The sequence below is a fragment of the Helicoverpa zea genome, chromosome 7 (genome assembly GCF_022581195.2).
Source record: "Helicoverpa zea isolate HzStark_Cry1AcR chromosome 7, ilHelZeax1.1, whole genome shotgun sequence".
Lineage (NCBI taxonomy): Eukaryota > Metazoa > Arthropoda > Insecta > Lepidoptera > Noctuidae > Helicoverpa > Helicoverpa zea.
This window is the reverse complement of record NC_061458.1, coordinates 7,942,710-8,086,888: the sequence shown is the minus strand read 5'-3', so window position 1 is coordinate 8,086,888 and position 144,179 is coordinate 7,942,710. Positions and strand designations below refer to the sequence as shown.

At 37.0% G+C, this 144,179-nt stretch overlaps 9 protein-coding genes across 11 annotated transcripts; 4 read left to right on the top strand and 5 right to left on the bottom strand.

The window, feature by feature from the left end:
• Positions 1-47,512: 47,512 nt before the first annotated feature.
• LOC124632151 (ras-related and estrogen-regulated growth inhibitor-like protein) lies at positions 47,513-55,795 on the bottom strand. The gene is made up of 6 exons (XM_047166838.1): positions 55,481-55,795; positions 50,381-50,437; positions 49,934-50,010; positions 48,691-48,872; positions 48,107-48,293; positions 47,513-47,972 (listed from the first exon to the last, which is right to left on the bottom strand). The coding sequence occupies exons 1-6, from the start codon at positions 55,542-55,544 to the stop codon at positions 47,904-47,906; spliced, it is 636 nt and encodes a 211-aa protein (XP_047022794.1). The 5' UTR covers positions 55,545-55,795; the 3' UTR covers positions 47,513-47,903.
• A 10,072-nt stretch (positions 55,796-65,867) lies between these two features.
• LOC124632128 (tRNA-specific adenosine deaminase 1) lies at positions 65,868-67,427 on the bottom strand. The gene is made up of 2 exons (XM_047166806.1): positions 66,341-67,427; positions 65,868-66,194 (listed from the first exon to the last, which is right to left on the bottom strand). The coding sequence occupies exons 1-2, from the start codon at positions 67,273-67,275 to the stop codon at positions 65,891-65,893; spliced, it is 1,239 nt and encodes a 412-aa protein (XP_047022762.1). The 5' UTR covers positions 67,276-67,427; the 3' UTR covers positions 65,868-65,890.
• Positions 67,428-79,235: 11,808 nt separating this feature from the next.
• LOC124631808 (protein PET100 homolog, mitochondrial) lies at positions 79,236-79,808 on the top strand. Its single transcript, XM_047166417.1, has one exon. The coding sequence runs from the start codon at positions 79,337-79,339 to the stop codon at positions 79,553-79,555; it is 219 nt and encodes a 72-aa protein (XP_047022373.1). The 5' UTR covers positions 79,236-79,336; the 3' UTR covers positions 79,556-79,808.
• Positions 79,780-82,004, bottom strand: LOC124631806 (major facilitator superfamily domain-containing protein 9-like). The gene is made up of 5 exons (XM_047166415.1): positions 81,832-82,004; positions 81,615-81,746; positions 81,405-81,534; positions 80,848-81,066; positions 79,780-80,543 (listed from the first exon to the last, which is right to left on the bottom strand). The coding sequence occupies exons 1-5, from the start codon at positions 81,871-81,873 to the stop codon at positions 79,840-79,842; spliced, it is 1,227 nt and encodes a 408-aa protein (XP_047022371.1). The 5' UTR covers positions 81,874-82,004; the 3' UTR covers positions 79,780-79,839.
• Positions 82,005-82,029: 25 nt separating this feature from the next.
• LOC124631807 (complex III assembly factor LYRM7) lies at positions 82,030-88,436 on the top strand. Its single transcript, XM_047166416.1, has 5 exons — positions 82,030-82,174; positions 87,476-87,573; positions 87,868-88,011; positions 88,095-88,176; positions 88,278-88,436. The coding sequence occupies exons 2-5, from the start codon at positions 87,553-87,555 to the stop codon at positions 88,400-88,402; spliced, it is 372 nt and encodes a 123-aa protein (XP_047022372.1). The 5' UTR covers positions 82,030-82,174; positions 87,476-87,552; the 3' UTR covers positions 88,403-88,436.
• Positions 88,437-90,711: 2,275 nt separating this feature from the next.
• Positions 90,712-92,051, top strand: LOC124631791 (NADH dehydrogenase [ubiquinone] 1 beta subcomplex subunit 2, mitochondrial-like). Its single transcript, XM_047166397.1, has 3 exons — positions 90,712-90,910; positions 91,167-91,293; positions 91,897-92,051. Exons 1-3 carry the CDS (start codon positions 90,813-90,815, stop codon positions 91,981-91,983), a joined length of 312 nt encoding a protein of 103 aa, XP_047022353.1. The 5' UTR covers positions 90,712-90,812; the 3' UTR covers positions 91,984-92,051.
• A 958-nt stretch (positions 92,052-93,009) lies between these two features.
• LOC124631699 (SH3 domain-containing kinase-binding protein 1) lies at positions 93,010-118,458 on the top strand. Of its 2 annotated transcripts, XM_047166248.1 has the most exons (16): positions 93,010-93,193; positions 95,359-95,539; positions 98,948-99,053; positions 99,607-99,739; positions 102,810-102,992; positions 106,798-106,927; positions 107,384-107,507; positions 108,212-108,315; positions 109,027-109,188; positions 109,725-109,810; positions 111,748-111,976; positions 112,160-112,268; positions 112,438-112,540; positions 112,754-113,175; positions 113,439-114,267; positions 116,388-118,458. In XM_047166248.1, exons 1-15 carry the CDS (start codon positions 93,169-93,171, stop codon positions 113,589-113,591), a joined length of 2,250 nt encoding a protein of 749 aa, XP_047022204.1. In that variant the 5' UTR covers positions 93,010-93,168; the 3' UTR covers positions 113,592-114,267; positions 116,388-118,458. The 2 variants fall into 2 exon arrangements, with proteins under 2 accessions (XP_047022204.1, XP_047022205.1); XM_047166249.1 differs by lacking the exons at positions 93,010-93,193; positions 95,359-95,539 and adding an exon at positions 95,572-95,594.
• A 1,095-nt stretch (positions 118,459-119,553) lies between these two features.
• LOC124632103 (leucine-rich melanocyte differentiation-associated protein-like) lies at positions 119,554-128,724 on the bottom strand. Of its 2 annotated transcripts, none has more exons than XM_047166771.1 (6): positions 128,506-128,724; positions 123,065-123,150; positions 122,305-122,446; positions 121,607-121,746; positions 120,178-120,386; positions 119,554-119,827 (listed from the first exon to the last, which is right to left on the bottom strand). In XM_047166771.1, the coding sequence occupies exons 1-6, from the start codon at positions 128,554-128,556 to the stop codon at positions 119,748-119,750; spliced, it is 708 nt and encodes a 235-aa protein (XP_047022727.1). In that variant the 5' UTR covers positions 128,557-128,724; the 3' UTR covers positions 119,554-119,747. The 2 variants fall into 2 exon arrangements, with proteins under 2 accessions (XP_047022727.1, XP_047022726.1); XM_047166770.1 differs by lacking the exon at positions 128,506-128,724 and adding an exon at positions 126,363-126,716.
• A 5,153-nt stretch (positions 128,725-133,877) lies between these two features.
• LOC124631810 (aldehyde dehydrogenase 1A1-like) lies at positions 133,878-138,314 on the bottom strand. Its single transcript, XM_047166420.1, has 11 exons — positions 138,174-138,314; positions 136,786-136,890; positions 136,002-136,269; positions 135,808-135,924; positions 135,508-135,695; positions 135,270-135,372; positions 134,997-135,181; positions 134,717-134,881; positions 134,470-134,627; positions 134,312-134,386; positions 133,878-134,043 (listed from the first exon to the last, which is right to left on the bottom strand). Exons 1-11 carry the CDS (start codon positions 138,198-138,200, stop codon positions 133,974-133,976), a joined length of 1,461 nt encoding a protein of 486 aa, XP_047022376.1. The 5' UTR covers positions 138,201-138,314; the 3' UTR covers positions 133,878-133,973.
• Between the last annotated feature and the right edge of the window lie 5,865 nt (positions 138,315-144,179).

Genomic DNA, 144,179 nt, shown 5'->3' with positions numbered 1-144,179 from the left:
ACGCGTAACGGTAGGACTTAATATGTCTATTTGATGATTAGATTTTATTGTTTATAAATTAACTGCCACATAAAAAGTAAATGAATGTGAAGAAAAATATATCTGCTATTAATTATTTAATTTCAGATTTTTACCAAACTGAAATAAATACATTAACGTATATCATTTCTACACCTTTACCACTTTTACTCAAACGACCGCCAAACGGCATTGTGCAGATCTCCACTGCGCTGAAAACCCTGCCATTATTTTCCGGTCCATTACTTCTGACTTCTTTTATGTAAGAGGCAAGCTCTCAATTCCCAGTTCCGAATACATAAATCACAATTTATTAACACATTTATTTCGTAAACAGTGTGCAATATACGTTCTGCAAGGCAACTGAGCGAGGGGTGTGTAATCACGAACTCTATCGACACGCCGGGAAATGCAACCGAGAAATTATCTGATCCCTCCCATAACTTACGCTAAAATACTAAAATTGCTTTCGAGAAATCTTTCAGTCAGATCTTCACGCTCTCAGCGCTTATTATATTCCATTACGATACCAATAATAGCTGAATACTATTACAATTCTCTTTAAGCACTTGTTATCGACAAATCTTAATTAAGAATGCCAATATAGATTATTGAAATGCATTTAATATCAATAAAGTCCTGCAACACTTAACCCGTTAGCGTCCTGTTTCGAAAGTGGGTTGCGAAACAGCTAACTTGCCTTGACATTGCAAAAATCATTTTTGGGTTCAATTAACCCAAATAAAAGGACAGCCAAAAAAGCTTACTTATGAAATCTAAAACACCCAGGATCTTATTAATGTCCCAGATAAATATCCTACTCTCATATCCTACTTTTCCAGGAATAGTGCTCAACCAAGTTTATCATGAACAGCTAAGCAAAAATAAGCTTATCACAAACAACCGGCACTCAACTATACGGAACCTGCGCCATACATTACAAGTACATAATCTCACTCGTTCGCGTTTTATTTTCCTGCGACCGTGACTATCTTGAAGGCTAGATCGGCCGTCACGGGAAATAAAGTTAGCGCAGTAATATGACACTTGAAACCTTCGGATACGAACAGTCATCATCCATTATAGCTTATTCGCAACGATCTTGGCTCGATAATGTATCTACTTAGATTTTGCTATGTCATTTAGAATGAATTCTATGCATTTAGTTTCGCTTTGTTATTGAGAATACTGGTGTAGGGTGAAATTTGCGTAGAAATTGTGGATTATTATGCAAAAATTGGTGTTATTTTCTGTCCAACATTTCAGTCCCGTTCTTTTAACATTATTACGTGCAAGTAATTTCTAATGGCTGTGACTAGTTTCGAATGCATTATGTGCTTTTAAAAACCAACGGGGGCATTGATATAAACTTACAAAAAATTTATAAAACTAAGTTCCTGCATGTGTATCAAGCGAGAGGCGACAAATAACTTACATACGGTAAGTTTACTTGTTTGCTGATAGCTTCCTAATGAGAAAACCTCGTTTACTTAAAAGCAATCTTGAGACAAACGGAAGGAACGAGTCCGGGATGTACAAAATTTTAAGCCATCTAACGTTAATTCGTCTTTTGATTTCAGCGTTGCTAACCACGGGTGACACAAAAATTGGTTTCCAGATCAAGCTACATGTACTAGGAGCTAGTACTATCTTTGTATTTATCTTAAAATAAAGCTTCAAGAAATAATTTTACCTAGAATGGGTTCAAAATGACCAAAATAAACAATTTCGCAACAGCAATCCAGTAATAAGACTGTGGAACATGACTAAAATCATAACCATGGCCCCACCGCCGCCGAGTAGAACAACCGTAAAGCTAGCAACACCCGCATTACATTTCTATATACCAGAGAATTTCCTTCAGCAACTCTAAAGTGGCATGATCCAATAAATATCCTCGTATTTAGGTTCGATTTCCGATCGGTTTATTTCAACATTTAAGTCGGATCACGAGTGCTTTCGATACGGTACACGAGAACTGTTTTACTTGAACGATCGTTTGCAATGTTACCGCAAGTAGACCGACCGACACTTTCGGATGCTTTGTGGAAATAGGAAAGGAAGAGATGATGGAGTAAAGGTGACGGTTCATGCGTAACTCATTCCTTCGAAGCGAGCAGATCGCATGACATGACTTTTCTTGGAAGAAAAAGAATGGAATCGATGGTGTGGACAGCCCAGGTCAATTTCTCACTACACAGTTCCTTCAAAAACACAAGATACAAGAATAAGTCTCATTATCGACATTTATGTAGATGTGCGGATTGGATCTACACTACACGTGGACGTTTGGGCTAAAGAAATCAACTAGACGATATCTATTCTCAAAAGTTAACCAATTCACATCTAACATTACTGTTAACAGGTCTCACTCCCCATCAATCCCACCCAGCTATTGAAAAGTAAATGCCCTACGATACTTAACTGTAAAATCGATTTAGCATTGAATATCAATTTCCATTACTCAGATATTGGCTCGCAGATCATAATCGTGAGCTATAGGGAGCGTATCCATGCGTTTGTTGTTCCTAGTACATTCGTATTTTAGTTGCGAACAGGGCCCGTTAGCGGGTGAAGAGTGGCGAACTGGCGATGTTGGCGGTGTGGTACAAAGACTTCGTGCTCCATAAATCGGGGAGACTGTGACCTTCCGAGGTGAGGAGCGGCGCGGCGCCTGGCGCGTCATTGCGGACCTAAATGCCAATAGATATCGTTATTGGGATGGGATCCTGTTTCTCACTGCAGGAGAAAATGCTTTCCTATTTTCTATTATACTTCGAAGATTTGCAGCCATTGTGGAATCTGACTATTTCAAAACTTATACCTTCCTAAATCCAAGTTCAAATTCAACTTCGAAATCCTAGTTAAAGGTCTAGACGAGACACTAACAGTATTGAGACTCTATTAACAATAGAAACAGATAACGTTTTCACAGTTTATTATCATATTAAGGCGTTTCAACAGCTCTCTCCCACACTTTTCGATGACTATAATTTACTTATAAACTACTTAGTAAAAATGACTTTAGTTTTATTGTGTCAATATTAAGGTAGTGTGATATAAGTTTTAGCATTTTGGGCGTGTCGGAACTTTTTCGTTTGTACGAGTATCTTAAGGACGTATAGCGGATAACTCGATCGGGAAATTGTTCAACCCACCAATAAACAATGTTCGAAAATCCACAAAGTACAATATCTTATAAAATAAATTATATCTTCTTATATAACAACCTTATTATGTTGACAGGGAACATCATTGACAATGAATCTGATAAATGGCCGGTGAAACCAAATTATAAAGTGATGACACGATAACAGCAACACGACTTGATTATCTTATAACCTTTTATGATAAACTCTTAACATTTTACCTGTTCGTAAGAAAACAAGGCTGTAATTAATGAGTAGGAGTAGGTCGGAACAAGGTGGATGGGCTTACTTCCACGCTATTTATATGGCACGAGTTTATCTGATAATTTTACACGTTAATTTAGCCTACTGGACATATTTACATACATAATAATACACCTAGTTGCGGTCAATCTGACACAGATATCTATGTAAATAACAAGTATCGAGATACCATTCGATGTTGACAACCTGAAAGCAGCTTAAATTTAGAGACTATAAAACTACTGTATGGAATTTTGACGATCAATTCAGTAGGACAGTACAAACAATAGTTGCTGACGAACCCCAATAAAAGTCTCTAACTCAAAGAACACAATAGACTTTATCAATATTCGAACAGTGTCAGCGTGAAGAGCTTTCTTCAGCACTAATTGCGAACCCACGTTAGGCAGTAAACGTCTAGCTAAATAAACATAACCTCCACATAATGAGAAGTGGTCAACTCCTCACCGACGGACATTACAGTAACCTGGTTATGGTGTCTTTGTTGACACTAACTACCTGTGGGGCATCAAACATACACTAATTTGTACGTCAACAAGTACTGAAGCTTTTCTTTGCACAAGCTTCAGCCAGACTTTTGGTTGCTAACATTACTTGTTTTTGGGAAATCTTCACGACACAACGGCTTCGGATATCGATACAACAAAGTTAATTTTCTGCAAATCCTCTGCTATAAATCTTCTATTATCCTCTCCATAAAGCTAGGTTCTAAACAAAGACATATTCTTTTATTTAAGTGAACCTACCAATCTACTTGATCCAGATTTATCCAGCTGACCTACTTATAAACGCCATCAATTCAACCATAATAGAACTCACTATAAACATAAGTACTATATTTATTTCCCGTGCCATGCCATGTGCTAGCAATTGTCTCCTGCAATTATCTGCAGCAATTGAACAATTACACTTTGAACGTCAACATTCCACCTCTTGAACTGTTCTCTATGGGACAAGTTCACGGTTACTACGCCGTATGAAGCTGGCGAGATCTGGATTTAGTTGGACATGTAATATCTCTATCGGTCTTTATTAGTATTCCGAATGAGGTAAATATTTGAATCGAAAGAAATATAAATTGGATGAGATTTCATTCAAAACGCAGTCTAAAGATGTATAAAACATACGTCGATGTAAATTCATTTTCGTTTAGTTTTAATTGCAAGAATGCTATTTAAAAAATAACTCTCAGCTTTAAGTAATGGCCTGTTAAGACACTAGACTGGACAAAAGCCATTCAAGCGAGAAACAATACTAATAAATTCATATCAGTTTCACGCACGTAACCTTTAATTGCGTAAAGCATATTCCAAGCATGACGTTACATACACGAGCCGATAATTACGACTCTGACGTCACATCATTTAAATTATATATCATTTAAATGTAAAATAATGCGAAAGTATTGACCAATTATGCGAACTCAGCCCTACAGTGTCTTGACCTTTCTGAGTTTCGTGTCAACGGCCTGGGCTGGTCCAGGAATGTATTATGTCACAAGACGACACAAAAAACTAATTATGATTTTGCACGCTTAAGCAGATTGGAGCCTCCTAAATGTCAGTCCGATATTAATATCGAAACAGCTGCAAATTCTTCACGCGAACATTCCAGTTGAAAAAGGGTTTTCCTTAAAATTATTGCAGCACATTATTTATGTGAACTGTTTATTAATAGAATGGCCAATAGATAATATGGCTTAATCTTTGCATCGCGTTTCCTGAACAAACATTAATATTTCCGATTCAAACAAATTACACAATGGATATCAGTTCTGCTAGATCTGCTGACCACGGAGGCTCATTCGTACTCGTCCTGCTGGTGGTACCTCCACGTTGTGACAGGTCGCTATTATTATAATACTATGATTACACATCGCTCGAAGCCGAGTTATTAATAAATAGTTAATACGTACCTCCCCACTGTCCACAAAGCAACCACGGGCCTTAAATCATAAAGTAATTACCGTTCTAAGATAGGCTTTCTTCTTGAGATTGAGAAATGAGTCGTTTAAAGATGGGTAGAGATATAAATCACTGCTGTTGGTACTGCTATTGTATGGATTAACTTGACCATAGTACAAAGGTTTGATTTGATGTTTGATTGTGCATTCATTTTAGGACATACGATAATGGACGTACTGAACAAAGTGGTAGGTTCAGCTAAATATACCCTTAGGACGCGTTGCTGTGCAACGTTTAAAGCAAACAGCCAGAATCGGTTGATGAAAATGTTTATTATTACAAAGAGTTTGCCAAATCGCCCAGACAACTCTCTTGTGTACACGCGGAGCATTCAATTCATTTTCACGTGATTCCATACACGTGTCTGTAGATGCAATCTCGCTTATTGTGGCTCTTGTTGCCATCTACACTCGAGCGTCGCAGTCTAAAATTCTATGGTTCAGAATAAATCTGTCATCTGGGTTACCTTTTCCATTGATACATACGTGTGTATTTTGCTTATGCATACGAATATGTCCGTTTATATTTCTACAGCATATAGGGAAAGTCAAACAGCCCAACAGGGCATCATAACCTCTCGAGCAAAGCCGCGGCACGATAAGCTACATAGATTATAATTAAACCAGTAGTCGATAAATTGTGAGCAACAAGGTTGGCGATGCTTTTCATTTCACTTTCTAAGTAAATACAACTAACATTCGCTGTAATTTTCAGTACTGAAGGCTTATTTATAGCGCAAATTTTCTTCTCAATTTGTGTCCTCAAACCAGTATCTGATATAATTGGAAACATAATACGTATGGTTTATCTTTCGTTGAATGGTACTTCCCTGAGAATTCATTATGTATATTCAGTGAAATGGGAAGTTTGCAATTTTCTTGTTACCTTAGAACATTCTTATGTCACTGTAGGAAGCTTAGTTTGTAGTACATTACTGTAGGTAGGAAATAATTATCATCTCTGTTCATTAGAGACATAGGTACTCGTAAGTACGCAAAACTGTTGAACTAAGTAGCAAAGTAAATTGAGAAACAGGTAGAGCATTCTCCACATTAGCTAAATCGGACTTTCAATGTGTTCGTTTTTTCTTTTGTTTTTATTTTTTTATGGCATGCTATAAATTGCAGTAAGTATAGTTCCATTTATACAATAGTATTGTGGTCGTATAAAATTAAACATACTGCATTTTCAGGTCAAACAGTACGTATCCTGCACGTGTTTAAGACCATGTCACGTCAGTCACGTGCTACAATAAAGCTATTGGTTTAATGATCTGCCTGCAACGACTCGTGCGCAGCGTCATAGTGATTATTGATCCGTTTATACTAAACACAATGTGAATTTCAGGACTGTTTTTCTTTTTTGTTATTAATAGGTTCTAAAACGTATTTCTAAAAACTTTTTTTGTAACCTTTCGAGTGTTGTAAGTAGGTGTGGTGCCATTATATTGGTAGAAATTATCTGGACAGTATTTTTTCCCATATCATTATGAAATTGTAGTTTCTTTTTAGATTTTTTATCAAATAGGTACTGTCGCATTTTGTGCAGAAACTACAATACCTATCGAAGAATTACATACAATATTGAGACGCTACGAAGAAAAAGCATTTCTTCATTGATAGCATATCTGCACTTTTGTATTTCAGAATCTTATAGTAATTACTTGATTGGCGTAAACATCTGGCAATGTATCTGTCTCCCTAAAAAGGAAGATAAAGACATTCACACTCTTTATTTATTACTTACACTTGAAAACAACTTTTAAATTTTAATTAACATTTTAACATACTCCTGTAGTTTAACCAAATTAAGTTAAAGCGCACATTAAGTTGGGCAATAAATTATTCTTGTAGGAAAATACTTTTTTTAAAGGACTGGTAAAATATACGTCACGGGGACGTAAATAAGAATTCTTCGATATCAAACAAACTTTTTTCCAAAGATTTTATTGACAATACTTAACATGTACCTACCAAGAGGTAAGCTCATTATAGCCTTAATTCAATAAATCACTGTCACTGTAACATCAGATGTAAGTACGAATGAATACCCTTTAAATTTTTCTTCGCAACACAAAGGAAACTGCAAGACTGACCTCAGACAATGCAGCTAATGCAAGAAAAAGGATATAGCGAACTATGAACATCAATATCCCTTTATTAACACTTGTAAGATGTGCAGCCATGACACCGGAGTCCGTTTGTGTGCTATTCATCGAGTTAAAAGCCGTCGGCGTCTGCGCAGACACCGCATCGACAATCGGTTCAAATGCATATCCTTGTTCTGTGCGAACACTACACATGGCTGGTTTGCGGATTTGTTTTCTCTTTCATTTGTTTTTTTTTTTAATATTGAAATATAAAAAAAAAGAATATCGAGTTCCATATTCAAACTTCGAATAATATGGAATTCGTTTCAGTTTATGACTCAATTCACGAAAAAAGATGACCCCAAAACATCATTTGCAAGAGTTAGGCACAATGGAAACATTCCTGAGACTTCTGAAAACTAGAAAACAGAACGGAACAAACAATTTTGAAAGCTTATCAATCATTATTTCGAAAGCATATAATTGTGGGAATTACGAATCCTCATTCCTATGGTCTGTGTACCACGTAACAACAAAGCTGACCTGACACAATGCGGGCAAGACGTTTGACTTATCAGAAAATATTTCATTGTCTACAATTACAAAATACATCGACTTACCAACCTACTCACATAATATAAGAGATAGCTTTTGTTTTTGTATTTTGCAATACATTACGTGATGCGGTTTTCTATGAGCAGTTCATAGCCAGAAGGGCAATCCCCAGGATAATAATGTTTGATCAAGATGTCTTTTAATTTTATCACCAATCCATTGGTAGTTAAAACAGTGACTTTGAGACACAGAAAATCATTACGTTACTAATTTTTTTTAATAGTAGCAATGATCTCAATGTAAGCCTAATGTGACGAAGAAGTTATTCTTATGACCAGACACTACTAGTAGCCATACTACCGGACAGTTAGACAACTCCCTACATGAAGTCGTTGGCTAACAGCTACCAGTCACCTGACGAGACGATGACACTGACAAAGCTCCAACGACCGGCGACGCGTATGATTGATGTCCACGCTTTGATATCACGTCCTACGCAATCCATCTCGTTCAACATTCTTGTTTCTAGTACTTATTGCTTTGAAATAGCTCTTTAATAAAGTGCTTTAGCCATCAAGAGTTACGGTACAGGTAGCTTTAGGACTAACTTGGCAATATTTTAAGTCAATCTGTCAGTCAATTGTTTTATTGAAGGATTGAAGTATTCTAAATTTGAAATATTTATCGGCTGCCAGTTTTTCTGCATTTGTATTTTTGGAAGCTTGACACAAACTACGTGCAATTTTATAGTTTGTATGACTTCCTGCGCACTTGTTGCATTGCACGTGACTCTGGAACATTGTTACCGTGCACTATAAATACAACTTATATAACTAAGCAATAACATTCAATATCCACCCGCATTGCTTTATTGTGGTTTTTGTAATAGACTAGCAGATGGCGAATCATTCTTGTTACTATGTCTTACGTTTATGTTTACTGCAGCAAACCCGCCCAGTGGAACAGTCACGAATGCATCGGATTGAATAACCTTTTATTTTACAAACGGCTTCCTATTGCTCATTGAAGCAATAATTCATGGGTAATGATGTAATAGGATACATTGTTGGTAATTATGCGTTGTTATAAGTCAATTCAAATATCGTAACTCAATTACTCTAAACATTCAGGAAACGTCAACGCACGGTAGCGCTGCGTAGGTATGGCGAAGGGCTTGCATAATGCTGCGCTGATAGCGGCGCGGCCTATCTACAAGCGCGCTGACAGAAGCAGTTAGGCCGTGTTCACACATCGCTTGTTAGACACAGCGCAACTGCCAATTACCGCGACATACAACCCCCATACAAACTCACTTTCGCCACTACACCCGCCAATAAGCGTATGTTCATGGGATTTTAAATTGCAAACGAGATGGTAATTAGCGAAAACAACCGCTAAAAGTCGTGGCTAAATGCCACCAAGGGTCCTGTATGGAAATTAGGGACAAATTACGTCTCCACTGTTACTTTCATTCGTATAACAACAGTTACATAAAACCAGTAATTTATTATTTCTTAATCCGCTTTGTTGTCCTGTTTTAAGGGTTTGTGCAATTGTTGCGAATCGTATAAAAATAAGTCGATTTATCAATCGGAGCATATCGATTTGCGATCGATCATGACACGAATAGATCAAAACAGTCGGTCAAACGTATTCCATATCTGGAGCCGATAATCGTATGCGTGCCCGGGCCGAGCTTGCCACTTATGCAACTTATAAAATATTGCGAACTCATAAGCGCAGTGCGCCCGCGCCGCGGCAGCACTAAGATGAAACTGGAGATAGAGTTAATCTAATAAGTCAGATCTGAAGCCAGACGTCGACCGAAGTAATAACTCACGGTTGAGAAGCCAGAGGTTAATTAAAAATAGCAACTTCAATCTTACGTGTCAGAGATAGACTTAGATTAGGAATCGCCCGATTTATCCTATCTCAAACACTAAGGCGCACTGATTTAACAGGGAAGCGTTGTAAATCATAAAACAAGCGCCGAGCCAACTTTCCGACGTAGAATATAACTTGGTTGCAAGCTATAATATAATCTAACATATTTGTTTATTGTTGAGCAAACAAATAGCAACACTTTTGTAACACCCATTTACGCTTTACAAGTGTTTATTTCTTAACGTTCTTGTACTAATTACGCAGCGTATAAATCAACTGTTGGTTTTAGTGCCAAATCTCTTGAACGTATCGTGTTGCGCCGGTGGTCGTACAAAGCTAACTAATGTGACGCAATTTTACACTTGAGAAATTCACGCTATCATTTCGCGGCGTTCTTAATCGCACTCGACGGCCAGTCATCACTAGTCAATTTGGTGTGTTCTCTGCATCTTGCACAAACGAACCAGTGTTCTGGTTGTAACGCATTCCATGTAAGAGCAATTACAAATAGGCTTCGAATGCGTATGCGTAAATAATGTGTGCGGATATTGTATTGCGTCAGTATAAACGTCTTACGATGTTTAGGATGCCGTTATCCAATTTCTCTAGCTTTAGAGCCCTTTAACACACCCCAACACACCGGAAACAAAAGTATAAAATTCCTTAGGAGGAATTTAAATGCCCATCGAACCAATCCCGCCATGAATCGAATTTCATTCAAGTATATGAATAAATATGTGGGTGGAATTGTGAAATGAAGCATTTTACGATACGACAATGTAAACTGCACATAAAAAGGATATTATTTTAAATCAGTCATCGCAACAAAGTACCGATCATGTAACAAAACGGTTTTATTACTAAGTGAAACGTAACTGCTATTGATAACAACTAGTTTGAGAACATAATCCTTAATTGTGTTGTTGGACAAAGATACTAGTTGACATTAACGCTAAATAGACATTATACGCTGAAGCGCGTAATTAATTATAAGCCTGACTAAGATAATTGTAAGCCTGAATTAATTTCCATTATGTTACCATCATTTACAATACATATAGTTGGATGTTTGTTTACCAATGAATCGTATTACCAGTTGGTAATGTAGTAAATAAATAGCATTGCTACACAATTTTATTTCACACATAATAATATAAGAACTAGGTACCTATTCTTCTTACATGGAGTAAAAAGAGAGAACAGTGTGAATTGGTACACCTCGAATCGCAACTTAGTACTTGTCGAAACCATTACTTCGCATCACTATAGCTCAGCCACGTCACGTACGGTACTAGAAACCTTGGACCGAGCCGCAGATAAAGCACCGATTCACTGGACACATTCAAAGATAACCGTAAGTAGTGATTTCTACCATTTATCCTGTCAATCAATGCTGGTTCCTAACAAACATCGGTCAAAGGTGCGTATAAGCCTCAATCAAATCAATGGTTCGGAGAAATGTAACAGATACCTTGTAACACATTGGAGTATGGAGAAGGAACACCACTGACCCGCTTGTTTCCGTCAATCATAATACAGGAACTTACGGTAAGGTATTGTTGCGATCCGTTACTTTAGTTTTATAAAGTGCTGCGGCACGTTTTGCACATTAAATGGAGTTCCTAGGTCCCTGATGACTGTCTGGTTGTAACTAGTGTTCGTTAGTTCGCGATGCTTGGTCAGCTAGCACTCCCTTACACTACCTCTATTAGCTGTCTCTTCAGTATCGACACATTTTCTAGTGTCAATAGAAATATCATAATGGCAGGCGTGGCACTCAGTCATGAAAGCTGTTCGGTGGTCTCGTAAAAGACCTATAAAATAATGATAGGAATAAGAATAGAAGAGAAAACCTATCGTGCACAACCGAAACTGTAATAAAAGGTGAAAACATAGCTCAAATTACATATGAAAAGATGCATACAGCATTTCTCTCAACTCATATAAAATAGTGTGCCTCTGATCAATGTAAGCTCACATACATTTCAACTAAATAGCTAATTAGCCATGTACCGAGTGTGAGGGACCGTTTAATAACGCTGTACATATTTAGCTAATCACCTAACGGACCCAGCTGAGTTAACATTAAGGCGACGAATTGGTAAACAATAATTCCATAACCGGCACGCGCATCTAAGGCGCCAAAAGGGACGGAGCGTCTGAGCGGGGCGAGGATTACAATACGCGCGCTAGCTTATAACTAAAAGTCGTAAGCTACAAAATGGTTTTGTAATTTTATTATTTAGAAATGATAATTTGATAAAAAATTCCTTCCACAATTTTAAAGAGTATGTATATACTCAACTACTAAAAAAGTTAAGAGGCTTAAATCGGTCCCGTTTGCCCATAATATGTGAATCTCTTTTTAAAAAGAGGTATGTTTGATATATTTTTCTCTATTATAAAAGTTACCTAATCATGTTTTTAAATCTAACAAAATAAGGTTTATATCATGAACTTTCAGGTAACCAAGTTGTATTTTGATCCGTTTTGTATTTACTGAGAAAAATTGAGATCCTTGGCGCCAAAATTTCCAATTCGTCCTCTTAATGCTGCGACGTTACTAAGAAGTCTAAGAACCACGCTCGGAATAAACGCTTGTATAAAATGTATCACAATGGACTTGGTATTTATTTTATTGTCGCTCAGACAAAAGCTGTAAACTACTGCAACCTCACTTCTCGCTAATTTGCCGTTGCAATTAAATGTAACCAATTTCATCTCGACTAAACATTTACTTTTATATTATCCGGATTTTGTTTTCTCATTTATTTCAATACTTGTATCAGATCTAGTTCTGTAGCTAAAAGTAATTTATAATATTTCTACTTTTTTGCGACTCAAATCAAAATTAAGCTCACATTGCCTATTTTATCATGTCTGAAGACATTTAATTTGTAAGTTATGTATTCTTCAACATGAGCTTGATATTTCGCAAAACATCCTGCAGCGTTCGCGTTGCACTCGAAAAAAATAAAAGCGAACAAGTTTCTAGTAATTAAGCCAAAACTCTGCAAGGAAAGTAGGTCGTGGGTCTCTGAAATAGTTTCACCACTCATCGAGTATTCATATTTAATTTTCGGAGGTGAAGGACCGAGTTGCGTGTACTGTTTGCGTGCATGATCAATACGAGATTCGATTCCGGCACTTACCGACAGGCCCATCAATTTCGGGACACCTTCGGACTTCGCAGAACTTTCGCCAGAAGCACGAGATGGTATCTGATATGTATCGGCAACGTGGCCATTAATACGGGGCTTGTGGTACTAGGTTGGACGCTGCAACACGTTACGTGGCAACAGATCAAGGTATTTTTGTGCTGGTCAATTAGTTGCGGTGTGGTCATTGTCGTATGCTGCCAATGTAACTGATACGGTCAGCTACTCATATTTATTGCGTATTGTGTAATATAATGCAACCTACGAGTGTTTTATCTTTAACTGTTGATGTGCTAACGTAAATCCTGTGTACACGGTAGGAACTACTTATAGTAGAGTGCCGCCTACAATGCTATAAGGATAATAAATGACGCTCAATTGAATTAAATTTCAATGTAATTAAGTATACACTGAAAGTTATAACATCATCACCAATAATATAATTTTTTCTTAAATAATAAAAAGACAAACAAATGCCATAAATCCTGTGCTGAAGATCTCGACTTGTGCATGAACTTAAGAGAAATTGTATTTCATGCGAGACTGTCGTAGGACTCTCCTTTCTACACTACGTTACTTTCTTTCTTTCTACGTTTAAGGAAAGGTAAAACCATAAATTAACCAAACCGATACAAAATATTACTTTCATCGACAATTTTTGTTGACAGGTAGTGTGATTAAGACCAAGGCTTCCATTAAAAATGACGGATTTCTTCCGGACCAATGCGATTAGATTTCTATGAAAGCAATTCCACTACTGTAACTGATAATTACATCCGTGCGAATATTCTCCTTACACCACTTACAAATGCTAAAGTAATAAATAGCATATTGAGTAAAGAGTAGACTTGGGAAACATAAATGTAACTGTAATAATTTATAGCAAATAAGATATTCATGCAACGTAGTAAATATAAATAAACGAAAAACATAAATAGCTAGTAGGAGGCTATTATAATAAATTATGTTAAACAAAAACTGTTCGAGTGAGTGTTTGAGCGAATATTCGTCTCGATTGGTCTCGGCGCGCGGCGCAGGCGCCCTGCTGCGCCGATCCCGAGTATATCGCCATCATTGCGCCATTACTGTCTTCCTTCAGCTACTGTAGATCAAACTCGTGCGCAACCCGTCACATTCATACTTGTAACGGTCCCCTGCAACTCTATACAATTTAAATAATGAGTGAACTGGGAAGCGTTACGTGTGTAAATTAACTACTCCTCTTGTACAATGCTCTGTGGCTTGTCATTCTGTGCTCCTGACAAATAGGTCGAACATTAGTCCCTTGAGTTTCTCATGTATAATAACTCTTCCGTCTGATGTTCTGACAGACAGTCGCCCCACTTATCCTTTTGGTCATGTCCAAATTGCAGGTGTCGTTATACATTTTCCTCTTAAATGAAACCACATCCAATGAGTGATTACTTTTTAACACCCGTTCTTGATTATGTTAAGGAATACAGTTAGGTACTGAAGCTTCCAAGCATTTTCGACTCTTCACTTTCACACTCTTACGGAAAGTAATTAATTATTTGAGTTTTTTATTGAAGTCTTAGTTATCTTTGCGTTAATTTTAATCACCCACTTCATTTGTCAAGTTTATAAGATGTATGTTTGAAAAAAAACTGAACAAGGCATCAGATCCTCAACAAGATTTAGAGGTAAGACCTGTCATAATTTGAATAAAAGGGTGAAATTTAATAACCATTGTTACATGTAGTGGAGTCGTATTGCTTTTGTATATTTTCGAGGCCACTGGTCATTATCACTTCTCTGTTTAGAGTAATAAAACCCATGATTGACAGTTGGAGGTCGCCCATCAACAGAGTAAAAGTTTTAGAATCAGGTTAAACGTTACAAAAAAAATTGGCACATCATTTGTATAGTAGCTAATGTCTAGCCATTACCTACTAGAATTATGCGATTAAAGAAAAAGTCTTGGTAATTTGCCGTCGCAAAATTTGCGTAGTCTACCGTACGCGATCGTAAACTGATTGGTTGCGGGCAGAGTTTTTATTGTACAAAAAATAATTGGATGTCAATAGGCTCGTATATTTTCCCTCAAATGATGTGAAAAGAGCGTTATCTGGTTATATTGTTGGCGCATACCCCATTCCTTTTAGGGCAAAACGGGAGTCAGTGACTTAACGTATACTGCAAAAACATAAAACCGCTCTTAAAAAGTTTTTCACACAAAAGGCGCCAAAATCGTAAGTTTTAACGTCCGCATTTACACATTATATTATATACGCTAAAATACAAAAAAACCTGCGTTATTCAACATGAACGTTTACAGGCACCATTATGTGATGTAGGTAACTGACATAAATTGTTAAAGTGCGATATTGGCACGAAATTTTAACTTTCGTCATGCTGCAATTGATTTGGAGAATAATCACACACGAAACACAGATTTATTCATAAATTGATACACCGTTAACTTAATACGTTGTGTTCGGTTAAAAGGCGAGAAATTTGTAATTTTTTTCGCCGTAAGTTACATCCATCATTGTTTTGGGAGACCGTTAACGGCCCGTCAGTACTTCAGCCCGGAGGGAGAGGTCGACAGCATTAATAGATTTCATGCTGAAAGTAACTTACCATTGGTCGACATAACCAACCATTAACCATTTTTTAAAGATACTCCACAGTCCACTTTCCACCCAAGTTTACGTTATTGAATACTTTTTTTGAATACTTTTATTGTGCTTAAGATACTTTTATACAAGCCCAATCAAAATATTGTGACATGGTCTATTTATTCATTAGGTCATTAGAATGATATAAATAAGCATATTAGCAGCGTATATATTTTTTTATGAAAACCTATCATTAGGATAAAAATATCATTACATAGATTTGGTATACCTAATTAACAAGTTTTTAATAAAGTAGCACTTCAATTATAATTTTTCTTATGAAAGATAGGATGGAACTTGGTCAAGGACAACAAACTTTATCGTGTTCAACTCCTTCATTGCTTCTTTCAGTAACGTCTCTACCGAGCAACTAAACCAGCGATTCACGTAAACACAGCTAAAGTGTAGCGTAAACCCTGTTGGAACTAAGAAAGGAACATAAAATAGTTGTTGCTCGTATTATGCACGCCCCTACGATGATTCGCGAGGCAATAAAGGACATCCAAATAAATCCAATCCAAATCCAAATAAAAAGTAGGGTCACAATTATTGATGCCTTATAAAATGTTTCCGTCAGCCAGTGCTGCCAGTTTCGGAAGTTTTCGGGATTTCGGTAAATACGGATCGAATTGAGAACCTACTTTCCGAAGTCGGTTATTAAAATTAGTTGGTAACACTTTATTCATTTAAATACCTAAACTGACTAGCTAGAAAAAAGCTAGTATTCTGTATAATGTTTTAAGATGGTTTTGAGCGAATCGCGAATTTCTAGCTTGGCATTCGAGTAGGATTATAGTTTTCGTAATTGGCAACACTGGTGTACTTCAGTCAGTTTGCTAGAAGTCAGTTTGATTGGTTTGATTGCTTTGCGACTATCGTTTCTTTTGTGATTTTCTATGCGTTTCATGGTTTTATTCTAACAACTTTGGCTTGATTACGGACTCCGATTAGATTGCGTACTTGGTAGACTCGGCTTTGTGTAAAGAACTGGATTTTACTAGCATTTTCGGATATTGCTCTGTCTGTGATCGAATTTAGTTATATTATAATTACAACAATGGATGCAGAATATAGTATATTGTATAAATTGTGGATCTGCTGGAGGTTCTTTGGTATTAGAAAACGAAGATATACTTCGTTGCATACAACAATGGACTGTTCCCCATATGGTAAGTGGTCTACGAAAGTGTTTTTCTAATTTTGATAAGAATGTTACTACCTACTTATGTTTTCATAAGCACACAATTTCTCGGTTTTCAAATCAATTGCCACAATTGCAAGTTACTTGATATTTACTAATGATTTTTTGTATTTATTATTACAGGTTGAAGCTCATGACCTTATATGTACGACGTGTTGGTCTGAAGCAGTCGAGCATAATAAGATGCAATGCACTGTTGGACGCAATTGTGTACTTTGTAAGAAGCTCCTACCATCAGGCATGCTGTTGCAATTGTATCGTTGGGCGTAGAACAGTGGGCTGTTGTGCCCACATAATGACTATTATCTGGTATTTAAGCTGGGCGAGATACCAAAGCTCAGTTCTTAGATATATTATTGAGAAATATTGATGATTAAAAACCTTTAATTGAATATAAATATTGTTTTTATTGCACATCCTCGAAAACCTCTTTCATTGTTATTGGTAAACCTTACTTTAACTGTTAAATTATTTTGTGTGGTAATGACATTTTTAGTATGGTCTGTGCCTTCTTGGTAATAGACCGCGGGTTCGATTCCCGCCTTATGGCATGTAGATAGCTAGGTAACTGTCTAATATAAAAGTAGTAACAATCATTTAAATAAATAATTCTCCATCGTAATAATATCGATATTTTATGAATTGTGGTGAATGGAACTCTTCCATTTTGGAAACTTATGCGTTTTATCACAAATCCAAAGTGGATTCACTATATATTAAGAAACGTAACGTTGAAAGCAAAAGCGTTTAGGTAGTTGTTTTTCATAAAAATTCTAAGCATTTATGAAAACTAGTCACACGCCCCGTCTTCGCACGGTGGCAATGTAAAACCTTGGTGTAAACCTTCCTCTTGACCTACTCTATCTATTAAAAAAAATCGCACCCAAATCCATTGCGTAGTTTTAAAGATCTAAAGCATTCAAAGGGACAGACAGAAAATGCAACTTTATAAAATGATCCTTGTCAAAGAATTATCTTAAACTTGACTATTTACTATCTCTTTTCCTAGTATCTAGTAGAGTAGTCTTTTCCTAGATCTAGAAGAGAACATATAGAGCTGTACATAGTATTGTTGATTTTTTGTATAGAGTAGTTTGATAATACTACTCTGATATTTCACGCAAGCTTGGTTATTTTTTATTTATAACCTCAAAATATTAACTTTTTTCGTAATTAATTTAGTTTCCTGAAGTGTCCGTTCGTGAAAACTTATTTCATAGGATTCCATATAATTTTAAGAGTTTATAGAAGTCACTTTCCATTCGAACGGTTCTTAGGCAGAACATGTATGGAGCCGGAACAATGTCCTTTAATGCAGTGGACAGCAAAATTGTTGTTTTGACCGCACGACTTTGCAATGCTTTTATAAAAACTTTATGCTTCCTTTAATTTAATGGCCTATTGACAGAAAACGTTTTGTTGGTTGTCATCATTAAAATTATGACTCGCTTTATGTGGTGCTAATTGCCGTGTAGTTTTTACACTTGAACGCTTTTACCAGGGGTTTCGCTCTCACTCATAGTTTACGGTCACTGACAGTGTGATAGCTTGTAGTTGGCTGTGATGCAATAAATATCGTAATGTGGAGCGGCAATCCCACACTCGCGTCTTCTTTCCTAACACGGGCAACGCTGGGAGCAAAATAAAGCGGTCCCTGACGTTCGACGGGATGTCGTTTTACCAAAACGGGTGTGCGCACTACATAAGGAGCTCACTCTTATACTTTTTAGCTCACTACTTTCTTAAGGTCTGTGCGGTGTAAAATCGGTTCGGAGAAAAACGCGCATAGAAATAAACTTGGCGCATAGTAACAGTAGTCCTTATAATGCACTTTCTCAGTTGCTGATGCTTCAGTTTTTACACAATAATGAATAAAAGAATTCAATTCATTTCTAGACAAGTAGGTAAGGCAAGGCAGCTACAAAAGCAATGTTACTAAAAATAGAGCTAAGAAACTCGTACGTGATTTCATAGCGTTGTTCAGGAAAATTCCTAAAATACAACCTTATCTTTTCGGCATTCCGCAGCTCCTTTACGGTATGAACATTTGTCAGGCAGGGTCGCGTCGAGACGCCATAAAAGACAACCGGTAGAATGTTCGCGAGTGTCTGTGGAAGCCGCAGCCCGCAAGCCACCATGCACTCCATGTACCACCGTTGTACTCAACAAACGCATTTATTATTCCCAGATAGACATGATATTCGCTATCTTTACTAAGAAAACAGAAACAAGTTTTGCCACTTATTTTCGTCTTTATTCTCTGCATCTATGCATCCGTGCATCTTTAAATTACTCAACAGCCTTCAAAATAGAAAGGAGTGCTAAGATTTACATATGAAACGACCTCAGGTTATGGTTAGTTAAACCTAGTTTTGTTTATTCTACTAAAAAGGTAGTATAGTCTACTCAAAATCTGTATTGTGAGGTTAAACAAACAATTTAGCACGATAAACCATTTTTAGGAGTAACCCTGAAAATCCATGAGAAGATCAGTATATACAAAAAGTTGCATTTAAAATTAAGAAATGATATCTAAAGCCAAAAAAAATAACACCTCAGTTACGTCTGGCAACAAACAGGAAAAGTCGTTAAATCAGAATAATATTCACTAATTGCTTTAATTTGGCAGGTAATGAAGTCCAATCATATTGTTCACCTTCAACTGCGCTTTTGGCTGTTGCAAACCTTCAGCCAGTAAGAAAATGTAATCCAGTGAGAAAAAAATCAGTAACAGTTTTACGCGTACAAGAATACTTTTTTAATGAAATAGGTTTATCGTGAACACAATTCAATAAGAATGTCTGCATAATGCGACGAACAGGCTGAACTTTGTTTCCTTCGATAAATGTGCGTTCACCATTAGAAAACATCACCCACGTGCAAATAAATAATAATAAAAGTCCTACATTCGTAATGTCGTCTGTCTTCGCCATTTGTAAGATCAGACAGGTTCAAGGATAGCCCGAAGAAAGCTGTGTACAGACTGGATGTGGGAAGCGAAGATCCGGAGGCTCCAACCCACCAGTTTGTCTACGCCTACTCGACATTACGTCTACCTACTGGCCGGGATAGGCTTCAAAGATGTCATAGCCTACATCCAGTACATTATTGTTTCTTTTAAACTTCAAGTAAATTTAAAAACAATTGAGGGCGACACCAGTGACATTCTTATCAGAACAAACAATTAGCATTCCATTAAAAATCAGGTCGCGGCCCGCACTAATATTTACACATCGGTTTCCTTTCAAATTTCGTAACAAGTGACGTAATAGGGAATTCCTTGAGTGAGCGTGACGTATGCGAGGCGACGAAGCGACGAAGTCCGGCAGTCAGTCCTGCGCCCTGCAAATGTCAAGAGTGCTGTTACGTAAACGGCCCAGTTACCGCTACGTAGGTACGACCTTTGCCGACACCTTTGAAAATTGATTCGTGTTTTAAGGAAATCTTGACACCCGTTATAGTTTGGTTCTTATTGGATGTCAGAGTTCACTGTTGTTCTTGGAATGGAGCGTAACAATACATTCTGTTCTGATTGGATTGCAGTGTAACTTCGACGTAATCTGTAAGTGAATTTATGTAAGCACCAACATAGTAAACAACTGCGAAAAAAACAAGAATTCAGGTCGAAGGTTACCACTTTGCAGATAACATGAAATGTTCAATGTAAGCAATTGCTTGCAAATATGGAGAACAAACACATAACACTAAGAAGATACATTTATGAGTTCGGAATAAAATCATGGCTTATACTTAGGTATATACTTAGATATAAATTGCATTAGGTTAGACCACCAACGTTTTGTATTATCAAAATGTTCCTGAGGTTGTGTAACTGGAGACAGTATGGTATACAGCAGTCATTAAACATCAGCAATCCACTATAATAAAATCCAGAAATCCGCTAGACACAAACTTCCACCGGTTTGCCTTAAACGACAACACCTGCCAGACGAACACCATTCTCTTACTAAAATCCAATTACTATTCATAAAACCGCATCGAAATAAATTAAACATGACGTTTTAATAAAACAAATCTGGTGATAGTAAACATACGAACTCGGGGCGTGTCTAATGTTTACATAAAATAAATTAGACTAAAACCAGTTCGTTATTAATTGGAGCATAAGAACATTACCGTGAGTGAGTTTAATTTGTGCAGTGTTACGTAAGACGCTAGTGTGTAACATTAGACCGGCTGTCCCCTAACGTTAGCCGTGCCGACTTATCAACACAACATGTACATGTTCACACTTTTGCAACACGTGTTTTGACCTTTTTAATTGACAGACTGAAAAAAAGACGGAGCGACTCGTGCGCCGAGTAGGAAAGATTGTGCGTTATGCAAGGCGGAAGTAATAAGGAAATGGAAAAGAGCGATTGTAAAGAACGGGAGTTGGAACAATAGGAAAGTAAGAGGACTATAGGCGCCTTTTATACGTTTACTGTTTATAACAAACTGGCTGTTTCACGCGGTTTCATTAGCGTCTTGAGGGAACCACATCAAGACAAAAAAATACCAAAGCAGTGAAAAGTCAGGACCTCAAAGGAATTTGTTCATGAAATTAAAAGTAGCAGTAACGCAGATAGGCAGAGTAACATTCGCACTAAAAATGTTAATGACGAAGTAAAGCTAGGATGTTCAAGCCGAACTAAGTTTAAGCAAGCAGTTAAATCTTCACAGCTCACACTAGAACTTCAAAGCATTGTTCGCACCATCAAGATTTGAATACCACAGGAAATACACTAAACTATCATAACTCACGAAGGCTTGCTCATCAAGTATAGCATCCCAGAATAGTGTAAAGTATAAAAGAACGGTAAATCTTTACATAAAACCCACATGAAACAAACATAGACTATGGCGGAACTCACACTATAATAAGTGTCGAGCATTGCACCAACCGTACCCATGTACCAACCTACCCAAGTACATACAAACTTACGAACTAACACCCATACTCATAACTGCATAAAGCTCAGACTCCAAAGCGGACACGAGCAGAGCGGAGCGATGATGTTTTCAAACAATTTATACAATTGTTTTTCATAACAATCATTGGTATTGGTTGTTTTAAAAACAGCTTTGCTTCGCTCTGCCCGCATCAGCTTTGGTGGAGTCTGCGCCTAACAAAGCCTGAAAATCTTACATCAGCATAACATTACACACACAAAGACTTTAAACCGTTGTAAATCCGAAAATACGGTTCATGAATATGCAGTAATGTGTAAAGCGTAACGTATTGACAATTAAATTATTAATTGTTGAGACCGCCGTTATTCAATTAAGTTCAATTATCACGCGCACTGCTATTTATCATTTACGTTTGAGTTTATGGATTGTACCGTTAAAGAATGGACGACATTTTTTTGTGATCAATACTGATGTCATGGATAAAGTGAAGTGGTGGCTGACGCTAACACCAAGTGGGATATCCTAGTAAGAAAAGAAGAACTAAGCTTTATCGTGAAAGATGATAAGACAATTTCTTGAACAAAGGTCCTACATCGGACCATATCTAAATTATTCTTTGATATATAAGATTTTCCCAAATTCTATTAATAAGCACTGCATAGAGTTCATGGTATGCTTATTGTTATTATTGTGTCTGCCTCGATACCTGAGACGAAATAAAAATTAAAGAGATTGAAGTTTTATAATTAAGTGGTTAAAGGAAAACTGTTTCAGCAAACAACATTAATCATATCATCTAGAGCATTATAGTAAAAGTATTTCCAACCAGCACACAGCTTAATCCCGGAGAGATACAATCAGCACACTTTTTACAAAGTACACCTAGAAAATAGAGATTTCTACAAAACGAGCCAATGGCGCCAATATTCTATCAGTAAACAGGGGTGGTCGGCGGCGCGGGCGCACCGCACTAAATCACGAGCTAATAACTACCAACAGTGATACGATCGAACCTTTCAATAATAAACTTACCCAATTGTGCCCACCGCCTTTCATAGAAAGCAACGCCGTGAAGTTCTTACCGGTTTCCTACCACAATTACCAACAACAATGATATTTCTATTAACTACTATTCTAAATTGAAATTATCGAGATCAAGATCGCAGACTAGATAGAACCGGATTTAATAACGCTTAAGTGCTGAAATTAGGATTGTATTGCAGGACATTTTGTGTAATTAATCGACTAACATGTTGACACTTGCCTACATTCGAAATTGTAAGATTGTTAGCGACTAGGTGGTTCCCTACAGTCTCAGCGTAAGTTTCCTAGATCAATTTATACCCCAAGCTCTTCAAATTTCTAGACGCAATAACATATATGCATCCAGCATCACAATTTTTTTAAATTGTTGTGTAGGAAGTATGAAAAAATCAAATGTTCAACATTTCGTCAAATAAGGTGAGCGTGGGTTCACTAGACGCTAGATTATGATGTTACATGCCTTTCTTAGCGATCATAAATTTTATTACCGCCTTAGCCTACCCGTACACTGGATACTAAATAGTTGGCCGACATTGACCCGATCAAGGTCAAAAATTTTTTTTTTAAGAAAATCTTTATCAAGACAAAGTTTTCAGTCGGAGCGATACAGCGAAACACCTCTTCTTTGTAACGTAAATGCTACCATTCATCTCCATACTGACTTACGAGCACAAACAAACTATCGGCCGACTAAAAGTCTGCAGTCTCTACTCTTCACTACTCTTATTCTTACATATCTGCATTTGTAACGTTAATGTGGATAACCAACAGAAAGTACCGTTTGTTAAGAAATATGCTGCAATTGTCGTGTCAATATTATCCTCTTCTCAAATTGAATTATCAACATGATTTATGATCGGCATTTGTTAAAACATGTAATTTTATTGTAATACGTTAGGTATTATCATCCTGACCTTATTTATTTGCAACAATTTATTTATTACGATTGTATGTAGTATTTATACAATTTATAACTAGGTAGCGGCCACTAATTCAAATTACCTATTATGATTAATAACTGACGACGCCGCAGTGCTTACAAAATTATCTTCCATTCTGTATCAAAATAGATTAACGTTTATTTAATAATTTTATAGACTAAAAGGTGAAATTCTTGGTTTGGTAATTTATTATGAAAAGCTTCGAGCGCCAGTAATATCCCACTAATTACCTTTAAACACCCAGTTAGCCTGCAGTTTCAAACAGTAAATAATATAAGGCTGAGTTTATAATACTATTTTATGATCGAGAAAGTTTGACAACCACTAGAATTATCCATTTAAACTAACAAACTTTATTTACGACCTATCTTAGCTTTTTACGCACCTTTTGTTAATTAACAAGGAGGTTCTAAGCTACTAATTTACCTAATAAAAATAAATCAAAAGTTTATTTGCAAACAATTCTCAGATTATAAATCATAAGTACCTAAATAAAACCGGTAGAGCTACTGATAATATGAGTTGTGAAAATTGCGCATATTTTCATTTCAGCGCAATTAAAATTCCAACGCGAGATATTTATTTTGAGTACATTAATGACCTTCTGTATTAATACGAGTGCCATCAATAGATTTTTATTGTGTCAATGTCGCAATTATCACTCAGTACTCAGTTTAGTCGTTCATACGCGCCCGCGCACCTATAAATCCACATGCTTTTATAACGAAGCTTTCGTGAATCAAAATGTAAAGAATTTGCATTAATGTAGTAAAAAAGTTTAGTGTCACCATGAAAGCTTCTAAAAAATCACAATACACGGTCGTAAAAATATAAATTAAAATGTCTAGAGTCGCCAATTCATCTCGAAGAAGTACTCTTTCTACCGAGTGACAATGACATTGATAATTCAAAACTTACCGTAACGAGAGCCAACAAAACAACTTTCATAGCTTTTATAACATCAATAGCTTTTACACGACTGTAATCACAGAAAATTAAAGATGACGCCATACACGTAACTAACGCATTACATAGATGCATTAACTGCACTTTCCAAATCGTTTATTAAAACGTACGTTTAATAAATGATAGTGCAATGCAGTGGCGGATTTACAAATTTGCCGCTAGTAGGCCATTCAATTTTTGCCGCCCCTAATGATTGTGAACATAATACTTCTGTCAGTTACTAGATTTTTTTTGCAACCTGCTATGTATCGAAGAGTTTAATGTTGACCTAACAAGTTTATTTGACAGCGACTTTAAAGCGTAAAACCTCTGTAACTTTTAAACGGCTCAATTAATTTTCATCAAACATGTCTGAGAACACTTGCCCGTAAAACACCTGTAATACAAAAAAAAACTAAATTGAAATCGGTTCATTCGTTCGGTTGCTATGATCAGTGGCGGCGTAGCATCGGGTGGCACCCGGGGCGGACTACCTATTGAACACCCAAGAAAAACGACAAAATATAATCACGGACTAAAATTGTAATTGAAGTACTTAAAAATCGTGTAGAAATCATTCATGGTGCTTTTTGCTAGGTTTCACATAACGAAACCGGAGTCAGATCACTGCAAAGTTATAAAGCGCTAGCTAGTTTTATAAAAACCAGTGTCAAGTGAACAAGCCGCGAGCGCAGCGAGCGCGAAATTTTTGAGTTTTGGAACAGTGAGGTACCAAAACGAGTTAAAAAAAAACCGCCGTAAAGTGAAAGTCGCGAGCGTAGCGAGCGCGAAATTTTTAGTGTTGGGACACAAAAGTACCTAAACGAGTGTGAAAAAAATAGCACTGTAAAGAGAAGAAAGCCGCGAGCGTAGCGAGCGCGAAATTTTGATTTAGGGACGTAGTGATACCTAAAGAAATTAGAGAAAGGGCACTGTCAAGTGAAAGGTGCGAGCGCAGCGAGCTCGAGATTTTTGAGTCACACAAAAATACTCATGTGTTCGAAAAAAACCAGTGTAACCTGAAAAAAATGCGAGCGCAGCGAGCGTCAAAAGTCCTCCACCTCCTAAACAGCTTAGAAATCGCCAGCGTAGAGCGTCAGTTATTTTTGCTACTTCGGTGCTTTAACTCTTTGTTAGATTGAGGACTCAAAGATTCGCTCGCGGTTTTTTATATTATTTTTATTGAAACGCTATTGGAATAGGTATTTTAAAATTCATGATCACATAAGCCTAAGTATATAGTACAGTGCGTTTATCGATCGTTTATTCATATATGGATTGTGTACTCGTATAATTATATTTTAAAAAAAATAGCTAAATCTGCCGCCCCTCTAAATCTGCCGCCCTAGGCACTGGCCTACTTGGCCTATTGGTAAATCCGCCACTGGTGCAATGAGCGGCGTGCTCACGCGCATCACACGTCACGGGCCACACGATAAATCTTCTTTTGTTTAGTTCGTGTAATATGTTATAAACAAACACGCAGGCGGCGATGAGACACGCTTGATTTTTAGACTAGTGTGGGTCCGTGGTGTCACCTCGGACTTATTTCACGAAATTATTCCAACATCGTCTTGTAAGCACAGCACGGGACAAAGTTCCTGCATTGGTAAATTTTCATAATTACTGTTCTAGTGCAATATGTTGTTTTATTATTAACTAGCTGTTGCCCGCGACTTCGTCTGCGTGGGCAATTTGGAATTGTCAAAATACTACTTATGCCGTAGCGTAGGTGTATTCTTTTACATAACAATATAATTAGGATTACCACTTAGCAGCAGCACGGGTTGATCAATCAAGGTGGTGTCGACGATGTGTGACTATTTATCTAAACAAAAGAAGTAAAGTTTGTGACGCTGAGGAAATCTTTGGATCTAGTCAACCGATTTGGAAAATTATTACGTAATTCTCACATAAAACAAAGGTCTGACAAAGTTGTCATTTTTACATTTTCTGCAGCAGCTGCGACAAATCAGGAGCCAGAAAGTCTGTCAAACAGTTTTACTTACCATGGATAACGCGGTGTCTAGTTCACTGGGTTGAAGAGATCAGATAGGCACTCCAAGTAAACATTGGTACTCAAAAAGATTCGGTTTGACTGGAAGCCAACACCCACACAATAGCTGGGTGGATGATGACTGCGTCATCAGGCAAGCGCATAGTTTCACTACTTGTCGGGGATTTTCTGTGCACTCACTCACTATGTTATGTTGGAATTCCACCGAAATGTTTGCATTAGTTCACGATCAGGTAAAGTATACGTCCGAGAGAGTAAGTCCAATTCGTGTGTTGGCACTTGAAGCCTGCAGTTCTTCCAAGATTTTCAAAATGTACGCTCGCAATTTGTCATTTCTTGGTGGAGCCAGCAGATCAGAAGAAACATAAGTGCTGTGTATACTGTGCGTCACTACTGCACAACGGTAAAATTTCGTCTTTATAAATAGCACAAACGTTCGCTCTCTTGCGGAGGACGTTTAAATACCATATTATGTGTCACACGTAGATAAACAGGACAACAGTATATTATCATCGAACCGCTTTCAAAGATCTGATGAGCGAACAGACCAGAACTGACTTGATCGCCTCGAGAAAATCTACTGTTATTGTGGTTTCTGAAAATGTATTCAATTAACCAACGATGAATATAATGAGGGTTTTCGAAAATGGCGTCCACGAGGTGGCAGCACCGAGTCGTCAGGTCCAGGTAACTGTCAAAGTGCTTATCTTTACTATGAATAGTGAACGATTTTAGTGGTTTTTTTATTTTATAATTAAAGCACTGCATTATTGTTTTACTATTGCGGTTGAGTAAATAAAAAAAACTAAATCATATTGTGTTAACAAATTTTTCAACAAGCTTTTCCTTAGTACCAGTGACTTTTGCACCCTCTCTCTTAGCTCAATTTTTAGTTCGGAAACCTTATTCTGACCGTAGTCCATAATAAAATCAATAACACTTCCAATATAACAGAATTTCAATAAACAATAAGTTCGGCACCTACAATTCCATACTATTTGACAGCTGTTTGGACCTGACGCATACGAAGCGCCGCCTGGCGGCAGAAAAAATATCGAAAACCCTCATTCTTAGCCGGCCAACTCTTTTGACTTCTCGAAAATCATAACGTTGGTTTTTGTGCAATGCACAAACGGAAATTCGATATATTACACATTCGATATTCACACTTCTACAGAATTGATATTAAAAGGTTTGACAACGGGCTATAGTAGCGTAGTTAAACTAACTGAAGCAATTTTAGTGATCCTTCAATAAAGTTAGAGAAGCGGGTGTGCATGATGAACATTAAGAGTTGGCAAATACGTGATGAAGGTGACCTAATTCATTACTATTCTAATTTGTTCTTGTACCACAAAACTCAAGTTAAGGTGGAGAAAAGGCTTACCAAGCTCCCAAAGGCCTGGGCATTTGCAACACGTTGCATGGCATCCTGGAAAGTTACGTAATTCTCAGCCATCAGTTTGAGCAGCGTGAGGGAGTGTCAGGCTTTGGCCCTAGTGGGCCTCACAGGGGTTTGCTGAATCTCCTTGAGGGGCGCGTAAAATAACGGGTCTCCTAGAAGCAGGAAGGTCGATGACCCACTCAAAACTAATCGCTCACGCCTACGGTGGCCGGGAGTCGTCTCTCGACATCCGGCTTTCGTGGTGTCTTACCGCAGTGGCTGGGATGAGAGTTGGGAATTTTCAGTCGCTCCGCCGCCTCATTCTTTGTCATCCCATTTCTTCTCGCCTCAGACCATGGCTTAAACCAGGGCCGGGTGCGATAGGTCGCACAGTCCGCACAGTGGTGACACCCGGGCGCCACCTCCATGAGATCAGAGTTGGGAATGTATATTTGCAAAAACTAATAGAACATTTAGCGAAAACACGTTTGATAGTAATTCTGTCTTTTTAACTGAATAATATAAATGATATAAACGTAGCTATATCAGGTGTTTTTTTAGACTCAGTCCATGGGTCTGACTGTGACTGTTCGTAATTATTATTGTAAACGGTGTATTTGTGATATAATTCTTAGCTCGATGATTTGTGATCAGAAGTTGAAAGCAAGTATGTCTCTAGCCTGCGACGCGTAATTTGTACGTTTTCAGAACGAACGAACTCTTGTCTTCTGTTGACATCTTGTTGACGTATTGTGACAGGTAGTTATTCCCATTGATGTTAATTTTAGAAGTGACACAATGTTTTCGGTCGTATTTTGCCTACATTCTTCATTACTCAAAAAGTATATTAATAAGGACCTTCTATTTATATGTAAGTGAATTCAAAATAATGTAAAATATTCAAACCAGGAACTTATTTTTAAGGATGTTTGAATATTAATTACAATGTTTTTTTTTTTATAATAATAAAATCTTAGACTCGCAATGCACTTTCAGTGTGATGCATGTTTGTTATTGGATGAAATGAATGGATAATATTATGTCAGAACAACATATGTAGACTTTTTAAGAATGTGGGGAAGTTCATAATTTCTTCGGGACGTGGGTACCGCTTCCCATGGGAACTACTGCCCGCACCGGGATAAAATATACCCTATGTTACTCGCAGATAATGTAGCTTTCTAATGGTGAAAGAATTATAAAAATGTCCCTGATGATGCGCTGATATTTCTTGTAGTGTTTTTATAGTAGCGAAATACACACGTTGTCATATAATTTTTTCTTGAAAGTAAGAACATACCATGACAAAGTGAAGTCTGTTTTCATTGATATTTTACCTACTACCAGTTTTATGGCACATCTGTTTCTGCATGATTTTCTTCATCTATAATTTTAGGATATCATTTCTTTAAATTCAGTTTTTTGCTAAAGTTCCTTATAAAAGCGTTATTTTCTATGTAAAGATTGATAATAGGCCGATAAACTTACAAAGTTCAACATTCAAATATGTGTCATTATTGCACCCGCTGTTGCAGAAACGTTAACAGAAATTATCGTTCATTGCTCATCCCCCGTAAGTGATAGCGTGATAATATATATCCTATATGTTGAACCGACTCCCAGGTAATATTCATGCAAAATTTGATTTAAATCTATGCAGTACTTTTCGAGTTCAGTGAGACCAAACATACAGACAAACAGACATACAGACAAACAGACAAAAATTCTAAAAACTATATATTTGGGTTCAGAATCGATAATAGATCACCCCCCAAGTATTCTTTTAAAAAAATATTCAATGTACAGTTTTGACTTTCCTATCATTTTATTATATGTATAGATATGTTATGCATTTGTATACTTAGTCTGGCCATAAATACTGTTACACTTAATTATAAAAAAATATTACATTTGAATTTCGAATCTGTCATTTTTATATGATTGTTCATTGTGTTTTCTCATTTTGGCGCCAATACATTGTAAAATATTTTGCGATATTAAAATGGTGTGGGGTGATAAAGAGAACCGAATCGCTGTGATAGCATTACACAAAGTAGGTATGGAGCCAAATGCAATTTTTAAAACTCTCCATACACTTGGTATTAGTAAAATGTTTGTGTACCGGGCTATTAATAGGTACAATGAGACCTCCTCTGTTTGTGACAGAAAAAGATCTGGCCGTCCACGTAGTGTTCGTACGAAAAAGGTGGTCAAAGCAGTAAGGGAAAGAATTCGAAGAAATCCTGTCCGAAAGCAAAAGATTTTATCTCGGGAAATGAAGATAGCACCTAGAACCATGTCGCGTATTTTAAAAGATGACTTAGGACTTGCAGCCTATAAGAGACGCACTGGCCATTTCTTAACTGATAATTTAAAGAAGAATAGGGTGGTAAAATCGAAACAACTACTGAAGCGGTACGCAAAGGGAGGTCACAGAAAAATTTTGTTTACGGATGAGAAAATTTTTACAATTGAGCAACATTTTAACAAACAAAATGACCGTATTTATGCTCAAAGCTCTAAGGAAGCTTCCCAATTAGTCGACAGAGTGCAACGTGGACATTATCCGACTTCAGTGATGGTTTGGTGGGGTGTTAGCTATGAAGGAGTGACTGAGCCATATTTTTGTGAAAAAGGTATCAAAACATCGGCACAAGTGTATCAAGATACCATTCTTGAGAAGGTAGTTAAGCCCCTTAACATCACCATGTTCAATAACCAAGTATGGTCCTTCCAGCAAGACTCGGCGCCGGGTCATAAAGCTCGGTCCACGCAGTCTTGGTTGGAATCGAACGTTTCGGACTTCATCAGAGCTGAAGACTGGCCGTCGTCTAGTCCCGATCTTAATCCGCTGGATTATGATTTGTGGTCAGTTTTAGAGAGTACAGCTTGCTCTAAACGCCATGATAATTTGGAGTCCCTAAAACAATCTATACGATTGGCAGTGAAGAATTTTCCCATGGAAAGAGTGCGTGCTTCTATTGATAACTGGCCTCATCGTTTAAAGGACTGTATTGCAGCCAATGGAGACCACTTCGAATAAGCTTTTTATATTTTTAATTGTTTTATATTTATGTATTAAACTGACACACTGTAAAAGTAATAAATGTTATTTGCAGTTAACAATTTTCTTTTTTCTTTATTACAATATTTATGGCAAGACTAGGTATATAAGATCGCAGTTGGTCCTCTATCACATATGACATTGGACCTAAATAGTCCTGAGAAATATTAATTATACCTGCAATTAGAACCTCTGCATTTCAATCTGCTTCCACGTCTTTGGCGACTGCAATCTTGGCATTGCAATAAACAATAGTCGAACATTTATACTCTCCTAGGGAAATCAACCGAACTGGTGGTCTTGGCATTAAATAGACCACCGTACAAACGTAAAATATTGAACTGCAGAATTTATGAGTAGGTAAACTGCTGGGGAAAAGGCTAGATGATGACGATTAAAATTAAAAAAATATATATTAATCTTATTTAGATAAGTTTTACCTTAATTTTTAGAAGACTATACCTATGTATTAAAGGTAAAGCCTCATGATTCTGAACGTACGATAATCTTCTATATAGAGACAAAGTTATGTCTATTTCTTTTTGGTGTGCAGTGAAAAGGAGGCGCCTCAACATTATAAGACGAAAAATGTACACGTACGGCGATGTGTTTAATTATAATTTGTAATAAGCTGTGCCTTGTAGCGTTAGACTGATCACTTTATAATTAGGATTTACGATAAAATCAACGGACGGTTTTTTACCCAAGTTGTATTTGACATTCTTGTTTCATAAACGAAATGATATGATGACAGATATGTGTGATGAAATTATTATTTAAGAATATAACTAGTTAGGTGGTATTAAAAAAGTAAATCAATGAAAGTAAAGCTATTATGATTAATGACTATATTATAGCAAATAATACGACCACACAAGTATCCACTATCCGTTAACTTAATGTGCTGACACGTTAATTGGACAATTAATAAACATTATAATCACAAAGCTGTAGTAAACTGTCTAATTAAATACCTAAACATGGTATAATTCAATGTATAAAACATTAATATGATTTGTTATTTAATTGCTATTGTATTTAAACACTGAAGCGTGCTTACCTACATACCATCTTACCATAAAATATAATAATAATGCATTTAACATAACTAAGAGAGTATAAGGGTTCGAAGAGATCCAGGTATCCCAATACTCTATTAAAAATGCATCTTCCTTTCAGAATCACATATTCTAAATGAGCGTTCTATTCAGGATCGTATACCTATCCAAAATACTCAGGCACCGCTTCTCAAACTATAACGCAAACTGAAATAAAAGAACAAGAAAAAAAATACGTGTGGCACTCGGGGACTGCCGCGGTAAAGCTTTTGCATAGCATTCTGTATCAACTTCATCCTCCGAGCCTTTTTCCCAACTATGTTGGGGTCGGCTTCCAGTCTAACCGGATTCAGCTGAGTACCAGTGCTTTACAAGAAGCGACTGCCTATCTGACCTCCTCAACCCAGTTACCCGGGCAACCCGATACCCCTTGGTTAGACTGGTGTCAGACTTACTGGCTTCCGACTACCCGTAACGACTGCCAAGGATGTTCAATGACAGCCGGGACCTACAGTTTAACGTGCCATCCGAAACACAGTCATTGGTGTCTAAGATATACTTAGAAAGTACATACAAACTTAGAAAAGTTGCATTGGTACTTGCCTGACCTGGGATCGAACCTGCGCCCTCATACTTGAGGTTGGCCCTTTACCCACTAGGCCACCACGATTCTGTATCAACTTATGCAATTATAATTATTTATTTTTTATTTTATTCATACAGTATTTCTTTTTCTAAGTAAAGTCGTACAATACGTCTAATCGCACGACACACAGCGCCGTGTCGAAGACTGCCGAACTGACACGACGTTAGACGATGCACGGCCTTCAAGCCACACCTCCGTGCCCGTCGGAGTGGGGAGCGTGAGGTTTTTTCGTTACGGAATTTCTGGATTTGGTCCCCGCGCTCAAGGCCTGCGATAGAAGCTATGCAATAGCTTAAAAATATTGTCATCAAAATTAAACAAAACCTCAAATAAAACAAAGAAATACGACAATAGCTGCCACAAAACAATAGACAGTCTATCATCGTTTACTTACTCACGATTCGCGAGCGGCCGAACCGCCCATTTCACAACACAATGATTAAATAATTATAATTAATAATTGCTGCCATTAGGAAGTAAAGGCCATATCAACCGGATTCGCCGGTGGCTTACATAAAGCTTCTCAAGGAGCAATGCACGTACATTTTAGACGAGTAAGCGTTAAACTGTCACGACCAGTCGTCAGATTTTTTATGGCTGATTTGTCGTCGTTGAATGCTGTTGAATAATACCGCATTATTATTTACTCGTAAATTATCTGCATCAAACTGGTTAATTTTTACTTACTTCAAAATGACTGTTATCAAAAGTATTGTAATTAAAATGTGTAAAGGCTACAGATCCTTAAAAAGCTACAAATAAAATAAAGGACTCAAAAAAATACATGAGCAACGGTCATCCGTTGGACCATTAATTCTTCATTGGCTATTTGATAAGATAAACGCTTAAAGTTACAAAAAATACTCAATTAAAGCACTTAAAATTATCTATATTAGTCCAACAGCGTGAAATTGCTGCCATCAATAAATTATAATTGTATTATCTTAATGAAAATCATGCACTGCATTCATCAGAATTCGCGCAGCTTTTAAAATCTGAAGCACTTACAAAACGCATTAAACGCCATAAGTTCTGAACTTAGAGCATTTTACGAACTGGAGACGCCATTGCCTTGCCTTCCCCTCTGCAAATGGTACGAAGCCGCATGTAACACATGTGCGCCAACTTAATGTATTTATTTATTAAATACTTTTTGGATATTGTTCAACGGGCTGTGAGGTAACTCTTTAGATGATAGAGAAATAGCAGTTGTAAGCCCTTTACGCTTTTTTATCATTTTTTTTTTCATATGATTGAAAATACATTCAGCTATCACTATGTATTTTGTCTTTGCACACATTGCAGACTTTTTCTACACAGAGTTTGTGCTAAAGGCGCTTCCAGTTAGTCAAGTGTTCTAAGTACCTGAATAACGGCGACAAGATAAAATCAGGAGACAATGCTGGCTAACAGTGGGCGATAAGAGTACATCATGCACTTAGCAAGCAATACATTAAGTACAGCGGATAAATGTCATCGGGGACCAAGTAATGGCTCGTAAGCCGAACTAACAGGAACGGTAGACAATAAAACGTGAATTAAGTGCTAGATGTAGGATGCGCGTTTGAAATATTCAAGCTGGTTCAAAATCTATTGAATTTTGTTAACAACTCTTATTAATCTAAAACTAATATGAAAACAGGGAATATGTTTTTTGTTTTTTAAACAATTTAAAAAAAAATTGCATAGAAAAATTCTTCCACTGTTGGAAAGCGACACTCTTCTCAAATTTATTTATCGCTATAATTTTATCGCGGTACTGACAAGTTTCCACGGGATGCGGGTGTAACCGAGGGAAAACGGCAAAAGTTGAAACACACAGTCTAAACAAAAAAAAATATGATGAAAAGCAAAATATTTATTTCTTTAAACCTAGTAAGTAAACATACAAAATACAGAACAGAATAATGATCACGTATGCAAATGGAACAGTAATGGTTATTAATTAACAAAGTGTGACCAATAAGAGCTTTATCTCGTAACAAACTTATCATGTTGGCGCCATGTTCACAAGGCGCTGTGTACTGCCGGCTTTTTTATACGTTCATTGAGAGTGAGGTTTCGTACGTAGGTAGGTACTGTAACTTGGTTTATTGAACAAACTTGTAAATAACGTTAAGATGTTTTGTTTCTAGATGCCCTCCGAATTTTTATCTGATCCCCACAGCCAAAAACTTGTTAAAAAGTCCTTTTTCAGGAGTTAGACTAGCTATCAGTCAGTGTACAAGTATTTTATGTATATTGGACATTCGCATCCATAAGTAAGGATTATTGACTACTAGAAATTTGACAATATATTGGGATATACTTATTAATGAACGACAATTGAAGCATACACAAAAGGCAGAGTTGCTTTCTAGAAACACAGGCGTATTATGCGTAAAAGTTAACTTTAACACTTTAAAGTGGAGTAACAGATAGTTGTGCTCGCAATTTTCACTAATAAGTATAGAGAAATGAAATAACGAGTAGCAATAATGATAATAATATTAGTTTTGAGAATCGCGTGTAGTGTAATGGCTGGCTGCGATCCCTAATGGGTCGGTAATACCAACGATCTCCGTAATAACCGATCCACTGGCTGTGTTAGCTCTCGTAACACACTCTTACGTTTTACGACTTACATGGAAAACATCTACTTAGGCCTGTTAAGAAAATAAAAGAATTTCTTACTTGTACTACGGATCCCTAAACAAAAATATTCATATAGTAAGAAAAAGCTTGTGATGGGAATCATTTATCTCATTGACAAATAACTAATCGCAGATAGGTATGCAGTGCGGTATCTCGCCGGCATTCACAAACATTTCACTACCATTAATCTCAATTCGAATAGATAACATATTTTTCCATCGGTTCTAGAAAACTGCTGTAGCTCCTCCGTAACCGTAGTACAACAACACAACATTATATTTCCGTACTCGTTCCATATTTATTATATCGCATAATTACGTAGAAAGTTTATGGTGGCACTAGTACATCGCAGTAATTAGCCAAGGCAGATGAGTACTAACTCTCTCTACTTATGAGCAGCACTTATATAAATAATCATTAGAAAGTTATAACCGGCTTGTGCAATACCGCCCTTAGATCGCCACGAATCCTGCGCCCCATCATTAACAGACTTTCACCAAGGAAATGCAATTTTCTAGAAAACGGTAGCGCGAAGACCATTGCCGTTTCTGTTTTTACCCGTCCGTGAGTCGCCGCAGGCTCTGTTACAGCATAATGTGGCTTAACTAGGCTTTGCGAAACGACCCACTTCACAGGGAATGTAAATCGCTGTCTTTATTCCCATACGACCGCTGGACCGTCAAAAATGTGCAATTCTTGCATTCCTACATCAGTATTAACATGATATCACATAGCATAATCTGCGTGCATGCCGACATATCAATTTGCATAATAAACAGAGCCATGGCAGATGCACAGATATCCCACATTCCACACCCGGGCCCGTCCTTCACCTTTCGCCAAAGGAAAGGAACACGAACCCTGGCATCTCAAACAATAGTCTAAGTTGAGTGTACTTGCAAAACTTTCCGCGATACTGCGCTCACGTTGTGACACTGCTTTTTGTGATTTCTTATCTGGAGTCCTCGTGAAATATTGTTCACGGACTAGTTCCACGTCAGTTTCGTCACTGGCGCATCGTCAAAGGTTATCACGTGAGTAAATGGGATGATCTGTGTTACCATGACGAGCTATGCCGTTGACATTCGTCTATCCGTTAATCTACTCTTCGAACACAATGCCTTACAATTATAAGGATATCTTTTAATTATCCTATGTTATTTATAACTCACGATGGGCTGTCAGAGCTAGGGATAGCAGCAATATGTTTAGTATCAGCAGGAATCCGTCGTGATCCGTTTATAATGCCTCCAGTCAACGCCTCGCATGTCTGTAATTATATAAAAACGTCGAGGGATTAAACTCTGAGAGGCGTAGGCCGACCACGCGCTCCGATACGAATAAGTCTACGTTCACACTAGATGTAGACAGCTTTTAGTTTTTAAACTCTATCATTAACATTTTCAGTTGTGGAGAAAATGTTTCGTAAAATATTTCTCAGATAATTGGAGCACTCGGGGATAACTTTTTCAAATAGAGCCATTTAATTTAATAGGAAAAACACTGTTAGTGTAGACACCTCTTTACACATACGTATGGTAACGCATGAGCATAATGTATGCAAATCTTAATCTACCTTTTGTAAAACATTAATAATATTTTAATCTAATATTGCAACAACAGCTTTCTTTTAACAACTTTCATTCGCACTATTAAATTTCTGAGAATGATTTAGTTGTAAGAGAGCAGTGGGCTGGAACTATTGAGTAATCTATTATATCTTGCCCATAAATAATAAAACGGCAAATGGCAATATTTGTTTGTTATAAGAGTTATAACATTGAGCGAAATCTTTAATTGCTTTTCGATCAGTTTGTTTATATAATCGATGTGTGGATGCGATAAATTATATTTGGACATTCACTGGCTATTTTATTTTACCCACATTAATAACGAAAATGGTTTCGGCGGCGTATAACTATCTATTTCCTATAGCCGTAATACCGGTTTTTGCAGAATTGACTGGTAGTGATTGCTTCTGCAAAAATATGTTAGCGTTGTTTGTAGAAATATTTTACAGTAGCAGTTAAAACATTGTGAAAATTGTTTGTGTGTTCGATAATTAGGACGTAACATTCCGCATTCTTTAACTTTTGTAGACCAACTAGAGTCAAACAACGTAACGTATGAAGAGTAAACAGTTGATTCAATCTAGAATCAACGTGCAATGTTATTCCTAATCATGTTACTATGGAATTTGGATCAAAAAGTTTCAATTAAGGTCATGAACCAATTTTTGTGCAATTCCCAAACAACAGGAACGTCAGAATTCCCAAACACATTTTGAGCTATTGTTATGAAACCAGAGTTTTTCCTTGATTTTAGACTTTTCCTGAAAACACAAGAGTCTCGAAGACTTGTAACATACCTTATTAAGGTAGGCTACCTACTAAATAATATCAAATAATAAATATAATATAATTCTGCTTGGTTGATTTTGAGCTTTGGTGTAAAATTTACTTCGGAGGGGCGGCTATCGTCATTTGTCTTATCTTGGAAATCTACATAATGTGTGATGACACCTTTAAACGCTTGCCGCGTTTGTCGCGAACCTCAGAAACCTTTTCATACATTCCCATATATCGGCACCTCTCCGAAGGGCTACCTTAGCAGTTCTGTTTTTTTTATGAAGACAACGAAAGTTTAAAAGTCAAAACACTAGACTAAAACTTTTTTCACAAAGAACGGGATAGGAGTGTCGAGGACCACCGCTCTACCGCAGCGGGGAGTCATCAGACAAAACTGAGTGAAATCAATAACGTAATGAGTAAATTGCGCAACTAAGCGCAGCTATTCATCGATAGACGGCCGCCATTATGCTTAGGATTCACGAAAACAATGCGCACAATGAATGGAAGTGCCAGTCTACATTGTTGTATAAATATTGGTATTATTTGTTTTTTTTTTTAACAATCATCTTGCATTGTCTAATTAATAATTGGTCTATTCAGTGTCAGAAGTCAGTTGGCACGTTTAGACGACCTGTTGACAGCGATGTTTTTTACGTTAACAAGTTTTTCATAAATAAAATGATAATACGAATTATTGCTAAATTCCTACAATGACTTCAGAGAACGCCTCAGAGAAAAAAAAAACAGGGAATACACCCTCCTCAGGGAATTCCTAATACATGGCCCATTCTCAAAGAGTACCTTAGTAAAAATTGCTTAAAAGCTTAGCTTCGAGACAGGACATTCAGGATCCGAGAAAGGGTGATTCGAGAGAGGATTACAGGTAGAGAGGAACTTGTTTCCTAAGCCAAGGAAGTACCTAAGCTTAATGAAATAATGGCAATCATTTTCTACATTATAATTAACGAGCTCAGAAACTAATAAACATCCTGCGTAAAGAGATAAGATCAGAGGAATAAATATAGTATAAATAAAGTAACAAGAAAGTTAAAGATGTAGGTAACAAATAGGAATAGAAACATGCCATATCCATTGAGGCCACTACCATAGAACATCATTGATATCAATCGCAGCAGACGATCAAGACAATAAACATAATAAGCTCAAGGTTGAAACAAGAAAATATAGAAAATATTAATAGCAAAACAAATTGCAAAGTCGCGCCGTACTCGTACAATGCATTGTCGCAACATTTATGATTTAAAGCCATACAGGTGTAATTTAACCATAATGTCAAACATATGTGGGTATACGCGTCCAATATAACTTGACACGCGGCAAAATATATAGAACTGAACATAAATAATAAAGGTTTTGTAACTGCGCTATTTGTCTTTAAAAGCGCAAGTGTCAGGATATGTTGGTCGTGGTATACATCACACTCATTCACCTTGACCAAAAAGTACAAAGGTACCTTCTATTGCGCACGAGTACCTTCAATTGACTTAATGTTTGCAAAACATTAAAGTTTACGTTTACTATGTAACATTTACCGGCTATTAGTGGTATTATGTGAGATGTATAATGAACGTAATCAATACTAACGAAATAATTTCCGTTGATTGACTTTTATGGATGGCCATCGCTGATGAAAGCTTTCATATTTGAGCAATGGTGTGTTACCTTATTTTGGTACTTGCTGAAGTTGGTGCAACTCTTGGTAAAGGACTGATGAACTTACAATGAGAGCCGTCAACGGTCTTCGGTCACTGGCAGGTCAAAAGAAATATGTGTCGAGGCTTTGTGGTATTTTTGCCTTTGGGTTCATACCAAAAGCTCTTGAATTCTTTTCTAAATTACAGTATGGTAACAGCCATTTATGCCTATTGACATTCCTTTCATTAAAATCTTTCACCCGATTTAATACAGAAACTGTATCATTTGTTATGTACTTGAAATTTTGGAACAATATAAGTCAAAATACTAATAAAACCGAACGGATTTAAAGTATAAGATTAAACACGTGCTCTATAAATCCGTTTAAAATACGATACACAAGTATAATAAAGAACATTTTTAATAACGGAAGTTAAACAGAGCGGCAAGTAAAAATGAGGCAAAGATTTTTCTTTGAACGTCAAACGTTATACACGGCAGGAAACACGGGTTGATGGGTATCAGATGACCAGAGTACCAAACTATCCGGGATGGTTATCGCGGGATCTCATCCCGGAGTTACGGGCCATCCCGCGCCTACAGCTATCGAACATCGGGAACAGGGCTGCCGGCACGACAGGTGTCCGAACATAACCCTTTTTTTCGTTTTTTCAAATCACGCCTCTCCGAACGAACTCGGTACTAAAAAACTTCGATAGTGTCGGTGTAAATTGATATTCCCACAACAACGTGTCAGTTTCTAATAGAAGCAATAAAAGGGCCTAATATAGGTAGTCAATTCTCAAGTTTTATTCTATTAGACTCCTAATGTGGGATTATTGGACAGCACCACCTTTTATGGGAAGGGATCTTTGTTCCTACTGACACAGAGTCAACCAAAAAGGTAATGTTCCTTTGTGCGTAGGATCATAAAAATACATACCTTTGCTTCAATAGAATTAAAGATGTTTGCAGACAACCCTAACTACACAGGAACTTTAAAATAACGGAAAACTAGCTGTTGGTACGGCTGCATATCTAATACTTACTTATATGTAGTTGCATTCCGTTGTGAAAGGATTACCGACAGTATTAGCTGAAGTATTTATGCAATCACAATAGGTGGTCATTATAATTTCTTGTATTCGAATACAGCTTAAATGAACAATGATGGGCAATCACAAAGAATTTCCAAATTTTTTTGCTGATCCCACATAATCTGCTGTTAAACACTTTTTTGCAAACAATGAAGGCCACTGGCTCTTTCTTAGTAATAATATCTTTCTACCTCTACTGTCCTTCTTAGATGTATAATTTAATCAACATCTTAATTACAGTAGGCTGTTTACACAGTACTTAATACAATAAATCATGTTCTAATAACACAGCCATCAAGTTTGATATCTTTATTGGATCTATATTAAACTGATATCTATCATAAAATCGATCACAGTGAAACATTTAGGCATAGTACCGGCTCGCGGAATTTTAATTGATTGCCGCTTAATTTGGGCCTAAACTGGAAGTATGTGGGTGGTTTGAGCTTTATTAAATCACGTAATAGTAATTAAGTTATTACTAAAGTAATATTATAGGATTGGATAATGACGGACTGACTAGCCAATTATGTCCAAGCCAATATTGATTGGAAAAAACTCTACTAACAATTGGATGCACTTAAATTAATTTCGAAGTTGGTGTTGTATTACTATTTTATAAGGTTCATGTTTGCAACATTTCATTATTGTTACTCAGTTCTTTTTGCAAATCTGATTGCTAGACCCCATAGGCTACATATGCCTTGTAAACAAATGTTTTTGTTTTGTAGGCGTAGCTAATTCCTATGATCAATCACAGTAAAATCACTCAGGCCCACGTCTGAACAGTATGAAATTGCTGTTATTTTCACTCGCCCATATAGTGACCGTCAGTTCTTATTATAAAATGTGTTGAACAACATTCCAGCACCTTGTAATGAGCGGATGTCGGGAATCGATAGCAAAATTGTGGGCATATTTTATAATTTAATCATTATTAATGCACAATTTTTTACCCTATCCGTTAAATGTCAAGGTTCAATATCTATTGATGTCTGAAATGCTTTATTGTACATAGAAGAAACTGTACGTTACAAAGTTGCATTGAAAGTGGCCTTTATAAACTTGGGCATAAGTGCTGCATTTACATCTTGTGCAAGGGAGGCTTGCAATAAATATAGGTAATAGAAGCCGGCGCCAGTCGTTTGAGCGTGTGCGTGATAACATCACAGCTCAAGGCGTCAACACCACGCCGCTATTTAAGAAATCACCAATTTGTTGACTTCAACCATATTGATATGCGTAACATTTCTGCTAAGATCGAAAACCATTTATCTACCACAAAACGTCAAAAAGATCAAAGCTACAAATTGTGTAACGTATCTAGTAATAACTACAAAAGTAGGATAAATAGAAATTAATCCACTGAATTATGTAAGAATTTAGGACGATAGATATTTCCGTTGACCAAAATATGTTATGACTAACATTCCAAATAGACACCAGCGACCCAGATCGACAGAATAAATCTATCAACAAATTAACGCAACAAATAGGTCTTTTATGTCACCACTGCAGGATTTTCCGTGTTGCCATGAACCGAAATAGAGAGAGATGCAGAGTAAGATCCTACATTAAAAATGTGTTCCCCGTTTATGTGTGTTCTGTCTCAAGGAGAAACAAGAGTGGCGTTCCGTGTACTGCAAGTGAGTAATCAGCCCTTTGTTTGCTCTCAGACAACACAAGGATGGGCCAACAAAATTAAAACAAATCCAGTGAGCACACAACGGGGAGTTTGTCCTGTGCAAACTGTGTGAAGCACTGACCTCAATTTTTCACTGAAGTCGCTTTTGATTAACAACTGATAAACTTCCTTATTGCACACTAATTATGGACATTAGTGACAGAAAACAGCGAATAAACCATGTTATTTTGATCTTGAACGGCATTACCGATTAATGAAAACGTAAATAAAAAAATAATTATATATGAAATTAAGATGGCGTTGGCCGCATATAAGTTGGACCAAAAGCTGTTTTGTATTTTTAACCATTTATTATAAACATTTTTAACTCCTGATATAGTAAGAAAGCTCAAAGTGAAATGTTCCCACAGCTATATTATTTGTATCTAGTTAATCATTAGTACATGAATACGAATGTTGTTAGCGCAAGTCCGACATTGTCCTCGAGGCTTTGCCGCTTGAACTCATTATTACTCCCCATAATTCTTCGCGTCTCGTCTGGATCCGGTTTATATTGTTTCATACTTTTCACTGTTTATAGGCGATTTATAGTTTCCTACAGATAATGAACGGTTGAAGGCACTACGTACATACTTTGGTGCAATTTGCACGATGTTAGCGCCATTAAAGCTCGCCTTTTCAATATCAATCTGGTTCACTTAGAACTCTTCCTATCGAGATTCTTGGAATTGCTACATTTTATCTTCGCAGTCAATAACTTGCTTGAAATAATTTCATAGGGCTGTTGTACTTTATATTTTCATGCTCTTATAATTTTAACTGGTTTTATTCTGAGATTGTATCTATAAGTAGTCTGACCTTGCAGTTTTTGGTGTCATTGGCAAAGTCAATATAGACGATACTGCATCGGCTCTTAATACAATGATCAGTATTAAATCCAGTTCAGAGATCTTAGTAACGAAGTCGGATAGATTGAGTCACGGTCCCAGTTGAGTCATGATTCAGATGTAATGTTACATGGTTTGAGTGACACTATCGACCGGCCCGTCTGCTGTACATGAGTGTAAGAACCAATCCTCTGGTACATGTATAATGAATACTTCACAGTGATGTTCTACTTGTAGGAGGTGTCGCCATGACAGCTGTGCTTGTGGAATTATTAAATCATTTTTACCTGGAGCAGCTTAGGTACCTGCTCATCCAGTGGATTGTCTACTTTCTGATTTTCTTTGTCAAACTTTACGGCGGTCTTTCATGTTGGTTATCTCGTTCTGTCTATTGTTAATATTGAAATAGAGGTAAAACGATAATAAACTTCAAACAATAAAACTTAAACAAACAAAACGTTATTGATCTAATTCACATCCAATCTAATAGAAAGACTTTCATAAGAAATTCAAATCTTTATTTAACTTATAACTTATCGATCTCTATCGACATTACGTTCAAAAATAAGATGTTTGTATTTGAATCTCACTTTCATATCAGTGCGGGTCATAACATAACTGTGCTGTCTGTACAGTAGCGGATCAGCGTCATTATCTACAACCACGAAGTTCTATTTACGCAATATGTGCTTTACAAATTAGCCGTTTAGTGTTATCTGCAAACCAGCTTTGAACGGTGCACATACTGTTTTTACTTGTACCCATAAAACTTGACTAGAAGTGCCAACCTTTATAATAAACAAAAATCAGGAAATCTTGAAAGGGATTGTCCGGCAAGACAGGTAAAAGCCATTTTCCATACAATATCGTAAATTCAGACAATGAGCACAAAATAGAACAAACTTTAGTGGATGGGCTGAGCATTAACATTGTAGATCAAGCTTTAACTACATTTCTCATTTCCATACCACCAGAAGATATGGAACATTACAACGGCGAATTTCTAATCTTTCCATCAGATTACAATGCGCGCTCACAATTCATATAAGTCACGCTCATAACGTTTCCAGTCTCTATGTCTCTTTGGGAATTATTTCACTTTCTCCGATGAATCCGATAGGTTCTAACGACGACTTCTCATTCGTCAACTGTTGGACAGGTGCCTCATTGATTATCAGCATTAGACTCCATTAAGTGTTTAACTCGATACCATTCGCCTACCGGTTTTATGTTGTACAATTATTCAATTTGATCATGTTCTTTTTTTAGGTGCGACTCTTGTGCAATATTTATGACTGTTGCGTTTGTTGCTGCTTGTTATGTAGTTGAGATTGACTAGGAATTTTAAGCCTTTTCTTTCAGACGCAATATAAATATTTGCTTAGGACATTATCGGGAAAATACAGCATAATGGTGTGTGTTCGAAAGTTCTTTTTCCATCAATAATAAACTCTGGGTTTGCAAGACCTGAATAATCATCATTAATTTAAACGAGTTTAAGAGGTATCATTTACGAAGGGCATAATAATATGCACTATCACTTAAAGCAAATTGAGAAAAAAGGTTTTCGCTGTTGTGGAAATAACCTTCAATGCATGTTCTTAAGTACTCGTAAGTGTTAAATTTACACGATAATAATCCGTTCTGGGTATTTTGTCGTAAATCAAGTGTATTACAAGTCGAACTCGCAAACACAAACAATGTAGAAGGACAGTTCGCGGTTATTGCGGCTACGTACACACTCAACATCGTAAAGCTACTCTCTTCAATCAAGGCCCTCGTATTCAACATTAAACTTCCTCAGAAAAATCGTGCATACAAACAAAAAAATTATACCATAGAAAGATAACAAGTATCAGATCATACCAATGATAAACAAATGAATGCCAATATTTTTTTATTATTCAAAGAACATAATCCAAAAAGAACGTCTATGTCAGTCAATAAACATACAGTCGACATTGAGACCCCCATCAATGCTATTCATATCTATAATTGTTTCATGCTCTATTGTTGATTGAGATTTTTATAACATATTATGTCCATGTTTCAAATACAGCTGCTTCTTATCCTTATTCAGCAAAGCAAATCTAAGATCATCTCGTTGGCAGGGCTATCTATCATTAAATCCGAATCACGTACGGCCCGATCCTCAGTCATGCATAAATCTCAATAACCGATTCCAGCCGAGACAAACACGAGCAATTAGACGAAACTAGTAATCGTTTAATCTAAAGCGAGAGATGAAAGTTCCTGATAGTTTATCTACTGGATCAAGAATCCCGATGCACGGACTTACCTACTACATGTCATATTCTTGTCACTAGATGCCGCATCTTAGTAAGTCGTGAATGATGTCGTTTCTACGTATACTTATTTCATTTCATCATTACGCTCAATTAAATACGCTTCGGGTACTCCGATTAGATTAGAATGATGAACATGTACGGTAAATATTAATAGATCAGCTTTATGGAACAGGTTATCTGCAGTGGTTGGTACGTCACTGGCTGTCCGCTCGGGGCGTGCTATCATAGCATCGTGTACATCATCGCAATTTTACACTGTATCCTGCCCGATTACATCTAAAGCTTTCACCCGTCTCATCGATTGCTGATTCATTAAATTCTTTAATTGACGTTAAATATCGCGATGATTGCGAGGGCCATTCGTTCTTGACCTCGCTATTATAAATTAGTGACAAAGCTTTTATATCTATTGTCGGTATAATACTTTCTTTGTCGAGTGGTTATTGAATAGATGTAATTTTATTTATTTATGTCCTGTTAACTTTATTGATTACTTAATTTATTTTCTAGGGTGGTCATTTTTATATTCATTTACGTGCTAATCGTGGGTATAAAATTTATGATAACTGGGGAAACAGTGTTTTATTAATAGCAGACGAGAATTTCTCGTAGCTATGGTAGTAAACGTGGTTCTGCTACACCTGCGCGGTGCACAGCGCTGCATAGGAATCTACGACGGAGCAGATAGCGATCGCTACCCTCGGCCTGCGCTGTGGCAAGCGGAACGTTGGCGCCACTAATGCGATCAAGGGATCCGATTTATTAGTCATATCTCTGCATCGGCCGATACACCTGTACGTGCCCGATTTAATGCCACAGCGGAACAACTAAGGGAACATTTTATTGCCCATTGCGTAACCACCATGCTTGCCTATTACTAGTCGCTTGTATAACCATTCGTTCCTAAACCATCTACTTTGTAAATTGTAACATTATTTATTTATTGACGTGCTCTTGAACTTGATCTCGTTATCAGTAGTTGTAGATCTGTGCGATTATTTTCAGGTCTGGCGGCTCAGTAGCAAACTGTCGGATAAAGTTTGTTTAACATTTCTTGGTGGATTCCAAAGAGTAATTTCTCCGAGACCTTGAAAATGTACTTGTTGCTTTCACATGTAGCGAACTCGTAACGTCACATTCGTCTTTGCGATAGGTTTTATCGGTAGATCGGACATGGTGCGGGAGTGCTCCGACATGCAAGGTCGAGTCGTGGCGAAACTCTCTCCGGCCATTGACTACCCTGTCCGATCAATATAAGTTGGACGCGGGCGCCTTGTCGGACGCGTAGCGATGTGACACCCGGACACTTCGCCAGTGAAAACAGAAACTCATTAGAGCTTTTAACGACATGTATAAGAGGTGCAACACATTGCGATCAATTTGACGCTATCGCGGTATTATGATCTAAGAAAGCGTCCGACGTCTGTACGCATTCGCTTTCCAACGCTAAAGAATATATCAAGACAATCGGGATCGATTTTACGACACAGCTTGGGATTGTGTTCCGGCAACAGTGCAGCCAGTGAAATATCTATGTGTTGCACCTTGTAACAGTCCGCTTTAGAAGATGTAAGAGCTTCGTTCTACGAAAAATCTATTGTACATACGCCATACGATACATTTTAACTCTCGTTGAATCGTTTTCACAAAAGCTTTCAGTTGAAATGGAATTTATTTTCCTTTAGTATTGTCTGTTTCGATTTCTTGGTGATGAAAGAATCACAGCATCAGGGCTGTCACTCACGTCATCTTCATCTTTTTTAATGTTATTTGGTATCAGTGATATATCGATGTTTATGTAGGTAATTATATGAAACCGAATTGCATAATAGGCCTAGTCATAGATCACTTCTAGCTTCAATGTTTATGCTGGCGCTATAAGTAGGTACCTACTTACAACTTTGCAAATGGTAAAATAAAATATGTAAAAGGACATTTTATATATTATTTTGCAACAGATATAGGAAGGAAAGGATAGGGTTTAAATTGAAACTATTTGTTTATCGTATAAAAATGTATTATAATCACATAACTGTATCTCACTACAGTCACACAATCTTTTATGCATTCATTTTTTATTTACAATGTTTATACTCAAAAAATAAATTCTAATGCGAGGCTTATTACGATTTCATTTTATTTACATTATTCAGTTTATTTACATATCTTATAAAGTTTAATATGGCTTTTGAGATATTTTTCGATATGCCGTGCCTAGTTTGAACCAATAGTCCTATTTTCAAATTCACAAATGTAGGATACCTACATTAATGCAGCTACATGATAAGATCACCTTAAAGAATAGCTTAATCTAATTAAAATTAATTATATACAAACCAGTCTGGGGGATTTAATAAGTAAGTAAGTTCTAAAAATAAATTAATAACATCTTAAATGCTGAGAGACGGCCGTTTCTTTCTGACACTTTTGCTGTTTTTCCCGAATATTGTGCCAATTACCTGCAAAAGTAAGGTATATTAGGTTTCACTCTTCTTCTATTCACTTAGGTTATTTTTTTTTTCATTTGTATATTGTATTTAGGTTGTTTTTTTTTGCATTACATGTTGTATGCTTTAACCCATAGGTATGTTACCTTAGAGACGGAGTATGCGGCGAGCTTGCGCCTGGGCGCGGGCAGCAGGAGTGCGAGCGCGCGCGCCTCGCGCAGCAGCGCGTGGAAGGCGAGCGCGGCGCCCGCGCACGACTCCGCCGCCGACACCTCGTAGAACTGGCATCCGAACCGCAGCGACAGCTCCTGACCCTCCTCTGCGTGGACCTCCCTGGTAAAGAAGTTGCCTTGAGTTTCTGGGGTCCAAACACCTACCACATGTAGGTGAAGTAGGTAAGTATTTAAAATCAGCAACCCAGATTTATGGAATATAATCAAAATCAAAATTCATTTATTCAAACTTGGTTTCAAAACAGCCCTTTTCCAACTTCAAAAAAAATTATAAAAGACAGCCCCCAAAACGCCCACCCTTCCACTACCACTTCCTATATGTTTTTGCTTGGAAAAACCTTTCAATAATGTTTTATATATAAATTGAAATAGAATATAACACATACACAACATAAAATTATAACATAAGCTACCGAGGTACAAACTACCACATGTAGAAAATTTCCTCAAAGACGAATTAATAGGGCGGCAAAAATAAGTTCCTATTCAAAGCATACCTTGCGTGTTCGAGGTCTCGTTTGTTTCCCAAGAGGGTGACGGCAGCACAGCCGGGCAGGCGGGTTTGTTCCAACAAGGACAGCAGCTCAGCAGCCGCGAGGAATGATCGACGCTCGCAGACGGAGTAGACCACAGCGAAGGCGTCGCCCCATCGCACGTGCTCCGCGAGGCAGCCTCGGATCTAAGGGGAAATGTCATTATGAACTCGGAAGCTCAGGTAACTCGAATTCTAGGATAGAGAAGTTGTGTTTCATCTGACTGTAGGTAGGTACGATCTGCTGTGGGCTGGTGGAATTTTGCCTGAACTATCTGTATCCTTTCTGATTATAGACATGAAATATGGCTTACGTAGGAAATTGGCTCCATTGTGGAAGAAAAACATATAGACGAAAATATCGATCAAGGATCAAGCAATATACGAACAAAAATATGCCAAACGTTTCAGGTTTACTACTCCTAAGTCGGCAAAAATTAATAGACTGCCAACTACATCATTATTTAAGCAGTGTTTCTCGACACAATAAAACTGCTAAAGCTGTGCTCACCGAATAATTCATGGTGTTTACAACATATAAATTACAATAAATCTCAATGCGAAATAAATGTTAACCTCGAGTCCGAGTATCTGGAATAGCTAAAATTGTAAATAAAGTCAGTGAACTTAACTTACAATTGTAAATAAAGTCGCGAGCCCCAACTGGTACTCGGAATCTCGTATCGGGGCCACTCGCTGCACCGAATAAAATCACCGGTTGCGCAATACGAACCATCCAATCTATTCTGTTCTTTTAGTTCCGTTATCAATGCGTTTAATAAACATCGTCGTTGTTTAGGAAGCGAAACTGGTTTAAGAATCACTGTGCGCCTATTGAACAATAAAACCATAACAATTACGTAACACGAATTCCCCTTGTGTTCCATCGCAGCGTAGGTTCGAACGTAGGATTTCGCCCGCAGCCACACCGATGCTGCAACGGCAACCATCGCATCTGATAAGCCGATACAAGCCACATAAACTTCGTCTAATTAAATTGTACTGCGGCCATCAGCCGCTACCAGCACAGCCCACAGCAGATTAACATCTCCATTGTTTAATGGTAAATTAAGTTTGACCGTCTATCTCTTCGTTTGCTATTCGAGCTTCGAGTTTTAATCTTATCGTTACGTCGAGCCTTTTGTTCGCGGTGACTGATATTTTAGTGTTAACGCTAAAAGCAACATTGTTGCCAACTCGTTACTTACCGCGCAATTAGATGTATCTAGTATTTCAACTTCTGAAACGGCTCCGTCGAAAACCACTCTGTGCTGATAAAGGAAATCTGAAACAAGAGAGTTCGCTATAGTAAAGCGCGTAACGATCGCTTTTGTCCTGATATTGTTGTTGTCATTCGATAGCAACACCATTTAGTATTATATCGACTACTGAAAGTGGTTTCCTTAACATTTTAATTCACCTCCTGAGAAATATGTCGCCAACGTCATGTTTAATGTCGGAAGGAAGCAGACATTTTAATTTAAATACATAATACATACTGTAATAACCGACACCACTGAAGTTATTGTAAATTAACCCAGAAATTGACGTCACATAAATGTCAGATCGTTACTTTATTGAATGCAAGATCAAAAAAAAAGACCAATACTTGTTATTATTTGATAGTAATGATTCATCGAGTGAACTTCACTAACCTCCTGTCGAGCTATATTCTCCGATGTACCGCTTTGTTAGATAACGCACGACCACCGCTGCAACAAAAAGAGAACCAAATGAATAACATTGTAAGAAGCACGCCTTCATCGAAGACATATTGTAAATAGGCGAACAATTAAGAGGTCGTCACTCCCAACTTTCTAGAAGCGAGTGGATCCAACACTGATTAGTCCTTTCACTCCTGGAATTCCCATCAAAGGGTTGTACACAATACAAACAGTTATCAACAACAATGACAAGGCAAGTTGCGTGAATAGAGTCGGCTGTAAGCTACCGACGAAATGAAGTGTGGAGAATCCTGTAGCCCATCAAAAGGAACTAGTGGCGCTATTCAACAAGCTGATTGCTTGTCCGACAAGACCGCTTCGGACGTGAGATTACGTTCGTACTCGACTCTTTGGAGTGTAAACCTTACAGCAGTTTCTATCATTTAGATGATGAAAACGAGTCATTTGAATTCAGAACGCGTAACTTAATGTCCCGCGGAAATGTACAAAACATTACATACCAGCCCTTTTGTATAGGTCGTTAAATAATAATGTTAATGCATATTGTCATGGTCCTGTATGCCAGTACGGTAGGTACTTAATTATCTTATTAAAAGCTTAACTTTCAAGCCGGAGGCCGGAAAACAAGATTGTTGTAGATGGTTCAAAATGTATTCATAATTAAAATTATCTCCGGAATTACAAAATTTGATCAGAGATAAATGAAACAGTAGGAACAGAACACTAAGTGCATATCTACTGAATACTAGATAGACATCTGTTTTTGTAACAAATCCTAATTAACATTCCATTACAAGAATCGCTTACGACATCACTGTGTGGATAATACCTACTCCCGAATAAGTTATCGCCGTTACTATTTGTGTCAGAATCTTGACCCAACGCAGTTACACAAGAGTCCACAATGCTTTTATGCAACTGCAGCACGTTGTCGCATGACAATGGACTTGGAATGCATTCCGTACGCATTCTGGCGCAGACGGTTAAGGCTAGGATAGGAAATCTATTACCTTACAATACTATGCCATTCCTGGCATGACGACGTAACTGCTTATAAGGAAACGAGTATTCTGTAACTTTAAAAGGAAAGCTCTGTTTATTCAGTTTTCAGGTTCTGAAAATTTCCGATTACCAAATAATTATTTTGATTGAGTGGAAGCCGAAATAAATCGGAATTGTAATAAAGTTACAGTCGCACAGCGTCCGCGCATGCTGACATTAATAATTGAGAGAGAAGATCGATATCTCGGATATTTGATTGACGAACCGCCGCCGATAAAACATCGTCACGTCAATAAACCAGCGTGCAATAAAACCTTTTCAAGCGTTGATAAAAATTACAACACACCGCGGTATATCGTAGTTTATGAAACACGATCGAAATTCCTCACTCTCATTTTTCCTTTCGATTTTTTCCCCGTGTGCATTGAGTATTAAATGCATTACTTTCTCTGCGATCCGATTACGTACATAATCGGCGAGTGATAAAGTTTCATCGATCCACTTTTAACTGAAATATGCGGAATTCGATTAAAACGCAGTTTATAACTTTGACTTTAATATTATTTTTATGTTAGACCGACTTCTTGGCATTTTACCAGAGCAGTTTACGTTTTTCTGCATTTTATGGCACGGATTGGAGCTATCTTAGTTATTTAGGTTAAACTATTGGATTTCTTATATCTATACATCGCATACCCCGTTTAAGATACCCATTAAGCATTACAATGAAATTTCACTATATATGTATCAGATTTTTTTCGAAAAAATCTCGTTGACCGTCGATAAAACATCGGCAACATTAAAAATAGTAGCCTGCCTGATGATTAAGGGTACATAATTCGAAACGATTTACCAACATTTATGAGTAATACATTAACCACGGTTATTGTGGAGGATCAAATGATTAACGAATCTCTTCTGACGAGATCCCAATAAAAAATTACATCAAATTATAATCATCGATGCATATAAGACAAATTACTGTGATCAAACAACACGGCACCACGTGGGTTGATAGATCGTATGTTATCTTCGAGAACAATGGATGTAGCTATCGACAGGAATCTTTAGGGTAATTAATAGATTACTGGACACATCGATCATGTGTCGAGCTGGCCATCATAGACCAACCATTATTGCCAAGACTTGGCTCCTTTTGATACCGGTCTAAGTTTATTAATATGAGCAGACATGACAATAATTGTGACATCAGTGTGTAATTGTGTTGTGGCGCAATTTAAAAAGACATATGTCTCGATGTGTTACTAAGTGGATTACTAGACTGAGGTGACTGATTGATTAATGGTAAGACAACAGCGACTTAGGCCATGCAGACTGAGAACAATTTGTGATTAAACTTTAGGCGAATTTGTTCCTGTACGAACAGTATTTTAAACATTTTCTCAGCAAATTGCATTTGGTGGAAATATTTATTTTTTAATTCAGGAGTAAGTATATACAATTATACATCTGATGCCTTCAAAGATAAACCGATCAAATTATATCGAAACGAAACTCAATATAACAAACACATTACAAGTGAATATGTCAGAATCCGCAAGGTACAGATGCCGACGATGCTTCAATACCTCCACGCTGCGCTCATTCATCATGCCGTGAGAAGGTCGTCGCACGGAGCACTGCGCTCGCGCACGCCGCTACAACCGGCCCTCTAAAGCTCATGCACAATCAACGCGGTTGTTAACATCCCATTTTGGCACCTTCGCGACACTCCTCACAAAAACCTACAGACCCTCCAAAAGCAATCTTTCATAACAAAAAATTGTGGCTCCTTTCCAAATTAAAGTTCGTTGCTCTCAGAACACAATTCATTTCAGACAAAAAACGGACGCACGTTGACATGTACCACGCTGCGGTGGACACGTTAATTGAAATATTTTATTGACTCGACATAATGAATATTTTAACTATATCGACTTTAATAGTCTGGTAACAACGGGTTGGAGAATACTCATCACATTTTGTATGAAGTATTAACGTAACCCAAATAAAATCCTGAACGATATTAAGTGCAGAGCGCAGCCGCGAATTCGTGGTAACGGAATCCAGTGTAATGCGAAAATAAATGGCCCCATGAAGAATGGGTTTCGTGAATAATGTCAGTACTAAACGGTCAAATGAGTAGATAATGTTCCCGAGGGGTTTAACGACGACGTGAACGGCGTATCCGTGACAGACAAGCGGCACTCCCACGGGGCCGTTCGTGGACAGGATCTACATTGAAACAATTTCGCATGTCGGCCGGCTCGCTCCCGTCTGTAATGAATTGCAAACGCATGCGTCTCGGAGCGGTCGCAGCCGGTCCGTCAGCCGTCAGCCGGCCGACAATTAGAGCGGTGCAATTACAACCAGTCGGCGGCGAGTCGGCCGCTGGGTCAGCGGCGCGATTTCCCGACGGCTGCGACGCCTGGCGCCACCAGACGACGTTGTGTAACTTTAAACGTCCGATCAGCCATTAACGCCGCTGTCGAGGTCGTTGCTCTACACATGTATATCACACGCCAATAACCATATTTATGAACCAGAATGCAAGTGCCGTGATCCTGAATTTACGATACACTAGTGATACCGCAGCCCTTGGTATAGCTGCAAAACTATCTTCTTACACCGGTCTTCTCGTTTGTATGTGAACTACAAACTATTGCTGCAGACTATAAAGTTTCAAAACATATCACCAAAGAAATAAACGACTTAGTTCTAATAAAGACCTATCGATACATTCTACATACAGGTCCAATCCACAAAATAAATATTGTGTAGGTACCTACCTATGTTTTGTGTCCTACCTATGTTATCATGAAAATTGATAACCTAAGTAAAATCTGTGCATCTTATTGTAAATAGTGCTTAAACAATGATTAGTTCCAGGAAACAAGAAATTAAATAATTTTTATGTTTGAATTTAAATATTTATAAGATTTTTTTCCCGTAGTATATAAAACAACATTAAATAAATGACAGTTATAAAAAACTTCAAATGGAGCTTCAGCAAATCCTTGTAAAGCAAAATTACTTGAATCTTATCGATAAGATTGAAGGTATTATCTAGATTCTCGATAATATTTGCAGGGCGCTTAAACATAGTCAGATAGATTGCAGAGTAAATACCGAGCAAATAAAACCAAACGAGCCCGTACTCGAGATAAAACAATGCATTAGTCAAATATGCTGAGTTACACATAAAACATTGACATAGAAGAATGTCATTGAATACTGTGATATGCTGCGGCCAATTAAATGCGTACTCGTCTAATGTAAACTTGATACAATTTACAGTAGTAAACAATACATGATTAAACAATACTATACATGAGTGCACAATGGTTATTTATTTCGTGATTCGTCTACGTCTAGAGATTAACATGGTATATTTTACGAGTATAAAATGTGTTGCAAAATGTTTATTGTCAACTATCCCGTTGTGCACTTGCAAAAAATTGTGCACTTAAAAATGACTAAAGCGTCGCTTTAAAGAAAGCAGTTATGACTGTAATTTTAATTCCCGTTATACATTCCTCTGATATAATAACCACACTAAACTCCTTTTGGATGACTGAAATTACAGGGTATGTACCTCAGATTCGCACTCCGTTGACTTTAATAACGTATCCCTTATTTTATTACTGACGATGATAACAAATATTAACTGCAGGAGATAAAACTTTTGATTAAAAAATTACTCTTACAACTTATGTTTTAATCTCGAATTGTATAGCTCTTACTGAAATAATTAAAAGATTTTTCTTTTAAAATATTTTTTAACGTCCTCCTTGAATATTTTACACGTTATCCACAGGCTGCTTGTCAAGTTAATGACAATTTTATCGCTCGTGTAAAGTTATAAAAATATATTTTCTCCTTTTAAGTTTATACCAGGAAGTGGAACGATTCCACAAAAAGGGCCACTTTTAAGCACTTTGTTTAACGACTTTTAAAATATTTGTAAAGATGTCAATCGCACAGCTAACGCGGTGTTAATATTAATTTTCAAATAATTGCTAAAAATCATGGTCATCATTATAGAGCAGAAGTGCATTCTGTACTAACCAGACTTGCCGCTCCGGGGGCTCCCTAGCACCACCACCCTTATACGATTCACAGTCATCTTCATTTGGACAGCGTTGTTTTTTTCACTTTTATTTTACAAAATTGTTTAGCCGGACATTATGGCAGCCGAGTCCAACAACCACATCAATTAACGATCACAGTTTATGTCAAAAAACACGGTAGCCGTCGATATCTCGCACGAATCGATGAGAGTTATCGTAAATATGATCGAGAGATAGATTTCACGGAGCTGCTTACAGACGTAAGCCCGACCGAGTGCCGCGAAGTTTCCCGCGCGACTGCCGGCGTCTCTAGCCGGTGCTTGGATCAAAAGCGCGTGCGCAGCCTCCGTTCCAACCTCCGAACTAGCCGAGTATGCAATGTGTACTTTGTCCATACATCCTACCTCATTAAATATGCATAACGTTGGACTGACGCCAATATTATCGATATTCCGGATATCTTAGAGTCTATTCAATATTTCGAAAATTATTTGGAGTTAAATTAATTGCCAGGAAAATCTAGTATGAAATTGTTAAATATTCCTATTTATGAATAAGGAAAACTGGATGAAAATCGATCAGGTCGACCTAGAATACGCACGTCGACGACATATCAAGGTGAGAGCGATGCAGACGTTCAGCGCAATAAATTCGTTTGTGCTGAGACATAATTGGATCCGCCCCGCCCACGGGCCAGCTACCCTGCTTCCTTTATGTTACATGGATACTCTGCATTGCCAGTTAGAAACAAGTACGATATTAAAATAAATTCCAAGGAATGCAGAAAAGCACTAAACAGACGCGTGTTATTTAATAAAAGATTGATATTTAGACTTCACATACTTCAGTGGCACGTTTTGATCAAAACTTTATTATTGTTTAGGAAGGCGCACTGCCAAAATATTACTGGATCAAATAATAGAAGAAGATGAAATCCTATCAATATTATAATTGTTAAAGATTGTGGTTGGTTTGAATATTTAGATGTTTCTTCCTCAAGCACACTTTACCTGCTTAATAGATTTTTATAAAAGTACCAGTGGGTAATAAAACTTAGTCTTTTAGCAAAATTACATAACGGCTAATTTTAATTTTGGTTCAGGATACAGGTTCCCTTGCCACGATTGTGACTCCGCGGGCGGAGACAAGTTATCAATAAAAATGAGTTCATTAATTTGCAAAAACTTGAATGTCAGTTCGCTAATATTATCGCTAATATTATCCACATTTAATTTTGCAATACTTACATAAGAAAAATTCAATCCAAAGTTTCCAAATGTGATCCATTTCATTTCAATTGATTCTATTTTTGGTTGCATTATGTATAGTATCCATTTACATACACAGAAAACTTTACTGTTACAGCCTTTTTATCGTCCCACTGCTGGGCACAGGCCTCCTCTCACACGGAGAAGGATTGAGCATTAATCACACAGAAAACTTTAATCGATGTTATTTACTCCAGTAGCATAAAACCCAATGAATTAGGTAGGTACTTGTCAGTCTTCATTAGCGATCTCACAATATGTAAGTATACTTTCGAAAATAGAAGAAAATACATTTGCATAGAAGTTAGTTCGCTTCGTGGATTTCTCTACTCATTAAGGAAGGTTGTGACGTAGAAAAAAAAGCTCACCGTGTCGCCTCGACGCAAATTGATCGTTACCTGAGAACAACTTCCTCAAACATGCCTTACCGTATTTATGCAATAGGCGTCAAGCCGCTAATAGCCAACTCTTTAATTTAGTGACACTCAGATAACATCATAAGTGCGCAGTTTAGCACCAGACTATCTAGTAATTTATGAAGGCTCATGCATAAAATAGCTAAGAAAAGAGCACAAGATTAATGTTTACCGCATATTTAAGGATCAAGATCATCGCATAACATCGTAAATCGATTACCCCAGTATATCGCAACTACCACATTTGCATGAAAATTATTGCCTTTGTTAACATACTGAATGCGTTTTGCAATAATAACAAATTGGTAGGTTAAACCGCCACAAAGCGGCGCGGACGCACAAGCGGATCATAATTTTGATTAATTTGTTACAACAGTATCGCGTCGCTGCAACCCGCTTCTCTCGATATTATTTCCAATATTCAATTAAGTACGTTCTAATTAAATTACTTATCAACTGCTTGGGTAACGATGTAAATAAGTATTTATTTATTTAGTCGTGAGCTGGACATTTCGCAAGCCGACTCGCGTGTCAAAACTAGTTTGTTAATGGGCCCAACAATGGCAACACTGTTCTGTTCACACTTGCCTATTAAACGATTCATATCTCTACACCTTTTAACCTCTTTAGAGCGGTGTACAACGTTACAAAACAATTACAAGGGTTTCTTACGAACGCCGATGAAAAATCTAATGCCATATTTCTTAGGATTGCTAAACTATATCGAAAAGGGGGTTTAATTGACTTTAATGTGTTATTATATAAGATTCTTCTATGAGACTCCAATGTGAGTAACCGTCTACAATTCACACAGGTTCATAGTTCGAGCAAGTATCATCAATCACATCGGAGACTATTGTAACTGGAGTATTTCAATGTTTTACTATGTGTATGAATGGTTTTGGTTAGGAATTGTGCGGCACGTTTATAGTTTTTTGTGGTCAGTTAGATATACTCAAACGAAACAATTCAGTACAAGCATAGTTAGCTTTTGATAAACTTCTTTTCTTGAATAAGATGTTAAAGGTAAAATCAAAAACAATTTGAATCATCTTTGTTTTCCCAGAAGTAAATAAAAAATGATCTGTATCTTAACAAGGGAACAACACATCGGAACACTTTAGGGACCGTTACAAAAGTCCTTTGGTATGTATCACAAAGTTGATAATACAAAATTCACACGCCCAGACGGGCCAACGCAGCCATTAAATAAAACCCAATATGTACCAACTGCCTCAGATGGGGTCACCCGATTGGTACACAACACTTTGTATTTCGGACCTCCTGAACCACTAATTAAAAAATATTGACTAAAGCAATATAAAATGTCTTTCAAAGTTCCATATCTATAATATCAGAACTGCAGTTTGAGTACCTACCAATTGCACATAAGTTAAAAATATAAATTATGGTCAATTTTTAAGCAATAAAAAAGTATGTGGATTAATACAGCATCATTTAACAATATAAATCTTGCGTGAGTCAATAAAAAAACACGAAGATATTTTAAAACTCGACCTTCGTCGCACCATATATGTTTTTAAACTAATTACGAGTAAATGTAGGATGATCATGATATATCGGCAGACTAACAACACAAAAATTACTGTCAACAATCCTGTGGCCGGACTAAATTCTCTTTACAAAATAAGTCATAAAGCGCAATAATGAAGACTGCGTGGCTTTCACGAACGATCCAATTAATTTTATTAATAGTTTGTACATGGCGCCCAATACTTGATGTCATATTATACCGAGCAGGAATAATAAAGACGTCGATAAATTCGGACATATCGCCCCTGAGTTTTGAAACCGTCATTTTCTCGATTTAACGACGACAATCGACCGAGATCGCCAAAATTCACTCAATTTCGTTATCGACATGTAGTTATATAAACCGTAAATGTATGTAATGTAATGATATGGATGGTTTTATTGTTATGTTCGTTTGTTTCTTGATAAAGACATTTAAAAGACTTGGATAAGTCGACACCTTTGGTGCAGTGCTGCCGGCGTCCGCAGGCCGCCGCGTGTCGGGGCGCTCCGCGCGATCTGTCCACACGTCCTCACTCAGCGGATTTCACCAACCACGCTCATACGTTACATAATATTGTCAATATAATAATAAATATTAAAGTAACATCGGTTGCTCCACACATTATCGTACACAAAGCATTAAGTATGTCATTAATAAATAATCCGCTGTCTCGCATCTAAGATAAAATTCCTACGCAATTCGCGAGTTGCGAGAATAACGTCGTGTCGTTTAGAATACACACAGTAATCAGTCTGGTATTTTACGCAGAGTTTATATTCTGCATTCCTGCGCTGACAATGGCTTGTTTCCCTGATGACATCAATTTAAACAAAGAGCACTGGAAAGAACCTTTTAAACCCAAATCTCCATGACCTGCATTTGAAATACCAACCGATTATATTAGAACAAAGCTTTGTATCTCTAACTAGATAAACAACACTGATGTGGACGGAGATCAATTAAGAGTAAACCTAACTGTCCTATTTACATTTAACAGCTTTTTTATGAAATAGTTCGCAAAATTGCCAACCGACAGGCATCCTGTCCAAGAACGAAGAAAGCATGGATTACAAAAGTAGGTATAAAAATCGGTGGTAAACATACCAATTTAAACCGTCAATATAAATCGTAGAATCATGCGTTTTGCAAGACATCTGAAGAAACGGAAACCTAACATAAATGGAAATATATACACAATTTGGCCATTGCGACTAAACCTTAGATTTTTTTGTATATTTCCTGTATACAGAACCAGGAACACAATTAAAATCGTATAAAATTAAATAAGTAGTTTGTCTTTATCGCCGTCTATTTGAAGGCTCACTAAGTTGAACGAACCAACTATACAAGCCATAAAATCCAGTAATTTGACAAGATTGACGCCAACCCGTCTGATCTGATTAACTCCTCCGTACAAAAACAAGTATGTTCATCTATCATCAAAATGATTACAGTGTTCAATTCAAGACCGTTTATTACGTATAATTTAGACAGCAATTACTTTTGATTGAAATAGAAGCCGATAGGTACCATCATATTCTACTAGATTTCAGTTAAGTTCTATTTTTAAAGGAGCGCTTTTTCTATCATCCTTGCTCCGACGTCCCAGCTCAGAAATTACTTCCTATCTAACGTGTATTTAAGCCCGATAAGATTTATCAGTGTTCTGGTTTTCTTTCTTAAGAGTAAGTACCTATGTGTGGAAAATTCTCCATTGATTTCATATCATTGTTTCAAGTCCCTTTCATATGATTTAATTTCTGCTACGAGAATTCAATTCTACCAGGTCTTCTCCCTAAGTGTATGATAAAACATGAGATGTAGACAGAGCCAAGATCAAACACAGGACAACAATATATGTAAAAGTAGGTCAAAGGAGAGTTGTTACATGATTTGTGAGGTACCAACGAAACGGTAAGTACATTAAATCCGAAGAAACCTCGTCATCATATTTGGAACACAAATAATAAAAATAAACGAAGCCCGGACTGCAGTACGAGTTTTCTCCACATTGCAGACGACGGCAATTCATAAAGATAACATATTGAAATGCGATTAACAGTTAACGTAATGCCTTTTGACGATGTAAAAACTTACGAGTTTTTTCAATGATAAAACATTATTTACGCTTTAATAAATCCCAACGTCTTCAAACTCAGATAAATGGATTACCGAGAGGTTAATGTGAAATGGTTCTTTATAGGTGATACATTAAGTTAGGGAAAAGGCTATCTTACGTTGTATCTTGTTAGGTAAATAAATACCTTTAACCCAAAACCGTCAACGTGGGCACGGAACAGCCCGCAAACTGATGGCCCGTGGATATATTGTCATGCTCTTTAACAATTTCACTAGCCAATGAACCGTTTAAAGCTATAGAAGTCCCCGGCGTACACGACAACAGCATTGTAACTGTTTATCTTAAGATGGACAGAACGCGATTGCATCCTTCCTTACAAGTCTATTAAATGGGTGTTACTTTTTACAGAGCTCTTTACCGGTAACTGTACTGTAATCGATTTTCTCGGATTATCGAAGTTTAAGCCAACTAGGCCTAAAATATTTGAATTTAACAAAAAGAAGGCCATAAAGGATCATTAACGTTTCATGAAACACTATGCACTGCCCCTAAAAAACCTCGGCAGAGACAAAAAACATGCAGTCGGGGAAGTCCATTTCAACAATATTTTTGGATTGAATGCGCTCCGTTTATTAACACGTTTATTTTCAGAAACTTGTTGTGTAGTATTAGATACGATATGTAAAAGCTGTCAAGAAAACACGAAAGGATTTTGTGTCTCAGAATAAAATCACCTCAAAATTACGGAAATAGGTATTGGATTATCGATGATAGGCAAAGTTTAAAACTTTCAAATGCAAATGCTATAACATTTTGATTTCTAGGTATTGAAATTATTGGGTTGATGGCAGCTTTCCTTAGAATATGTCCGTAACAATTTGTTGTGGATAAACAATAAGTCGTGAGGAGACACTCCCTCCGCCTCCCGATAGCGGGATCCGCGACGAGTAGGTATCCAATTTATAACCTAACTGTGATGTTTATAATATTCGACAAGTCTTACATCGACGTGCCGTAATTTTTAATTGAATTTTAAACAAACTAAACATCCATTCGATGGATTGGAGCTTAACCCTGGGCTAATTAATACACAGTAAACAGTGTTGTAAACACATTTTGCAACAACACTTAATTTAGCATTAAAATTAATCAACGCCTTAATCTAATTACAACTATTGTCAGTCAAACCCAAGCATTGGACTTTGATAACCTTGACATCGTGAGTTGCGCCAATTTTTTATGCAGAAACAAATGCAAGCGCAACTTGTATTTTAGTACTTGAAGAAAGAGAGAAGTCTAAGACAAGACTAGGTACGTAGGTAGCTGCAAACAAACGAAAAACACCTGGAAGGCCTGAGGACGATCAGTGCACGCTCACCTGCCGTGATTTATGCTCTAAGCCCGCCATTGTCCTGTCCCAGCCGGCTAGCGGAAAATTATGAACTATCTAACCTCAAATGTCTTATGAACGAAACACTCCACATGTGCACACAATTATTTATTTCTTTATCTTAAGCTTATATCTCTATTGAAAACTACAACAGTATTTGCCATTGTCGCGTGACATTATGGCAGATATCGCTGGATGTCTATTGGAAATAGGCGTAACTTGAGACCTTTCTGATTGGAGTGGCCAACTTCCATTTACTTCCCACTGTTGTAAATATGAGGCGGAAACCGTTACGATTCTTCGATTCTGTCTAAAATATGAAAGTCTATCATTTGTAAATATCTTATTTTTTGTAAAACCTACCACTATTTAAAAAACTATACCTATCTATAGTACAACCTACAATATACATTTATATTAGGTAAGTAAGTATAATATAGCACCCATATTTATAGTGCAGTAAAAAAGCCTGAGCTTGTCTATGATCACATAACGGTAACTTCTAGTTATAATACTCTAGCTCACGTAATAACTGATCGCTCAATTTATTTCTTTAAAGCTGGTTCTTTAGTTTCCACTCGTAACTAAGTACCTGGGACAATTTACGAACTTCTAATCTACCAACTGCACCTTCAACATTTAAAGTACCTACCTAAGTATAAAAACCCTACCTAAGTATGAAAATTAAGTTACCAATCGTATCGATTTCAAAATGGGTCCTGGCGTAATACATCATGGTCCAGAAACAATATTTATAGAGCTCCACTAATTTGGTAGCAGACACGACAAATATTGCAAGACCAATAAATCATCGGCTCTTTTAAACTAGCACCAAATTCGCACAAAAATATTGACATACGCATAAAGAGAAATGCAAATTATTTTTAATTGCCTTCCGGTAGAAAGTGGGTGAACCTGAACACGGAACGGGCCGGATCAGTTTGATTCTCGTCGAAATATTGACAAAGCGGCGACGGTTGCTGTCGGATTCTCACCGATCCTGTGATAATTGGGAGCTGATGCTTACTGGCATTAATAATCAGCTAACAGACTGTTTTATTGTTTCAAATTCGGCTCACGTTTTCGTATCTATTACGGCTCATATTTACCCAATGTTATGGGTATCTGAATTGCTAATTGCATTTCCGTAGCAAAAGCCTATTAAGTATATGCTTAGCGTCACACATTGTATATTTTCTTTATTCTTCTCAATATAACGCCTAATAAGTATTTAACAATTAGTTAAGCGCTCGCTGTGAAAGCATTTAACACCTGCACACTCTTAAACATATAGGCAATTATAACAAAGTGACGGTTTAACGCGTACATGTTACTTCATACGACCCGAAAATACTAAACAGAGTCATTCGTCTCTGTAATAATCCACAATCAATAACTAATAATCCGTTCCGCGTATGTGGGCGGTACCTGACATGCACCCATTTGTTTTACTTAAACGTTAATGCTCTTATGCATCGGCGGCGCGGGCGCATCCACTCACGGCCCAACTTCGGATGATTGTTTAACGGTGATCCTTTCCGGGATTTTATCTCAATTTAGTGTGTGGGTGGTTTCAAAATAAAATTCACTTGGAGGTTATAATGTGATCATAAGATAGAACATTATGTTTTCAATCCCACGGGGATTTAGGCCAATGTTTAGGTACCGTCAAGGTAATTCTGGGCTCCATGCAAGTTATGATAACGCTTTATTTTGTAAAGATTTAATGATGCCGTCAATTGCCGAATTTATGGCAAAGATACATATAGATAGGTAAACAGCATGACTCATTAATCTTTGCGCCAGACCAAATAAAAGTCAACGTTAATGATACATTAATAACTTGAGACTGTTGTACTAAATCAACTCAAGATTGAGGTACTAACCATTTAATATGATATGCATCATATTTCTCAATAATTGACCATAATAAAAGGCACAGCAGTAGCTAATATAACTAGGTTAGCGCCAAAATTTCATCACATGTTTTAATATACGCACAAAGTAATTAATAACCGTCAACCATACCATATTGACTAACTAGTCTCTGACCGTTCCTACCTACATAGAGAGTGAAGCTTCGCAGAACTTGGGCGGTGCTATCTATGGGTAAGTAGGTACCACCTACCTGATTGTATTGTTATTATTACATGAGATCGTTTTCATTATTTGTTAGGCAGTGAACCCTGCTCATACGTCACCCGTCGTCACCAAATCTCCCAGAAATGTCGTTAAAGAAAGTAGGAAACTCTTGAAATTCTTTATGATAACCAGGGGCCCGATTCTCCTAAGTTAATAATGTCAAAATCGAATAGAAATCGAATCGCAATATGATGGTAATAGCAGTTTTAACCATATCGGGCATTCTGCTACTAATAAAAGACCAATCGTATTCGATTGACATTTGATTGGTGTGCGATTGGTCTGCTATTTTGGTAATTTTGGTCTATACGGTAGTTTGCTGTACAATCATTTTGCAATCGTAAATCATTTGTAGACAAAATGATTCATTATTGAATGACAGAAAAGGATAAAAACGTTTATTTCAAAGAAAAAATAGCGGAAAGCCACATACGCTTCAATCGTAATCGAGTCGGGATCGGATCTCAGTCGAATCGAGTCGAACGTGAATCGTATGTCGCTTAAGTAAAATTAGGAGAATCGGGCCCCAGACCAATGACGAACTGAAATATATCAATCAACATCGAATGTTTATATGCGCTTGGAATTCAAATGCGATATTGAGTAAAGATGATGGAGTAGCGAAAATTTTGACGTGCAAACTTTTTACTGCTTGCTAGAGGGAAAGAAAGACTGCTCACCCACCTCTAGCTTGCATTGTTTGGACTGGCCGTCTATACTGAAATCGGACCATTGGAGAGAACCAAAGAGTCGTTTTCAGAGGTGAATGAACCAGTATTCCTGCACTTTCAAGGAACAAGACGAAAGGCTACTACTACCCACAGTTTTAATTGTCGTACTTATCTACCGATTATTTCCGTGTCACACGAACTGACCGACCGATCATTGTTGTCTCGCTATTCGGTAGGTATGTCCAAATGCTACTAGTTTATTCATAACTGTCGCAATAACTAATTGAGTACATATTACGTAGCAGAAGCTGTAATCTCTAGTATTTTGTAATCGACTAATATCTAACTGTTCACATTAATTATGGCGATACCATAAATATATGATTAAGTAGCTTATCTGAAGCTAAAAGCATCTAATATGTAAATATTATGCGCGCCCTGATTTTTTTGTGCGAACACTCATAAATAACTGAGAGGGATGTAGAACACTGATCATGAATAAACAAGTGATGTCATAATGTTACGAATATCAGCGAACCATCTAACGGCCATTACAACAATGGCCCTATATTCTATCTATCTGTGAGTTTGCTTACTAGAGATAGGATAGCAGTTATTCTACGATCGTGGTGTTAGAAAAGTTTCCGCATTTGTTCGTAGCTTCAGTTATAACTATGAACATATGGGCTCTTTTGAATGTTCTAGTATTTATACCGGCGTACCTTATATTCATAAATGTACATTTAAACACGGTAAATATCCGTGGTCGTACAAATATATTAGCAACCTACGTTAGTACCTACGAATCAAACCGTAATTTTGGACTGGACTGGATGAATCAGTAGGTACAGGCAAAAAATGAAAAAAAAAAAACTTATAAATTGATTACAGATTGATTGTATAATTAATTTAAATTAACACAGAAGTCCCACATATCAGGTTTTACAGTCCAAGTCCTAAAAAACTTTTCCTTAACATCTAACCATTTTTCATAGTACCTTGTTGATTTTTTCTTCATCTTATTGTAAGGTATGCTCTCAATTTGTTCCTGGCCACATATTTTTTGTTTTAATTCTTCATTTGTATTAAGAGTTTTTAAGAATTGTTTGTATAGGTTGTATTTACTGATGTTCAAACTGCAGGCAGGTGAAATAGCTTTCTTAACTGTGACTCCTAATTTTCTGCCTTGCACTGCTACTTCTAGGAGCCTGAAACAGATTTTATTGCTTTCAAACTTTTTTAACATTTTATTTTTTAAATATATGTGTGGGTAAGGACATAGAATAAACTATATAGTCAGAAGTAATTTAGTCACAGAGTAAATAAAACTGCTTACTCAAATATTCATACTCACTGGTTAGTTGTTTTCACCCATACAATGCTACCAGGTGCAGGTCTTGTATAATTCTCTGAGCTTATATTGGAAAACACTAAAGAGGTTTGATAAAACTGAGGTTCAACCTCCAATTTCAAAGATGAACACTCTGGCCTGTTTAAAAGTGCTCTGTGTAAAGAATCTTTTGAATATGGAACGCCAGCGCCAAATATAAAATGTTTTATGTATATTGGTTCACACAGCATACTCAACAGGCTTCCCTGTACTCCTAAGTGCACCCACTTGGCAATTTTATCACTGCATGAGACTGACAAAGTTCTATCACCTCTCCCTGGCTTTGTTCTCACTTGTCCAAGGTGAAGCTGAATATTTGTTCCTTGATCCTTAACATCTTGTTCACACTGAGGAAGGCATTTTGCTCCTGTCTTCAGTACATAGTCATCACCTTTCCATTTCTTAACTTCTATGTCACAATTGTCATCATCGGCTGGCCTTTTTTGTGGGTTCAGAACATCACCATGATGCTCTTGATCCCCTTGTTGGGATATTATAGACGCATCTCCACAGGGCAATTGAGATGAATAAAATATAAATTCAATATTATCTTTCAGTATAAGCTTGCCATTATCATAATTAAATATAGATTCCTTATTATTTAAAGCTTTGCGAACATTTTCGTATAAATATATTAAAAAACCACGTCGAGCGAATACTTCAGCATGGCTATCATTTAGTATACTTCCATTTGGTACCATTTTCGTAGCACCAACACATTTTGAGCCGGATCCTAATGATACAACCTCAGTCCTCTCATTGGATTTATCGTATTGCACAAAACAGGAGAGTACTGTCCACTCTTTCTCAATAGGTTTTCCATTCTTTGGTAACTTATAATATATATTGAAACAGTTTTGCACTACCTTCTCAACTAGTGTATCGCTTAGGTTATGCATATTTTAGAAGGTTTTGGATAATTTCTAGAGAATGTGTCTCTACATGAAAATAAATATAAATGTTGATACTACAACTTTTCTTTTTTATTGGTAATAAATATGTTTAATGTAAAAATAAAAAGCTCCCCTAAACTGTAAACAACACTGACATTTAAGTTGTTTTGACACTTGACAGCATCAGTCACTGACAGATCTCTACGAATTCTCCGTTTTCGCACAAACTTCACGCAGCGAAAATATCCAATCATACATTTCAATGATTTCCAGTTAGTAGCTGAAGTTAGAAGTAACACTTTTGTGATAATTTGTTCATAGGTAAAGTTTTAATAGGTATATTGTGAAATAAAAATTGGAATCTTGTTAAAAAGTCGCAAATAAGCATATAATATTTATGCTTAAATTGGAACGTTTAAACTGCGTTCCATTAAATTTGCGAGGAATATAACAATATTTGGCATACAATGTGTTTAAATTATGTTTCATTTTTCAGATTTTGCACATAAGTCTTTCAAAATCCATCAAACTGATAGTAAGTACTGATAAATCTGGACTGTATCACGGAATCTCGAAGTTCAAAATGCCGAAGTACTGAAGCCATAAAGTACACAAGATCGATGCACGTGACTTAGAATGTACGCTACATCGAAGTACTGAATTGCGAATGTTCATGATACCGATGTACGGAATATCGAAAGTTTGTTATAGCGAAGTACGTGATTGCGATTGTTCTGAATCCCGATGTACGGAATATCGAAAGTTTGTGACACCGAAGTACCTAATATCGAAGGGTTTAAAATCACGGTATCTGCGGTAATTGGTAATATCAACCGGAAATGCTTTAAATATCGTATTTTGATCAATTTCCAGTAAAAAATGCATTGTGACCGGGGTAAATGATGGACCTATCCGACAGATAGGCCTCGACCACGCGACGAAGGTAGGTCGGCACCCGGTGGTACCGGAGTGCCTCCCTAATGCAACTCCAGGGAAGGGTGTTGAAGGCATTGGCGATGTCAAGAGACACCGCCAAGACGACCCCCCCCCCCGGGACACAGCATCCCCCGTCGTGAGAGATCTCACGCGCATGATGGCGTCCACCGTTGAGCGCCCCCTGCGGAAACCGAACTGGTTGTCCGCGAGGTCCGGCCCCATCCCCCCAAGGTGCGCAACGAGGCGGTGTGCAACAACTCGCTCGAAGAGCTTGCCCACCTCGTCGAGCAACACGATGGGCCGGTATGCGGACGGAGAGTCCGCAGGGCGCCCCGGCTTCCGAATGAGGACCAGTTTCCCTGTTTTCCAACGAAGTGGGAACTGGCCCCTCTCCATGCATGCGCTGAGAAGCCCCCTAAGTCGAGGCCCGAGAGCCTCAAGGGCCAGAACCCAGGCCTTGCCAGGCACGCCGTCAGGCCCTGGGGCGGTATTTTTGGCTTTCAGCCTGGTTACCGCCACTCTCAGGTCCACCCCAGTCACCTCGGGGACATCGTCGTCGTCGGATGTGTGGTCACATCCGACGACGGTCACAATGGGGAATGGAACCGGCGAGAGATGTCGTGCGGTGTTCCGCAGGGGTCGGTACTGGGGCCGCTCTTGTGGAACATCGGCTACGACTGGGTGCTGCGCGCCGACCTCCCTAGCGGCGTCAGCGTGGTTTGCTACGCTGACGACACGCTGGTACTGGCACAAGGGAGGTCGCACCAGGAGGCAGCCGACATAATGGCGCGCGGGGTTGCGATAGTCGTTGAGAGGATCCAGCTGCTGGGACTGGAGGTGGCATTGCACAAGTCCGAGGCCATGTGCTTTCATGGGCTTCGGAACGCGCCACCTTCAGGTTCCCAAATTACGGTGGGAGGGGTTACCATCGGCGTCGAGGGGGCGATGAAGTACCTAGGACTCGTCCTCGACGGCCGGTGGAACTTCGTCGAACATTTCCGACGTTTGGGCCCCAAACTGGAGAAGACAGGTGCTGCCTTCAAGCGGCTCCTGCCCAACCTGGGAGGCCCAAACGCCCCCTGCCGTAAACTCTACGCGGGAGTCTTGCGGTCCATGGCCCTTTACGGGGCCCCGGTATGGGCACGTTCGGTACGGCCGCGAGCTGTACACTACCTGAACGTGCCCCAAAGGGTGATAGCCATTAGGCTAATCCGGGGGTACCGCACGATCTCCCGCGAAGCAGCTGGCCTACTAGCCGGACTACCACCGTGGGATCTGGAGGCGAGAGTCTTCTTGCGCCTGTACGACTGGCGCGAGGAGGCTCTGCGCCGGGGGGAAACCCCGTTGCCGCGACAAGTTGTCGCGCAGCGGGCAGAGCTCCGGCGGGATGTCATGGCGGCCTGGAGGGAGCGACTGTCGCAACCCAGTGCAGGGCACGCCACCATAGTGGCGGTAAGTCCCCTCTTTGAGGAGTGGCTTGGGAGGAGTCACGGCGCCCTCACGTACCGCATGACGCAGGTCCTCACCGGACACGGTTGTTTCGGGAGGTATCTGCATCGAATCGGTCGTGAGGAGGCGCCCGGGTGTCACCACTGTGCGGATAGCCCCGAGGACACGGTGGACCACACAGTCCAGGAGTGCCCTGCGTGGGAAGGGCACCGCCGGGTCCTCGTCGAGGCTGTGGGCGGCGGCGACCTCTCGCGTCCGGCCCTGGTTCAAGCCATGGTCCGGGGCGAAAGGGAATGGGATGCCGTCGCCTCCTTCTGCGAAGCAGTCATGCTCGAGAAGGAGGCGGCGGAACGTCAGAGAGTTCGCACCTCTCATCCCGGCCGCCGCGCTGGAGCAGGTAGACACCACGGGCGCCGGGTGTCGCGAGACGACTCCCGGCCACCGTAGGCGTGGGTCTGTGGGCGGTGAGTTCGGGTGGCTCATCGCTCATGTCTGTTCTTAGACAACAGACCCGTGTCGGCGGCGCGCGTTGTTCCACGCGCTCCTCAAAGAGATGTCAGCAACCCCAGAGGGGCCCAGCAGGGCCAAGGCCTGCCGGGGCTGCGGGTTGTTCGAAAGAGGTACCGCGGCCCTAGCACATAAGGCCTACGACGGAACACGACGGCTTTTAGTCAGTAAGAGTCTGACACTCCCTCACCGCTGCTAACCCACAGCGGGAGGGGTCATTTGATGATTTTTTACGTCGTTAAAAAAAAAAAAAAAAAAAAAGTAAAAAATGCATTGCTTTAATGTACTTGTGTTAAGTCTACGAGATCTTATGTTGTTATTCCACGACTTTGTTTTCGATTTCTGTCGTGGTTCACATTTATTCATCATTATTTGCCGAGCCTTTCCCAACAACCACCCACCCACCTAACATTGTATTGAGGTCTGCATTATATATTATATACACTTTTTGTTTTCAGCATTGTATTGGGGCCAGGGGCGCATCAATGTTTTACAAGGAGCGACAACATAAGATCTCGTAGACCGACCCCAACATTGTTGTTGGGGAAAGGCTAGGCTCAATATAATGCAGACCTCAATACCTACAATGTTAGGTGGGTGGGTGGTTGTTGGGAAAGGCTCGGCAAATAATGATGAATAAATGTGAACCACGACAGAAATCGAAAACAAAGTCGTTGAATAATAACATAAGATCTCGTAGATTTAACACAAGTACATTAAAGCAATGCATTTTTTACTGGAAATTGATCAAAATACGATATTTAAAGCATTTCCGGTTGATATTACCAATTACCGCAGATACCGTGATTTTAAACCCTTCGATATTAGGTACTTCGGTGTCACAAACTTTCGATATTCCGTACATCGGGATTCAGAACAATCGCAATCACGTACTTCGCTATAACAAACTTTCGATATTCCGTACATCGGTATCATGAACATTCGCAATTCAGTACTTCGATGTAGCGTACATTCTAAGTCACGTGCATCGATCTTGTGTACTTTATGGCTTCAGTACTTCGGCATTTTGAACTTCGAGATTCCGTGATACAGTCATAAATCTGGATAGTTTTTTGTAAATTGACGGCTATGTTTTTTAATTATCATCTCCGCTCATCAGAAATTCCAGAAAGAACACTGTCACTTTTTGACCCTAAATTTTACTCTTGTTCAGCAATCCCGCTTGCAAGTATCAAAACCTACTTACTAGTGATTACTATGTACTTAACTATCCAATGAATCATTATTACCTAGTTATCTGCTTACAGGTTGTAGGCAAGTAAAACAATGGCATGAACAAAAAGCCGGAAAATATTACCTAGGTAGGTACATATTACCTACGTACTAAACAATATACCTCCTCGTAAAATTACTGTAAGCACCCAAGCACAACTATCAACCTATTTAAACTACGGTATTATGTTTTGATTTGTCCGCCATCCCTGGAATGTTAGATAGCATCAATGGATGCACATCTGTATCGAAATAAAGATCGGAACGCCGAGTCCATGTCGTACTTTCAAATGAAACATGCAGTAAAATGCACATCTAAGATGGATTTGAGAATTATAGGTACCTAGATGTGTAAGATAAAATTCATAGATATTTTACGATTAACGAGTAGGAATTCATTTTGTGACTAATACATTAGGTGGGTAGATACCAACTATTAGATATATTACTCATTACTCTCTGGCTGTGCTCGCGGAAATACAGTGCAGTTTAATTTCGCATTTATAGCTTTAGTCAGTTAAATTGTTATTTAGTAACTATTTTATAAATTGTTTGATGTTAGATATCGAGCAGTCACGAATTAGTCAGCCTAGCTGTCTAAATCCTTCCATCGTCAGCGATACAAAAATATTTTTCAAATGTTAAATCGTGAGAAATTTCAATCCTTGAGAGCAAAAAATATACGAAACAATATCTCGAAGTTACTGGCATCGGCATTTATCATAAGTTGCCGGATACGGATGTTAAGGTTCCTAGTGTTCATTATATTGACCATTAGTGGGCGGTGATGAAAGAGGGTAGTTTGTCATTCCACGCCTCATTATAGAGCGAGATGACGCGCCCGATCTCAGGACCAATTTGAATATCAAAGCGCTCCCTTCACGCTAGATAAATTGCTATCAAAATATTCCAATAATAGGTATACGATGACTTTCAATAAGTTCACTCAATTCTATAGCGATCGATAAAATCGATATTGTTCCGTTCCGCTATAAAAAATCACTTTGCATAATATTCATACAGGATGTTTACGTAAAGAAAGGAGGTCATATTATTTAGTTTATTTTTTTCCTTTGGAAAGTTAGTATTCTTGAGTTTTGTATTACTACCTACCTCTCTACTGTATAGGTTACCCACATAAGATAGATAGGTACATACCTACATCATCATATAAAAAAACTGACTATTCTTCTGGCCATGCAACAGAACAAGACTACAAAAATGTAAATATTTTAAGAACCAACTTAATTTTTGGGTACCTAAAGAGTTTCACTGAAAACTAAATCAACCTGTAGGTACATGTATAACCCAACAGGTACCAAATGGTTATTACATTGAAAACGTTTTAATTTTCGACTAAATGATACAGGAATAAATATTAACGACGACAACATTGCAGGGGAAATGCAGTATATCGAAGGTAAATGATAACATTACGGGCTATTGACCCACTGATAAAGACATTGCATCGTGACAAATTTACGAATGAGCTTTGGATGAAAGATGTTTTCTGAGTCTACCAATTTAACGCTACATATTTATTTATCTGATAATTTAGAATGTTCAATAATCACATTGTGTGCTTTCGATGTATTTTAAGTCGTAGGTACCTAATTTAACAACACCTGTCTTAAAAATTCCAGTCACTGAAATGTAGCGAGGCAAAGCGGTCAAAATTGTTGTGTATTAACAGTTCCCAGCAGTTACGCATGCCACATCATCATGCCTCATTACTGGGGTCTTCAACCACAGGTTTCGTCAAAATATGCAACCCAAGCTTCCTGGTTTTGTTGCAAACTGCGGTTTTAACTCACACCTCGGAAACAAATTGACTTTGAAAATTGCTGTTGTCTCTGGTGAAGATAAAATCTGGGATGCCAGAGATGGTTTATAAAGCTACCTTCTTAATTTAATCCACTTTAATAAGCTTGACTATTCCATACCTAGGTAATTGTTGTCTTAAATAAAGAGTCGGGTGTTAAAATGAATTCAACGGCGATCTGAGCAGTGAAAGGAAAGGAATAACAAAGCTGGGCTAAGTGATCATTTCCTAGAGATTTCTATAAGCGTTGCTGTTTGTTTATTTTATTGCTCCATCTGATCTTCCACTTCCCTTTTACTTTAATATTGTTATTACCTATTTTCAAAATGTCGCGCGTCGTTTTGTTCGTAATGTTTTTCAAATGTTTAACGGTCGTTAACACTAGTAGTTTCCTGTCGCAAGTGCCCAGTAGCTTCTTACTTATTAGGTAGGCATAAAGCTAGGCATTTCTCGTAAATAATAATGGATTAACGCTTAATAACTATGGTTCTTCACGGATTACCTTCACTGGTAGTTATTGTGAAAAAAAATATTAATCAAAAGAATTCAACGGAACAATCACAAATTCCTTCTTTTCTAAACAATGTGCAATAACTGCAATAGCCAAGTCCGAGCGCCACATTGTTCAGTTCCTTCCAAAGTAAGAAGGTCACGTATGCACAATTGAGGTTAAAGTTCAAATTGCAATAAACTAAAAAAAGTCGTGCCATAACTTAAGGTCGTAGGTGATTTGTTGTGAACGATAAAGCAGAGCGTTCCCAACACCAAAACATTGATTGCAAACAGCAGTAGGTACAAGGTCGTTCAGACTAGTTGCACAATATTTGGGAACTTTTATCTAACATCTTCAATGTTGGTCGTCATTCAAATGTAACATGAATTATTTAGTTTCCCAAAATTATGCAACGGAACAAATTGAAATCGTTTTGAATCAACACAGACCCCCGCTGAGCACCTCGCAGTTCTGCCCTGCAATAAAAACGTAGAAATATTTTATTTTGGATCGAATATTGGTTGATACATTTCGTAACACGAAGTAAGTACACGCATGCATGAGTCGTAAAAGTAGGTATGTTAAAATATAAAATGCAAATGCAATGTAGATAGGAACAGAAATTCATGACAGTTACAGCGAACATAAATTAGGGCTTTTAGGTACTTATTATTTATTTTATTTAGTTAGTACCCTACTAAAGTGAAAAAAATAAAAAGGACCACATAGGCCCGTTATGAAACCAGCACAAAAATCTTCAGAAGCTGACACACTCTCGTCATAATTGACAAAAGATGTCCCCGTTACTCTACAAACAACTAATTGACTTCGAGGGCCGAGCCAAGGAATTGCACAGTCGTGTAAAAAAGAGGTGCTTGATAGGTTTCGCAAACAGGTGCTTCGGGGGGTTGGCAGGGCAATGATAAGTCGCATAACATATCACTGTATTAACGTCCCATCAGGCTATGAGAGTGAAGGAATAGTGAGTGCACCTGTGTCTGCGCAAATGCTTGTGCACTATAATATGTCCTGAGCAGTTGGCTAATCTCCTGACATGAGAACAGCCACCGTAGCCGATAGTCGGCTGGGAGGACATTACATCACTATAATATGTACCTACATCGCTCATGTAATATCTTCCTACCCAGACTGCCTGCTGAGACTGAAGCTACACATTCATGTAAAGTCTAATAACTTTATAAGCTGAATATAGATTGATGTCGATGAACGTGGCTCCGCTTCACCCGTAATCGGCGCCGCATTGACAATGACATTGATACCAATGATGACAAAGAACATCGTGATCCGTCTAATGCAAGAGAGCTGAACCTGCTCAACTGAAGTCAAGTGGCGTAATGAAAACTCTGAAAGAAAACTATAGATAAGATCTTTCTTACATAAGTAAGGGTAGGTATGCCTGGGTGTTCTCATAATATAGGTAACGTTGTAGTCTTGTAGTGCTGCTGTGTGAATTGCTAATGTTCCTTCCAATTATTCTGGGAATTAAAGACTGCACTCATCTACATAATTGTTATGTATTAGCTACCTAGGTACTTATTTATTAAACAGGACTTTTGGAAACTCCTAAATCGTCCTTTTATTAGTCTCCTGCACGTATATCCAACATAAGCCTGTAATTTCAGACTTAACCACATAGTCCATTTTGGATACTCCTGTGCCAGAAAAGTTAGCACTAATTAAGTACTCCACCTTATTTTCGTATTTAATCGTCTCCTTTACTTTAAACAGAAAATCTTAGGTATAGGCACAATGTCAGCGCATTTAATAGTCGAACAGTTTATCTTAATACAAATTACATAAAAGCACTTCTACCCGAGGAACATTTCGGTTTCAATACGGCAGATAACAAATCAGAATCGTGCCGGGTCCACATTAGCACGCAGCACGTTCCGGGCCGCACGGCATCTGATAGGTAATACACCAGCCGTAATGCGCTCCCTGGTACACTATTTCAAATGTTATTACAGTTGCCATGTTGTTCCTGCCGCGTAGACAGCTCATATCGTGCAGAGTAATCGCGAACCTCGCCCTACACCATCCGATATGGACCGCCCGATTCCTCGAAACTACTATTGCGTGAGACGGAAGCACTGATGCCAGTATAAACATTGTTTAAACCACGTTTGTGTAATCTTGAACTCCAATTCGCAACATAGACGGTACAAAATCAAGGAAATGACATATACTTAATAAGCCAAACATAATAGATATAAGTATGTAGCTCAATTTCATAGACCATAATGTCTCAATGCAAAACGAACAGTCGGTAAGCGGATTTGTTCATAAATTAAGCGCCACTTAATATGACAATTTACGAGCGTAGCGAACTTGGCTCCGACGCTACGTGTCTCGTGTCTGCAAAGCCGGAGGATCTGAAAGCTGACTAGGGATCAATTAGCTTTACTCCTAGTAAGGACATCTTTATGTGTCCGTCCCGGAGAGTTTTAACGGTGCCTTTTATATAAAGGACTCCACTACTACAGTAGAATTAAAATTAAATAAATTAACTGTTAAGTGTTAAAAACTTACTTTTATCAGGAACTAGGAGGTACCTAGGTATGTCTTACACCTTAACCTTTCACCTACTAAGAACTCAATAGGAAGGACTAGCACTCACAAATATAAACATTACCTATGTTCCAATCAATAAATCTTCTAATTGATTTACAGCCGCAATGCAATGCATTTGATGGTGAAACACATAATAAGTTGAAAGTATAACTACGAAGCTTATTACAATGAACAGCAATTTCTTCAACTACTGTAATGCGAGCGAAGCGAAGCAAAGCAAGTGCCAATAATAAATTAACAACAATCGTACCTAATAAACTTGGGTGGTCTAAGTACAACATTTGAATAGCTGGAATGGTATTTAACTATTACCTAGGTACATACCAAACTACTACAAAAAAGTTTGATTCAATTAAAAAAAACATTAAAGTTCCTGCATTAAAGTTAAACAGAGGCTCTTAGAAAAAAACAAATTATAAGGTTTAATATTCTAGAACATTTTTTTTATTATACCTTCTAGCCACACAATTTTGTTATTCCACGCAGGCGTAACTATCTCATCTCATACAAATTCAACCGCAAAACTATCTACCTACCTACCCATGGAGGCAAATAAACTAATTTTGAGGCAGCATCTTAGCTATGATTGTTGCATTATTTTCAGGTCCTAATAGGGGTGATGATAGGAAGGGATCTTAGCCATGCCCATTATACGGAGTAAATTCCTGTAATAACATTGCAATTTTACCGCCGGTCAGTGTCCCGTCAAGTGCATCGAGGACATTGAACTAGCTTATAAAATTATTTTTAACTTTTTATGATTGAGTTGTACAGAAAGAAAAGTGAAGATTCGCTAGTAAACATAGATTTTGTGTTCTGCTGGCGTTGCAGTACTGTCTTGAGCTTCTAATTTTACTAATCTAAACAAGTATGTATTTCAAGTATGATAAATAATAATATGTACAAGCACTAGAAACGAAAAGGCTTCACGAAGCATTCCGGAGTGCCCGGTGGGTCACATGAAAATCAATGGCTGGCTAACATTGACATATTCTAACGATAGACAAGAACATCCATACAAATAATTTACCCGCTTATGTCGTCTGTTGACATCTTGTTGACGTATTGTGACATGTAGTCATCCCCATTGATGTAAATTGCAGAAGTGACCTAATATTTTCGCTCGTATTTTGCCTACATTCTTCATTACTCAAAAAGTTTATATATAAGTGAATTCAAAATCATGTAATAAACTCTTTTGCAAAAAAAGCGGGCCCCTATGCCAAATCTTAGTTTTAAGGACTTTACGTGTAGGTATTTCAAAGGGTTTTAATGAATGTAGTATGTTTCTAGCATCAAAAGAGTTAGGCGAGCATGCGTGAGAGTTTACTCTAAATTTGAATTTTGTACAGTTGCTAAGAAATTGGTTAAACCTTGTTTTGGATTAATTGCTGCTTGCTAATTGGAGTTGTGATCGGCACTGCTTACTTTAAATTGGTTTTGTCGCAACCAAAGGTACCGATACTCTTCTAAATAGTGTTTATTTATGAAAAAGCGATATTTTAAAACACGTGGGTACAATATCTAAACAATAGAACGCTTTACACTAAAATATCGAAACTCTTAACATTGCCATCAATCATCAGTATAGCCCATTTAGAGCAGGTGAAAATTTTATCAAATACGCATAGTTTTTCAAAAATGTTATGATCTAACAAAAAAGTACATTAATCATTAATTAAAACTGCATTATCATTTTCCTGAAAATCACTTCAAAAACTTTTCAAAACACTGACGAACTTTCTGCCAGCCATTAGTCCAAAACAAGGTTTAACCAATTTCTTAGCAACTGTACAAAATTCAAATTTAGAATACACTCTCACGCATGCTCGGCTAGCCCTTTTGATGCTAGAAACATACTACAATCATTAAAACCCTTTGAAAAACACGTAAGGTCCTTAAAACTAAGATTTCGCATAGGTGCCCGTTTTTTTGGCAAAAGAGTGTATATGTATTAAAACCAGGAACTTATTTTTAAGGATTTTTTAATATTAATTACGATGTTTTTTTTCTTAAAAATATTAATCTTAGACTTGAAATGCACTTCCAATGTGATGCATGTTGGTTATTGGATGAAATATATGGATATCGATGTTTGTGAGAGGTATGGCTTACATGTCAGAACATATTTAGAGTTTTTAAGAATGTGGAGAAGCCCGCACCGGGATAAAATATAGCTGTATGTTTTCATTGATATTTACCTACTATCAGTTTTATGGCACATTTGTTTCTGCAGGATTTTCTTAATCTATAATAATTCAAGATGGCGGGAGACAAATTAATGTATATTTGTAAAATTGAATTATAAATGAAAAGTATGATATACAAACGCTGTAATAGCATGAACAGCGTGTAATTTTACTAACTTGACTCTCAAATAATTAATATGTGTAAGTTTATACTTTAATATGTTATTTTCTATTTTACAATTGTCGTTTCATAGATATCCATCTGACGCGGGTGTCAAAATCGCTCTGATTTGCTATTTTGGGCTATGCAAAGTCTGCAGTGCATTTCAGTGTGGCAAGCTTTTTGTTCGGAACGTTCTATCTAGTACAGTTATCGGCACGGATATCGAGCCATGACCTTCACCTGCGCAGAAGCGATTTACTGCCTTATTGCCTTATGCGTACGGGTGCGCAAAGCGATCCCCACTCTTCCGCCGAGAGCCCAATATCCGTGCCGGTATCTGTACGTAGTACATATATATCGATGCTGGCCAATGATTACCAGTCATAAAGGATATTTTAAAACTTTGAACGTATTTGCAGAACTATGCGAAACCACGTAACATTTACATATAATACGATTAAATTATACTACAGTTTATATTTTAATTGAATTAAATTAGTTGATAATTAACATCAATCTACATCTGTACCTACGCCCTACTGTACGCTGTCAAATGTCATTTGCTTTAAATGTCATTTTCATAGAACATTGACAGATCGCTGATCAGCTCCTTCAGCTCCTTCCTTGCCTGCTCAAAACAACCTCTGTAATCGAAAATAACTTAACTTATACTTCAATTAAACATGGGGAATTGGAAACTGGAAGTTGGAAGAATGGCTATGTATACATCTTTTCCCGTGGGACTATTTTTCTTCTTTAATCAACCAACATATTTCGAAGAATGGGTAACAAATACTAAGCGTCAAATCTTCCCACCAGAGAACATGAAAGACAGGGAAGCTATCCAGGAACTGATCAGAGAAATGAGAAAAAAGCAAATGGAAGCCTTAGACAAGGAATAAGTTGATATCAGTCCTAATACCTAAGTTTGTACATAAGTAACGCATTTGATGACTTGTTGACTATAATAGTAGTGGTTCAATAGTGTTCAGTTAATCTGTTAATAATATCATGTTTTATCCTGTAAAGATGTAGCTCCTAACAACACCACTCAAACAACATTGAACCACAAGTATATTATGAATGGCAAAATAGTGAAAGAAGGATACAGAACTGATAAAACACATTAGAAGATATTTTCCTCTTTATTAGATGTAATAATAACAAATAAACTTTATTAAAAAATTTAATCTATTTTCACTGTTTTATTTTTATGCAGGTAACTCAATACAATGCCCAATGTTGTAGAACACAATGAAGCATAGATTACATAAGAGACTCCATAGAACTCTCCTATCACTCCTGCAACCATAGGAGCAACTACTCCGGTCAATGACCGGACACTGTTTGAAGCACCAATGAGAGTTCCTCTGTGGTCTCCATGACTTCTCTTCAACACCATCTCTAATGTTACTAATCTACCAGTTGCATTACCAACAGCCATTGGTATCAACCAAAAAGTATAAAGAAAAACATTAAAAGATAATGCTAGACCTACTAAGGATACACTAGTGAGTAAAAATACATGAAAATTTCTTATGCTGTAGTCTTTGTCATGAATATAAAAGCTGTTTATGTAACCTATAAAATAGCTAGATATTGAACCTATTACACCTTGAAAGGATATTACGTAACCAATATATTTTGGTGAGAGCTCGTAAACTGTTTTTAAGTAAAGTGAATAATTTGAATAATATACACCCATTGCAAAGCTAATTAAAGCTTTAAACATAAATATATCCCAATATTTAGACCATTCTATGTAATACAACTGAACAAAAGATTGTTGAACACTAGAAAGAAGTGTTTTTAGTAAACTTGTTTGTGTTTCTTCCTTAGCTACATTCCTTTTCGGCTGCTTATCTACCTTTGGTAGAAAGTATACCAAACCTGAAACAATGTTATCGTGTTAATCACTATGAACTATGGTACCTAAAATGCTTGTTCCAAAAAGTACTCTATTTATTGTAATAAGATTAATACCAGATGAAGTAAGGGACATTTTGTTTAAAATAAGTTTGGAATTGTATTATCCTGTTCTACCAATTTGATGAACTAGAAATCTTAAAAAAATATGTTTGAAACTGGAGATTAATATTTTATTTTTGTTCTCCTAAATACTTTGGTTTTACACTATTTTACATGTATTTCCAATATCAGTTATAACAACACATTGAATACTATGGTTTCTTACCAGAGTTGGCAGCAAAACCAATACCAACAATAATGGCAATTAACATGAATCCATTGTTTGGGTCATGCTCAGCTATATGACCACCAATCATTGGACCCAAAGTGATACCAGCTCCAGATATGGCTGCCATCTTCCCATATATTTCACCTTGCTTCCGTTCATTCTTTTCGTAATCAGGAACCAAAGCTTTGGTCAACATTTGGGTTTGTTTGAACAGACCTGCAAGTTTTTGATTATTGTGATTATTCAATTATTTCCTAACATTTGTTGATGCTGTGGGTGAAACCCAAGCAATGGCCTCAACCAAGATATGAGAAATAACTGTTTCCTGAGACCTAAAATGCTATGTAATTAAATGTCATTTTCTTTTTTCAATTATGTTAACAGAAAGCAAAATTAATAATTTGTACAGTTCATAGACACTTGTGATGGAGAGATTTTGGTCCAAGAATACAAACTCGTGAAATAGAGCATGTTAGACATGCACTATTCTGTGGGAAAGAAAGGTGATATTTTAATGTATATATGAATGTTAACAAATATTTTTTCAGATGTACCTAACACTGCTCTTATCAATAATATGACCAATATTGAACTGGTGAGTCCAAGCACAGTGTATGCTATACCACACACAAGCAGAGTCAATATCAAAATAGTTTTCCGCCCCTTCAGGTCACTCAAACTGCCCTGAAAATGTTTCATAATTATAAAGAGATGCCAAATAAACTCAATTTATGGTAACATGTACTTATTCTAAGAGTACTTACGATAAGCGGCCCGGAACCAAGCTGAAACCCAGCATAGATTGATCCAAGCAATCCCACATACAAATGATTACCTCCCATGTCGCGTACATGGCTGGCTACTAAGGGCACAATGAGTCCCACTGCCAACAGATCCTGAAAGCAAACCAGACTTTGTGTCCGCATTACTCAAATAAAAATAAACTAGATAGTAATTTAAGTAAGTTAGGTAAACACTAACCAAAAAAGCAACCGCTTGAAGTAAATAAATCGCGAATGACATTGTGGATTGTTTTTTATATCCTGTACCACATAATAGCACGTGTGTAGCACCTTGTTAAAAAATGTTTTAATGGTAGGCGGATTTTTTATTTATTTAATATATAGGTAGGTACTATATTAGAGTGAGATCGAGTATGACGAGATAAACACAGCGTATTTTGACATTGACTTCAGCAAACATTATGACAAATAGATCAATCGCGCCAGCATTTTCAATTCAACAGCTGATCGAAAATGACATTGACAGTTAATTTTCATTATGGAAAATATATTTTTGTAAATAAATCATAATTTTCTTATAACTATTAAATAACTTGACCGTAAATTCGAAGCTTAATTTATTGAGATAGCACTTCCGTTTTCCTCCTATTTCCCTTCTCTTTCTACCCTATATGTCTGTCTCTTTCGCTCTTCCCCTCTTTTGACTAGCTTCACCACCTGGCAGGGCGCATCGCGCTCGGCGCGAGAGCCTCTTGCTCATTGGCGTTCTGTTATCCTCCGGATAAGGTTCGCTCGCGAACAGAGTCACATTTCCCTATTTTATTTATTAATTTTTAGAAATTCATATTCGAATTTCGTTCGAGTAGCAGTTAAACAGTGAACATCATCCACGTGAGTGTTTATCTTTATTATTTTTTAACAGTTTTACTGTTCGTTTGTAATCTACCCTTTATTTTTTGATAATTCACACTGGACTTATTTTTAATTTTAATGATTACCAGTGTTGTTTTACCCGCTTAGCGTTGCTAAATTGAACCTTTTTGCTTACGTCCTTTTCATTTCATTGGTATTAGGATGGATAATAAGGCCGTACACTCCGAAATCACCGGTGACGCGTCAGCGGAACCGAGAACATCTCGTCATAGATCAAGTAGCAGCTCATCGAGTGTTTCTAGTACCTCTTCGTCCACGAGTAGTTCGAATAGTTCGACAAACCGTAAAAGAAAACGTTCTAGGCGCCATAGACATAAAAAGTCAAAACGTTCCCGACGGTCGAATCATGATCATTTATACGATAAATTATCCAGAGAAGTAGGTGAACTTCGTAACCTTCTAACCCAGAATAATAATAATATCAATATCACTTCTCCAGTTAATTTTTGTAACGAATCTTGTATTGACCTGAATGAGAGCCGTGAATTATTTTTAGATAATAGAGATATTGTAGGTAGTCCAAGTAAAACCACGCAAGATGCGTTGTTTGAATTCGATATTCAAACTAAGCTAAAGGAACCGTCTGTAGCTAAAGCTCCTTCTGAGTTCTTGGAGACTCTTAACAGTATCCAACATTTTGGTAATAGCAATTGGTGTGAAGTTCGTTATGCTGATACACAGAAAATTTATAGTCATACCCCAGGTTTCGTAGAATTAGAAATTAATGACGAAATAAAAGCTTTTGAGACATCGAGACAGTTAGCTCAAATAGATAGGGCGTTCGCTGCGCAAACCTTTTGTTTATTAAAATTTAAAGAGGCTCTGCAGGGAACCATAAAAAATTTCTTAGCATGGGCAAAAGATGAACAACATTTGAGCTTTGATAAATTACAAGAAAAGATTGTTGAAGTGTTTTCAAGTGGTGAAGTACATAAAGTCTCATCTGATTTATTACAATTATTATGTGGTCATAGAGCCGAAATTATCCAACTGAGACGTGACAATATCACCAAATGCATTCGAGACCCGCTTATAAAATCAGCTATACGGAAAATTCCACCATCTTGCCAGAACCTCTTCGATGCCGATTCTTTTACGGCTGCACTTGAAAAGGCTGGTGGAGTTAAGAAAGCATTTTTTAACCCCGTTAATGTTCAAAAGAACACCAACCTTGCGCAAGCAGGTCTTAGCCGAGCTACGCCAAGCAACCGCCCACCGCAAGGTGCGCACTGCTGTAATGGATATTCACGAGTTGACATAGACCAGCCAAAGTGCACAGCTCCTCCGAGAGGCAGCTACCCACAATATCCTCAGGGATTTCACGGTCATGGAAAGGCTAATTATAACGGGACATCCAATGTCCGAGGTCCCTTTCGTGCACGGAATGGGCCCCAACCTCGAGCAGCCAATGGCCAATCAAGAAGCAATACAAACCGCAATGGTGCAGCTGGAACCTCAAAAAAATGAAAGGTTTGATAAAAAACGTAGATATTGACATGAGGCAGATGGACACCGAGTTCAAAGCCGGACAGTTATCTCTTTTTGTCCAACATTGGGAGAACTTGAGAGCTCCAAATTACGTGATCAAAATAATAAAAGGGTATCGAATACCTTTCCAACACAAGCCCCCACTAATATTACCAAAGGTAAAACGCAGTGCCATGATGATTCCTGTTTCGAACGCTATGTCAGATCTCATAAAACAAATGAAAAGGCAGGGCGTCCTCGAAGTTGTGGATTTATCTCCGAGCTTCCTCTCAACAATGTTTTTAGTACCGAAAAGCGACGGGTCCGCCCGTCCAATTTTCAACTTGAAAGCATTAAACAAGTTTGTCCTCACAGATCGGTTCAAACTTATAAACCTCTTTCGGATACCGGAGTTCTTACAGCCTCGGGATTGGCTTTGCAAAATAGATCTTTCCCAGGCCTATTTTCACTTAATGATTGCAAAATCTCACAGAAGGTTTCTCCGACTTGTTTACAACGGAGAATTACTGCAAATGACTTGCCTACCATTCGGACTCAGTACAGCTCCAAAGGTTTTTGCATCCCTGACCAATTGGATTGCCCAATCCTTACGAGAACAAGGCATTCGCGTCGTTGTTTATTTAGACGATTTCTTAATTGCCCACCAGAACATGGACACTCTCAAAACACATGTACAGTTGACATTAGAAAGATTGCAGTACCTCGGTTGGCAGATAAATTTCCCAAAATCCCAACTCACCCCTCAAAGGAAATTGGTTTATCTGGGGATTCATTGGGATCCCTGGAGCAATCTGAAACGACTTCCACCAGAAAAGTGTCAAAGCTTAGAGACAAAAGTGTCAAAATCTCTAAGAGACAACAGGATAAGTTTAAGGAATCTTCAGAGTCTCGTAGGACTGTTAAATTTTGCCAGCTTCGCAGTCCCGAATGGCAGGCTCAACTATCGGAGTTTGTTAGAATTCCTGAATTCAATTCCGAAATCGTCCAAAAATCTACATGTCGTACCGATAGAGGCGCAAGCAGATCTGGAGTGGTGGCTACAGAATTGCCGGACTCCATCCCCAATCCACATATCTCCACCGAGCCACTTTCTGACAACAGATGCGTCCGACCTAGCTTGGGGAGCACAGTTAGACAGTTTATCCCTATCAGGTCCATGGAACGAAGGGGAGGTTTTGTTGCATTGCAACCAAAAAGAAATGTTGGCTATCCTGAGAGTCCTACAAGACCATCATCAGCTCCTACAACGCTCTACAGTTCTAGTACAATCCGACAACAAGACGGTAGTTGCGTATCTGCGCAACGAGGGGGGGACGATATCGAAACCTCTAATGAATATTACAAAAGACGTATTCAAAGTGCTGAAACAATACGCAATAGTCTTGAAGGTTTTTCATCTACCGGGCAGATACAACATCGTTGCCGATCGCCTGTCTCGGCGACGCAGCGTCGTAGAGTGGCATTTAGTACCTCCTTGCACACAAAAGATTTTTCGGAAATTCGGCATCCCTGTCGTAGATTTATTTGCGTCAGCAACAGCACATGTAGTTGCCAATTATGTGTCGTTAGACTTGAACGACCAGCAAGCAATGCATCACGACGCGTTTTCGATGGACTGGAATTTTCACCTGGCGTGGATATTCCCACCACCTTGCCTTATTCCGAGAGTCTTGACGCATCTCAACCAAGCGACCGGCGTTTATCTCCTGGTCGTACCACGATGGGATCGAGTATTCTGGAGAGGGGATCTGAAAGCACGAGCAATAGAAGCCCCGTTCACCATTCGGAATCTCAGTCAATCCCTAATAGATACATCCACGGGCCTCCCACCTCCCAAAATCCAAGACATAACCCTGGAAGTATGGAAATGTGGGGGTGGAATCAAAACCTGACAAATTGGAACCCCAATCAAATCAGTTTGTTAAGATCGTCTTGGCGGGATTCAACTCTTAAGACTTATAAAGTTGCATGGTCAAGATGGCTTAAATGGACTGAGGAACATGAGGTTAGTTCCACTAATCCAGAAGGTTCGGAAGTGGCAAGGTTTTTGGCAGATTTATACTTAGTCCAAAAATTTTCATACAGGACTATTCTCTTATATAAGTCTGTAGTCACTACTTTATGTAATGCTAATTCAAATGTTAATTTAAGTTCACACACCATAATCAAACACGTTCTTAAATCAATTGCCCTCAAACAACCTATAACAAACAAACCACCTATTTGGAATATTGATAATCTTTTGTCGTTTTTAAAAAATTGTAGTGTTGACTCGGACAATATTTTTGCTACATCCAGGCATACGGCAGCATTACTACTTCTGTCTTCTGGTAGGCGAATACACGATTTGACCCTGCTCAGGGTGGACCCAGAACATTGTATTATGTCTAGTGATAACATAATTTTCTGGCCAGCCTTTGGATCTAAAACCGATTCAGCTACGTATAGACAGTCAGGTTGGAAATTGATAAGAAACTCGACTGACAGGAATCTCGACCCTGTGTACTGGATACAAAGAAATATTGATATCCTTAAAGATAGGCGAAAATTAGCTAAATGTAATAATTTGTTTATAAATATTAGAGGCAAAGCAAAACCTGCTTCACGAGCTGTAATAGCAGGTTGGATCAGAACACTTTTACTAGAAGCTAATATAATAGCAACTCCTGGTAGTTTCCGATCCGCGGTTGCATCTAAAAGCTGGTCTGAGAATCTTCCTATAGATACCATTTTGGCTAGGGGTAACTGGAGAACTCAGAATACTTTTACAAAATTCTATCAACGTCAAGTTATGCCAGCAACATCTAACCAATCAAGTAATATTACTAACCTATTTAATCCTGTTGATTAATTGTATTGTGATTAATTTATATCAACACTTATCAGAAGTTAATGTTATTTTTATTTCTTAAATGTGAATAAAGTAATTTTCCTATTATACATACTTTTATTTAAGGAGTTAAAAGTACTTATTAAAGTATCTTACCGTCAATACTTTTAGGTATATTCATATGTAACCTTTCCATTCTGTATACTTACATGCTGATTCGTATTATTATCATAGTAATTATTTTTTAAACTCCCTCACATTGGCGTTCTTCACCACCAGGCGATAACAAACACGTCTCAATAAATTAAGCTTCGAATTTACGGTCAAGTTATTTAATAGAAGCGTTTTTCCCTGAAATAAAACGCATATTAAATTACTTACCTAAATTCGAAGCTTAATATAATTCCTGCCTGTTGAATTTCAACGCAATGAGCAAGAGGCTCTCGCGCCGAGCGCGATGCGCCCTGCCAGGTGGTGAAGCTAGTCAAAAGAGGGGAAGAGCGAAAGAGACAGACATATAGGGTAGAAAGAGAAGGGAAATAGGAGGAAAACGGAAGTGCTATCTCAATAAATTAAGCTTCGAATTTAGGTAAGTAATTTAATATGCGTTTTATTTCAGGGAAAAACGCTTCTATTGTGAAAGTTTTGCAGTCACCGTTCAAGAAAACCATAGAAACCGCACTCAAAAATTATATTAACTTCAAAACCATGAGCACGACAAGGTTGTCAGTAAGTACCGCAGAAATAAACAGCACATCCAATGATACGCATTTAGTGTTTCAATAATTTTGAAGATGCTATTACGTATAAACTTCCATAACACTAGCCAGAGATATGAGAAAATATACTAAAGATTTATAGACTAAACAGCATCGATAAAAACTTATAGCCAACATAACCTTACAGTGTTCAGTACAAACCTGGAAATGGTGTTATATCACCCATCAATACCCAAAAAGTGTGTACTGCTATTGATGCTTAATGTACAGTGGCACCCATTAAAAAGTATTATTGTACCTTTAGGTCTTGCAAACATTCAAGAAACTTCACAGAACAAGGATGAAGGTATTCGCTGGGGATGACAGAGCACTAACTGCTGGAAGATTAAAAATAAATGAAGAGTTCCAGAAAAACAAACATGTTACCAATGAGGATGCTATTAAAGCTGTACGTTTTTATTCTATTTAATTTCATATTTAAATTATTAGTTTATTGCCTATGTTATGTAGGTATTGCTTTTATGTGTACAGATGGTCAAACTAGCTGAGGATGTCGAAAAGGAACTTCGAACTCAAGTTATACAAGCTCGAGAAGTGAAGCCTGGTGTCTTTGGTATGTCTTATACCTAATACTGAAGTAAATTATAGTAAATCTAGTCATAAACTTATTTGAGTTCTAAAAATGCAGTACTTTAATGTAACTTTATTTTCCAGTGGCTAAAATAACTGAAGACACTGCAAAGTTTGAAAATATCCCCTATGATGATAACGCAGTATTAGAAGATGGAACAGTTGCTGGGAACAGGCCATGTTGTCAAGATAAAGCTAAAAATAACTAAAGATTCTAATAGACGTTGGTAATGACGCACTGGACAAGATATAATCTTTGAATCATTATTTGAGAATAAGCTTAAAAAACTTTTTGTTAACTAGTTTTAGGTCTGCTATCTTTTGTTTATTCATAATTTATAAGAGAAGCACTTTTTGGAATTCTTATCTTTATTTATTTTATGAAGTAATTGGCATAAAAGGACATTGGGCAGATTGGTATACCCCACCAATAGCGATGTCATACATATCATTGGATAGGCCTTTTTATGTAGAACAACATTTACTATGACAGCTTTGCTGAAATGTTTGTCCGTTCTGAGATATAGATCAAAAATTGTGCAAAAGTTAAACTAAAGTTAACTTAATAATCTATTGATATCTCAAGTTTTTAGAGGAAAAACTACGTTCCACTAAGTGAAAGTCTCCTGAGTCCTACCTGCTGTGCCCGTTAGGGTCCATAATTGTTACTATTATTTAGCATTTCAACCTTATACTGTACCAACTAGATATTGGGCATGATGATAAACCCCACCAATAACAAAGTCATACATATCGATGGATAGGTCTTTTTAACTGGAACAACATTTACTATGACAGCTTTGTTCTATTGTTTGTCCGTTCTGAGATATAGATAAAATACTCAGTTTTTGATCTATATCTCAGAACGGACAAACATTTCAGCAAAGCTTTCATAGTAAATGTTGTTCTACATAAAAAGGCCTATCCAATTATATGTATGACATCGCTATTGGTGGGGTATACCAGGTCCCATATATTTGTGCCCATTGTCCTTTGTAATGCTGTAATTTAATTATCTAGATAAGCTTTAGAAAACATGTGTCATTGTAATTAATTAAGTTTTAAAACAGTAGTTGATAGGTACTGAATACATGGTTTCACATAACATGAATATTTCATTTTTTTGTCATCAGTTATGTCTTGTTAATAACTATCATATTTCATGCGTACAGAGTGAGTGAGAAGTTTGACCGAAAAGCTTTATTTTTTTAAAATTTTATCCATCAATACTTTTTGTAGCAGGGAAAACCCTAATGCCCATCTGCTGTAGTTAAAAGATTCAATCCCAGTCGATTTTTTAATCCCGGGATTATCAACAGTTAGTCTCGGGATTGTATTTCTTTAAACTACGCCCTTATAAAATAGTTCAATAAATTATTGCTTAGTTCGTTTATTATATCCCTATGTCCCTTTTTACGCTTAAATCTTCAAAAATACGCAACCGATTTTCATGCAGTTTTTTGTAATAGATAGACTAATTAAATTGGAACATTTATATGTACCTACAACTAGCGACTCACTCCGGCTTCGCACCGAATAACAGTATTTCCCTACTATTTAATGTATGGTATTATACATATAAATCTTCCTCTTTAATCACTCTACCTATTAAGAGAAAACACATGGAAATCGGTTGCGTAGTTTTAAAAATTTAACCATACATAGGGACAGAAAAAGCGACTTTGTTTTATACTATGTAGTGATAACTATAACATACTAATAATGGGGAAATACTGTTATCTATAAGTGTGCGAAGCTGGACTGGGTCGCTAAATAAAAATTTTCAAAAGAGATCAATGTTAATAGGACTCATATTTTAAATCACATACACCTGAAACTATAATTTCCATATTAAATAAATATTTATTTTAATATTTAAGCCGCGAAAATAAAACTTTTATATCATTTTTATTGACTTATATAAAAATGTATAAGTCCCGAAAATCCCGGGATTCATTTAATTAAATCCCGAAAATTTCGGGACTGAAAATATTATGGGGATCCCGAAGACCGGGATCGCATCCTGTAGCTGTAATAGAAAGCCCATAACAGGTTTCAATGTGATACTTAACTGCAAGCTGAGCTTTATCATAAGCTAATAAAGAATTGAGTATTTTAAATATCATAATTTAAGTTCTCAACGCTGACGGTTTTTTTAAGTTATTTTCCTAGCTGAGATGCCATCAAGGCGCTAATCTTTGCAGATTATTTGTTTTTATAAGAATGTTTTCTTGTGACATTTTTTCATTTTGGAGCGGAATCAATTTGTTTTTGTGTTAGTTTTAAATTATTTACAGTTATTTTAAAGTAATAACTAGTTAGTAGTTTGTATTTTATTTCATAATTTGTAAAGATTTATAATTAATTATAGATAGTAGAAAGACTGGCAATTTTGAAAGTCCATTCATGTTACTGTTTATCAAAATGAAGATTTGGCACAAAGGCTAGAGGGCCATGCCATTAAAAATTAAAAAAAAAAAAAAAAAAACATGTTACTGTCACTACTGTCAACCGTCACCCTTGTCACAACTCACAAGCAGCTGTCTATCAGGTCGAGTGTGACTGCGATTGGAGTAAATTTGCAAAAATTTGCTTTGGAATTTTAGCTAAAAAAACACAATGTTAACTAGAACATTGGTTTCTAGAGCTCTTCTTCTTCGAACCCTTAAAAATGCTGCTGATAACGTAAAGCAAGCTAAAAGGAATGCTGGCCATGGGTATGTCGGTTGTTATGTCATTGGATAGATTCATGAGCATTTTTTTCATGTGAGCAGAGTTTGTGTCTTAAAACAAATCTTTCTACAGTGTTGAAAACTCTTTGAGACGTGCATTAATGGGATTAAATGATCCGCTGATACATGAATAACAAAACAATGTTGGTAAACTCTGTGACAACCTCCTCAGTGTCTCATAAGCATGCATGTTTGATATTAATAAAGGATGATATTTCTTACGCTGGTGTTATACTTTCAGGGTTTGGAGTTACCGTGTACCACCACCACTGCCCTCTAAGAAAGCTATATTGCTAGCTGAGGGTCTTGGAGCCTTTGCCTGGTGGTGGATCTTTTGGCATATCATCACAGAACCTGATCACATTCTGGTTAATAAATAATATTTTTTTTAACACATTTGAATTGTTATAAAAAATATATTCAAATATCGTAATTTTCATCAAAAACTCATTGTAATTTTAACAAGAAGATATACTGCATATTTGTTAATTATACATATTCCTTCAAGATATTATTGGCCAGACTGAAAACTAACATACACATACATTGCATTTAATTTTAAGGCGCTGACAGTCCAAATTGGTTTGTCTCAAACAATTTTTTTGGCCAAGTCTGTATAGTTTTTGATGGCGAAAAAAATATACATATATTAATTCAAATTTCCAAACACGTTTTCGAAAAGCTTTCTTGACATAAAAAAAAATGTAAAATTACCTCTTAAAATGATCTTCCAACAAAAATATCTGTAGTATTTATCAACATTACATTTATAAAATTTGTAACAGTAACAAGTCCATATGTAAATACAGAACTTTTTATTTTTGACTACTTAACTCATTTTAAAGCTATTAATTACTTAAATAAATACATACGTAAATATGTACAAGAGTGTTTTGGGTGCTGTCAGCCTCTTAAAAAGCAACAAATAGTTAAATGGACCAGTCTAACTTTAAACTCTTCTCTATTTTCAGGGAGAATTTAAATACATTGATCCAAGCACCTACACTGATGCAGAACTTGGCATCCCACCTGACTCTGAAGGACCTTTGAAGAAATGAACTGGAATTTTAGTTGATTTGTAGATACTTTTAATTTATGATGTTCAATAAAAATAATGAGTAAATAATAAGTTGGTTTATCTTGTGTTCTATGGAGGTAATTTTGTAAGGTTATCTGAAATGACGTACATACTCTAATTTGGATTTCTACTTCTGCTTATTATAAGCAATTTTCAAGCAGTATTGAAACTGTAAAGCTGTTTATTTGAAAAAAAATATGACCAGTTTGAAAACTACTATAATATCCTTACAGTGTTTCATTCATATATTAAAATATATCAAAATAGGGTATAAGCATCACATCCAAAACAATTTGCATTTACATCAATTAGGGTTCATTCATACTAGCGGATTTTACGCTCACTTTTATATTTTTTTACGAATACGCAATTTAATTGATTGTGCCCACACTGCATAAGTATTACGAATTGTGCAAAATTGATAGTTTAGGGTTAATATTGAAGATTAGGCTTGGGTGGCTGCCTTAAGTATTCCCTAGACTGCACAATGTAAATGCTAAGTTTCAGCGATCATTATAATCACAAAATATTTTTATTGCTCAATTATATTGACTATCTAGTCTAGTGCCCGTAGGATCCATGCGCTTGTTTGAAAGCAAGAACTGTTGAGTTTTTTTTGTCTTGTAGAGAATTTGAGTGAGTTAAGGAGTTTTTGGCCGAATTCCTCCGAATGCATGCTTTCTGGTACTACTGTAACTTTGAGATTTATTTCGATCTTTCCTCGAAATCTATTAACCATATGGCATTTAAAATCTCACTTGGTGCTATTTTGGCAAGTGTACGGAGACATGCTATTAAAATAACTAGGTACTATAATTTATTTTCATGGAGCCCTATCGGACTGGTTACTGACAGTGTAGTAGTGTGTTTAGTTGGTATTCTGCATATTATTATTACGTTTCAACGCAACGATAAATACCATTTTTTTATATCTGAAACTCAAAAGCCTCGTGTTGCAAATAAAGAAATCACATCACTGCGCGTAGTAAAAAAAAAAGTTTGACGTTAATCAAAAACAGTGAAATAAATTTCTCCTGCACGCTTGTTTGTCCTAATTCTTGTTAAATAATACGGACTATTTGTTGAAATATATACAAAACATGTGCTATAGTTTGTTTAAATAAAAGTGTTTTTGTGATAATGTGATGTGTTCATAGTGTTCGAAATGGAGACAAATGCAAATCAGAAGGGTGAGTACATTGCCACTCGGAAAGGTCTAGTCTTGTTTGTGTATGAATAACTGTAACTTGCAAGACTTGCGACATGAATTTGGCTGACGTATGTTGCCCTAAACTGATATTTATGATAAGTCTTCAGTATTTTTGCAAATGTAAGCGATATCATTAAAACATAAGATATGTTGCCGTTTCGGGCGTCACACGACGAAAATGAGCTTATCAGGTTTTGACGACTTTCTTATCGCTTAAAATTTGGCGTGAAGACGTATTGAAACATTGAAATCTGATAGTATTCTTGATTAATTCAACTGTTGCTCTTCTCCTTGAGTGTTCCTGAGCTTGTGTATGACTCACTTTGTTGGCATTGTGATGTGTGCATGTTAAATACTAATAAGCCAGGCGCGACGTGCCACTGTACAACATGTTGGGTTAGATACTTTGATTATTTATTATTATTACTTTTGTTATCAAATTAGTTTCTTGGGTCCTATTTGCAAATTCTTAATTTATCCATAGCTTCAGGTAAATAGGTTATGTTATGAAATGATAATCTCATAAACAATAATACTTTCAAAGTCCTTAAAGTTGAGATTCCTTCAAATAAAAAAAAATAAATTATATGATTGATGCATGGTGCATATGAGCTTACTGGGTTTTAATAGTAATATTGTAAATAATAGAATGTAATGTTGGATAATTAAACATGCATGTTCTTTTTTGCAATGATTTTGTATATGTTAACTTTTGTTAAACTGATGGTATGTTTCCTTCTTTGCTTTATATTCTGCCACTGGGTTGTGTTCTTATCTGTTATCTTATTTGTTTAAGTAAGTGTGGATAGCAGAAAATAAAGCAACTCCTGCATAAACGGATTTCATATTATATTTTGTTTTCATGTTATATTGTTTTTTTTTCTAAAGCTCTCTAAAGAAAAAAAAATGTAGTATAATGCTTATTGCAGTGAGCATGTATTTATTTAATTAATGGTACGACATTCTTATTTACATATTATTGTAGTGGTGGTATAATTTGCTGTAAGACAGTGACAAGTTAGTTTAAATCCAATAATTCTTGATGAACTGTATAGTTATCGGCACGGATATCGAGCCATGACCTTCACCTGCGCAGAAGCGATTTATTGGTTTATTGCCTTATGTGTACAGTGCGCAACACGATCCCCACTCTTCTGCCGAGAACCCAATATCCTTGCTGATAACTATATGTGCTATAATAGTAATAACAAACAATAAGTTTTAAAATCATTACTGCCTCATTCCAATGGTTGCAAGTCTGACTCAGCTTGAGGTTTTAGGTTAGATAAAGGGCTATTGGGTTTTTCTTGTACATATTTCTTTAACCATTTAGGAATTCAAGTTAAAAAGTTTTTCTAGAGACACTTTGACCGCACTGTCAAACCATTACAACAGTTTTGTGGGGCTTACTATATAATTTATTTAATTACCTATTATAATAAGTAATTGAATATTATATAAGTTGTATGGTTTGTAAACATCTCACAATGAAAACTGAATGTCGCCTTTTTGCTTCATCAATATAACACCAAAATGATTGTCATCAGATTAATGGGGGCTCAATAACTTTCTTGAGAGAGTTTAGTGTTCAGATATTTTGTAATTTTGATTGTGTTGATAGATAGTTGCTGGGGAGTTTGTTGCGCCACTTCTTCCCAGCAACAACACATAGGAAGTGGTGAAGGGTGGGCATTTGGGGGGCTGTCTTTTGTAAATATCTTACATTCGAAAAGTGCTGTTTTGCAGCCTAATTTGAATAAATGACTTAATTTTGATACAATGATATTAGTTGCGGACTAAGTGCAATTCATATACGTCATAATGTTCTTACATTCTCTTGATGTGAGCAGACCTTCTCAAAGAAGATTGGGTACTGCAGGCACATGCAAGCATACCACCAATAAAATAATTAATATCACTGCGGCGTACAAGCAGTTGCTGTGGCCGAAATTGGTTGGTCTGGATCATCATCAGAATATTTTTACGATGTGCCAAATAATGTTTCTTTTTCTGAAATTGCCCATTTGACGCATGACTTGGTTGTGTTTTGTGCATACATTTTTTTACTGAAGCTTCTCAACAAAACCTGTACAAATAAAGACTAAGTAGTCATTGATTATAAACTATTAATTTGTATTGTTGCAGTATCGTGTATGGTGAACTATCCATACGACGCGTCAGAGTCTGACGAGCTGTCAGTAAGGCCTGGTGACGTCATCCGTGACGTAGAGCGGCTTCCCGGCGGCTGGTGGCGAGGTGAGCTACGTGGCCGCCGCGGAATGTTCCCTGATAACTTTGTGTCAGTCCTCGAACACGCCAGTGCAAGGTGAGAATAACATCTTTCCAGTGTTCAGATCATGATCATCAGGATCTAAGAAGTGGTGAGTGAGAACGTTCATCGACAAATGAATGTGAATGAATTTGCTTTCTGAATGTGGTATACACGACATTTGGATTATTTAAATAATAGTCTCTTCCAGAAACACTTTTGTGACATCGATAAACATCTTGAGCTCCACGGTTGATAAATCCAAACTAGAATCAAGCTCAGATGTAACAATCAGGAAGTTAGACTCTTTTGAGGGGCCGTAACCGTAGTTAATCTTTACGTCATCGTATTTGTTGCCATGATGATTCAGTATCGAAAGTATTTACTTAGATGCATCAACTGTTGCACATCAATTTCATATCTTCTCTCTCAAACTATCTAAACAACTGCTCTGCCTTTAACTTAAAGCGTTATAGGAACAGCCGGTTAGTCGATTAATATGTAATTTTAACCAAATGTTCTACTACGATTTGTTTCTTTGATTTGTATCTTTACAATATTAGCTTTTTTAGCCTAAATGATAAGGTTTTCTACAAACTGGGTCAAATAGAACAATGTGCATGTCAAAGTTCAATACCAAGTGTAGAGATTGATGCTAAGGTCACACCAGTTTACAGTTATAGTTCGGCCATTCAGAGAATGCGTTCCTGACACGTCGCGATTGAACTGACGACGTAACTACATTCATTGATTATTGATATAATAATGTTGTTTTAATGCTCCTCAATTGTTAAAACGGTAAACAACCAGCAAAAATATTTTTATCGTAACTGCAACGCCATTGCAAAGTTACGTCGTCAGTTCAATCGCGACGTGTCAGGAACGCATTCTCTGAATGGCCGAACTATAGCGTATTTGAACACCGGCCGGTACCCAGCAATATCTAGCTAAGCGCACAGTTCCTACAATAAGGAACAGGTTTCTGTGCCATACGACACAACATAAAATTACCATGGGAATTCTGATGGCTAGTTCACTGACACACATTATGTATTATTAATTTTCATTCTAGTATTTTTGTTAGCGCATTTGCTTACTATTTTTGTGTTTTTTTTTGTTATTAATTTATAAATTGGAACCGAATTCACATTATTTAATGATATCGTAATGCAGTCTTATCAGCTTACTCATCATATCTGCCGTCGTTATTAAGAAAGGCACAACTAACATTTTACAAATGTTGAGAAAATCGAGTTTAAAATATTTTTTGAATTTTGTTAAAAAAAACACGTTTAAAATGTGTTTTTCGAAATTGTTAAAATGTAAAAAATTGAGTTTTTTTGGTATGTACACAACGATAGCAATATTATATTTTAATTTAAATGGATATATTTAATAATTAGCATAATTCTTTTTAACTTAACATAAAAAATAACAAGAAAGGAGCAATATTATGTTGAAAAGGCACATATAACCAAATATGCCTTTTCAATGTTAAATTTTTAGTAAAATTTACGATGAAAAGGCATATTTTCTTAATTGTGTCTTTTCATTGTAATTTTTTTAAATGAATATATAGGTGCAGAAAATATTAGAATGAATTCATTACGCCGATGTGCCTTTTTTATATAACATTTATTAGCGTAGGGGTAAATAGAAAGGGCATAACTGCCAGTTGTGACTTTTCTTTCTACATTAATTGCCAAAATGTTCGTTCCATTAAATATATCGATAGTAAAAAGGTAAAATAAAAGTCACATCATACAATATGCCTTTTTATTGTAATAAAACTTAAAAAGTGATGTAGTTGTGCCCTTTAAGCTTATGCTATCTCTGTTTATTTTGCAGCTAAAAATCCACAAAAAATCAGGCAGATAGGCCTTTTTTTCCTGATTCCGAATATGTATATAACTCATTTTGACAAAAAATGTTAGTTGTGCCCTTTTTCGGTAGCACGGCAGAGTAGGTACAACCAGGAGCGAATGTTAGACCAAACTGAAATACAAACCGGCATTAACTATCTATGGACGATAGTGTTATGTTCTCCCTATTCGGATATTAATAGCCGCTACTCCGTAATTAAATAGTCTATAATACATCAAAAACGTGGCATCGTAAAGCAGGCACTATAATTTTATCGCTCAGTAATCAATTGTATAGAAAAACTTAAAAACTTGTATTGATGACAAAGCCATTTTCTATGCCGAGTTACTCGTAAGTCGTACACACACAAAGTTATTCCATTTTAGTCATACACTTGCTAACACAATCAGTGATGTCATTCTCTTAAAGAATGATTATATTACAAAGTGTTTAGTTAGCAGTATGGTTTTAAAGTTTCGTAGAGGTCTCAGTGTAACTTCAATGTTGTTGTTTTTAATACGGATCGACATCCGTCTGAGTTGACGGTCACTCGCAGAGAAAGTCAATCGTTGTATAACCGCAACCGTTCATTGTAAAACGATTTGATATGTCTTTAAAATTATATTTTCGATTAGTAGAATAATGAGTGTACGTACTATCTAATCAGTTTGGATAGCGCGATAAGACGCGCGGACCGCTAGTCAGTGTTTGTTGTGTGTGTGGCCCTTACTGATATATTTGGTCTGTCTTAGAGTTTTAGCTACAATATCTTCTAGTGTTATTATATTGGCAATATTAAGTGGAAAATTAAAAAGGTACGTGCTTTAGCGACATCGTTTCATATTTTATAGATATTGGTCAACACTGCCCACGTATCTATTGATAATAAAATATACTCGTACATAGATATACGGTGTATGTTTAGTCGTAGACTCGTTATGACAATTTATTGCAAATCCTGCAATTTTTTGCATCGAGGAACTTTCGTTAGATAACAGAAAAACCTGCTAAAGTTTTCATATGAGGATACAAACATTAAAAAAAAATAATAGTGTCCTGATGTAATCGTATCATATTTATGTCATATTTTTGGCATTTCATCAAAATTTGCAGTTAAAGCGGGCATTCGGGCAACCGGGAAAATATAAATCGAACTAAAAGTATTTTTTATTCTCCTCCGATTGTACCACAGAAATGAAACAATAATTTACATATTATCCAGATTCCCATCTGAGCTTCCGTTAATTGGCGTCAATTTCACATGTTCAGTCAAGGCACCACATTCAGCACGCAACATCAAAACTAGTGTTGGGAATTTGTAAATTGTGTTTCACACTTTGTTAAGCATTTAATATGTATGTAATCATTTGAGTATGCACTTAACTAAAGGACCTAAAGGTAAACAATCTTGATAGAAAACAAATACATATCTAAAAAATAAACTACTGCTTGAAATAATGTTTCAATTGATTGAGTACCTAATTGTTATTTATAATATTTACATTGATTTTAGCCATTTTTTTTAAACCATTGTTTACCTTAAGTGCCTACTCAAATGTACAAATGTTATGTGTTAGTAATGGTCAAGTTTTTTGTATGTAGACCGACGGGCGTGCAGGGCCGATGTCGGGCGGTGTTCAGCTACCAGCCAGCGAATCCGGATGAACTTCCTTTGTGCGTCGGTGACGTCCTCGAAGTTCTTGGAGAGGTAACAGATTATAATTTTTTTAAAGGTTTTTTAGTTGTAGAGTGAGGAACCTCAATACCTATTGCTAGTTGGATTTTGGGCTTTCCTAGCTTGGCAACTGATGATCCATCTATGTCGTGTTCATATCAATTTCGGTATTATCATAAAGCTATAAAACTACGAAATGGGACTAACGGTGAATTACTAAGTTAATGGAATCATTTTAATATGAGTCAACTTGAACCAACAACTGGTAATCGTTTTCTAATTAACTGTCAATTAACTTTAGGTGCTAAGTTGGCAGTCCTCTTTCGAAAGTATCACAAAACAGACAGTTGCACTTTTTTGTTACATGTTTTTGTGTTTTATCTGAAGATTACAATCCTAGCAATTAGTTGCTTCACACCATATGTCAAGTGTTTTAAAAAAGTACTTCGATAAAACGTCTTTCGTGAATATCCTCATGTCCGATTGAGAAGGTGGCAGAATTATTTTCCCATCATTTTATTCTTTCGTAAATCGTCTTTTACTCGCTTTTTTTTATATAACAATAATATACTTTTTCATTGTACAGGTAGAGGAGGGTTGGTGGCAAGGCCGCCGTCAGGGTCGCGTAGGGGTGTTTCCCTCAAACTTCGTGGTAATGCTGGACCCGCCGCAGCCAGCGCCGCCCTTCGAGCCGGCACCAGCGCTCCCGCCTAAACCTGGTAAGTTCATTATATAGATACACACGGTTTTTACCGCGTCCCGTGGAAACTACTTCCCGTACCCAGATATAATTAGTTAATGTCAGCTGGGGATAGTATTTAAAGTATAGCATTAGTATAGCTTTCCAACAATGAAAGAATATTTCAAATCTGTTATTTAGGAGCCTTTAGGATATAAATAATCAAAAAATCCTCCTTATGATTTTAGTACTGAGGTATGTATTTTTTTTTTGCTTGTACTTATTAATAAAGTTGCCTTGTCTTATGAATGATGCTTAAAAATCATTAAGGCTATATAATTATCTTATTATTCTTTTGGGAATATCGAGCGATTTTTTGCCACTCTAAGCCCCTTTTAGTGGCTGCTCCAATGAGGAAGTGGCAAACATTGCAGTGTATATAATAATGCGTCATTCACCTTGAATATTCTGTTAGTTTTATGACCTACATTAATATTAGAGTTCATACCAATAATGCTGTTGACATCCAGTTGTACTAATTAGTCTTAATTGTTTAACTCATTATTATCTACTAAACGTCTATAAATAGGAACACAAATAAATATTCGCAATAAAAACCTCAGGCGAAATTGTATAAAAAATAAGTTTTTTTTCATCAACTACTCAAACTCAAACTCAAACTCAAAATTTTTTATTTCAAATAGGCCTATGAAAGCTCTTTCGAAACGTCAAAGTTAGGTGCACGGTTCCAAAGAGTTGGTCTCATGGAGAAGAACCGGCAAGAAACTCCATGGACACTCTTTTTAAAAGAAAATAAAAATAATTACAAACATACAGTTTTCTATCTAGTCCTGAGAATGTTATACAATCCAAATTGAGCTAAAAATGTATTAATAAATTATACAAAATAATTTTAGTGCAATCGTTACTCGAAAAATAATTTATACAATTCAAAGTAAAAATATATTGGGTAACCAAGTTATTATATAATGCAATTTGGGGTCTTGCTGGCTTGGGCTTGGCTGGTCTGGGCGGAGGCACTCCCGTGTCCCGGTCGCCGGGGAAGCCACATGTGCAGAGAAAAAGAAAAAACAATATTAATTTAACGCCAGGCATCACTGTCATTAATGTATTCCTGAATTTTATAATACGCCTTTTTAATCAAAATGTTTTTAACTACATTCTTAAACTTTTTATCAGTGAGATCAAGGATACATTTAGGTAGCTTGTTATAAAAACGTACACAATTCCCTAAGAACGACTTATTTGTTTTTGTTAGCCTAAACTTGGGAACCACTAATTTATGTTTGTTACGTGTATTTATCTGGTGAATGTCACTTTTAACTGTGAATTTATGGATGTTTTTGCGAACAAACATAATATTTTCAAAAATATACAAGGAAGGTAAAGTAAGTATATTAATTTCCTTAAAGAATTCTCTAAGAGATTCGCGAGAGCCCATGCCATAGATCGCTCGGATCGCCCTTTTTTGCAAAACAAAAATTGATTGGACATCAGCCGCTGCCCCCCATAGCAAAATGCCATATGACATCACGCAATGGAAATAGGCGAAGTATACAAGCCTGGCCGTAGCTACATCGGTCAGTTGTCTGATTTTTCTGACTGCAAAAGCAGCAGAACCAAGTCGCCCTGATAGGGAGGATATATGGGGACCCCATTGCAATTTACTGTCAATGGTAATGCCCAGAAATACTGTACTGTTAATTAACTCTAATTTGCTCTTATCGAGCATTATATTTGTTTCAACCGCAGTGACGTTAGGCAAACAGAACTTAAGACATTTAGTCTTGGAAGCGTTTAATAATAAATTGTTGGCTGCGAACCATTTGGAGAGAATTTCTAGGCTTTCATTAATGTGACTAACATTGGGGTTCTTACGCTTAACTTTAAAGACAAGGGAAGTGTCGTCCGCAAACAAAATAACATCCGAAATATCAGACAACACAAATGGAAGGTCATTTATATAAACTAGGAACAGAAATGGACCCAGTATAGAGCCTTGAGGCACGCCCATTTTTACAACTGTCCCCGAAGATGTTGAGCCGCAGACATCCACTTTTTGCTGTCTGTTGGATAAATAAGACCGGACAAGTTCAAGAGATTTTCCACGAATGCCGTAGTGTCTCAGCTTAGAAATGAGTGTATCGTGGTCCACACAATCAAACGCCTTGGAGAGATCACAGAAAATACCGACGGCATCCTGCGAACTCTCCCAGGCTTCCAAAATCTGAGTGACTAACCGCGCACTTGCGTCCGTAGTGGACCTACCCTTTGTAAAGCCGAATTGACGGTCGTGCAGTATATCGTTTACTACTTATAGGTACTTTTCTTCCTGTTCTAATAACTGTAAATGAAGTCTTAATTTATTCTCACAATCTCATATTTAGATTAGAAGTCTACAATGCAGTCAGTTATTTATGGTATTCATGCTCTATTACTGGTTGATATTTTTTTCATAGGATCTGACTCATGTTCATAAACCGAAGTATGTACATATATACTTGTAGGAAGCTCGTTTGTCACACAGTCTTATTGATACATTGTTAGTATATTTGCGTTAATAAAAGTGATGACAACTTTGTAGGGGAAGCACTGGTTATCATTTTAGTGACTGACTGTGTCTTCCGTTGGCGATAATTTCAGGATGTGTTTAAATTAGCTTGTGAAAAACCGTATTTTTTATTAGTAATGTACTTTTATTGTATTGGTTTTTCATGAAGGTATGTTGAATGCCATTGTTTTTATAGGTCAAAGCCCTTTTTGTTTATGTTATCAGAAAATGATAAATTTAAAAAAGTGATTATCGCGAACAAATGAAACTATTGTGTGTGTGATGAATAAGACGTCTTTGTTGAACTGTATCCTGGTTTTCGAGCGCCTTTGATCTCTCAAACTTTGTAAGTGAAGTGAATGAGCTCATAGAAACCCGGATGTGTTAAATGCAGACATTTCTTAAGGTCAATAAATGATGTCTTTTAAATCCACTACTGTAGATGAAAAATAAACGTTTAACTTTTTGAAGGTTGACAACATCCTCATGCCTCATTAGTCGTTTGTGATATGCAATAATGGTCTTTATTTGTTCACAGTGAAAGAGCTATGTCGGGTGTTATTCCCGTATCAGGCTGTAAATGAGGATGAACTGACGCTATCGGAAGGTGACATAGTGACCATAGTGTCGAAGGAGGCGCCGGACCGCGGCTGGTGGCGCGGCGAACTCAACGGTCGAGTCGGACTGTTTCCTGACAACTTCGTGCAACTGCTGCCTGCAGGTAAAACGTTAACAGGATATTATTAATACTATCAAAGGGTCTATATTATAGTAACTTGACAAGCGAATTATAGATGAAGATGTAGGTACCCTCTTACCTAATAGGACTGCAAGCGAACATGATAGGAAAAACAACGAGCGCAGGACCGACAGGCTTAGTGGATGTATCTATACCTAACTATACTATGAAAAATTCCTAAAACCCACCTGGGAATCCGCGACAGCTAGTGTATTACAAAGAGGGAATTTTGAGATAGTCTGATAACATCGTAAATGGTAATGGATAAGCCCCAAATACATTGTAGGTACCTAAGTATCCTTATTACAACAAACTTTTAGGAGATAAAGAACTGGAATTTAGTAAGCGTTTTCCCTTACACAGTTGTAAAAATAACAACCAAAAAATATACGAGTAAATCACGACATTATCTAGCGTGGGCTTGGGTCTACTGTTTTCGAAGTTAACGTTCGTATTTATTAGCTAAACAACAAAATTTCCGGTATTCCTCTGTTTAACATTTTGTGTTGTTTCCTCGAGGAAATCGACATGACCTTTTGCGTACATGTACCTTTATTGTAAAGCCTAGAACAATAAATAACGTAACAACAATTGAATGTTGATATTACCGTCCACTTTATTCAGAGCTTCGGAAAGCACGGTAAACTGTAGGTCCCTGCTTTCATTTGACCATTTTTGGCAGTCTTTACGGGTACTCAGAAGCTCTAAAATCTGATAACCAGTCCATCTAAGTGGATTTAATTATTTAAAGCATATTTTTCGAGAAGAGCGAATTCTAACTTCAAATAAATTCGAGGCGTGAAAAACAAGCTTGCTCAATTTAATTTAAATTGACGACACAAGGCCTACTGTATTACTACGAAATCTATGTTTAATACCTGTAATATAAATAACTGTTAAAAATAATATAATGCATGCCTTTGGTAGAATTAGTTACGGATTTTTCTGTGCTCTCAATTATTTCCGCTCATCAGTAGAATTACAGTTGTAAATATAGTTGATTGCATCATGTCCATAACGTCTTGAATACGAATCTGCGCATTAGTGTTATGGTATTGTTCCCCTGCGGAGTTATGGGTACCCATATCTTAAATATGTATAGTAAAGCGTATCACAATATGTGCAGTATATTGAAGATTTGCATACATTATATTGTAAACTGTTCGCTTGTAGGTATATTAATGAATTTTAATACGGATGCAATTAATTATATTATCAGGTACTGACTAGACTTATAAATACATAGGTATGATGAATAGCTAAAGCGTAATTTTGCATGTGACAAAACATATTGTTATGATAATTATCTTATCAAAAGTCATTTCGATCAAATATCGTAGTTATTATAGATCACTTGATAACATTCGTTTCAAACGTCCGAAGGATTCTTTAGTGGTAATTTAGATACTACAAATACGGCCTTGGTTAATGGAGAGATTTGTGTTTACATTTTGTACAAAAATATACAACATGTGGCACTAATACAATTCACTGCTCCAGAACGCTGCTCTACCAATACCATGGTTGTTCATCTAAAAGAACAAAACAATGCTTAGGTATTTTAATGGAATTTGTTACTATTCATGCCACGAATATGAAATGTAACTTTAGCCGAAAATGGACAAATGTGAAAATGCTTTGCTACACCTTGAAAATATCTAAAACCGGGTTAACCAATCTTCTTCTGAAAAAATCTCACAAAATTCTTTGATGATTAATGTCTTGTAAAATAACCTGCCATATTGGGCCATGCATGCGAAACTTTAGTCAATTAAGTGACGACATTGCGTTGTGTCATCATCATCAGACACATTACACAGATTGCACTTTATTGCCTATTTCATTAAATCCGCTCGTTAATCAAAGACATCCCAAGCAAAGAATTCACTGATGAAACTGTTTATCACTTTATTCATTTGCAAAATTAATATATGACTCATACAAAAAAATCAAGTGTATGGTCTCGGGCTACTTAGTAGGTAACTTCTTCTTCGTTGTATATCAGTACAATGACAGATAACTGATGTAATCGCCACACCTACCTTGAGATTATTTATAGTTTGTTGTACTCAGTCTCCTAAACAACTTATATGTACTATGTTGATTGTTGATGATTAACTTGAAACGGGTTTTGTTATAATGATCAGTCAATAGGTGATTTTGAATCAAGAAGAACAGTTTGTGCTAAAACTCTGGGCGATACTAAAATAATACGAGGGCGTTTTAAACTAGACTGTCAAGTATCAAGGTTAGTTCTGAAATTTTTGCAGCGCTCATACTGTTCACGCTTTTACTGAAACAATTGAATTTAGAGAGGTAAGATGTTTTTGATAATAAAGTTAAAAATATGCGCGAATGTGTAGACATGAATAATTCCTCGCAAAGTACCTATCATCTTTTGTTCACACAAGGAAACACGAAAACCTGATAGGCAAATTGACAGAGTTACTGCGTATATAACTACATAAACTATCACATCAGTAGGCAGTTTGATATTCTAATTAGCAAAGCTCGAGATATTTGCAAGATTTAAATGTACCAAACACTCTAATGTATGACAAGGTTAGCATTAAGTCCGGCTACAAATTCATACATACGTATTAATTTAATCTCATATGACGTAAACTATGCATCACTCACTGGAAAGCAGTCGTTTGCAAGAAGCGCTGGTTCCTCTAATTTATGCCTATCGTAACTATCATACTATTTATGTATAAAATATGGAGAAGAATTCAAAAATGTTGTTATTGAGTTCATGGTTAATAGAAACATCTCATAAGGCTTTTAATTTGACAATAAAACAATGTAAGTTGCCCACATCCGTCCAGTTGCACTGTCCACTGTTAAATTGTGATTGGACCTAAAAAAAATAGTTTATCGGTTAGTTATCCGAGGCATTAAATTGTATGTTATAAACCATTTTGTCGCATGCGCATATATTTACAATGATAAGGCAACTAGCACAACGAAAAGCAACCTTGAAATCTTAAGACTTCGCCTATACTAACAGCGACCACATAACGTTTACGATACGGTTTGCCTTATAAACAATAACATAGATCCATTAAGCATCGCGCGGAGTATCGTTGGCGTCGTGAGCGCACTAATACATTCTCAGCCTGTTGGTAAACAGTCCGCCCACTCTAGTATTCGCTGTTCAGTGTTCTGCTATTGACATTTCTCATGAAGGTTGCGAGCCGAGTCGTGATTTTGCGTAACTTGCCTCAGCACGGTGTGTCTCGACACTGTCTTTTTATAACTAGTTGCCTCACTTTTCGCGTCGGTGTAACACTAATATTGCACTCCGTTCAATTAATTGCCTCGCTTTTGTGATTCTCTGAAATGGTTTTCGAGTGTGAATCGAGTTTGTTTACAGTTTTGTTAGAATGTTTGTTAAGTTGTAAGGGAGTGTGTTCCTAAGTGTTCTTTCTTGTATTTTGAAAGGAGCTCCTATGATAATGAAGTGTTTACCTGACATTCGCGCGCATTTATGATTTTACTCCTTTTTGGATAAAGGAGACTAAAATTGTTGTCATTGCTGGATTATTATGCTGCAGTTTAGAAAGATGTTTTCAACTGAGCAAACAATATTTTCTAAAATATGTAAGTTTACACGAATATTGCTTTGCGATAACCATTGTATATTTATATTGCCGATTTGTTTCATAACATTGAGTATAATGGAAAACTTATACATAATTTGACTGAAAAAAAAAATGATAAAGATCTAAGATAAAAAGCTTAAGAAATCAACAAAAGATACTAAGATATGCTTTATTGTTTGCAGTATCAAATGAATTGGAAGAGAAAAAGCCGGACCGACCGCCGGCGAAGACTACGAATGCTGTCTACCCCATCTTGAACAAATACTCTGAGAAAACAGCCTCCGTCAAGGAACTCACCACTTCTAAAATCAGGTATTTGCTTTACTACCTACACACTGTGAGAGAGAATATTAATGGATGCAGATATTTTCTGTTAGCTATTATGAGTATAGTCAAGCCGTTTATGGCAGAATGCAAATTAAGGTGAAATATTCAAGTTATAAATAGTATTTGTAATGCACAAAATACTAAAGACCTATATTTTGGTTCCTACACCTTATTTTCTATTATCTTGAAAAGACGTAGAACGGTCCTAAATTGAATATTATTATTATCTGTATGTTTAAAGCGCTAATTATGCAGCCAAGCTTATCACTTTCTACAGGTTTTATTCTGTCACTGATGATCAAATTTTGGCCCTAAGACTTTCGAATACACTAATTTAGGTCGAACTCTAACGGATCTGCCAAACATACTCATAAAGTATTCATCGTAAAACACGACGTTTAAGGTGTTCATAAGTTTCTTTACGACTTTTTTACGTTTCAGCGTACACAAGGAAAACACAGTTAGTAAGGAGACGAGCACAAACAGTACTATCACGCACACAAACAAGAGTGAATCGGAAAAGATTATTCACAGCGAGACGGTGAATGATGGGTCTTTGGAACAGGTGAGGATATTTAACGTCACTATTGTAGAGTATCTGTGGATTTTTATAACCTATCCGTTGTTTTAAGATTAGTTTTTTTTTGTGTATGGCATCTCGCAGTTCAGCCTAGAACGCTGTTGAGTGCTTAACCGGTCATGTCCCTGTGGATACCTAGAAGTTAAGGCCTCCAACCAGGGGCAAAAAAGCTTACAAACTAAGTGACTACGTTAAAGGCACCCCTTATCTTAAGATTAGACGTAGTCTCAAAATGCGATCTCTAATCGCAAAACAGAGATAGATTGGATATAGAAATCTACCTACATTTGTTCTAAATACATTCATTCAAATACTCTAGATTAGGAAAAGGTCAGCTGCAATCTCTGCATAAATAGCTTCAGTATTTCCTCACTTTGTTTAGTAATATCAATACTTGAAGAAATATTGTGTAAGTTAATGATAATTATTTAATCATGATCCTAAAGCCAAATTATTATCCAAAATACTTAATGCCCAATTCAAAATAGCTACTGAATATTACTGAAGAAAACAATGCAATTAGTAAACTGTAGCCGATTCTAATCTGAATTAGTTTGATTTGTTAAAAGTGCATATCCTTGTATATTTTGAGATAACATCGCATACGTATCATTGTCGGTTTCTTTTTATAATAAAAACAAATAATATTTGAAATTAATATAAAAATATTTTGTTTTAATGTATTTCAGGTGAAAAAACCTCCAGTGCCATTGAAAAAGAGCCCCACTCCTGCTTCAGGCGTCGGCAGTTTATTTAGTGGGCTTAAGAATAAAATGCTATCATCCACTGAGAAGTAAGTTATTGATTTGTGTTAACCTTGAGCATTTGTAATTAAAATTACAATATTTGCGTGGTAGTTGACGTGATTTGATCTATCTATTTATATGGCCTATTGGATTTGGCCCAGGCCTACTATATTTTATTTTTAAACACGAATATAAATTATAAAAAACCAAGATCATGGATTTTAAAGCTTGTTCAATGTACATCATAATAACATGAAGTCACATGTTTGTTCACAAAAAACTTCCCGCATCACGCACGAAAGCTTAACTCGTCATTGTGAAAGGAAAAGCCAGTTAATGCAACAAAACACCATGATTATAAATTCTTGCTTGACTTGTCGCCAGTGTCATCGGTTACTGATGAAGTCTCGGATAGCAATATCCAGCAGAAGGCATTAAGCAGCCTTTATCTGGCAGATAGCGTTAATTAGCAGATAGCTAACTGACACGTGTTAACCAATGGAACCGGGCCCTAGTAATAAGGGTGCATCCACACGGCACAAGTAGCTTGCGCATGTTGAGGCACAGGCGCGGGTTACATGCATTTTAAAAACATGCGCATCCAGTGACTCGCGCATGTACCAAAACAAAATACCCACTCGCGTCCTCTTGTCACTTGCTCATGTTAACTTGCTCCAGCTACATGCACCGTGTAGACGCACCCTTAAAACAACATTTATAAAAAGTCTTCTTACACAAAAAATAATGTTTGTTTTCAGAGAGAAATCATCATCAACGACGGTATCTAGTGGGAGCAGCAGCGGTGGCGAGTGGGACCGGCCCGACGGCGCCGCTGCCAGTCGCGCTAATATTAACACTAATACCAACACCTTCGACCATGTCGAGAGGAATTCCTTGCTCAACGATCCTAGGGCTGGCAGGTATGAATAACCTAAGAAAACTTTACTAAGATAACAAATTTAAAAATGATTTAGACGAAAAAGTTTTTTTGTCCCGTTAAAATTATTTATTCCAATGATAAAAATCTCAGGAATTTTGATCCTACTGTTATCAGATGACTCGTCTAATTCATGTAGTGTGTCATTATTTTCAAACCGAACTATCTTAAGGGTGCATCCACACGGTGCAAGTAGCTTGCTCATATTGAGGTACATGCGCAGGTAATATGCAATTTAAAAACGTGCAAGTCCAGTGACTCGCGTATGTACCAAAGCAAAATACCCACCCGCGTGCTCTTGTCACTTGTCACTTGCGCATGTTCACATGCTCCAGCTACATGCACCGTGTAGACGCACCCTAAATGAAACATAAATGCACAATATACACTACATAGCTATACATAGATATTGATTGGTGAACTTCTCAACCGATGTCCCCAAAAAGGAGGGTTCACAATTCGGATGATCGTTTTTTTTTACCATATATTAATATGAACGAATGTAATTTGATGTTACAGAGTAAAAGCACCCCGGCGCCGGCCGCCCAGTCAAGCGCTTCGTGAAGACACGCCGCAGCAAATAGGACTGAGCAACGGACACGAAGGTATGTTTACTAATAAACTACATATTGAATGAAAATACATTTTATAATTACCGATAGAACCCCAATTAATCGATATCCGACATTATAAATAACGATCATCGACAATCGTTAGCCGATTACGCGGTATTTGATCAGTCATCCAATGATAAAATTGCAGTCATAAATTGTAATTATTCCTGGAATACAAAGTTAAAAACCTTTTCTATATAATTCCATATCTTTCACGATATCACGACTGAACTTATACCCTAAACCTATATAATAATTACTTATAACATTTGACCACAATAAATCAATGTAACGCCTAACCTAAGATAAGTGTATCCTTTGACCGATTTCTTGCCACCCAACACGTATAAAGCATGACCACTTATCTAGCTTTTATGAATGGAATGCTATTTGACCTACATTATCTATTGGAATGTGTCCTATTTGGTATTCATAGTTTTCCGTAGTATTTTCCTTAAAAGTACTAAACTATAGATGGTATATACATAGGTATGTCCATTGCAATTTGTAATAGGGAAGTTAAAATACTAGCGCCCCGGCCCGGCTTCGCACGGGATAACAGTATTTCCCCACTATTTTATGTACGTATGTAAAAACATATAAACCTTCCTCTTGAAACACTATCTGATAAAAAAATGTATGTAAATCGGTTGTTTTTAAGGTTTAAGAGTTCAAATTCAAAGAGATAAGGGATAGGATATAGGGACAGAAAAAGTGACTTTGTTTTATAAAACAAAGGAAAACTTACAAAACTTGCAAAAAGCAAAACACATAGGAAGTGGTGAAGGATGGGCGTTATGGAGGCTGTCTTTTGATTCTGACGTTTCAAAAAGTGTTTATTTAACAGGCTTATTTGAATAAACTTTTTAAAGTTTTTTTTACAAGTGTCGTGTTTAAAGTTTTTAAGGCGACGAATTGGTCAACAATAATTCCATAACCGGCACGCGCATCTAAGGCGCCAAAAGGGGTCGGAGCGTCTGAGCGGGGCGAGGATAACAATACGCGCGCTAGCTTATAACTAAAAGTCGTAAGCGACAAAATGGTTTTGTAATTTTATTATTTAGAAATGATAATTTGATAAAAATTCCTTCTACAATTTTAAAGAGTATGTATATACTCAACTACTAAAAAAGTTAGGAGGCTTAAATCGGTCCCGTTCGCCCATAATATGTGAATCTCTTTTTAAAAAGAGGTATGTTTGATATATTTTTCTCTGTTACAAAAGTTACCTAATCATGTTTCTACGTCTAACAAAATAAGGTTTATATCATGAACTTTCAGGTAACCAAGTTGTATTTTGATCCGTTTTGTATTTACTGAGAAAAATTGAGATCCTTGGCGCCAAAAATTCCAATTCGTCCTCTTAATCAAGAGCAATGGTTCTGCTTGATTCCGCTTCGATAGTCCGACATCTTAATATTTGATTGTCTCCGTCAACCTTGGCCTTGCCCCACGCCATGCAATACGAATTGAACAATGCGTACAATAGACATCAATACATAATTGTCACCTGGGGTACAGTTGATGAATATTAGTCATCAAAAGGATAACAACTTTTATTTATAAAAAATAACAAAAGAGTGCCGATGGGGCTTCTTGCCAGTTTTCCTTTATAAGGCTCACTTCTTGGAACCGTGCACCTAGATATGGACGTTTCGTGAGAACCTGTGTATTTGAAATAAAAACCTTTGACTTTGATTCATCAGAAAGTATTTATTAGTAAATTCTGTAACTGTTTCCCGCGGTTTCGCCCGTCTCCCGAGTAAACATTTAGCGCAATGAAATATATACCCTTAATCCGAAGATTGGTGCGTTTCGCCACTCTGATAAACGAAAAACTTCGGCGATGTGATGGTACTTCATAGAATACTAGCTTCAGTTACCATAACTGAGTCGAATTTATACTAATAAAATGTTTTGTACTTTAGTTCCAGCGGAAAAGCCACCAGAGAAAGCAGTGAGAACCGAACACCCCCCAGACACTACAGAGGAGATTAAGCCTCGTGCCCGTGAATGGGAGAAACGTAAGGCGCCGTGGATGGAAGAGCTTAAATTAAACCAAGCTAAGAAGACCAGTTTCATCGCAGACGGGAAGACCCGACTGTCGGGACCCGAAGTCGGCGTCGCTAGTAAGGCGGGAAGTGGCAGCACAGACAGGTAAGGTTTTCAATTTTTCTGTGTGATTGTTGAGTCATTTTTGATTTAAAAAAAACTTCTATCATAAATTGTTAAGTTTGGTATTTTCCAGAAGACTTGTATTTTATATACCTGACATTTGGATTTGAAATACTTTTCCTAACTATTTCGGGGTTAACTTATAGTCCAAATGATTAATTTCAGAATCCTAGACTGTGGTCTAGAAGAAAAGAGATCAACTCATTCTATGGAGATGTCGAAGAGCACCTCGTCTATTAGCAGTCGAATGTCCATAATGGAGAGTTTCGAGGAGGTATTACAATAATTTAACACTCATAGTCTTATAAGTTTGTTTTAACTGTTCATTGTACGTCTACTGTGAGTGCTGTGAATTATGCTCCTCAGTAAGACTGTCATTTGAATTTTGTCTTCTGACTACTCTTAATGTCGCAATGTATTTAATAAAGTCGATATTATTCCAGACAAAAGTACGTCATTCGTTGGACTCGAAGAAGGACGCGACGCCGGCTCCGCGCGACATGGAGTCCCACGCTGTGAAGCCCGTACAGTCACCCACCGCTGCAGGTATGACTTCGCTTTAGTTATTATATTATCATAAGGGCCTGTTTTGATACATTACATGATATTATTGGAAATACGAATATGATTGTCTGTTGTCAAGAAAGGTTCAATTCAGACCGAGCGATTGTCGTAAGACGTCTGTTTGCTTGTTGTTTTATCAATTTCCCTTAGTTTATTTACGGATCGTCCCTAAGACAGTTTTCCTTTAATGTTTAGGTCGAACAATCATGTCGATGTTGGACGAGATAAAGAAGCCGCCGGCGCCGCCCCCACCCACCACTGCTCCCCCCGCCGCCCCCACTGCCGCCCCGCCCCCGGCCCCCACCACGCAGCCTCCTCTCGCCACGTCACCACCCCTCGCCGCCACCATGCTCACTGCTATCATCCCAGACAAATCACCCGCCAAACCAGAGAAATCGCCCATCATACCTGAAAAGCAACCAGAAATAGCGGCCCTCACCAGACAAATAAGTAAAACGAGCACTCTTGAGAGAATAGAGAAGTCAGTAGAGAAAGTTCCCACGACCAACGCCAGCGGCGACAAGCCCAGCGCGGGGACGCTGGAAAGGCGACTTCATTCCGTCAAGACGGAGAAAGTGGAATCCAACGATGCCTTGATTGCGCAGCTCAATAATAGGGTGAGTAATCATGTTTGAGATTGTAAAGATCTGGTTCGATATCCAAGCCTTTAACAAATTAATTTTAGCAGATTGTGGTTTTGCAACTTTGTTTCTACTTGCTTTTCTTTTATTGCATACTAAATAAAGACATTGCAAACACAAACCAACCCGTAATTCTAAATGTCAAGAATTTTATGTATCCCCTTAGTACAGTCTATACCACTCTTACTCAGTGTATTGTTGAAAAAAAAAACAACTAACAACAAAAAATTCTTCCACAGATAACAAACTTAGAAAAGCTCATAGAAGTACAAAACACAGTTTTCAACACGGCCATCGAGGATTTGAAAGCGAAGCTGAGTCAAGAGAGTGAGAAGCGACAAGCTCTGCAGTCGGAGTTAGAGAAACTCGCTCACTGTGTGACGCAAGTGTAGCCCTCGCTGCGGCCGTCGCCCGAGCACTGCGCCCGCGGCCGCGCCGTCACCAGGGAATACTCCAGCTATGTGCACTTCTAGTTACGGCCATGTTAGTGCTCTGTGTGCCGGCCGACGCGGTTTCGATAATGCGGAAATAATTCTTGAAACTATAACTTCAAACTATATATGCATTTATAAGTTGTTGCGTCTAAAATTACACCAAGTACAAGTAGGTTGACGTAACTTAGCGAGACTGTAAACTCAATTTCAATACACGTTATTGTTCTTTCGTCACTTATTTTATTTTTTTATAAAAAAATATATACTAAATTCATTTCAGGAACTATTTTTTGATATTCAAAATTCTGGCCATTTGGTGCTTGATTTTTCATCAAAAGTTTCAAGAGATTGTGACAGGGTTTATTTCGAAACCGCGTTAACGGTGTTATGGTGCAGTGTTTGTAGCTAGGCCTAAACGTGAGAGACTTTGCTATTCGTCGAGTGATAGTTCGCGTGAAAGCTCAGGTTCAGTTCGCGACCGGCTATAGTTTCAAAGACCTATCGACTAGGCTGCTTTATCTTCAGATAGCGATTTATTTTTTGTAAGTCATACTTGTAAGTTTACAACATTCATGATGTATTATTATTTTACAATGATGTTTATCATTAACTTTAGCGATGCTCACAAGCTCGCTTACTGCCACACTCAGAATGGATACTTAAATTAGTCTTAATGAATCCTTAACTAATTATCATTAAATCTGTTAATGAACGATACATCCCAGAGACGAAATTTAAGGGTTCATTAGTTAATGACAGCTTTAAGTATCCGTAGGGCAGAGTATCGTCAAATTGTCTTTGATAATGCTTATCGATAAACGAAAGGTGTAGCCGCACCTTAAAATGTGAAATTATTAAGTAGCAAAAACTGTTATTTAAATACATTAAAACCTTGTATATCAATAATAGAAATAAGAATTTGTTAATTTCGGGATCGTTTTTACGTAAAAACACCTATTTTCATGTAAATGATATAAAGTACATGAAAACTTTTTTCTGGTATCACTGTCAATATTGTACTGTCAGTGTCAAGGTTACATTTAAAATTCTTGTTCCGTTAACCGACAGGAAAGAAAAGTGTGTGGAAAAGTGTGATAAGCTCTGAAATAAATAGCTTTATCTTAACATATTATCATGGTAAGTTTCGTTTCTATGTACATTAGCAGCTGCACATATGTATTTGAAGAATTTAACTTGTGCTTGTTTCATTTTAGGAGTCTTCAGGAACAAGAGCACCACGCAAACGTGTGGCTAATTTCACGGCGGACGAAAAAGCTTTGTTAGCACAATTAGTTAAAAAGAGACCAATCGTGGAATCTTAAATAACAGATGGCAAGTCAGTCGCCAAGAAACAAGCAGCATGGGATAGTATAACACAGGAGTTCAATCAGGAATCAATCACCAACTTCCAGACTACGGGCTGCTTTGTGAAAGTTTAAGAAAACCCAAAAAGCGATTTCGGCCCGACCCGGGAATCGAACCCGAGACCTCAAGCACAGCAGCCGCGCTTGCGACCACTAGATCAACGAGGAAGTCAAATAAACTTTGTACTACATAATTGGCCTCTTGTTCAACAATTAAAAAAGTATTCCTCTTATTTTATGGATTTTTATTTATTAAAAATTATATTATGAGAAAAATCTATCAACTATAGATTGTCGCACCAAAAATCCATTGCTGTTGGTTGTGCTTTCACGCCTTTCACTCAGGACAACATCATCATTCTCAATATGAGGAGTTTCCTAGTTCTTTGGAACCAAATCATCAACCTGTAAAGAAATATTATGCAGTGTCGCACAAGCACATATAACAGCCACAACTGTATCCATCTTAATGCCCATGCCAAGTTGGAGACAAGGAAACCTTCTTTTCCAAATGCCAAAGCATCTTTCCACAATATTCCACATTATATTTTATTTGGCTTCTGTTGTAGTTTTCTTGTGCAGTTGAATTTGGTGATAAAAACGGTGTCAGTAGCACATTGCTAACTGCATACCCGCTGTCCCCTAAAATTATCCCTTTTAACACACCAGTATTCAGTCTTTGTTTACTTGCACTGCTGTTATAAATAAAACTATCATGGGTACTGCCAGGCCAACGGGCTACTAAAGTTCGGCCATTCAGAGAATGCGTTCCTGACACGTCGCGATTGAACTGACGACGTAACTTTGCAATGGCGTTGCAGTTACGATAAAAATATTTTTGCTGGTTGTTTACCGTTTTAACAATTGAGGAGCATTAAAACAACATTATTATATCAATAATCAATGAATGTTATTACGTCGTCAGTTCAATCGCGACGTGTCAGGAACGCATTCTCTGAATGGCCGAACTATAGATCATAAAATTCCAAGTTTGTCCCAGTGACTGCTTGAACATTGATAGAAAAATACCCTTTTATATTCCTATAGACTTCTAATGTTACTCCTCCTGGGCTTCTTATTTGGCCCCACTACTCCAAACCTTCTGCTATAGTCTACAAAATCAATAAAGTCAAGCAAATCACTCATCTTTACTTTATTGTTCAAACACTTCTATTCCTGAGACTTTTTAAAATATTTTATTTACTTTTATAACCTTAAACATAAATGTCAAAATCAATCATTAGAAAGTTAAGTAAAGGTTTTGCTGTACTTAACTTTAATTGTCATTAAGGGATGGTAACGGATCATTAAGTGTCTCTGAGAGTGAGCTTTTTTAAATCTATACTAAGGAGCCACTTAAGTAACCATTAAATGACTCTGAGTGTGGCAGTTAGTGACCCAGGTACTTATTTAGTCAGTTTAGTTATGTCTCCCCAATTAACGGTCACTAACAACAGTAGTATTATATTAAGAGTAATTTTTACATCATGTACAATCAAGACCAGAAGAGGGTAACTACTTGTACCTTAATTGTTCAATATTTGTATATTCTTTATCAGTGCTGAAATAAAATTATATATTATTGCCTGTTTTGTTATTTTCATTGATGTATCGATTTCAAGTTGTAGCTGATTGCGTTGTTTAGAGTATTTTTGTTATTTTCAATGTAATTAAGTGCTTTAGTCTGGTGAGAGTAGATAATAGTAGCGTCATGTACGTTAACAAAATTTTGTGCCATTTTATTTGATCGATGCATATTATGGTAATGTAACGCAAAGTGTATTTTTATGTGTTATACAAAATAATGTAACATGTGATGCAAGTAGATTACGACAGCCTAATATTTTGTGATTAACACATTCCATTTTGACTTGTATAGTAATAATAATGTACGTAATATTGATTCGATCTGCTATAGGGCGCATTGTATTAACCAAAGCTTCATTTGGAACGGCATTAACACAATAGAATATGTACACATATTATATTTATCGAGATCAATATTTTTATGTAACAGTTAATATATTTTTGTACTTGTACAGAGATTATTTACGTTTTATTTAGACACCGAGTGTACCTTTTTGTAAGACATATCTCGATACATATTTATTTCTGAATTAATTATAAATCGATTTTGTAATATTATTGTATTGAAAATGAATAATAGGTACTAATTTCAGATGTAATTATTATTTGAGAAAAATTTAACCCAGGTTGTGTTTGGCCATCCATATATGTATACCTCGTCTTGGCAATTAATTTATTCGAAATAGATATAATAAAAATAAAATTTGAATCATGGCAACTGATTACTATAGTTGTTTATTAATAATAATTGCTTAGTATTATTTTAGAAGATGTAGTTTTAGGCTACTATGTGATAGACGATGCCTAACTAACGGTATGTTTTAAACTAACTTTGTAAAACATTCAATGGCTTTAATAATGCACAAATTGAGTCACACAAGCATTTTATAGATTTTTATTTGATTGGTTTATTAAATCAGACTTCCCCGATTGTTGAATATATTTAAAAATAATAAAGTCACTGTTGTATCCATATTTATATGAAACTGAAATTGCAATTTTCCTTGCTTATACGTTCCAACACCGCGATATAGTTGTTATTGTAACTTTGAAATTAATGCCACGTATTTTAATAGTAAGCTTGAACTATAGTCGTTCAGAAGCAGCTTTGTGAATAAAACGTGAGATTCGTGTTGTATTATTTTTACGGGGTTGTACCTGAGATTTTTATAGACTGCAGATGTATATTTACTAAACTTACGTAATTAATGATCACGCAGTCGATGCAAACGTGACATTCGTTTTAAGCGTGGCGTCTTTGTCATTGAGATTAGCATTGACGGAACTAATATCCATTTGCAGATTAAGAAAAAATGCATTTTTACGACAACATATTATACATAAAAGATAATCAAATAAAATAAAAACATACTGTTTTGCAGCAGATCAACGATCGTCAGTATAAACTAGTGAAAGTACTTACATATACTAATGACTAAAGAGATTGCAAATCGAAAGTAATTTGTCAGTACTGTGTAAATTATCAAATCCGTATTTGAATGAATATGTCGGTTGTATTATTTACTCCTATTGCTTCTAAAGACTCACCAAGCTTATGTTTTCGTTTGTAACAACAGTTAATCAGCCAATCGTAATTGCATTTAATTAATTATGTAAATACATATAAATACTTAATAACTAGTTATTCCTATAATGTTGTATATACAAGCTTGGTGAAAAGTACATAACAATAATTTTAAAGGTTTATATGATAAACCGTAGGTAACGTTGTATGATATAGGACAATTTTTGATGTAATTTTTAGTACTTAATTTATTTTTATGTATGCTGTACTTCCGACGATGCATTCCTACAATTTAAACAATTCATAATGATTAATAAAATTAAATAATAAACTATGTTTATGGATAAAATTTTTTTTTTTTTCAAAAACTTAAGATGGTTGCATGCAACCTCGAGACGCCCTTATGGCTTATCTCGTACAAGACGAGTGGAAAAAGGGTACGTTGCTCCACTGGGTTGGACACTGCTCCACATTATAAAACAACTTTTTTGCAAAACAACATTTAATAAAACAAAAAAAAAAATACAGGGGCCCGATTCTCCTAATTTTACTTAAGCGTCATACGATTCACGTTCGACTCGATTCGACTGATATCCAATCCCGACTCGATTACGATTGAAGCGTATGTGGCATTGCGCTATTTTTTCTTTGAAATAAACGTTTTTATCCTTTTCTGTCATTCAATAATGAATAATTTTGTCTGCAAATGATTAACGATTGCAAAATGATTGTACAGCAAACTACCGTGTAGACCAAAATCACCAAAATAGCAGACCAATCGCACACCAATCAAATGTCAATCGAATACGATTGGTCTTTTATTAGTAGCAGAATGCCCGATATGGTTAAAACTGCTAATACGATCATATTGCGATTCGATTTCTATTCGATTTTGACATTATTAACTTAGGAGAATCGGGCCCCAGGTGTAATTCTTATTTATACTAGAAACATAACAAAGTCCTTAAATGTAAGTAGGTAATGACTTTTCCATGAACATGATTATGAAGTAGTTTTATTTTCTTTGATTTAACAGAGATAGTGTAAAAAATAACTATTGATTGTCTTATATAAGGCACTTGATAGAATCCATTTTAAATAAAAATGCTCCTAAATACCTGTGTCAATCATGATTTGCTTCAAACCAAACCATTTGCTTCCTAGTTAATTTAATTGGTGAACAACAAGTTCTCTAAATAGAAAATGTTTATTTTAAATTTGGAGAGCCTTGTTATCTGTTTTTGTTAGTATGTAATAATGTAACTTTTATTTTTTATGCATATCATTGATACTTAAATGGAATGCCAGATAGTGAATTAATATGCATAAGATTTTGGGTTTGCCTCGCTCTTTTGGATGTTCAAAATTGATGAAGCAATTTTTGTACCATAAATTTGGATAATGGCAGTATAATTTACGTTATAGCTTTATTCAATAAGCTACAGTAACATTAGAAATATTCGAATGATTTTTTTAACTGAGATATTTATCATGTAGCTTTATCTGAAAGTAAGCTGCACAATAATTGTGGAGTCAAATCAAAATTGATTTTAATTGGAGAAGGTTTTTCGTAAAGTTATAATCTATTAGCACTTTTGGTTAAATAGTAACGAGTATGTAGACTGTTGGTAAATACGGTCATAAGTCACTATTTAAAATGAATCGATTACCCTCCGAATGCTTGCCTGTGTATTTGTAATTGCATTTACCGTAGGCACCTGGAACAAACATGTTTTGTTAAGTAAATATGACGTTTATTATTTATTCTGACATAGTATTCGGAATCAAGTAAAGTGGCCCCTCAGTCTACGAAATCATTGCGCAATCTTTAATTTTGCACCTACAGAGCGCCTAAGAAAATAGGAAAAACGAAAAAAGGTAAAGTTAATTGCTTCATCTACATTTATTTAAACCAAGTTGCTCAAAAAGCTCTTAACTTCTGAGTCCAGCCTACATTGCTAGCTTGACCCACATTGGATTTGATTCGAATTTTTACGATATTCAGCATCTGCGCGAGCTTTACACAACTTGACACACAAAACATGGTAAAACTCTTCATAGATCCTACCTTTATGTTTGCCCAACGCTCCTAAATCCACGGGCAATGGGCGCAGCCTTGTCTGTGGGGCCGGCACGACCGGCGCATCGAACACATCGGAGGGAGGCCTGCGCACTCGCATGAACTCGCCTCGTATGGCCGCCTCCTTGCGCTCAGCTGACGAGACGCGCCGGGAATCCAGGAATCGTAAGTTCGGTATCATGTGTATCACGAAGTATCTGAATAAATAAAAAAAATGTTTATAGAACACTAGCTTCTGCCAGCGGTTTCACCCGCATCCCGTGGGAACTACTTCACGTACCGGGATAAAAAGTAGCCTATAGCCTTCCTCGATAAATGGGCTATCTAACACTGAAAGAAATTTTCAAATCGGACCAGTAGTTCCTGAGATTAGCGCGTTCAAACAAACAAACAAACTCTTCAGCTTTATAATATTAGTATAGATTAGGTTGTCTGTGTGTTTACCAATTCGAAAATAATAGCGTCAAAGTTTAATCTATTCTAATATAATGAAGAGGAAACATGTTTTGTTTGATTGTACTCTAATTTTCGAAACTACTGAACCGATTAGAAAAAATATTTGTGTTGGAAAAGCCTAACTATACCCGAGCAATATAGGCAGGGTACGGGCAGAAGTTTTCACTCACATGAATCATAATGTCAAATTAGCCATTATATAACTTGCTATTTTATTATTCAAATTAGCCTATAGCAATCTTCAATCTAGACGTCAGTGTTTTTGTTTTCGCTTTATTTATCTCGGTATTATTTTTCGTCGTATTACACACTTAATCTGATCTTATTATGAGCGCGATTTACATTGTTTCATTTAATTAAAATACCTTTCGTTTCGAAATAAACCGTCGAAATGTAAACATTAATTTCTGGTTCAGCATCACTCGAAAGCCTGAATAGGCATTTCATTTGTGGCATGAAGTAGGTATTCGTGTGGCGACATTCCTCATACACGTAATATCTATATCTGTACACAAATCTCTACATATCTGCAATCTCTACATCTATGTAAACAAATGAATAAAATTGCAGTTTCCGTATTTTAGTATTAAACTTTAAAAGCATTTTACATACTCCAAAACAATTTTTTTTTAAACTTTTGTCATTCTGTTTGTTCCGGCTATCTTTGAAATTGGCAAACTGATTATGACGATTATTATGGCAGATAACTGATGGAGCAATGAAGGAGTAACTTTTTATCTGGGTAAAGTAATCTTTTAGTCGCAGGTGAAACCGCAGAAAACAACTAGTCAAGATATATTTTTTGAAGCTCAATTATGAAATACCAACGATATCGTATATTTGAAATAATGAATTGTGGTATGACGACTTTCATGTTTTTCTCTGTTTAAAGATGTTCCTTGCTTTTATTAATTCGCCGTAGGAACAAGAATGTGATATAAGAATCCTAAATTACATTTACCTGTATCTTTGGTAATCCGAATCATCTTTGTCGCTATCTGACAGTTGGTTGGGACATGCTTTGTTGCTCAGTAGACTCAAGTACGTCAGTGAAGGGAAATGCTTGCATATTTTATTAACCAGTTCTTCCAAGTCTATTATCTGAAAAAAGACACCGACTATAATTACCCGTTACCATCCTGATAGTGACAAAACAAGCCAGCTGATAGACAGTTAATTTTCTTCCCTTTATTAAAACATTTAATTTTCTTGTCGAACAAAACTTGATTGAGTAATGTTTGACGTGAGTTTTAATTAATTTAATCATGATTTTATGTTCGTAATTTGTTAAGTGCCTTATAAACTTGTTTTAGCAATCTGAACCTTTTCCATAAGGCGCCTTTGTTTTTGTTAAATTGATCGAAGTTTCTTAGTACCCAACTTTTTAACAGAATGTGTACAACTTATTTACGAAACTTTGTGTTTGATCTGAATTTAGGAAAAATACTACTGTTACAGTATTACGATTAGTTTATTATTTCTTCTTCTTCTTCTTTCTTGATGTACCCAAATCAGAATGCTAGCAAGATTGAATAACTACAGAAATCATAAGGTTTGCCTTTGGTTATTTGTGGGTGGTGTTCATAATCTGACACAAGACCTTAAACAAATTCCCTGGTAAAATTAGAAAAAAATATCAGAGATTAAAATTGTACTCACTTCATTGTTATTGAGCGAAAGTGTTCTCAAATTGGATAAGTATGGGAACGTTATAGCGTCACCCAGCTTATTGTTGTCTAATATAAGTTCCTCTAGTCGACCGAACTGTTCCAATCCTTTGAGCGTCTCGATACTGTTATAGCTGCAAGCATTTTGATATATTAGAACATTGGATTTATGTTTGTAGGTAGGTAACTCTGTTACAGATATAGCTTTAATGCAGCTTAGAAACCTGGCGTTTAGATGCGAAATGGTTGTTGTTTGAATAGATACCGCCCGAAAAGGTCAGTTTTGCATTGATCAAAAGGATTTCTCTATGTGCATTATATCTGACGTAGGAACCTATTTTTAGGTTCATTATGTCGGTCTATTACCTATTATATCTACGAATCGAGGCTTAATATAGAGGTACCAATTTAATTGCAATAAACGATAATGAATGTAGGACAGTCTTATATCGATAAAATCATAATCAAAAGACATACAGGGATGTGCTGTTGATTTTGCATTATAAACGGGTTAAACCATTCTTATTAAAAGTCTTGAAGCATCCTCCTACAATCTTTTTTAAACACTCAAAAAAGGCAGAGTTGAGAACGTGATTAAAAAAAGTCTGTGCTTACCAAATCTGCCTTGCCAATGCAACCGGTCTACCTGGCTTAGCAAGGGATTTTTTATTGCATTTTGTTTACAAATTGAAGAGAATATATACTTAAGTTGTTTGTTAGTTAGGTATTTTTTGTATCCCATGTACCCTTACCTTAGGTCTAAACACCTCACTTTGCCGCCATACATTTTTTGCAGCGCTGGAGGTATTCTTCTGCAATCCTGTCCGCAGTAACTCAACTACAACAAAAAATAAAACACATTCTTGATATATTTTTAAGTTTGCACTTAACATTACACTTGGTGCATGACGGTTTCCTAAGTAAGGCGGCCAACTTTCCGAAAACTGAATGCGGGACTTAACCTTTCGTGAAAAGGGGGGGGGGGGCATTGAAAAATGATCGGACGGAACTGATAAAATAAAAACCGTCAGCAAAAAGTTATCATTTAACCTATCAATATCGTGTCACAGCGTGCACTAATGTCTTATTTTCAAAATCATTAGGCCTCACGAGTTCAGTAGAAATAAAGAGACCGAGATTATATTATAGGTCAGTGGTTCTTAACCTTTTTGTCATGAGGGACCACTTTACCAAAAGTTTGTCTCGCCGCGGACCACCCCATTGGTTTGCCTAAATCGAGGGTTCTTTGATAAAAAATACAAGCACACTTTATAATTAGCACTCACTTCTTTATTATTTAGCAAAAAACTAAAAGCTACAGATTTTAACAATCAAAAGTGTTGAAAACCCACGGACGAATTTATAGCTTTGACAAGGGGGGGGTCCACTAAGTAAAAAAAAAACAGTTTTAGCTCCGACTAAATCTTTCACTTACAAACGCAATGTTCAGCGTTTACAAAACGCGAGTACTCTATTCTTTTGTAGGTAAGTAAATGTAAAGAAAGACATACACACGCATATGTAATCACAAATGCGCGAGCGAAGCGAGCGCGAAATTTTTTTCGGACACGTACGTACGTAAAATGTATCCCAAACGTACTTAACTTTTTGTTTGTTGACAAACGCAAAAACGAGGGCATATAGGTGCTGAATACGCGAGCGAAGCGAGCGGGAAATTTTAATTATTTTTTAAGACTCAGAACCAAAATTACGTCCAATGTAGCCCAAACGTACTTAACTTTTTGTTTGTTGACCAATGTAAAAACGAGGGCATATAATTTCTGAATACGCGAGCGAAGCGAGCGGGAAATTTTAATTATTTTTTAAGACTCAGAACCAAAATAACGTAAAAGGGCTACATTTCAAACCTTAATTTTTTTCTGTTGGACAAATAAGATGGATAGCAACGTCGCGAAGCAAAGCTTCGCGGACCACTTGGAATGCCTCCAGGGACCACCAGTGGTCCGCGGACCACCGGTTAAGAACCACTGTTATAGGTAATCTGTGTTCCTGCACTGTTGACCGTGCGCGCAGGTGGGTGTTGTGTAGAAGCGTGGTAGAAAAATAGGGATGCGGGACATGCGGGACGCATACAACGTTTTGCGGGACTATTTTACTAATAATTTCAAAACGGGATTTCGTCAAGCATTACGGTTGGCCGCCTTACGGTTTCCTATGTGTGGGAAATAAGTGCTTCTATTAAAAAAATATTCTATTGGCGTCCAGGGTCCATACTGTCCACGTAAAACCTGTCTTTATTTAAGTTATCGTATACGTCAGTGGACACATTAAACAGTAACCCATCTGGATTCAGAACTTTTCCATGCAGGGGCCAAAAATCGTGGACATACTGCGGATTCTAGGGAGGGGCATCTAATCTAATTAGAAACGCCTGAAACTGGATTCCCGCGAATAGATAGATCCTAGATTTTTTATAGTCTAAATATTTTTGATTGATCAACCCACTCCACCTTATAATTTGCGAAATAAGTATGTAGTACCTATACCCACGAAGTGATATCTATACGCATTATTCCATGTTATTGATTTATGTTGTTTGATTTCAACTATATTGATAAGATACCATGATTGGTCCGATGCTTGGCAAAATTGCCTTTACAGGCCACTTACATTGGTACTTACCAATAGGATGATATACCTATTACATAAACGCAATCAAGTAATACAAAGATATATCTATTTAAATAGTGATAAGTATTCATGTTTATTTATTGCGATCGATGTAAATAATTGAATAGTCGCGCCTTGCCAAGTACTTATAGGTAGATCTGCGGCTAAAAGTTTTTAAAAACCGGTTTGGGCCTTTAAGCGATTAAGATAAAAGAGGCTGCATGCCACTTAATCTTTGGTTGAGTACCTATAGTTCGGCCATTCAGAGAATGCGTTCCTGACACGTCGCGATTGAACTGACGACGTAACTTTGCAATGGCGTTGCAGTTACGATAAAAATATTTTTGCTGGTTGTTTACCGTTTTAACAATTGAGGAGCATTAAAACAACATTATTATATCAATAATCAATGAATGTAGTTACGTCGTCAGTTCAATCGCGACGTGTCAGGAACGCATTCTCTGAATGGCCGAACTATAGTACCTATATGTAAGAATTAATCCGTTCAAATGATTAATTAGGAACTAGATGGACATAGCACCTACTTTACAAAACCAGAAGAAAAAAGAGACTAAGAATCATGGAGGCCGTATCTAATTGTTAGTAAAGCTTTTATAACACCCTAAAAGCTCGAAGATGTCGTAAAAAATTAACATCCTTAACTCAAGGTAAAGTTACACATTCTGGAAGGACTTTACGGCCGTGTCACTTTCCAGTTTTATTTGCACGTATTGTACTTGCTTTATCTTTACTGCGAGTACCTACGGGTCATTTTATTTGCCTCATAACAACTTATTTATTACCCACGATGTTACAGATGCGTATGAACGGTATATAACTGTATTACCGTTATAATATTATGACCCTAAGATCAAGTTATGTCCAGGTTTATTCGTTCCTTCATACATAGCTATATTTTTTTTACTGATATTAGATTTTTGGACGTAAAATCTTTTTAGACGCAAATGTAGGTTATGCGTTAGCTTATAGTTAACTGGCATAATATGGGCAATTACTAAATTACCAGACATACAAGGCTGTATAATATGAAACCGAAAATAGTCGTGATGTCATATTAGGTATGTTAATGAAAATATTTTTGAGATTTGATTAGCCAAACATCTTGTTTGCTCTTTGTTTGGTTTGTGTATAAATGAATACATAAATGCAGTCAGACCGGTTAGCCCTGCCCAGTAACATTGTAGGTCGGTTATCGTTCTTTATAGTAACGATATGAGGTCATCTTGGAGACAAGCGTCACTTAGGTACAAACGTTAATCTTGTGTATGATTTACTTAAGTACATTTGTCTAGAATTCTGAGGGAAAATCAATACGAGAAGTTCATTTTACATTCAGAGAAACATATTAATTAATGATTCATAATGATATTACACTGTGACTGTGGATAGCAATCTCACCTGGATTTCTTCTTCTTCAATAATCATACTAACATTAGAAATGCGTTCGACTGTTCTATTATCCGGCAACACATAATTTTCTATTGTCAGAAGCTGTAACTTATACTTGTAACGTGTTTTCACCGCTTTCTTCAAATCTTCCTCTTTTCTTAACCGAGATATTACGCCACCATACTTTGTCACCACTATCAATAATTTAAAAATGGCCAAGGGAAACAAATACGATTCGAAGTACGTAAGAATTATAACACCGATATTTAGAACATTTCCGAAATTCGCCGACAGTTTTCTAGACACTGTATCGATGTACGATGGCATTTTCAGAAACAACACCGTACCTAATGCCGGTAATGCTAATTACGATAAACGTTTTTCACATACTTTTCAGCCAACATTGGAAAACTTATGTTTTACAATACTATCTTGTAGTGAGACTTATCAATTACTTTAAAATAACTTCCGTATACAGGTGCGAAGTGTACATTTTAGAAAATCACGCACGCATTTAATGCTTTGATAAAATTAATTAATTGCTATTCTTATACTCAATAGTCTTGTTAACATTACATTGCTATAAGATACAGTCGTGATACACTTTAAACTGAGCATTTGTGAAAGATTAGAAGAATGTAATGCATCACCTTCATGACATCGTATTTATGGCATCCACACATAATTTAATTAGTGCATACTTGTTGTACCTACATAGGCTATATTTCTTGACAAGATTCCACTCAAGTATGTCAAGTGCGTTCCGTATTATCCACAGCGTGAAACCGCTTAAAAGTGGAACAGTTAAAATTTCAGAAAAGCTTACGACACGTCACAACAGCTATTTACATTACTAAATTCCATAAAAAGACACCAGCATAACCACCATTTTGCTATGAGTTTCGGAGGCAATAGTACGTAAATATACGAATTACGGTAGTTACGGTCCCGGGAGTGAAACTCATACGCCACTGCATTCGGACATTTGGCAGATAGACTTAAGCTGCTATCTCACAGTGACATGGCGGGAGCGTCTGTTGCAATCCAGCGCTGGGTAGACGGGATTATGGGAACATGATTCCTCTTTTAGGATTGCAAAGCCTGGTTGGAACACCACCAAGAGTAGGCAGTAGCAATCACTAGACAGACCTTGAACAGGGGCAGTTGTTGAAGATGGGTATGGAGTTTTATGGAGATTTCTCGGCACACATGAGCATAGGAATGTGGTTACAATATGGTTCATTACACTTAATTAGCCATGTACAATTAGAGCTTAACGCTAATCACTGTCAAATGCCATTGCAATTTCTTAATTAGGAACTTAAGAAATATATTTTGAACTAGCTTCCGCCAGCGGCTACGCCCGCGTGTTGTGTTGATAATAAGTAGCCTATGTGTTAATCCAGGGTATCACCTACCTACATACCAAATTTCAATTAAATCGTTCCAGCCGTTTTTGCGTGATTGAATAACAAACATACATCCATACATTCTCACAAACTTTCACATTTATAATATAAGTAGGATATTATGTGGCTGTTGTTACACATGTCTAATTAAAGTGTACCACGGGAATAAGTTTAAAGAACATACAAAATAAGAACACACATTCAAAATAATTTGACATTGCAAACTATATAATGTCTAGTTGCGCAGAGAGTGCATTTGTTCTTGTATTGATTTTGTCAATAACTAATGAGGCGAGGATCCTGAATGATTTGTAGAATACTCGCAATGGACAGCATGATTGTGGATGCTACAGAGTAAGGCAGTTCTTTTGCAAACTTCCTGATTAAAATTGAAGAAGTTCTGATTCATTTGTTATTTGGCAGGGTATGGCAGGACATGTTTTACTATTGTAATATTTTATTTTATAAAACAGAAGAAAATATAAATTGTAATAACATAACTGAAAAATTGTAAAAATAACGGGTAAATAAAGATTGAGTAACAATAAGTTGGTTTCTATGGTAGATTTAATTTAAATTAAGTTTGGATAACTTTTTTTATCATAATTTGAGTTGTTTCAGTCAAACCTTTAGACTTCCACTGAATATAACAAGTAACAATGTAAGTTCAAAATCTCTAAGCAAATAATGTTATCTATGTTACGTATCATATATTAGAAATAAATTGATAAATAAATACTTACTTGGCCTTTTTCAAAATATAAAGCAGAATGATTCACGTGGCTCTCCTCCATATTAACTTGTACACACGATATTAACAATTATAGTATTATCAAACACTACAAAAAGAGATCAGTAGCACTCCAGCTTTCGAAAAATTATTAAAAACAAGTCATAGAGCTTCGTGAGCGTCTCTTTGTTTCAAGCAAGAACATAATTTGTTTACATTAGTAAGTTGACAGCAGTTTGACATTGATGTTAAAATGACAATTGTTGTTTTAGAGTTGGGTTTAAATTAGTTAGTTTTTGTTACTATTATAGTTCGGCCTTCGGCCATTCAGAGAATGCGTTCCTGACACGTCGCGATTGAACTGACGACGTAACTTTGCAATGGCGTTGCAGTTACGATAAAAATATTTTTGCTGGTTGTTTACCGTTTTAACAATTGAGGAGCATTAAAACAACATTATTATATCAATAATCAATGAATGTTATAATTTTGTGCCAAACTGAGTGTCAAATAACTTGGTAAACAATATTTTTCTAAATCTATACTGCGCTATTACAAGGTTATGTCAGCGGTTTATATTTTGTAGTGCTGTGCTAAAAATAACAGGCAAGTATCGTAATCTGTTCTTATACAGTTATAATATAAAATAATACGTTTTGATTTTCTTTTTAAGAATTGGAAAATAATGGACTATAAGACTTAATTATAACGTTTATGAAATATAAAAATAAAACTATGACCAAACCGCATTTTTATACTTAGATTAAAAATGGTAACCCCAAATGGCGTTATGGGCCGCCATTTTGTGACGCTAAAACAGTCGTCCGTTGTCGTTTCGTGCGCATAGACCACGTTTTTCAAGTGTTTTCGATCTGTTTTTATTTGATTACCCGGCTTTTGTTAGACCGAGATATCAGGATTGATTCTGTTATTGATAATAATATAATTATACATGTAGGCGAAGATGATGATGAAGACACCACCTCCTCAAGCAAATCGGAGTCTGATTAATATTCTGTTCGCACATTCAATTCAATGTACTTGTAACAAAGAATAAATAAAACAATTTTATTATATGAATATTACCTTTTTTTGGTTTCCACTTAAATAACTAAAATATAAAACAAATGATTCCGCCAATTTAAAACGAAAATAATCTTAAAATAATGCGGCGGTTCATTTTGAAGGAACGGTAACGAACTCAGTGTTATGTTGTGCCCATCACTATAGTTCGGCCATTCAGAGAATGCGTTCCTGACACGTCGCGATTGAACTGACGACGTAACTTTGCAATGGCGTTGCAGTTACGATAAAAATATTTTTGCTGGTTGTTTACCGTTTTAACAATTGAGGAGCATTAAAACAACATTATTATATCAATAATCAATGAATGTAGTTACGTCGTCAGTTCAATCGCGACGTGTCAGGAACGCATTCTCTGAATGGCCGAACTATAGTCGTGACTAACTGATAGGTGTCAGGAACGCATTCTCTGAACGGCCGAAGTATACTAACTTATATTGTACAAACATCTTGGTCGATCCTCATTTCTTTCTTTATATTTTCCTGCCATGAAGGGTTTCGCTTTTGTTTTTTCTTCTTCTGTCTGTCAAAATATCTTTTCGCCCACGGTCCGTTGTGCGAAAGAAAAACTATAAAAAACCCTAGCTAGAAGTGCTGTCCGCTAGTGCCCGTATCAACCAGACCCGACGAAAGACTTTACTGAAGAAAGTGCGGAGGAAGTTTCCCGCTGGCAGGCCGGCATCGAGTGCCCCGTCGGGCAGATTCTTCCCCATCCACTTCCCTCTTCCCAGGTAAGTATGTCTTTTCCACTCATTCAGAGGGTCAAAGGGTTTCAAGAGGACTTCAACGGAGATAGCAGCAATATCTTCAGAAAGTACTGTTCATATAAGTACTAATAACTAGAATGCTGACGTATGGAAATATTTTCCACGAAGTTTGTAAGTCCATAGTTTGCGTACGAAGAACAAGGTTAATATTGTGTGTAGGACGAATCTCTAAATTATGTTGGTATGGTAGGTAGGTACTTATTTATTATGGTCATAAAAATTGGTTACACTTTACCCATACTTACACGTTCTGCGTTTCAGTTTGCCTAAACTGGCCCCAACTGGGGCCCGATTCTCCTAAGTTAATAATGTCAAAATCAAATAGAAATCGAATCGCAATATGATCGCAATAGCAGTGTTAACCATATCGGGCATTCTGCTACTAATATAAGACCAATCGTATTCCAACGACATTCGATTGGTTTGCGATTGGTCTGCTATTTTGGTGATTTTGGTCTATACGGTAGTTTGCTCTACAATCATATTGCAATAGTTAATCATTTGCAGACAAAATGATTCATTATTGAATGACAGAAAAGGATAAAAACGTTTATTTCAAAGAAAAAATAGCGGAATGCCACATACGTTTCAATCGTAATCGAGTCGGGATTGAATCGTAGTCGAACGTGAATCGTATGTTGCTTAAGTAAAATTAGGAGAATCGGGCCCCAGGGGCACGATTCTCCTAAGTTAGGAGAATCCCTAAGTTAGGTAATAATGTCAAAATCGAATAGAAATTGAATCGCAATATGATCGCATATCAGTTTTAACCATATTGGGCATTCTGCTACTAATACATATAAGACCAATCGTATTCCAACGACATTGGATTGGTTTGCGATTGGTCTCCTATTTTGATGATTTTGGTCCATACGGTAGTTATATTGCAATCGTAAGTAGGTAATTTGCAGACAATGTGAATTGTCTGAAAAATTGTGGCTGCAAAATGAACCATATGTCAACGTCATAATCTGTCATTTTTTAAAAAATTATTGAATGACAGAAACTGATAAAAACATTTATTTTAAAGAAAAAATAGCGGAGTGCCACATACGCTTCAATCGTAATCGAGTCGTGATTGGATCGCAGTTGAATGTGAATCGTATGTCGCTTAAGTAAAATTAGGAGAATCGGGCCCCTGTTTGACTTTTACAAACAACTCCTTCTCTTACATCTAAGGTAAGGTATAGTTATCGGCACGAATCTTGAGCTCTGACCTTCACCTGCGCAGAAGTAATTTATTGGGTCCCTTTTGTGGTATGAAGTGAGGCGCGGGGGCGGGCTAAAGCGGTGATTGGCCCGCAGTGCATCGCGTCATAGCCGTGACTCGGGATTGATTCTTTGCTAATAAATCACTTCTGCGCAGATGTAGGTCAGAGCTCAAGATTCGTGCCGATAACTATATCTGTACCCATCGTTAGATGGTAAATAAATTATTAAATATATTATTTCTGAGTTTAAATTTAGAATAGGTAGGTAGCTATAGTAAGTTCAACTCAGTCGTGCGCGCGGCCCTATGTGTGGGTAACCCTTGTACATATACAGTGACTTTGTGTGCGTGACAAGAGGTACAGTCGGGTACAAATACAGTTATTTAGGGGTTGTATACAGCTGTTTAAAGTACAGTTATTACGTAAATTAGTTTATTTATTTATAATGATTCTGTATCGCTACTTGAAAAATCAAATGATGAATTTTCGGATTCGCTACTTTCACCAATGTTAATTATAAATTCTGACTCCATGTCAAAATGTCTATAGTATTCTTCTTTTTTCTTTTGTACATGTCGACAAGTATTACCCAACATCCCTTCATCAATTTGACTTAAACGTTCATTTATGAGTTTCATTATTTCCGTCTTATTTTGGTCGACATTATGCGAAGCAATATAATTTTTTAAAATTCCCCACACATTTTGTTTCCATTATTATACTAAATTATAGGTCTTTTACATTCTTAGTCCACACATTTATTTATTGTCCGCGTACCCCGAGCTAGAAAATATGTAAGGAGTATTTAATTCATCTTAGATATTTCACTTCATTTATTTCTTAGATACTGTCAATGTCAATTTGAAAAGCCGTATGAGAAAATAATGATAAACTGTAAAATGTATATAATAATAAAAAGCTTTGAATGTTGTTTCATTTTTTTGAAACGCTACCTGACTCCTTAAAACATTTTCTCCGTGAAGAACTAGACATTTTCGTAAACGACTGTACCCATAACAAAAAGCGATGAGAACACGTCATGCTCGGACGGCGTCACTGTCACACGAATGAAAGTTGTATATTTACAAGCCGACGCACACATAGGGCCGCGCGCAAATCTGAGTTGAACTATCTATACTATAAAGGAAACATACCAGATAAATAGATACCTGTGCTACCTTATCATTTAGAACAGACCTGAGACCTTATCATTTAGTTAGTTTTATCACATAATCAGGTGATGTGAATACTGCGGTCAATGAACTTGAAATGTGTGAGTGACTAATATCTACAATATGTATAATATGTAAGTACCTACTTATAGCATAGGTTCATCGATCAAGGTCCCACCGGCCGCCACAGATGAATGTCCAAATCAAAAAACTAAACAAGACTGATGGATTTGGTTTATAGGTAACATGATTGACGAATTGTTTACTCTAAAAAACTTACTTTAATAAAAATTAAATATGGCTATTTCAGTGTGTTGTAAGTCGTGGTGGCCTAGTGGGTAAAGAACCAACCTCTGAAGTATGAGGGCGCGGATTCGATTCCAGGTCAGGCAAGTGCCAATGCAACTTTTCTAAGATTGTATGTACTTTCTAAGTATATCTTAGACAAAAAAGACTGTGTTTCGGATGGCACGTTAAATTGAAGGTCCCGGCTGTCATTGAACATCCTTGACAGTCTTTACGGGTATTCAGAAGCCAGTAAGTCTGACACCAGTCTAACCAAGGGGTATTGGGTTGCCCGGGTAACTGGGTTGAGGAGGTCAGATAGGCAGTCGCTGCTTGTACTCAGCTAAATCCGGTTAGACTGGAAGCTGTCCCCAACATAGTTCGGAAAAGGCTCGGAGGATGATGATGGCTATTTTAGTGTGTGTTTGCGCAGCAGGTTAACGTTAATATTCGAATCTAGCACCCTTTTTTGGGCCAAGTACACGATTGAACGGAAATTGGATAATTACAACAATGTCTTGTGTAATGCCAACAGTCGTTTGTTACTCAACCGAGAGTTACCTATTGATAGTTAGGTACATACCTACCAACTTATTCGTATCACGGTTGCTGAAAATGTTTTGAGGTAGGTAAGTATTACTTTATCATTTAAAAACAATGTTATCGCTATTTATAAATCCCTAGGTAACTTGATATAATAAAAAAATGCTGTAGTTACCTTCTATTTATAGGTACATAGGTAATTTTATGAAATTTTAAATATTTTCTGAGTAGTCCGATAATGTTACTTACTGATTTCGTTTTCATCTACATATCTTTTATCTTATAAGTAATTAAGGAAAGTTGTAGGTAAAGTGAAAAAAATAATTTTACATAACTATTAATAACATGTAATTTTTTACATAACCAGTCCTTTTAAAATAAATAGCCGTTTTCAAATCATAACAAAACGTTTGATCCGGTTTAGACCTTCTTGGGCAAGGAAACGGTCACAGTCTTGACTTCGAGGTAAGCATCGAGAGCAGCCATGCCACTGAAACAGAAACATTCCAATAAGAACCAAATAGATAAAACCAAAATAAAGCTAACACAACTCTTCATAGATCCCTTAAAACCTGAGTAAGTTTCTTGGATTAGTTTCAGTCAGGAGTGATATTTCTATCAACAGTAGTTGTGGAAGTAATGAAGTTCTTATACTGTGGACTATTAAAATCTTGTTAGGATTTAGGATTGTTTGAATCGATGCTAGAGAGACCAGGAGCTTCAAAATAGAGAAGTTAATAAATGTTCAAGTTACTCACTTTTCACGTCCAATTCCTGACTCTTTGAAACCTCCGAAAGGTGCCTGAGGAGTGAAACTCAAGTACGTGTTGACCCTGTAAAATTACCAAACAGTTAGTAAGAGGAAATTCGGAGACCAAAAGTTAGTAAGTAATATTCTAATTGGAATAAATCTTACCAGACGACGCCAGCCTCAACATATTTAGAGAACTGTAATGCGGTATTGACGTTGGTTGTGAAGATTCCAGCTGCCAAACCATAGTTGGTGTTGTTAGCTCGGTCTATGACTTCTTCTAAGGTATCGAACTTCAAAATACTTTGCACCGGGCCGAAAATCTGCAGAAAAGTCAAAGCGTTATAGTTCGATTACAATTTTAATCATGCAATGAATTATGGGTTAACTTCTAAAAGAATACTTGAATTACCTCTTCCTTTGCGATAGTCATATCATCTGTAACGTCAGCGAAGACTGTAGGCTGTATGTAGTAGCCAGTTGTGCCGATTCTGTTACCACCGCAAAGCAACTTTGCGCCTTCCTTTTTGCCCTTTTCAATGTAGCCAAGCACCTTCGTCATCATAGTTTCATCAACCTGAAAATTAAGTAGGTATGTTTTGTATTGATTCATTTATCTTCATTAAAATTTAAAGAGTTTATTCCCTCAGTTTATACAAGTACTAAAGTCGTTTTCGGAAGGATTTTCGTACCTGAGGACCGTTTTGTGTAGTTGGGTCTGTGGGGTTTCCAACCTTGATACTTTGTGCATGCTTTACAGCTGCTTCAACAAACTTATCATAGATGCCAGACTGAACGAACAAGCGCGAAGCAGCTATGCATATTTGTCCTTGATGGAAGAACACCCCATTTGCAGCATAAGGAACTGCTAAGTTCACTGAAACGTAAAAAGTTAGCTATAGGAGAAATCTACACAGGTATAATTTGTGTAGTTAGCTTACATTTTAATTAAATGAAAAACCTACGATCAGCGTCGTTCATGATAACAAGAGGACTCTTGCCGCCAAGCTCTAGAGTCACACGCTTCAGATTGTTAGCTCCAGCTGCTTGTTGTATCAGTTTGCCAACCTTTGGAAATAAAGATATTGGGTATGAAAGTGTTTCACGATATGCTCTTTCCATGCCGTGGACCATAAACCAATTTTAAAGAACTGCGTCATAAGGATAATTTCCTTGTTTGGTTTCTTCTCTTTTTCCACTCACCTCAACCGATCCGGTGAAAGAAATCTTGGCGACATCACTGTGATGAGTGAGAGCTGTTCCAGCGCCAGGGCCGAAGCCATTGACCACATTGACGACGCCTTTAGGTACACCGGCTTCTTTTAACAGCGACGCCAGCACCAACGCAGTTAATGGAGTCTGCTCTGCCGGCTTGACAACCACAGTGCATCCTTGAATATATAATGGATTCTTTAGCCTGTACCTTATTTTTTTACGTCACCATTTCGACTAAAATTCATCCATGATGTAAGAAATTTTAAATATGGAAAAATTGACACTTACCAGCGGCTAAAGCAGTGCAAACTTTGTTGAGGAACATGCCCACGGGTGCATTCCATGGAAGGATAAGTCCACAAACTCCCACTGGCTGTTTCAGGGTATAAGAGAACACCTCACCATCTGTTGACAGGAAAGGTAACTTCTAAATACATGCCCATTTTGTAAAATATGAGTAACCCATTTTGTATTGTCTTTACCTGCAGCAAGGGTATCGCCGTGTAACTTATCAGCGCAAGACGCTAAATAACGGGCCGTCTTTACAAAGCTTCCTACAAACATTGAAGCGAAATTCATTACTGTGCCATTGTTGTATGATTCCAACTCCGCAATATACTGGCCGTCTCTTTCGATTAGGTCTGCGAACTTGCGAATAATTTCACCACGCTGAGAGGCGTCCAATTGCCGCCATTCGGAGTTCCGATGGAAAGCCCGTTTTGCGGCTGCGACCGCTAAGTCAATGTCAGCCTGAAATTTTAATATTCGCTATTTTAATATCTCTAGGAACATAATAGTTTGACCAAGAGTATGTGTTTCAGGATACCGATTTGATATAATTGAAAATTGAAATCAAATAGAAGACAGATTCAGCCCTGAATCAGTGACCGCCAGGACCCATAAAAATTTGACTATGATACAATCATTCCAACTTCGTTTAGAAGGTCCCAACTTAGTCGGGTTCATAGAAAGTAAGGGAATTAATATTTCCACCAGCATTTTTACATGATTACGTTTGTTTAATTGATTACCAGCGTAGTACGTCCACCAACGAGGTGGACAGACGACCTTATAAAGGTCGCCGGAAGACGCTGGATGCAGGTCGCTTCCAACAGGTATCTGTGGAGATCAAAGGGGGAGGCCTATGTTCAAAAGTGGACGTCCTATGGCTGAGATGATGATGATGATGATGAATTGATTACCCAAAAACATAAACCGCAGCTGTTAGATCTGTGGAGGAGTGTTTCTTTCTTGTACTCAACATACCTTATCACCTTCAGCCACTTTGGCGATGACGGATCCATCATGGGGATTGTATGTCTCAAAAGTCTTTCCACTCTTTGCGTCCACCCACTCATTGTCGATGAACAACTGAAAGCGAATAAGTACAGTATTTTAATAAGTGAAGTACGTAATAGGTAATATTCGAATAATGACGAATTCATGATTACGCTAGAACATCTTTCGGCTTTCGTGAAATGAAAAAAAGAATGAAACATTAAAAACCGGATAACATTTATTTTTTGAAAACCATAAGACCGTTATAAATTGCATAGGCTTTTAAATATTTTCGCTCAATGAATTATTTAGTAATTCATGAACCCAAATTTTATGGTAAATTACATACAAGTAAGTGTTATAATGGTTCTATGTGAATCTATGATTTTTTCATATAGTTGAGTGAACTATTTTTTTCTTAGAAAATAATATGTACTCAAAGTTTCGAATATTTTTGAGGATGCTACTTCGGATCGAGAATTTAAAAAATATTTATGAGAATTAAAAAAATATTTTAACTAGGTAAAATTATTGTTAACTATATATGTACACTAGCTTCTGCCAGTGGTTTCACCCGCATCTCGTGGGAACCTCTGCACGAACCCGGATAAAAAGTAGCCTATAGCCTTCCTCGATAAATGGGCTATCTAACACCAAAAGAATTGTTCAAATCGGACCAGTAGTTCCTGAGATTAGCGCGTTCGAACAAACAAACAATCAAAGAAACAAACTCTTCAGCTTTATAATATTAGTATAGATATAAGATATACAAGCAAGTGAGAAAATATTAGAACATTTTCAAACATTTTTTTATTGTGTGCACACACTGTACCACATAATTTACTGTGTCTACAGTTTTTGCCTTCTTGGTATTTTTTTTCAAGTCTAATAATACCTAGTCACAACAGTTGGCACCTATCTATTATAAACTAGCTGACCCGGCGAACTTCGGTACCGCCTAATTATTGGAGGCATATTTAGTACCTAAGTCACAAACACACGACACAATACTTTTTTTTTCCTTATTTGCTCACCGTTTAGACCTTCCCTGGACTACGACAAACATTTTAAAACCAAAAATCAGCTCAATCAGCCCAGCCGTTCTCGAGTTTTAATCAGACTAACGAACAACAATTGGTTTTTATTTATATAGATATATGAATTTGAATGGGTTTTTCCTACGACTATGACATAATATTATGATAACAGTTGTTTACCACAAGAGCTCATCTTTTTTATTCAAGGAAATATTTAATAAGCTATCTATACTTTGGCAATATTTAGTTATTTATTTTTTGTTAATGGAGTTAACTTTTCTGGCTTAGATGCGCACGATTTCCTAAACGTAAAAACAGTTAGCAAATCAAATTACATACCTTAGTGTATTTTATTTGTGGAGCCATTTTAAAATAATATTCCAAATGAACGTTGAAGCACAATCACAAATTCGATAAACCAACCGGCAGCAACACCGGTCTGATGTTTACTGTTGATGATCTGAACAAAACAGGCTTTTATACTTGGATTACATCATTTGGGCTAGTCATCATGATACGACTATAAGCGGCCGCCAGCGAATCTCACGTAAACACTGCACTTATTGTGTATGTAGGTATACTTCTTAACCGACCATTTTTGAGAAAATCTGCTACCGTCCCATGGTATAAATCTTATTAAAAGCTCTAGAAATATTATGAAGCTGTTGCTCTGTTACATTATACTGGCAAAATTTTGACGTAGACTGCGGTTTGGTTTAAAAATAACATTGGTACTTATTTATAAATATAAAACAAAGTTCTAAGCTCACTGTCTTAAGGGTAATAAACTCAAAAGCTACAGAAAGGATTTTCAAAAGGAGAGTAAAAAAATATAAGTAGTCTTATATAAAAATATTAATTTTTCGAAGGAACATTAGATCGGGTAGCTAAATTGTTTTGTGGCTTATGATGATAATCTTCAATATTATGGTGCAACAATTGGATAAAAATATTTAATTTCATTAATTTTCATAAAATGCTTTGTCATGATGTGTATATAAAATTACATAATTATATTTATGTTTACACTAGATAGGGGCGAGACCAAAAGATTTCTTACGCTCGTGTGAGTTTTAAGTTTATGTGTGTGTTGATAAGATATGGGCCCTAGTAGGTAAAATACACTACCTACCTACTTGTAATGCCTTCTGAATGTCATAAAATCAACTCAAGTAAAAATCAAGATTACTTAAGATTATTTTAACGTTCAAGAATTTATAGATATGTCGGTAGGTAATATGTATGATATGAAAGGCCGTATAAATGGCGTAAACATAGGTACATTATTTTTGGGATTTTTATGACCCACATGTTTGCGCATGATTAATTTCAGTACAGATTATTACTAAACCAATTTATTTATCGGTAGTAATACATCAAATAAGTTACTTAAAGGTTTATGCTTTTAATAATACACAGCTGTAGTTGCATTCCATCCAAAAAATACTTAACAATAAAAGGTCTACAGTTTATTTGTGAACCTCCTCCTTTTTTAAATCCGCTGAAAAGAGAAACCAGCTTCTAAAAACACCGAAAATTAAATGGTCTTTTCACAGCTTATTACATGAAAGTATTTTTAAAGTAAGGAATACTCAGATTATAGTCTGCCTAGCCTTTTCCATCTATGTTAGAGTCTACTTCCAGTCTAACAGGTTGCAGCTGAGTAGGTACCAGTGCTTTACAAGGAGCGACTGCCTATCTGACTTCCTCAACCCAGTTATCCGGGCAATCCCAATACCGCGGGAACACGATACGCGGGAACGGGATATGCGGGAAATAGCTAGTTAGAAATATTTTAGCTTTTAATTTAAATTCAGAATGCTATCTAAAAGGAAACAACTATCTATGCAGGTTGAATTCATTTTTAACGACCTTATCATTTCGGAAATTTTATCATAACATCAAGTGATGTAAATACTTGAATGTCAATGAACTTTAAATGTGGGAGTGATGTAACGCCATAAAGTAAATAGTCTTTGTGTGCCGCCTACAATATACAGGGTTACTGGTAAGTAGACCGCATCCTTTTAGGAGGTGATAGTATAGGTCAATACGGACAAATTTGACCCTGGGATACACTGGGCAAAAGTTAACCCGTTTCAAGAGAATCGAATTTCAAGATCAGTCGTCTAGGTACACGTATAAATTTTCATTATTAGTCAAAAGTCTCGTTTTTGTGGTTTTTTATGTGTTTTTGGATAGAAGATGAATCATTTCACAATAACAAACCATAAAACTGTACAAATCACAGAGGAAATTATAGCGAACAGCAATTACTTTTTTAGTCGATATTTTCTCAAAAATATTACTCTTAATTTTTTTGTGCAGAATACTTAAAAAACATCTACATTTATCTAGCTATCCAAAAAGCCACAAAACACACAAAAATCCGCAAAAACGAGACTTTTAACTAGTAATAAAAATGTATACGTGTACCTAGACGACTTGTAAAGAAAAGATCTTAAAATTCGATTATCTTGAAACGGGTTAACTTTTGCCCAGTGTATCCCAGGGTCAAATTTGTCCGTATTGACCTATACTATCACCTCCTGAAAGGATGCGGTCTACTTACCAGTAACCCTGTATACCAGTACATATATAGTCAGAAATCTTCAGTTTATGATCATCCGCCATCATCACGCTTAAATCAAAATCTAGAATTAGCTGTATTTTTTTAAGTTTGAAAAGTATAAAAATACAACACTTTTCGAACGCCCAAAACCACTTCATTACTTCCTATTTGTCATTGCTGGGAAGAAGAAGTGGCACAAGAAACTCCTCAGCAAAACATAAGTATCTGTGTGTTAGTTTTGAAGAAACTTAATACAAAATTATGTAATTCATAACATTCTTGACAAAAAATAATTTTAATAATGGTACAATACAAAGTCGTCAACTCAACGTCAACAAAAAAATGATGTCAAAAAAAGCCATGTATTCACTGGGAAACAATGTTTCAGATACACAGTTTCTGAAACATCACGTAGATGTTTACAGCAACAATGTTTCGGAAACTGCCGTCCACACCGTCAGATGTTTACAATATGTCGCCCGAGGAAGTAGTGTTGTTGTGTGGTGCCTACATTTATTTGCATAAGTCCATTTCTAGTAAAAAGAAAAAGAAAAGAGAAATTACTTGCTATGAAGACATTTATTTGGCGTTTATAAACAAATGAAACACGCGTCCACACTTGTATCCATATGTTGCGCAACTGATTTGTTTCTGTGCTCCCCGCCACGGGTGAGGAGCACAGAAACATTCGATAAACACATACGTTCTTACCACAAAAACTTTTTAACGTCAGTTTAAGGCTTGTCTAAAAAAATGTCAAATTATGACGTTGACATATGGTTCATTTTGGAGCCACATTTTTTTTAGACAAGTGTAAAACAGTGGTTAAAGTTTTTGTAGTAAGGCCAATACCGTCTTACCACAAAAACTTTTAAACTTCAGTTTATGCCTTGTCTAAAAAAATGTCAAATTATGACGTTGACATATGGTTCATTTTGCAGCCAAAATTTTATTAGACAAGTGTAAAACAGGGTTTAAAGTTTTTGTAGTAAGACCCGTATGGCCTTACTACAAAAACTTTAACAACTGTTTTACACTTGTCTAAAAAAAATGTGTCTCCAAAATGAACCTTATGTCAACGTCATATGGCAAGTCTTAAACTGACGTTAAAAAGTTTTTGTGGTAAGACGGGTAGTGTTTACAGAAACAAAATTATTTGTTTCAGAAACACGTAGATTTTGTTTCTGAAACAGTGTTTATAAACAATTGTTTCTCAGTGAATACATGGCTAAAAAGTCGTGGTGGCGTAGTGGGTAAACGACCAACCTCTCAAGTATGAAGGCGCGGGTTCGATCCCAGGTCAGGTAAGTACCAATGCAACTTTTCTAAGTTTGTTTGTACTTTGGTTGCCCGGGTAACTGGGTTGAGACGGTCAGATAGGCAGTCGCTCCTTGTAAAGCACTGGTACTCAGCTGAATCCGGTTAGACTGGAAGCCGACCCCAACATGGTTGGGAAAAAGGCTCGGAGGATGAATGGTACAATACAAAGTATAAGACCTTCAACCAATACTGGCTACACACCCATACATATCTCTGTCTATGACCTCAACAACAACCTGTTCCTGAAACTTTTAAGTTATCACGCGTCAGGGCTCTCTATAAGAACAAAGGCGACCGGTCGGAATGTGGTTCTTACCGCGGTATTTCACTGCTCTCTGTCTCTGGAAAAGTCTTCGCCAGAGTACTTCTGAACCGCCTCAGGAACCTCTCTGAAAAGATTCTGCCGGAAACCCAATTTGGTTTCAGACCAGACTGAGGAACTTGTGAGGCAATATTCGCAGTCCGTCAACTCCAGGAAAAAAATAGAGAGCAGGGACAGCACTTGTATCTCTGCTTTATTGATCTGGAAAAAGCCTTTGACTGCGTCCCTCGCGAGGCCCTCTGGAAGGTACTGAGAAAGTTGGGGTGTACAGAGAAGTTCATAAGACTCCTGCGACTCCTGCACGATGACATGCAATGTTGTGTAGCGGTTGAAGATGACCAATCGAGCTTCTTCTCCGTCACCTGTGGAGTGAAGCAAGGTTGTGTCCTGGCTCCCACATTGTTTGCATTATATTTCGCAGTTGTAGTCCGGGAAGTATTGACTTCTTCTCCTGAAGGAGTTCGTATTCGTTATCGGACTGACGGCAAACTTTTCAATCTGAATAGACTCAAGGCGACCACAAAGGTGTCCTATGCACATATACAGGACATTATGTATGCAGATGACCTCTGTTTCGTGGCTGAATCCCCTGAAGTCCTGCAACAGCTAGTCACGAACCTTCACAAGCAGTGCTGTACATTTGGTCTAAAAATCAGCATCAAAAAGACAGAAGTGATGTCTTTAGACAATCACGGACGTCAAGAACTGACCATTATGCTTGGTGAAGATGTGCTGAAGCAGGTCGATAAATTTCGATATTTGGGGAGCATTATAACATCAAAGTGCGACCTTGACGCCGAAATCAATAGCAGAATTGGTGCTGCAGCCGCTGCTTTCGGCAAATTCGACAAGAAGGTCTTCAGCTCCCATGACCTAAAGATATCCACAAAGGTCTCTGTGTATATGGCAGTTGTATTGCCTTGTATACTCTACTCAGCGGAAACATGGACACCATACCGACGCCACATCAAGCAACTAGACCGCTTCCACCTCAAATGTCTGCGCAAAATATTAAATATCCGTTGGTTTGATCGTGTGCGTAACACAGAAGTGTTGAGGAAAGCCAATGTAGGTGGCATTGAAGCATACCTCATGAGGAGACAGCTTCGTTGGTGCGGGCATGTACTACGCATGCCGGATACTAGAGTGGCCAAGCGCATCCTCTACTCCGAGTTGCAGGAGGGCAAGCGGAAACGTGGCGGACAGCTGCTGCGATACAAGGATGTGCTGAAGCGCCACATGAAAAGCTGTTCCATTGAACCGTCTCAGTGGGAGAATCTGGCATCCAACCGCAGAGACTGGAGAAGCCGCGTTAAAGCCAAAGTCTTTGACTTTGAAGCACGCCGGCTTTCTGAGTTGGATGCCAAACGAGATGAGTTGAAAGCTCGACCACCTGTAGCTATCAACTACAACTTTGTGGCTGGTACCCTGACATGTCCGCAGTGTGCGCGGACTTTCACGCACAAAATTGGATACTCCAGCCACATGAGAGCACACGCACGCCATTAGGGTCGAAGTGGTCGCCGTTGCCGAAATCGGCGTGGAAGATTATTATTATAAATGTATGTCTCTTCCAGACCTCGGGACTATAGAGTCCCGGATTTTTGGGAGGCGAACGTGGGGCCGAAGCCAACACGCTGAAGCCCTTTTGAGACAACTTTAATGAAATGGTGTCACAAAACCGACGATTATCCCTGTATACACTATAGAAATGTACCCAAGGACAATCCCCGGTTCTGTGCTAAACTATTGCTAACTATGGATGAAAACTACTTAGGCTATTGTGATGGGATGCTAATGGACTAGGAATGGGGAAACTACGGGAACTATGGCACCTGCCGATGACAATGTATTAAATACATGTTAAAATGGCAGGTGGAGACTCGCCAACTCACTTACTGGGCCCCCAGGAATCAGTCACTGAAAAGCAACAAGAGGGCAACAGGGACATGAGCGGCTGAGAAGGGTGAGGATACCTCGGCGGACTTTAAACGCAGATCACGCGCTCCCTGTGGGTCCAGCATCACCGGCCCACTCGCCACTTACCACGAGGCACCTACCCTCCGAGCAGGACTAACCTTGCTCTAGCGACTCCACTCTGACCGGCCGATGAAGGCAAGCCAAGAGGCGG

Coding starts and splice junctions, on each gene's coding strand:
- LOC124631806 (XM_047166415.1), bottom strand. CDS start 81,873: ATGTCATTCGCGATTTATTTACTTCAAGCGGTTGCTTTTTTG. Junction 81,747..81,831: donor TTCAAGCGGTTGCTTTTTTG/GTTAGTGTTTAC, acceptor GTTTGCTTTCAG/GATCTGTTGGCAGTGGGACT. Junction 81,535..81,614: donor TTGGTTCCGGGCCGCTTATC/GTAAGTACTCTT, acceptor AAACATTTTCAG/GGCAGTTTGAGTGACCTGAA.
- LOC124631791 (XM_047166397.1), top strand. CDS start 90,813: ATGTTAACTAGAACATTGGTTTCTAGAGCTCTTCTTCTTCGAACCCTT. Junction 90,911..91,166: donor AAAAGGAATGCTGGCCATGG/GTATGTCGGTTG, acceptor TTATACTTTCAG/GGTTTGGAGTTACCGTGTAC. Junction 91,294..91,896: donor CAGAACCTGATCACATTCTG/GTTAATAAATAA, acceptor CTCTATTTTCAG/GGAGAATTTAAATACATTGA.
- LOC124631810 (XM_047166420.1), bottom strand. CDS start 138,200: ATGGCTCCACAAATAAAATACACTAAG. Junction 134,387..134,469: donor GTTGAGGCTGGCGTCGTCTG/GTAAGATTTATT, acceptor GTAATTTTACAG/GGTCAACACGTACTTGAGTT. Junction 134,044..134,311: donor TCAGGAATTGGACGTGAAAA/GTGAGTAACTTG, acceptor TTTCTGTTTCAG/TGGCATGGCTGCTCTCGATG.
- LOC124631807 (XM_047166416.1), top strand. CDS start 87,553: ATGAGCACGACAAGGTTGTCA. Junction 88,012..88,094: donor ATGAGGATGCTATTAAAGCT/GTACGTTTTTAT, acceptor TTATGTGTACAG/ATGGTCAAACTAGCTGAGGA. Junction 88,177..88,277: donor AGTGAAGCCTGGTGTCTTTG/GTATGTCTTATA, acceptor TTTATTTTCCAG/TGGCTAAAATAACTGAAGAC.
- LOC124631699 (XM_047166248.1), top strand. CDS start 93,169: ATGGAGACAAATGCAAATCAGAAGG. Junction 107,508..108,211: donor ATGATGGGTCTTTGGAACAG/GTGAGGATATTT, acceptor AATGTATTTCAG/GTGAAAAAACCTCCAGTGCC. Junction 112,541..112,753: donor ACAGTCACCCACCGCTGCAG/GTATGACTTCGC, acceptor TTTAATGTTTAG/GTCGAACAATCATGTCGATG.
- LOC124632128 (XM_047166806.1), bottom strand. CDS start 67,275: ATGCATAACCTAAGCGATACACTAGTTGAGAAGGTAGTGCAAAACTGT. Junction 66,195..66,340: donor TGGGTGAAAACAACTAACCA/GTGAGTATGAAT, acceptor AATCTGTTTCAG/GCTCCTAGAAGTAGCAGTGC.
- LOC124632151 (XM_047166838.1), bottom strand. CDS start 55,544: ATGAAGATGACTGTGAATCGTATAAGGGTGGTGGTGCTAGGGAGCCCC. Junction 48,294..48,690: donor CGAGACCTCGAACACGCAAG/GTATGCTTTGAA, acceptor CTTCTTTACCAG/GGAGGTCCACGCAGAGGAGG. Junction 47,973..48,106: donor CCGCATACTCCGTCTCTAAG/GTAACATACCTA, acceptor TTACTTTTGCAG/GTAATTGGCACAATATTCGG.
- LOC124631808 (XM_047166417.1), top strand. CDS start 79,337: ATGGGGAATTGGAAACTGGAAGTTGGAAGAATGGCTATGTATACATCT.
- LOC124632103 (XM_047166770.1), bottom strand. CDS start 126,680: ATGCCATCGTACATCGATACAGTGTCTAGAAAACTGTCGGCGAATTTC. Junction 123,151..126,362: donor TTGAAGAAGAAGAAATCCAG/GTGAGATTGCTA, acceptor TTTTTGTTGTAG/TTGAGTTACTGCGGACAGGA. Junction 122,447..123,064: donor GTGAGGTGTTTAGACCTAAG/GTAAGGGTACAT, acceptor AAATGCTTGCAG/CTATAACAGTATCGAGACGC.